This window comes from Eretmochelys imbricata, chromosome 23 (assembly GCF_965152235.1).
Source record: "Eretmochelys imbricata isolate rEreImb1 chromosome 23, rEreImb1.hap1, whole genome shotgun sequence".
Lineage (NCBI taxonomy): Eukaryota > Metazoa > Chordata > Testudines > Cheloniidae > Eretmochelys > Eretmochelys imbricata.
Window position 1 is genome coordinate 15,741,738 of NC_135594.1, and position 123,087 is coordinate 15,864,824.

At 59.1% G+C, this 123,087-nt stretch overlaps 5 protein-coding genes, 1 long non-coding RNA gene and 2 pseudogenes across 9 annotated transcripts; 6 read left to right on the top strand and 2 right to left on the bottom strand.

Moving 5' to 3' along the window:
• Positions 1 to 14,260: 14,260 nt before the first annotated feature.
• LOC144278736 (RNA-binding protein 3-like) lies at positions 14,261 to 20,688 on the top strand. 4 transcript variants are annotated; one of them, XR_013348627.1, is made up of 8 exons: positions 14,261 to 14,412; positions 15,739 to 15,854; positions 16,234 to 16,340; positions 16,435 to 16,540; positions 16,629 to 16,710; positions 17,227 to 17,294; positions 20,202 to 20,279; positions 20,507 to 20,688. XR_013348627.1 is itself a non-coding variant. In XM_077840064.1 (7 exons), the coding sequence occupies exons 2-6, from the start codon at positions 15,752 to 15,754 to the stop codon at positions 17,291 to 17,293; spliced, it is 462 nt and encodes a 153-aa protein (XP_077696190.1). In that variant the 5' UTR covers positions 14,261 to 14,412; positions 15,739 to 15,751; the 3' UTR covers position 17,294; positions 17,698 to 18,380. The 4 variants fall into 4 exon arrangements, 2 of the variants coding, with proteins under 2 accessions (XP_077696190.1, XP_077696188.1); XR_013348628.1 differs by having other exon boundaries at positions 17,230 to 17,294; XM_077840064.1 differs by lacking the exons at positions 20,202 to 20,279; positions 20,507 to 20,688 and adding an exon at positions 17,698 to 18,380 and having other exon boundaries at positions 17,230 to 17,294.
• Positions 20,689 to 24,118: 3,430 nt separating this feature from the next.
• LOC144278916 (RNA-binding protein 3-like) lies at positions 24,119 to 31,312 on the top strand. Its single transcript, XM_077840298.1, has 7 exons — positions 24,119 to 24,249; positions 26,204 to 26,318; positions 28,231 to 28,337; positions 29,322 to 29,412; positions 29,517 to 29,601; positions 30,096 to 30,160; positions 30,648 to 31,312. The coding sequence occupies exons 2-6, from the start codon at positions 26,216 to 26,218 to the stop codon at positions 30,157 to 30,159; spliced, it is 450 nt and encodes a 149-aa protein (XP_077696424.1). The 5' UTR covers positions 24,119 to 24,249; positions 26,204 to 26,215; the 3' UTR covers position 30,160; positions 30,648 to 31,312.
• A 2,098-nt stretch (positions 31,313 to 33,410) lies between these two features.
• On the top strand, positions 33,411 to 40,037 carry LOC144279197 (uncharacterized). Its single transcript, XR_013348657.1, has 2 exons — positions 33,411 to 38,575; positions 39,379 to 40,037. It is a non-coding gene; the product is annotated as an uncharacterized LOC144279197 (long non-coding RNA).
• Positions 40,038 to 41,601: 1,564 nt separating this feature from the next.
• On the top strand, positions 41,602 to 76,827 carry LOC144278920 (olfactory receptor 1E5-like). Its single transcript, XM_077840301.1, has 2 exons — positions 41,602 to 41,834; positions 75,865 to 76,827. Exon 2 carries the CDS (start codon positions 75,869 to 75,871, stop codon positions 76,814 to 76,816), a length of 948 nt encoding a protein of 315 aa, XP_077696427.1. The 5' UTR covers positions 41,602 to 41,834; positions 75,865 to 75,868; the 3' UTR covers positions 76,817 to 76,827.
• On the bottom strand, positions 55,968 to 57,610 carry LOC144278849 (olfactory receptor 1f45-like; annotated as a pseudogene).
• Positions 76,828 to 81,840: 5,013 nt separating the features above from the next.
• On the top strand, positions 81,841 to 82,755 carry LOC144278850 (olfactory receptor 1B1-like). The gene is given in 3 exon segments (XM_077840204.1): positions 81,841 to 82,287; positions 82,289 to 82,529; positions 82,532 to 82,755. Coding segments are annotated over 3 exon segments (912 nt in total).
• A 6,689-nt stretch (positions 82,756 to 89,444) lies between these two features.
• Positions 89,445 to 90,233, bottom strand: LOC144278852 (olfactory receptor 1G1-like; annotated as a pseudogene).
• A 4,311-nt stretch (positions 90,234 to 94,544) lies between these two features.
• ARAF (A-Raf proto-oncogene, serine/threonine kinase) lies at positions 94,545 to 119,272 on the top strand. Its single transcript, XM_077840206.1, is given in 18 exon segments — positions 94,545 to 94,587; positions 96,276 to 96,478; positions 97,803 to 97,906; positions 100,424 to 100,526; positions 106,464 to 106,511; positions 106,513 to 106,619; positions 107,552 to 107,639; positions 107,641 to 107,661; positions 108,343 to 108,447; positions 108,680 to 108,820; positions 109,495 to 109,697; positions 112,853 to 112,907; positions 112,910 to 113,031; positions 113,935 to 113,981; positions 114,261 to 114,380; positions 114,697 to 114,827; positions 118,147 to 118,281; positions 118,541 to 119,272. Coding segments are annotated over 17 exon segments (2,247 nt in total). The 5' UTR covers positions 94,545 to 94,587; positions 96,276 to 96,301; the 3' UTR covers positions 119,081 to 119,272.
• Positions 119,273 to 123,087: the final 3,815 nt, after the last annotated feature.

The window sequence follows — 123,087 nt, forward strand, 5'->3', positions numbered from 1 at the left end:
GGTCTAGACACAGGCAGGCAGGTAGCCTGAGCCTAGCCGCTCCTCCCCGCTGCCAGCCAGGTCATCTGCATTTTCACTGACCGTTTCCCTCTCCGCCAATTGGTTCCCTGGATTCAAATTCCAACCCTTGGCCGTTACAGGAGCAGGACCTGGATCCTGTCCAAAAGAGACACAGACACCCCACAACAGGGTCTCGCAGCTGGTGTCCTGGAGCACCCCAAAAACCAGCCAGCCCCACCCCTCCTGGGTCTGCACAGGGAACTGGGCCATAGGCAGGGCGAGGGGCTTCATCCCTGGGACCCTCATCCAGCTCACCCAGCCCCTCAGCCTCTGAGGCTGCACCACCCAGGGCCTGACAACAGTTCTCTCTGTCCCAGGATCTCGCCACCCCAGGAATGTCTCCCCATTGACCATCACCTTCCGCTCCCACTGGGGGTCCGAGGGGCCCGACCCCAGGAGACTCCACACAGACATATAGGTTGGGGTCAGGAGTGGGAGCCTGTCCTCATCCCCACCCATCTGGCTGAAAGAGTCTATGGCCTGGGGACCCAGCAAGGGAGCTAGACACTGGGGCTTTTCCGCAGGGTCCCCCTGGTTCAAATCGCCAGCCTGCTCAAAGGCAGTAGGGTGGCATCCACATCCCCACCCCCCCTTAATCAGGGGCAGCAATTTAGTCTCGAGGTTCCCTGCGGAACTGGCCCCCGGGGTCTATCCCCACTCACCCCGGGGAGGTCCCCTAGGCCTCTCCGCTCCCCCACCGCCAGTTCATGCTGCTTCTGCAGCTCTTTCTTGGGCTCTCGCTGTCTCTCACAGTCCTCTTGCTCTCTCAGACTCAGCTCCAATCCCGTCCGTCTCCGATCCCCCGATGGGGAACCCGATCGTGAAGACCCTCGTCTGGTCGGAGACAGGAGTCTTGGGGATGCCTGGCTACTACTCCGGCTGCTCCCAGATCCTGCTCTAGCCCCATTTGGGGTCAGGAATCTGTTCCTTAGAGCGGTCATCCTCCTCCAGCTGCACGATTAACTGTGCTTTGGTGAACTTTCCAATGCTCAACCCTCTCTTTCTGCACAGGGTTACAATGTCCTTCTTAAGGAGACGGTGACAGGCCGTCACTCCGCTCTTCCCAAGCTGTTGTGGACTCACAGGCCTGTGTGCTCTCAGCTCCCCACGGTTTCCAGGGAGAACCCCTCGTGTGCCAGCCCTTCTCGAGGTCACCACCTCTTTGCTAGGGTCGAGCCGCAGACTCCTCCGCCCCTGGGACCGCTCGCTGCAATCCCCAGGGGAACCCTGTTACTGCAAAAGTCCTTCTCCCTCCCCGGGCCAAGCCGCAGGCTCCTCCGCCCCTGAGACTGCTCACCGCAGTCCCCAGGGGGACCCCATTACTGCACAGTCCTTCTCGCTGGTCACACACTCCCAGGGGTTAACCGCCCCCCGAAACCGCTCCTCTCTGAGCCTTCAGCACGCCTGGTCCTCGTCAGTCCCCCTTCGTTTTACTGCTCCCCAGTCGCTTACTGCAGGAAGCGCCACCCACGGGGTGCAGTACATCCCACTGCTGACACCAGTTGTCACGGAGTCTCTGGGTGATGCTCTGGAACTGCTCCCCATGAAGCCAGGCAGGACTCTGGGGAAGTCTGCTCTCTGGGAGCAGCCTGTCTTCAGGACACACAGCTCACACAGCTTCCATCTTCCTGGGTCTGACCTCGGAGCATTCAGCATCCTCTGCCCCTCCGTACGCTTCCCACAGTGAGTCCGCCCAGGCGGGGTCCTGGGGAAGCCAGAGGGTCCTGCCCCCCGACTCCGCAGTCAGACGTGACTCTCAGCCAGCCAGTAAAACAGAGGTTTATTAGACGACAGGAACATGGTCTAACACAGAGCTTGTAGGTGCAGAGAACAGGTCCCCTCAGCCGGGTCCATTTTTGAGGGGCAGGGAGCCAGACAACCACGTCTGCACTTCACTCCACGTCCCAAGCCAGCCCCCAACTGACTCCCCCTCCAGCCCCCCCCTCCTCTGGGCTTTGTCCCTTTCCCGGGCCAGGAGGCCACCTGATTCCTTTGTTCTCCAACCCTTTAGCTCTCACCTTGTAGGGGGAAGGGCCAGGCCCATCAGTAGCCAGGAAACAGGGTGTCAGCCATTCTCTGTGTCCAGACCCCTGCACACACCTGCCCTCTAGGGCTCTGCAACGATCATACCCCCTTATCCCACCACCTAGATACTTAAGAACTGATTAGGGGAAACTGAGGCACCCCCACAATATTCAGAGGAAACATTAAGAACAGTCCCGCTTCATCACAGTGGGTGGGGGTAGGACGGATGGATGAGTGGACAGGGATGGATGGGGGATGGATAGGTGGGTGGGTGTTTGGGCAGGAATTGATGGGTGTGTCGGTGGTTGGAGGGGAGCTGGGTGAGATGGGTGGGCAGGGATGTTTGGGCGCATGGGTGGTTGGATGGGCTGATGGATGGGTTCTAGGGCTTGTTGGTTGTAGGATGGATGGTTGTAGGACGGGTGGGCAGGGATGGTTGTGTGGGAAGAGATGACAGGGTGGATGGATGGGAGAGGTAATGGGTGGACTGGTGTGGTTGGATGGGGGATGGTTGGGCAGAGGTTTTTGGGAGAATGGGGTGGTTGGATCGGGGGATGAGTGGGCGGACATGGATGGGTGGAGGGATGGGGGGCAGGGATGGATGGGTCCTTGGATGGGTTGGAAGGTATCATGGATCCACAGGCCCGTTGCTCTCGCCCGGCTCTGGAACAGATCCCCTTCAGTGTGGCAGCCCCTTAGGGGCACACTCACTCACTGGCGTGAGCCCCTCAGCTTCCCCGCCCCGTGGGACCAAACTTCGGAGCTGTCAGCACCCCCGCATCATGCCATAACCCCACCCCCCCCCCCGACCAGTCCAGCTGGATTGGACACCTGGGGAAGACTTGTACCCCCAAAGGGAGCAATGCACCCCCGACTTCCTGACGTGGGAGTGACTCTCAGCTAGTGTGGTAAAAGCAGGAGGGTTTATTAGATGTCTGGACACAGTGTAGAGAGTCAACGACCTATTCCACCAGCTAGTTAAATATGCACCACATAGGGGAAACCGAGACACATGCAGCATTCACACAAAACCTTAGGAAAAGTTTCCACTTTGTCACATCTCTCCACCCTTCGAGACCCAACTGAGTGGGGTCACTACAGCCCGTGACCTGGGGAAGCCCAGGGACCCCTCCCCGGGACAGAGCATCTGCTGTAATATTTGCACATCCATTCACGTGGCCCGCCTGCATCTCATAACCCTGGAGGATCAGACTCCGTCTCAGCAGCTCGGCATTAGCCCCTTTCATTTGGTGCAGCCGTGCCAGAAGAGAGCGGTCAGTCTACACGGTAACATGCCGCCCAGTTAGATACAGCTGCCGCCTTTTAAAAGTCCACCCCACGGCCAGGCATCCCCTCTCCCTGGGGGCCTAGCTCTGCTCCTGGGGCAGCAAGTTCTCGCCCACGTACACGACGGGGTCTCTCTCCCACTTAGCATCAGCACCTCGCCCAGCCCTGTGCCTCAAGCGTCGGTGAGCACCAGGAAGGGCTTGTACGCCCGAGCAAAGTCCTCCACCCTCCACAGTAATGAACTGATCCACCCGGCGCGGGAAGGTGGCAGGCGCCCCCTTGAGACAAAAGGTAGGACCAGGAATTCAAAGAGCCCCAAAGGGGGTGATGACGGCAGATTTCTGTCTGGCCTCTGGGTCTAAAGACACCAGCCTTTTGTGAGATCCATGGCACTGAGCTTCCGATAGTCCACACAGTGACCTGGCCCTCCTCCTTAGCTCTTCGCTTTCCTACAGAGGGGTCGACCGTGGTGGTTAGTTCTCGGTACCCAATGGCTGGGCAATTGTCTGGGCCCAGACAGGCGTCAGTCACACCAGGATCTCTGAGTCTTTGCGCAGAGCAAACAACCATTTCCCGCAGCCTCGTTAGCCCGGTGCCACGTAAGGGAAACCGAGGCATTCACAATATTCAAAATATTATGAAAAATTCCCACTTCATCACACGCCCTCCGCGCGTCCGTCCCCCCCCCCCCCACACACACACACACAGTGCAGGGCTTGTGTCCTCCAGCGGGGGGGGGGGGCAGGGACACACACAGAGAGTGCAGGGCTTGTCTCCTCCAGCAGGGACAGACACACACACACACACACACACAACCACATGCATTGTGTGTGTGTAACTGGGTGGGCAGCTTCCTGGATGCAGCATGGGGCATGAGGGGGTTGGAGCTGGGGTTTGGGGTTAACTCCACGTGTCCTGACATCAATTAACGGTGGGGGAAGGGGGTGCTGCCCCTCCCCCCATGCCAGACACTGGGAGCTCAGCCCCACCCCAGACAGCACTAAGGGGCTGGCAGCCCCCGACTCCCCAGGACCAGGCCAGTTTCCTCGAGTACGTCCACACCACAGCCAGGGCGCTGTAGCAGCGACGCTCCCCACCCCCTGGGGGGAAGGGCCCTCCCCAGGCGCAGCTCGGCCGCCTCTGCCAGAGGCCGTGGCTGGGTCGATGACCCTGTCCACCAACGACCTGCGTCTGCACCAGGCATGGAGCGACCCCGCCCTGGTGCCCAGGGGGGCGGGGGGCTGGGAGCCAGGACTCCTGGGTACTCGACATGCACCTCTCACTAACTATTAAACCCTGTAAGGCATTGACTCAAACCCAGCCAGGTGCACACGAGGCAAGAAATCCTCTGCCAGGCCACCCTCCCTTCGGGTGCCCAGCCAGCAGCCGCCGCTCTCCGGCCACCCAGCTCTGAAGGCAGCAGCCACTTCTCATGCCCTCCCAATGCCCGAATACAGTCCCCCCCACACCCCGGTTGGAGCGGGGGCACTAGAAGTCAGGTGGGATGTCACTTTTCCTCTTGGCCTTCTGAGCAGGGGAAATAAAAAAGCCACCAGAGGGGAGCAGAGGCCCATGGTAGCGGGAGCCCTAGAGAAGGGCTCGGAAGCTGGCCTCTCTCACCGACAGAAGTGGGTCCAATCACAGCTCTTACCTCCCCCGCCTTGTGTCTCTAGGATCCTGGGACTGACCCGGTTCCCACTACGCTGCATCCCTGACAACGTGAAGCAGGGTCTCTGCTGGAGCTGGGGGTGGAAACAGGAGTGGGTTAGCGGAAGACTGCGGGTCAGAGCGGGGCGGGGGGGCAGCCTAGGGTTGGGCTGGTGTCTTGTGTTTCCGGCTGTAAGCGTGTGAGCCCCGGGCCGGGAGCTGTAACAAACCTGGGGGGCTTGTAAAGGAAGTAAGAGAGAATCGTTAGACCATTGGAAATCAGGGAGCCAAAGAAAGACAGCCAAAGAGGAGACATGAGGTCTGTCTCCTCTAGGGGGCACCGGCCCTGATCGAGGCCCAGGATGGGGACTGGCTGGCTCAGCGGGTGGGGAATGGGGCCAGGGCCGGGGCCTGTCCCCTCTAGGGGGCACCAGCTCCCACCGGCCCCAGGGCGGGGACTGGCTGGTTCAGGGGGGCAGGGAATGGGGCTGGGGGGGTGCCAGTTCTGATCTCTGGCTCTTTAGCCCAAAAGTCCCGACATATTGAGTGTTTCAATCACCGTCTTTAAGTCCCTTGTGGGGAACAAACGTCAGCACCGCAGCAGGAGGTCGAACCCTGGCCCATGGCTGGAAGTTGAAGCCGGACAAATGCAGCCTGGGAATAAGGTGCAAGTTTTTGCCGTGAGTGCAATGAACCCTCGGGACCCTTCCCCAGGGGGGCAGTGGATTCTCCAGCCTGGAGGTTTTCATCAGGACGGTCAGTTTTGCTAAGAGTTCTGCCCTAGATCAAACAGGAATTCATTCGGGGCAGGTCTCTGGCCTATGTGATACAGGAGGTCAGACGAGAGGCTCACAATGGTACCGAGTGCAGTCTCTGACCCCCACTGGCTCAGCCGAATCCCTATTTCGGGAACCTCAGTCAAAAAAACACGGAGAGTCCTTCAGTTCCCGTCCCAGGTTTGTGGCTTTGCTGTGCTGTTCTTACCTTGCTGTCTCACCCCAGAGGTGGCTGCAGCTCAGCGCCAGGCAAGCCCATGTGTGGCCGTTCCCCACTTGCCCTGCCCCAGAGGTGGCTGCATCTCAGTAGCTGTACATCCAAAACTCAGCTCCTGTCCCAAAAGCAGAGACCTGGAGCTGATGGAGGAATCACTATTAGCTCTTGGCTCTGTAGGGAACACAAGAGTCAGTGCTTCAACCTCATTGCATTAACACACACACACAGAGCAGGGCCCAACCCCTTCAGCAGGGGCTGGCAGGGATACACACAAACACACACACACACGCAGAGCAGAGTCATCCCCTCCAACAGGGGGCGTCAGGGACACACAAACACAGCGGCCACCTGTGTTCTCTCCCCACCTCTGGGAGGGGAGTGGGTTCTAGTGGGTTAGAGCAGGGAGGGTTGGAGCCAAGACTCCTGGGTTCTCTCCCAGGCTCTGGGAGGGGAGTGGGGTCCAGTGGGTTAGAGCGGGGGGCTGGGAGCCAGGACTCCTGGGTTCCATGGCAGAGCTTGTTCCAGAGATAACAGGAAACCCGTTTGCCTGGCGGTTGCTCGATGCCTTACCATGCTGAGGGCAGCCGGAAAGGGGGCAGGCTGCTCAACCTCTAACCCGCCCATTACAGGCCAGCAGGGAAAAGCCATCAAAAAAAATCCAGCAGCTGTTCACAACCTGGGCCCCCTAGTGCCAGGCGCTGGCCAGGGCTGGGCTGGCAGGGGGCTGCGGGTTGGAAGTGAGGAGCACCGACAGGGCTATGGGGGAGCCCTGGGCTGGGCTGGCAGGGGGCTGCGGGTTGGGAGTGAGGAGCACCGGCAGGGCTATGGGGGAGCCCTGGGCTGGGCTGGCAGGGGGCTGCGCGTTGGGAGTGAGGGGCACCGGTAGGGCTGGGGGGGAGCCCTGGGCTGGGCTGGCAGGGGGCTGCGGGGCGGGAGTGAGGAGCACCAGCAGGGCTGAGAGTGAGTTCTGGGCTGGGCTGGCAGGGGGCTGCGCGTTGGGAGTGAGGGGCACCGGTAGGGCTGGGGGGGAGCCCTGGGCTGGGCTGGCAGGGGGCTGCGGGTTGGGAGTGAGGAGCACCAGCAGGGCTGAGAGTGAGTTCTGGGCTGGGCTGGCAGGGGGCTGCGGGTTGGGAGTGAGGAGCACCGGCAGGGCTATGGGGGAGCCCTGGGCTGGGCTGGCAGGGGGCTGCGGGTTGGGAGTGAGGAGCACCGGCAGGGCTATGGGGGAGCCCTGGGCTGGGCTGGCAGGGGGCTGCGCGTTGGGAGTGAGGGGCACCGGTAGGGCTGGGGGGGAGCCCTGGGCTGGGCTGGCAGGGGGCTGCGGGGCGGGAGTGAGGAGCACCAGCAGGGCTGAGAGTGAGTTCTGGGCTGGGCTGGCAGGGGGCTGCGGGTTGGGAGTGAGGAGCACCGGCAGGGCTATGGGGGAGCCCTGGGCTGGGCTGGCAGGGGGCTGCAGGTTGGGAGTGAGGAGCACCGGTAGGGCTGGGGGGGAGCCCTGGGCTGGGCTGGCAGGGGGCTGCGGGGCGGGAGTGAGGGGCACCGGCAGGGCTATGGGGGAGCCCTGGGCTCGGCTGGCAGGGGGCTGCGGGTTGGGAGTGAGGAGCACCGGTAGGGCTGGGGGGGAGCCCTGGGCTGGGCTGGCAGGGGGCTGGGGGGCGGGAGTGAGGGGGCACCGGCAGGGCTGGGGTGCGGGGCAGGGCTTGGGCAGAAGGGGGCTGGTTTTGTCTCCACGGCTGTTCCCAATCTCGGTGGATTTACACTCACAATGGGCAGCCCTGATTACTGGAACCTTATCCCAGGGGACGGGGGCGGGAGTTGCCACACACAGAGCCCCCCCCCCCTCCCCCGAGCCTCCCAAACTCCACGCCCCCACCATGGACCTCCCCACAATGACCCCCGATTGGGCCTCCCCAGCCCTCTCCCCCACTAACTGACCTCCCCCACAGTGCAGACTACTCCAACACACAGAGCAGGGCCCACCCCCTCCAGCAGGGGGCACACACACATACACTGCTAACTACCCCCCCCCCCCGACAGCTACCCCCTAGCTATCTAGGGGTTGCAGCACCTGGGGCCCTCTGGGGCCCACACTGATCCTGCCCTGACCCACCCCTGCCAGGACCTGCCTTGAGGGAGGATGGTCCCCACTGAGGGGGAACCGATTGGTCAATGCAGACACCCCGCAAGAGGGGAGGGGCGGACTCAGAGACGACTTAAAAGTTTGGGGTGGGGGCACATGGGGCACAGGGCGAGAAGGAGGGAGTGCAGGAAGGGTGCGGGGTTAGGTGACGGGTACCCCAAACTGTCAGCGCCAAGGCCGGTAAGTGGGGACCTCCAGCCTTCAGGGACGAGTCCCTTCTAGGGAGGGGGCAGAGAAAGGGGAGGAAAGGGGGGTCAGAGTTCAGGGAGAAAGATGGGGGAACTGCTCTACAGCCAGAGGGGCTGGGAGCCAGGACTCCTGGGTTCTCTCCCTGGCTCTGGGAGGGGAGTGGGGTCTAGTGGTGAGAGTGGGGGGAGGGGCTGGGAGCCAGGACTCCTGGGTTCTCTCCCCAGGGAGAGGAGGGGAATCTAGTGGTTAGAGCGGGGGAGCACGGCTGGGACTTCTGGGTCCTACCTTATCCCCCAACGCTGTTAGTCCGCTCTTGCTTCCGACACCGTCCTGTCCCCCAGTGCTGAGCCCGGCCACCCAGCACTGACCCCACATCCTCTGCAGCCATGGCAGGGCTGGCGGCTTGAACCGTGAGTGGGGTCCCAGGGAGGAGGCCTGTCACTACTCCTCCCCCTTGCAGAACCAGGGTGGGGGCTGGGAGCCAGGACCCTTGGGTTCTCTCCCTGGCTCGGGAGGGTGGGAGTGGGGTCTAGTGGTTACAGCAGGGAGGGAGGGCTAGGAGCTAGGACTCCTGGATTCTCTCCCTGGCTGGGGGAGGGGGAGGGGACTGGGGGGTCTAATGGTTATTACAATGGTGGGGCTGGAAGCCAGGTCCGTGGCCCCAGGTCATGTACACGTTAATGAGAAAGCTGCTTGGCACAGACGCTCTGGGGCTCAAATTCCTTCCCTGTCCCTGTCCCCCCCACCCGTCCCAGACTAATTAGCCTCCCGGGTGCATTGTGTCCCCCGGGGCGCTGCGTTCTCACGCTCTCAGGTTTGATAGGCCGGGTGGGGAGGGGTGATCAGATTCCCCCCACTTAATCCAGGGGATCACAGCCAGGAATTACATGTCCCCAGCGGGACTTGGGGGAGGACTCTCAGAGGCTGCCACTGACCTGCCGAGAAGGGACCTTGTTGGGGTGTGGAGACATTCCCCCAGAGCCTGCAACGCGCCCCCACAGTGGCGCAGACCTCCGTGCACTGAGCTGCAGGGGGAGCGCTCCCTGCGGTGGAGGTATTAGGGCTTTTACCCATGCTGGGCCACCAGGGGGCACAGCACACTGCCACGGGGGCACCGCACATTGCAGGAGAACGCGCTGACAGAGGTTAGAAATATCCCCCGGTTTAAATTATAGGGGGTGGGGGCAGGGAGTCCGGGGCTGGGCTAGCAGGGGCTGCGGGTCGGGAGTGAAGGGCACCAGCAGAGCTGGGGAGGGGGTCAGGGCTGGGCTGGCAGGGGACTGCGGGTCAGGAGTGAGGGGCACGGGCAGGGCTGTGGGGAGCCCAAGGCTAGGCTAGCAGGGGGCTGTGGGTCGGGAGTGAGGGGAACTGGCAGAGCTGGCAGGGCTGGGCTAGGAGGGGGCTGCTGGTCGGAAGTGAGGGGCACCAGCTGAGGTCCTGACAGCCCCCTTACCCCACACCGTCTCCCTCTCAGACATTATCAGCCCCCCCTTCAGGAAGGCCCCAGAGATGCCCGGCCTGGCGGGGGGACCCCCGGCTGCTCCCCCTTCCCTGCACTTCGCCACCCCCACACGCCGGCGCCATCGCACCAGCTTCACCCAGGAGCAGCTGGAGCAGCTGGAGGCCGCCTTCGTCAAGAACCATTATCCTGACATCTACGTCCGCGAGGAGCTGGCCCGGGCCACACGGCTCAATGAGGCCAGGATCCAGGTACCAGGTGGAGGGCTGCAGGGCGGGAGGCTGGGCAGGGGGGTGCACTCTCCTGGCAGTCAGTGCTAGGCACTGGAGGGCGTTCTGTGTGGCTGTTTCCCAGCCGCCCCGCCCCAGAGGTGGCTGCACTCTGTGCCGGGTGAGGCATCACTGAAGTCCCAGCCAAGGGCACTCCTGTGTGAGGGGCTCCGTGGGGTAACGCGGCTGGGTCTGGACGGTGTCTTTCTCTCTTTCCAGGTGTGGTTCCAGAACCGCCGGGCCAAGCAGCGGAAACAGGAACGGGCCCTGCTGAAGCCCAGCCCTCCGCGGGTCCTCTCGGTCGGGCCAGTACCCATTCCCCCACCCCGGCAGTACCAATACACCCCGACCCTGGCCCCCCACCACCACCTCCCTCGCTTCCCTGCCTCCTACCCCGCAGGGCTCCCGCCTCCCCCTGGCCAGTTCCCGTGCACCCACCCCCCGCCACCCCCCCGTGCCCCCGAGGACTGGTACAGCTCCCTGCGTGCTATGACCTCCCCCCCTGCCCCCCCGCCCTCCGTCATCTCCCTCAGCCTGGACCCAGCCACCCACTGGAACTGAGACCCATGGGGCGCTGGATGCAGCACGGAACAGACATAAAGGTGTTGAAAGGCCTCTGGCTCCATCTCCTTCATTCCAACACACAAGGATGGCTCTCCCAGCACTGAGATGCAGCCACCTCTGGGGCGGGGCAGCTGGGAAACAGCCGCACATAACACCACCTGGGGATGGTTCGCCTGATACTGAGATGCAGCCATTTCTAGAGCAGTGCAGCTGGGGAACAGCGGCACATACCACCGCATGGCGATGACTCACCCGGCGCTGAGCTGCGCCACCTCCCATTATTATTATTATTCAATCATTCAATATGGGCAAACAGGATGTTCCAACCTATAACATATTTTTTCCTCTGTGCTTTGAATGGGCTTATTTCCTAACGCAGAGAAAAATTACGAGTGAAATAGACTGGAAGGAAAAAATTAGATTGCAAAATATGAATGCACCTGGGGAGTTTTCGAGGAAAAGCTCCTCAGATGACCAAAAAGCCACAATTCCAGAAATCAAGAAAGTGGGTACATTTGGCTAAAAGCCCATGCTCTTTCAGTGGGGGAAATGAAGGTATCAGTTAGAAATTTACAAAGCTACATATAAAAAATGGGGAAAAATATGAGATAAACAGTAATCAATATAAATTAGAAGTGTAGAAAATTGATAAGGGAAACTAAAGGCAAGAGAGGAACATCCATAGCTGGCTAAGGACAATAAGGAGGGTTTTTTTTAAAGCATATCAGGAACAAAATACACTCTAGCATAGACAGAGATGGAAAAATTGCTAATGATGGTACAGAAAAGGCAGACATAGTCATTCAACATCTGTGTCCCATATTTGGTTAGAAGAAGGATGAGGTACGCATATCAAATGAGGGCGATGGAGCACTGTCCAGGACATTAGGCCTGGACCCCCAAAGGGACTTAGGCCTTGTGATGCTGCCCTTCTAGGTCCCTTGAAAAATCGCTGTGACCCACAGAGCCCAAGTTAGAGGCCTGGACTCTCTCTACAGCGAGCAGAAAGAGATGGGCGCCCCAGCACGTGACCCACAAAAATCCTGCCCCTCTTGTGTCTTGCATCACCTAAGTCCAGGCTCCAAGCAGGCACCTAGCTCTACCTAGCTGGGAATGTCTGCCCCCCACCATGTCACTCCCTTGGAGCAGCCTCCCCAAGGGGTCCTGCTTGTCCACAAGGGGAGGCCCTGGGACAACCCCACCTCTGAGGGTTGGCCCGCTTCCCACGGATGCTCAGTCTCCCACATGTCTTGAAATGCCTTTTCCGGCTTGCCCAGCTTGGCGGGCGCATCTCACCGCTCTCCGTTGTCCTGGGCAGCTCCCAACATGGCCGGCTCCTGGATCAGACAGGAGGTTTGTTACGGGAGGGTCTCTCAGGGCAGGTTGTTACAGGAGGGTCTCTCGGCTACATGGGGGGGGGTGTTATGGGAGGGTCTCTCAGGGTGGGTTGTTATGGGAGGGTCTCTCGGCTGCATGGGGGGGTGTTACGGGAGGGTCTCTCAGAGGGGGTTGTTACTCGGGGGGGTCTCTCGGCCACATGGGGGCGTGTTACGGGAGGGTCTCTCAGGGCGGGGTGTTATGGGAGGGTCTCTCGGCAGCATGGGGGGGTTGTTAGGGAAGGGTCTCTCAGGGCTGGTTTGTTTCGGGAGGGTCTCTCAGTGGCATGGAGGGGTGTTACGGGAGGGTCTCTCGGGGCTGGTTGTTATGGGAAGGTCTCTTAGGGCTGGTTGTTACTGGGGGGTCTCTCGGCCGCACAGGGGGGTGTTATGGGAGGGGTCTCTCAGGGCGGGGTGTTTCAGGAGGGTCTCTCGGCCACACGGGGGGGTGTTATGGGAGGGGTCTCTCAGGGCGGGGTGTTTCGGGAGGGTCTCTCAGGGCTGGTTGTTACTGGGAGGTCTCTCGGCCACACGGGGGGGTGTTATGGGAGGGGTCTCTCAGGGCGGGGTGTTTCGGGCGGGTCTCTCAGGGCTGGTTGTTACTGGGGGGTCTCTCGGCGGGGTTGTTAGGGGAGGGTCTCTCAGGGCGGGGTGTTTCGGGCGGGTCTCTCAGGGCTGGTTGTTACTGGGGGGTCTCTCGGCGGGGTTGTTAGGGGAGGGTCTCTCAGGGCGGGGTGTTTCGGGCGGGTCTCTCAGGGCTGGTTGTTACTGGGGGGTCTCTCAGCCACACGGGGGGGTTGTTAGGGGAGGGTCTCTCAGGGCGGGGTGTTTCGGGAGGGTCTCTCAGAGCTGGTTGTTACTGGGAGGTCTCTCGGCCACACAGGGGGGTGTTATGGGAGGGGTCTCTCAGGGCGGGGTGTTTCGGGAGGGTCTCTCAGGGCTGGTTGTTACTGGGGGGTCTCTCGGCCACACGGGGGGGTGTTATGGGAGGGTCGCTCAGCTGCATGGGGGGGTGTTATTGTAGGGTCTCTCAGGGCGGGGTGTTAGGGGATGGGTCTCTCAGGGCGGGGTGTTTTGGGAGGGTCTCTCAGGGCTGGTTGTTATTGGGAGGTCTCTCGGCCACACGGGGGGGTGTTATGGGATGGGTCTCTCAGGGCGGGGTGTTTCGGGAGGGTCTCTCAGGGCTGGTTGTTACTGGGGCGTCTCTCGGCCACACTGGGGGGTGTTATGGGAGGGTCTCTCGGCCGCATGGGGGGGGTGTTATTGTAGGGTCTCTCAGGGCGGGGTGTTAGGGGATGGGTCTCTCAGGGCGGGGTGTTTTGGGAGGGTCTCTCAGGGCTGGTTGTTATTGGGAGGTCTCTCGGCCACACGGGGGGGTTGTTAGGGGATGGGTCTCTCAGGGCAGGGTGTTTCAGGAGGGTCTCTCAGGGCTGGTTGTTATTGGGAGGTCTCTCGGCCACACGGGGGGGTGTTATGGGAGGGGTCTCTCAGGGCGGGGTGTTTCGGGAGGGTCTCTCAGGGCTGGTTGTTACTAGGGGGTCTCTCGGCCACACGGGGCGGTTGTTAGGGGAGGGTCTCTCAGGGCGGGGTGTTTCGGGAGGGTCTCTCAGGGCTGGTTGTTACTGGGGCGTCTCTCGGCCACACTGGGGGGTGTTATGGGAGGGTCTCTCGGCCGCATGGGGGGGTGTTATTGTAGGGTCTCTCAGGGCGGGGTGTTTCGGGAGGGTCTCGGGGGCTGTGCGGAACCAGGCCGCGGCCGGGCCAGGACGGTCTCAGCGCAGACCAGGCCGCGTTGTTATGGTAACCCTGGCGCGCGGGGAGGGTAGGACCCGGATGTTCACGGGGTCACGCGCAGGGCTGGGAGGAGCGAGTTCTTGCAAGGACCCGGATGTCGCCCGGCGGGGCGGGGCTCAGGGGGGTCTCCAGCAGGGGGCGGGCTCAGGTATCGAGGGCACCCGGATGTCCCCGCGAGGGTGGGGCTAGGCTATTTTAGGAGCTGGACGCGGCTGAGCAGGCAGGGCTCAGCGCGGGGTTACCGAGCAAGGGGCAGGGCTCAGGGATGGGAAGGACCCGGATGTGCGCCAGTGGCGGGGACAGAGCTGAGCCATGCGCAGGTCCCGGGTTTTCCCCTGAGCTCGGCTTGGCGGGAAGAGGTGGGGCGCGATGGCGGTTGGGCAGGACCCGGATGTAGGCCGCCGGCCAAGGTCCCGGATGGGCGCCGTTCGGCTGGCTCCTCCCTTCCTGCGCCCTTCCCTCGCGCGCGCGCTTCGGCGCCGGTCCAATGGAAGCGCCGGCTGCGCGTCACGTGGCCTGAGGCTGGTGGGCGGGGCCGCTATATAAGGCTCGGCCGGGCGACACCTCGGCCACCTTCTCAGCAGCTCCAGCCCGGGACAGGTCTGTTTGGTGAGTGGGGGCAGGCCGCGTGCCGCTCAGGGGGCCTTTCCCCGCTCGGCGCTGGAAATGACGGCGGCTTGTTGCCTGCCTGTCGGGGAGTTGTTGAGGTCGCAGTGGCGACCATAAAATGCGCATGCGGGGCTCGAGTAAAACGTTGGTGGCCTGGGGGCTCTCTTCGGTTTTTGTGGGGGGCGAAAGGCCTTAGTTGCGCGCATGCGCGGGGAAGTCTCAACCGGCCTGGGGGGTTCCATGGGGGGGGTGGGACACGGCGGGCGCGCATGCGCGGGGAGGCCCTTGCGTCGTCGTCTTCTCGGGGGCCGTTCCCGCGCCGGGGGTGGGGGGGCGGAGCGGAGGAGTTTCGGAGCGCTGGAGTGGTCGGCGCGCCGTCTGGCGCTGGCCTCGCGCTTGCGGCCACGTGACCGCCGCCGCCATCTCTTCTGCGCGGGGCACAAGATGGCGGCCCGTGGGGGGAGGGGCGCGTCTGCCTCCGTGGGGGAAGGGGAAGCTAGGGCCTTGTGGCCTGCATCGGGGTGTGGGCGAAGGGCACGTGCGGGGGATGTGGGCCCCCTGTGGGATGGGGGCGGAGTCCCGGAAGATACTCCGTTGGGTTGGGCGGGGGGGCTGTTTCATGGGGGGTGGGTCCCTGGGGTTACTTGGATGAGGGCTGGATCTGGAGGAGAGGGCCTGAGAACAACCCTTGTCGAGGATTGATCGCTTAAGTAGTGGGTCATCTGAGAAGCATACCCTGCCCGAAGCCTGGGGTGGGAGGCTGTGGGGTCACCCTGTGAGTATAGCTCTCGCTAGATTACCAGCTGTACTGTCGAGGTTGGCAGATCCATCCAGGAGCTGGTGGTTACATTCCCTCCACCAGAGAGCGAGAAGCAATGGGGAGCTTTAAGGGTGTGTTGTTGGGCTTTAACTGTTGGTGCTGTTCCCTGTAATGGTCCACTCAATCCTCGAATCCCTTCTTCCTGTAGGGTGGGAGCAGATAGTGATAGGGCTTTGAGGAACATGCTGAGGATTTCAGGATCCATAAGGCCCCCAGGGAGAAGGGACTCTTCCTAGAGCAATGGTGTTCAATTGCTCTCAAGGAGTTTTAGTTACTTCCTGCCCCTGGGAGGAAATGGCGGGGAAGGGGGGCGAAGAGAGCTCTAGGGCATCTCACCAAGGCAGGAAGGGCTGAGTCCGATACTGGAGAGAGTGCCTCCCTTGCTGTAGTGTCTACTTTTCTCCTCTCCCCCCTTCTATGTGGGGACTGTCCCCAGGCTGGGTAGGGAGAAGCCCTGGTGCAGCTGTCCTCTGTTCCGTCTAACCACCTTGCATCTCCTTCCCCAGACTCCTCCTCACCATGTCTTCTGAAGAAGGAAAACTCTTTGTTGGGGGTCTGAATTTTGAGACCGATGAACAAGGCCTGGAGCAGCATTTCGGCTCTTTTGGACCCATCTCTGAAGGTCAGGATCCGGTTATGCCTGTGCACCTGGTTCCTACAGCCGTGATGAGAATTGGTTTTGCTGCGGGGGGGTGTCATGTACCCAGGACCTCATTGCAGTGGGTGCTTAGGCCCCTGCTCCAAAAAAGCTGTTTTGTTCTAAGCCTTAATACCAGCTGCCTAGTTAAGAGTTGTACAGGTCTTGGTGTAAGAGGCCGTCTGGTGATACCACATGACAGGTTCAGATACAGCAGTGTGGTCAGGTGCTGGGGTATCTCGGTGACCAGCATGGTTACCTGACATCCTTACTAAGTAAGGATGATCTGTAGACCCAGGCCAATTCCAATTGCATAGGCTTAAATATTTTTTTGGTCCTCACCCTTTATTTCTTCTCCTTCCAGTGGTTGTAATTAAAGACAAAGACACGCAGAGGTCCAGAGGCTTTGGCTTCATCACCTTTGCCAACCCGGAACATGCGTCAGATGCCATGAGGGCTATGAATGGAGAGGTGAGTCTTTCCGCATTGGTGGGGGCTGGTGCCTAATCCGCTCCCCCTGTGCGCCTAGCTCCCCATTTCTTAAATGTGTCTTGTTCCTCTGCAGTCCGTGGATGGGCGTCAGATCAGAGTTGATCATGCTGGGAAATCTTCCCGTGGATCCAGAGGTGGCTCATTCGGAGGCAGAGGACGAGGCCGCGGCTACTCCAGAGGTGAGTCTAGCAGCCATGTTGATCTGAGCTGAAAGCCAGCTGGCCCTTGGAAGGAAGAGCACTCACATCTTTGTCCTTTGTGTTGCAGGAGGCGGAGACAGAAGCTATGGTGGTGGCCGCTATGACAACCGAAGTGGAGGCTATGGTGGGTCCCGGGACTACGGCGGCAGGTAACTCATGCAGAGAGGTGGCTGGTACCCTGCTGGTGACCAGTTGGAGAAGGGAGGACCCAGGCAGAGGCACCAGAATGATTAGAAACTCGCTTAGTAAGACTCCAGGAGCTCTGTGTAGCTTAACAGAGAATGTTAAGGGGTAACTTGATTGAAGTCTGTAAGTACCTACATAGGGACCAACACTTTGATATTAGGCGCGCTGTGCTCAATTGAAGAGGTCTAACATGATCCAAGCACTGGAAGTTGAAGCTAGACAAATCTTAGAAATAAGGCACATGGTTTGTAAGTGAGAGGGATGTTATCTACTGGGACTGAGTGAGGGCTGTGGGGCATTCTCCATCACTGCTACATTTGAACTCAAAATTGGCTTTTTTTTTTAAATAAAGTTAGGTTCCTGCTTAAACTAATCTTGGCTGGCCTGTTTTATTTGGGTCAGATTAGATCAGTGTTCCCATTGCCCTTAGAATCGAGGGTGTCTGGAGTCAGTGTAAAACAGTTGTGCTTTGCTTTCAGAAGTCAGGGAGGATATAACGACCGCTACTCCTCTGGAGGCTCTTACAGAGACAACTATGACAACTAAGGTAGGTGAAGCTCAGAGAATGAAATACAGCACTTCTCTTGCTTAGCAGGTATACTTAAAACCTTTGCAACGCACCATCTTGTGCTGAGCAGTGGCCATACTTGAGGCGTATTATCTGGGACGACTCTTTATCCGCCTTTAACAAGCCTGTCTGAGACTTACTGCCAGGCCTTGGTTCCGTGACCCTGGTCGATAGCTAACATTAAATGCATGTGGAGGCTTAGAATTCCATTTAATGCCAATGACCGCCATCGAGCGTCCAAGTGACTAGCTAACTGGGGGAGGGGGAGTCCTGGAGATTCCTAGCCTCGCTGAGCCCAAAAAAGTCTAAGAGTTGGTGAAATGCTACAAACATGTCCGTATGCTACAGTGCCTTTACGATTGTACCTACTTCTTGTCCTCAGCTCGCAACGAGTAAAAACCCTTCCTGACTCAAGATCGTCCTTCCAATGGCCGTATTTATAAAGAGTTTTGGAGCTTCGCTGAATCTTATTGTTTAGTTATCTACCTGTATCTTCCCTTTTGTAGTCTTGTCACACGCAGCCTGACAGCTTCTGCTACAAGATGGCCCATTGAGACTTTCCTCAAGAAAGCTCTGTTTATTTTTGAGTGTTTTTTAAAGCATTTTTGAAATCTGGTTTATTTTTCTCCTTTTTGATTTGTCAACAACCCAAGGTTTCTTTTAAATTGCCAAGACGGGGCCCTGAACTCACTTTAACACATTGTTCCCGCAAGCTGGATTTTCTAAGACAAGTGCAATGATACCTTGGAGTTCTGTTCCTTTAGTGTATAGCAAGGGAGGGGTGAAATGCGCGGCAGCCTTTGGTATATCTAAAGGGACACAAGTGACTCGTAAGTTCGATCATCAGATAAAAGGTATTTTCACTGTACAATGTAACAGCCCCCAGAACTAAGACTTGCAAAAACTTTCCATGAGAGGTTCTTGAAAATGTTTGTTTATATTGTCCTTTTTTTACTGGAAGAAATGCGCATAATTCCATTGGTATTGTATTTGAAGTGGTGAAGGAATTCCTGTATTCAGTTCTCTGGCTTTACGAAGCCTATTAAAAGACCGTTCTGAAACGAACTCTTTGCTCTCGACATTTTGACATTTCATTGCACTGCACAAGACAGACAGAGATGGGAGTGAGGTTAGGGTAGAGGAGACTTTCTGATCCCATGTACACTGACCTAAATGTCACTGTACGTGGAACCAGAAGGCAGCTTGGCCCTGATCTCCTGTCAGTGTAGCACAAACATTAAAGCCCGTTATCCCCTCTGTCTGCCTTGTTGAGCAGCTTAAAATACCGAAAGGGGTTTGCAGTCTAATTCTCCTTCTGAAGCTTTGCGGCCGCATCAAGGACAAATTCCCAACTAAACCGGCAAGCATTCTCCAATCTGGCTCCAAACTTAGCCTTAATACCAGCTCCGGTTTCCATGACTCCTTGGGTGCTCCCTGCAGCGTCTTGCAATCCAAACGTTGCGGTCTGTGCTGCCGCATGAGCCACAAAGCGAAAGTGCTTGAGCCTAAGCTGGAAGCGCTAGCAATTGGATTTGGTGGTCTAGGTGATTTTTAGGAAAGTCTGGTTTCCTTAGAAACCAAAACGATGCAGCTGGCTGTCCAGTGATGCCGGAGGATCTTGGATTGTCTAGGCTGCTCAGTTCCTAAACAGCACGAATCCCTAACTGAAGTTGCTTCAGCTTCAGCCGGCACATCACATCTTTCATTAGTGCCCTCCGTTCTTGGTGGTAGTGGCAAAAGAAGCTGGAAAAGAAACGGTAACTTAAACCACTGAATCTCCTGGAGCTGGCGCATATGCCGGGGGTGTGGATGCCCCTCGCTCTGTTGTTGTGACACTGGCTGGGAGGGTGTATTTGCTCGCCCTTCCCAGGGTGCAAGGGAAGCTAACCTGGAGTGCGTGGCCGAGATTAAATCCAGCAGCCTTGTCCATAGTTGATGATGAACCTGGGAGGTGTCTTCCCAGCCCACAGCAGCAGGATGGTGTGTCAAATCATCCTGTTAGCATGCTGCCTCCCTCCCCACCCCCCTTCGGGGGGTGTCTTGTCCCTCCGTTCTCCTTTTAACACTTCCATCTGTTGGCCGAGCAGTCAGAGGCGCTGCTCTTTGGACCTGGCAGCCCAGTTAGCTCAGAGCTAGGGTCAGAGACAGCCAGCTGGTGTCAGAGGGGTAGGTGGGCCTGTTGTAGCTAGCCTTGTCCTGATCTTACCCGCTGTGAGCATTCTCTGCTAGCGTATGGAAACCAGTGTCCTTCGAGACCCCGAAGTGTGTTGTGACTCTCCTTCAGTGCGATCCGTGTGAGACGAAAGCTGCTCTCTTGCCTAGTTCATTTGTGGATATAGTCCTGTAATTCGAGGTAACTCTTTTGCTCGTGTCCGCATCTTCTCTCCTCCACAGCTCGTTCCCTAGGGCTAACGCTGGTTTTGTTTTTTTTTGACTTGACTCTTTTTGGGGGCCTGTCTGAGCTGTGCCTAACCCCTACTGCTGTGGGAGTGGGGGGAGGCAGTCTGGACTGTACCGAACACCCAGCCTCCCCCTCGCAATCACTGCCGTTTGGTCCAAGATTTTAATCCATGCCTTGTGCAGCCCTTGGACTCGTCTGCTGGGAGGGGCTGTTCCCAGTGCAGCGGGCGGGTGGAGGGGACGCTGGTGCCTCTGGACCTGCCAGGTTAAATTGCTATGCGCTGGTGACAAATAGACACCTTTTGGGTAGGATTCTCAAAACGTGGGGATGGGGGGAGCCTCCATAGTGACTGACTTTCCAGGGCTGGCCAATGGGTGGCATTGGCCAGCCCTGGAGTAGCCTGCTCAGACCGCCGGGTTCAGTGAATGGCTTGTAATGTGCTGGGTGAGTTGAGACGGGCTAGTAACACTGCTTTGCTTTGGCAGGTGCAAGAGGACAGGGCACCAGCTGCACTACCCTGAAAGGAAGGGAATCGGAAATTCAAACAGACAGTTTGACCCCAGGTACGGATCCTGGCCACATCATGGCAAATGGCATAACTCTACCATGGCTACGAAGCAGGGATGGTCCCATATACCATTGGGCTGGGATGGGAGCGGATGGAGGAGGGCATCAAGTGACTAGCTGGAAGTGGGGTGGACAAAGTTAGCAGCTTAGCCCTGATCCTGGAAAGAAAATCACCTGCCTAGACCCTTCTGAAGCATAAACCTGTGTCCATCTCTCCTTCCAGGTGGTCGGCACACACAGGAGTTTGCCACAAAGGCACCCGCATGCCTGAGCTGGACGGTCCCAGTGGCTGCTGTGGGGAGAGTCAGGCCCTGCTGAGCCTGTTAGCCGGCAAGGGCACAAATGAGGAAATCCTTCATTGGCCAGAGTCCTTTTTAGTGTAACAATAAAGGCTGCTGGACCCATTGTCTGTGGTGAGCCTTCTTGGGGGCTGAGGAACATTGGAGGGGGGGACTTGCTTTGCTATCCCTGTGTTGGGGGGCCAGTCTGGTGCCAGCCCAGAAGAGGAGCTGATGCAGGGAGTTAGCTGTGTCAGATCACTCTTGTCCACACTGCTCAGTGGAGTAAGGCCTAGGGAGGGGGTGACGGCCGCAGCCTGAAAAGGGAAGGCAGCTGGCAGCCCAGGGCTGCATGTTCCTGCTTTTCTCTCAGTAGCTCCAAGCTGCTGGACAGTGTGGGCTGAGCAGATGCCCAGGAATGTACCTTATTTAGCCTGCTCGGAGCTTGGCAGCTTCCTTCCTCTTAAAGCAGCCGCTTTCCCCAGGGGAGGAAGCAGGCCCCTGTCAGAGGCGCAGAAACTAAGCTCCTCTAGGGGATGACAGCCAGTGCGGGCTTCCAACTTCTGGCTGGCCGGCCAGCCTCAGCTGGGCTCTCTCTCCAGAGCCAGCAGGCACCTGCTCTGCCTCTGCTCTCTTCTGGGCACAACACTGCTGGGCGTGGGAGGGGCTCCCATGACTGCTGCTTTGGTGACAAGGCTGGGGGAGCTGTGGCTGGAAGGGGGTGAGCAGCCCAAGGCCTGTGGGCACTGACAGGGACGTGCCTAACCACGTAGCTCTTACTGCCCAGGACTTGAGGGAGCAGTGTCTCTCCACTCCCTGCCCCAGTATCTGAGTTCCTGGGTGGCTGCTGGGGGTTTTCCCAGCCAGCCTGCCCTCAGCAGCAGCCTTTGGCTGAGATTTCCAGGCTGGAAGGCACCAGTGTCCTGCCCATCAAACAGTCTCTGGCTGCTCCTCCAGAGGCCCCATGTGTGTCAATGGGGTGGGTTTATTGTAGCCAGAAGGTGTGGGGCTGGCTGGGGGGAGGAGTTAGCTTCCTGGCAGGCTTCCTCTTAAGCCTACTTCCCCATTTGTGTGTTTTTGACATTGCACCAGTTGTTCGGAATAGCCTGGCGTGTGATGCTCTCCCCCACCATGGGGTGAGACCTGGCCCTAGCAAAGCAGCCTGCTGAGCTGCCCTCTACTCTACCAGCCCTCTGCTTCCAAACCCCCTCTACAGGGTGAGGGCTGAGGAGAGACCCTACAATAACACTGTGGCTGGCTCTCCTGTAATGCACTGCTGCATGTCGGAAGGCATGGGCCAAACTGGGCCTGGTTTGTAAATCAAGGGGCAGCTGGAGCCTGTAGGTGATGAGTGGGTGCTCCCTGGGAAGGGAGCAGGCCCAGCCATGCACTAGAGCAAAGGGACTGAGGGTCAGGCTTGGGGTCTTCCCTCCAACCCCTGTTGGGAAAAGCCCTTTCATCCCCCATGTCGCTGGGCCTGCACTGCTATCTGTGTGTGTGTGCACACGCCCCAGGGGCCCCATCTCCAGCTCTTGGCTTAGGGGCCCTGAGAGCAAGAGCTGTAGGCTACACCCTTCTTCCTCTCCCCCCCCCTCCATGATCATAAACCAAGCTAGCTTTGCCCCCAACTCATCAGCCTCTCCTCAGTCAGCATGGGGGCTGCCCCAAACCTCTTGGCATGGACAGGAGAGAGGCAGAGCCACCTTTGAGCTGGGTCTATCCTCGGGGCGGGCTGGCTGGCTTACTCGGGGTGGAGCTCGCACCAAGGAGAGCCCGGAGGCCGGGCTGCCAGCTGGGGGCCTGGCACAGCTCCCTAGGCTGGCTGCTACACCCTGGCTGTTAAACAGGCCCGTGAAGGAACCTGGTCAGTGAGGCAGTCCCCCAAGGGGTCACGCTCTGCCTGCTGGGCAGGCCATGTGCCCTCCACCCCTCTGAGATGGAGCCTCTCAGCTTCTCCCCCACCCTGGTGTGATCGGAGCCAGTCAGTGGGTAGAGGTGGTCCTGCTGCTGGGGTCCAGGAGGAGCAGGGCCATGTGCCAGCCTATCCAAATCCTGCTAGTGGTGTTAACAAGCCCCTTAAGCCAGCCCCCTAGGTGGGGATGTAACACCCCCGCTTGGCACCCGCCCTCCCCAGTGGCTCTTGCCTTTTGCCTACAGGACAAAGTCCAGAGGGAAGCTTAGGCAGGCCAGGCATCCTACCCAACTCTGAGCACAGTCCCAGTGCGGGGGCCTGAGACTGTTGGGGGGCTGGTTCTCACCCCTAATTTCCCCTCCCCTGCTCTCACTGCATAGAGTCTATACCCATGGGGGGGCTGGTTCACACACCCAGTTCTCAGGGCCTGAGGCCCATGGTTGCAGAGGGGGCTGCTTCTCACTCCCTAAACCCCACCACCCCAGACTCTCAGTGCCTATAGCCATGGGGGGGCTTGTTCACACATAGCTCTCAGGGTCTAGGGCCTATGGGTATGAGGGGGCTGGTTCTCCCCTCTGTGCCCCCCCCCCAGCTCTCAGAGCCTGGGGCCCACAGTTATGGGGGGTTGGATCTCACCCCCCTCTGCTCTCAGGGCCTGGGGCCCATGGTTATGGGGGGGATCAATCTCACGCCTAACCCTCCCCCAGCTCTCAGGGCCTGGGGCCCACGGTTATGGGGGGCTGGATTGCACCCCTACCCCCCCAGCTCTCAGGGCCTGGGGCCCACAGTTATGGGGAGGCTGGATTGCACCCCTAACTCCCCCCCAGCTCTCAGGGCCTGGGGCTCATGGTTATGGGGGCTGGGTCGCACCCCCCTCTGCCCTCAGGGCCTGGGGCCCATGGTTATGGGGGGGCTCAATCTCACCCCTAACCCCTCCCCCAGCTCTCAGGGCCTGGGGCCCATGGTTATGGGGGGCTGGATCGCACCCCTAACTCCCCCCCAGCTCTCAGGGCCTGGGGCCCATGGTTATGGGGGCTGGATGGCACCCCCCCAGCTCTCACCCCATCCCCCTCCCCCCCAGCTCTCAGGGCCTGGGGGCCATGCCATGGGCAGGGAGATTTGAAGTGGGCGTGGCTTTAGCCCCGCCCCCTCCACCCAGTCCGGAGTCCTGTCTTCGGTTCTGGCCCCGGCCTCGTTCACCGTCGACCAATCAGGATTCTAGATGGGGGAGGGGCGAGGCCTTGGTGCCGTCTGTCAATCTGTGCCAGCCAATGAGCGTTACTGTCACGTAAGGGGCGTGGTCTTAGCCTGTTCCCAGCGCTGGCCATCTCAGCCAATCAGCGCTCCCGGCAGTAAGGCGGCTTCTCCATAAGCCAGTCAGGGCTTCAGGCGGTGAGAGGTCGTGGCCCTGCCACTGTCTGTCTCTGTACCAGCCAATTAGGCAGTCAGGAGGCGTGGACTTATTGTTTCCCTGACTGTTTCCTACTCAGCCAATCAACGGTCCCTGCGTTGTGCGGGGGCGACCCGCTAGCCAATCAAGGCCCCACCCCGGGACGGGGCGTGGCCCCTGTTTCGCTGACCAATGGGCGGCGCGCTCATAGGACGTGACCGTTGAGGGGGGAGGGCGCTTCATCCCCCTCCGCTTCCGGCCGCCAATCAGCGCTCGGTGGCGGGAAGGGGTGTGGCCTGCGTAGCCTCGCTCTCATTCTCGCTTCTCCCGCGGACGTCGAGGCAGTAGCAGGTCCGCCGCGCTCCGCTCCGCTCCGACCCATCCCGGTGAGCGCCGCCGCCCGCCTGCTCGCGGGGCCGGGAGCGGGGAGAGGCCGGGGGGGGGGGGTGGCGTGGCGTGGCTGGGGAGAGGGGAGCGGGAACGGGGAGTCAAAATGGCGCCGCTCGCCGCCGCCTCGGCTGGACCTTGGTGGCGGCGGCGGCGGGGGGAGGGGAAGAAGCGCTGCGCAGCGCGCGCCGAGGTCGCGCCGCGCATGCGCGGTCCTGCGGGGCCCCCTCGCCTCGAGGCGCGATGGGTGGGCGGTGGAAGGCCTGCCGTCGCCGCGCATGCGCCTGGGTGGGCGCGCGCGCGCGGCCCTGAGGAAGCCTACGGTGGTCGCCACGTGCGGCGACCGGGCCCCACGTGCTCGCTGCCATCTTAATGGGACTCGGGGGGGGGGGGGGGGAAATCGCTCGCCCCCGCTAGGGATTGTGGGGCAACGCCGCCCCCCCTTCTCCATCATAACGGAGGGGGCGCCGCCCTCCCCCCCAGCCTGGAGGGAGCTTCCCCCCCCCCGCATTGCGGAGTCTTAATCCCTCAGGGAGGGGTCCTGGGGGCTACAGGTGACCCCCTCAGCATCGCTTCCAGCTCCCCCTTTGGGAGCCCTGGGGGCTGTTCCCCTGCTCCCCAAAATGCAGCTGGCTCGTGAGAGGCGGGTGTTGCGCGGCTGCCGCTGTCTGAGCTGAGGGTAATCTCCCATCTCGCTGCATCCGGCCCCCGCGGGAGGAGCAGCCAGCTGAACCCCTGAGCTTGGTAGAACTCCGTTGGTTTTGGCGGGTATCTGTGTGTCCTAAAGCGTTTGTTTTTTTCTTTCTTTCAAGCTTTCACAGTTGTGGGGCATTAGAGCTAACTTGTTTAAACCTTAATTGTCACCCCACATGCGCAAATATACAGCGGATGGTCTTTAAATCTAACTCCAGTCCTTCCTCAAGCAGCACCTATTTTGTCTGTAAATTTTTATTGGTAGTGGTATTTTTTCCACTGGTTTGTGTGTGTGGCTCTGTACAAATGTAGAACAAAAAGATAATCCTTGCCTCAAGGATCTCACCATCTAAGTATTAGAGGAGTGACAACAGATGGAGACAAGCAGATGGGGGAGTACAAGGAAACAATGAGGCAGTATTGATCGGCAGTGGTTTCAGCACACCAGCGGCCAGACTTTTGGGGGGTTGGGGGTCGGTTTTTTTTGTAGGTATCGTGGCAAAGGAGGGATTTGACAATAGATAATGGGGTAGCTCTGTAGATGTTTACAGGGAGGACTCCCAAGTGTGAGGGGAGGCATGAGAGACAGCATGACAGGGCTTTTTTGAAAATGTAACAGTGGGAGATGCAGGCTAGTGCCATGGGCCAAGCGGAAATGTGCGTCGATACCAAATGAGGGCGGATGGGCCATGAAAGGGCCTCAAAATGAACACAAGTTGCTCATGTATGATGCATAGAGAAGGGAGACGGTGGAATGGAACACAGGATAACTTGGTTTGTAGCAGCTCTGAAGTCTCATACACACAAAAAATATCCCCCTCGTCTCATTTATGATGTCACTTGCACTGAGTTTCTGGCTCTCTGAAGAGCTTGAATAGTGCCTGCCACTGGAGATGATATGCCAGGCAAACCAGGACCCCCAGTCTGATCCACCACTGGGTGTTCCGGCAGGGCAACTGGCCATGGTGGGACAACTGGTCTAATGTGGGGCAGCAAGGATGGGGTGTGGGAAGAGTACTTGCCTGGATGGGACAACTGGTGGGGGGTACCGGGCAGGAATACTGGGCTAAATATACCATTTTGTTGATCTGACACAGGCACCACATGTGCCGCCGGGGCTATTAAACTGCAATTTTTCTGCTAAGCCACGAGTTAATTTCAGAGCCTCTTTACTAAAGAACTGTTGCTGCAGCCCCAGGCCTTTCCCCGGCCACCTGCCAGGCCCTGTCCTGATTGACCACGTGTTTGCTTTGCCTGCAGGTGACTTCAGTCATGGCATCTGACGAAGGCAAGCTCTTCATTGGAGGGCTCAGCTTCGACACCAATGAGCAGAACCTGGAGCAGCTTTTCTCCCCGTATGGTGACATCGCAGAGGGTAAGTACCTGTCTGCCAGCCCCACCGCAGGAAACCTCCCTCCCCTCGCTAGGAGCCTGGTGACATCTATGACTTGGCCTTGCCACGGACATGGTAAACCATGCAGCCTGCTTGTTAGCATGGGAGCTGCTTTGGCATAAATGGAGGCAGGTGTGTGAGTGAAGTGCTGAGAGGAGAAGTTAGCATGGCTTAAATATTTCTGGGCTTCTGTTTTAACAATGGGGCCAGACAGGAAACTGGATCTCTTCATGGAAAGTGCCTTTTTCCTGCAGGGAAGGCATCAATAGTTTGGCTGAAAAGTATAGGAGGTTTTCAGGTTTGGGCCAAAAACAGGGCTTGCTTAGGCTCATTCAACCAGCCCTAGGTAACAAGAATAGAGACTTGTGGGAATCCGCTTTGCATCTTCCGACCATAACCTGGGCTCGGACCAGCCAGGTAATCCTGTGGCAGGCGAAGATTGTGTCTGAAAGTAGCTCAAGCGAGAGCAATTTAATTATTACAAAGACTACACTATGATTTAACCCCAGCTCACTTTCAAGCAGTAGCATCCCGGTGCTGGCAGTGTAGTGTTAGTCACGGTGGTCCCAGGATGGGAGAGAGACAAGGTGGCTGAGGTAATATCTTCTGTTGGGCACAGCTGTCCGGTGTCGCTGGAAAGCTTCTCTCTCTCTCTGCCAGATATTACTTCCCACCTACCTTGTCACTCTCATATCTTGGGACCAACCTGGTTACAGCTACACTGCAAACATTTTTAAGCTGTTAGTTACTATTGAGTCTAAGGGCCAACCAAGAACAAGTCCTCGCTGTGTCTGTCCAGCGCAGGAGAGCAGAAAGTCCTAGCCCAGAGGAGCAGGGTGGGAGAAAGGGTTGAACCTGCCAGGAGAGAGATCAATCAATGGGATGACAGCAAACAATATGATTTTTTTTTTTTTTGGAGGGTATCAGTGAAATGTAAATTAAAGGAAAGTGAAAGGGGACATTGAATTGAAGGGGCAGGGCAGAAGGGAATGAAGCAGGAGAGGAAGGGTTGGAGCAAACAGCAGAGAGCTCTTGCTCGTCTCTGTAGTCCATCCCCTGCCCACACAGGCTGCAGCGGGGGTTCTCCTGCACTGGTCTAAGTTTGGGACAATGCAGGGTGGGAGTGGTGGCCCCAGCTGGGTCCCATTTTACCCCCGTGCCCTCCAGCACTGTTCTTGCTTTGGCTGTTTCTGCCCTTGCTGGCTGGAGTCTGGTGTCTCCAGCATGTCGCACTGACTCGTAAAGCACTGTGCAGAGCAGGAGTCTCATCCCCCTCTTAAAGTGAGCGCGCACACCCACACACACCCTGGCAAGCGTAGAACCCAGGAGTCCTGGCTGCCAGTCACTGGACTCCTTCCCCAGGTTGTCTTCCTCTGCATCTTGGATCCCTGGCGCTACAAAATGAGTGAGATGGCTCCAGGATGCCCTTGCGGGTGGGTTTGACCAGACACTGTTAGGAGGATTATCTCACGGGGGGGTGTGAAAGTGCAGGCACCTCACTATGACCCTGGCCCCCATCTGTGTGCACAGAAACCAGTGGCTTATAAGGGCTCGGAATTAATTCAGACCAAGGCAGGGTGTGAATGTGAAACCCAGCCACTGTTCCTGACATTTCTGTGTGGATGGGCCCTAAAGCCCACCATTCCAATGGACGTGGCCAGGGGGTGCTGTCAGCATGGTCTCTAGGGCATGTCTTCGCTGCAGCTAGCCTGGGGGCAGCACCCATGCTGCAAAGCCGGGTCCTTATGTTGGGATCTCTGGCGGGGTGTCCTGTGGCGCCAAGCAAGGTGGTGCCTGGCTGGGTGAGGAGGCTCCATGGCCTGATGGGAGGTGGGCATGGAGTGTGTCCTGGGGCCCTCTGGGGGTACTGACGCTCTGTCCCTCGTTCTTCCAGTGGTGGTAGTGAAGGACCGGGACACCCAGAGATCCAGAGGCTTCGGCTTCATCACCTATCGCCGTCCAGAGGATGCCAAGGATGCCATGAGAGCTATGAATGGGGAGGTGAGTGGGAGCCAGTCCTTGGGGGAGATGATCGCACTTCCTGTCGTCCATTTCCCTCCACCCCCCGCCCCCAAATCAGTCATCGGTGCCAGAGCACCCCTGGTCTGCCATCTGTCGCTGTGGGACTGGGGGCTGCCTCTGCCCCGTCTCCCCAAAGCTAGCTGCTCTCGTACCAAACAAACTCCTGGCAGCCCTGTAAGTGGGGGATCCCATGGGCAGCAGCTCAAATGCAGTAAAGGGGGCTGGGAACTAGGCAAGCCGGCCACCCCTGTGTCTGGGTTAAAAGCTTTTCCAAGCCCACTCTGTGCCCCCCAGACACCCTCACTGGACCGTGGCTCTGGAGGTAGCCAGTCACGGACAGCAAAGCGGCTGGGGGTCAGTAGCCCACCAGGCAGCAGACATGGTTGCCTGCAGCTTAGAAGATCTAGGCTTATCTCCTGTATAGCCCCAGCCATTAAGTTGCTCCCAGCTGCCCGAGACTTTAGACCAAAGCACTTCAGCCTGTGGGAGGCAGAGAAACCAAGGTGCCACAAAGGGAAGGGATTTGGCAAGGTGAGATTCTCTGACTGTCCCAGCAGGTGACCTGTGCTGCAGAGGAAGGTGAAAACCCTCAGGGCCCCTGCTGGTCCACCCTAGGTGGGAAATTCCTTTCTGAGCATGACACGGCTGCCAAGCCCCTGAGAGGGGGATTGCCCCCTCAGAGTACCGGCCCCAGCTGTGATTGACCCCCTCATGCTTCAGAGAAAAGCAGGTGGTGGGCGGGCCACAACAAATCCATCTGGCCTGACTCAGCAGCCAGCCTGCTGCAGCCCTGAAGCGTGAGGACGTCTTAGAGTCATTGTCTCGACGCGTGGCCAAAAGGACATGCCTCGGGGGTTAGGCACTCATTGCCGTGGGCTCTCCCCCCCCGCCAGCACTGTCACAGCCCCCCTTCCCTGCCAGGTATACAAAGCTGCCTCTAACCACATCCTTTCCTCTTCCCAGTCTGTGGATGGGCGCCAGATCCGAGTTGACCAGGCTGGGAAATCATCCCGTGGCTCTTCAGGGGGCAGAGGCCGTGGTGGCTTCTCAAGAGGTGAGTGTTGTCGGGTCCCCCCCGTCCCCCCCGACCGTGCCTATCGGTACCAATGGCCAGGTGCAGCCAGTGCCAAATGCCCCCTCCTTCTTTCTCCGCTGCAGGAGGTGGGGACAGAGGCTATGGCGGCGGCCGTTATGACAGCCGAAGTGGAGGCTACGGCGGGTCCAGGGATTACTACGGCAGCAGGTGAGCGGGCATGGGGGGCTGCGGTGGGGAGGGGGTTGCTGTGATCGGTTTTTGATAGTAACTAGAGGGTGATCTGGGGTGGGGGGGTTTATTCCAGATGGTCTGTTTGTAACTAGTGACCAGCTGAGATTGGAGCCCTGTTTGCTCTTCTGCCATGTGGCGTGGGCTGTCCCGTGCCCTTCAGCCAGCTCGTGGTGTGGCATGTTGGGGAGAGAATCCAGCCGACTCCCTCCCCAGCTTCCTGTGGCCTTCGCAGGCCACCTCTGGCAGTGGGGCTGTGACCCTGGCACTGCCCACGTGTGTGAAATTGGCACAGAAGCAATGCTGGAACAGCAAGAGGCGGGCGGAGAACAGGTGTGACTCTACTGCCTGGCTTCCCGGAACCAGAAACCCAGCCCTCCATCATCTGATCTAACTAGATCCCTTGCAACCTCCCCACTGCAACTGAGATCCCCTGGCTGGGGTCCTGGTTTCACGTCTTGCTCTCCCCACAGGAATCAAGGAGGCTATGGGGACCGCTACTCTGGAGGCTCCTATAGAGACAGCTATGACAACTAGGGTAAGTCTGTACCGAAGGAACCGGCCTGGCTGGGCTGCCCAGTCTCTGTCCGTCCCGCCCGCCGTCTAGCCTAAATGCATGTGGAGACTCTAACCCACCAGGGACTTTTAATCCATCCAACTTCTCTCTTAAAGGGGTGCTGTTGGGCCGTCTTATAAAACCCCAGAGCTGCCTTTTAACGCGACTGGGGGAAAACACCCGCCAAACTGTAAGTTTGTAGGGGGATTTAACTCCCCGCCTTCACGTAGGACCTACTCCAAATCAGTGGGGACTACAGACAATGCCCAAATGAGGAAATAAGTGCCTTCTCTCGAGCGCCATTAGGTACCAGGGTCCTTTTAAGAACAGCAACCTCCTAGGTGTGCGCCTCTCCCCCGCCCCCCCCCTTCCTCCCCAAATGCCAGGGAAGGAGGCAGGGGTGCGAAATGCCACCGGCATATCTGTGTGCGGCAGTGCCTTTACCATTCTACCTGCTTCTTATCCTCAGCCCGGCAATGAACAACAGCCCTTCCCGAACTGAGATCGTCCTTCCAATGGCCGTATTTATAAAGATTTTTGGAGCTTCGCTGAATCTTACTGTTACATCCGCCTGTACTTTCCCTTTTGTAGCCTGGTCACATGCAGCCCTGAGAGGAGAGGCCCGTTCCAGGGGTCCCCCTCCCTTCCACCTCCCCGTCCCCTGCAAAGCAAAGATCAGGCTGGTTTCAGGAGTTAAGCATTTGGGGATCTGTTTATCTGTTCGTTTCCAATTCGGCTTTTTAATTGGCCAAAATGGGAGGTGGGGCCTGACCGACCTGTAGAGCGTGAGCTGTGGAGGGGTTTTCACTTTTTTTTTATAATACCTTTGTAGTTTTTGTAAACTTCCTTTAGCCTGTAGGAAGGGGAGAGGCAAATCTCTCAGGTAGAACAAAGGGAGACTCACGACTCGTATGCAAAAGGTATTTTTCCTGCGAGATGTAACCGAGCCCGAGCTTAGATTTGCAAAAGCTTTCCGCGAGAGGTTCTCGAAAATGTTTGTTTATATCGTCCCTTTTTTTTACTGGAAGAAGCGCTCATAATTCCATTGATACTGTGTTTTTTGAAGTGGCGAAGGAATTCCTGTATTCAGTTCTTCGGCTTTACGGAGCCTATTAAAGACAGTCCGAAACAAAACTCTGCTCTTGACGTTTTGCCTGTAGCGAAGACAGCCAAAGTCGGACGGGTGTGTGGATGTTAGAGAAGATGGGACGGAGTGGGTGGGACGACGGGAATTCAATCGCAGGATGACTGAGCTATTGAGGCGGCTGTGAAAAAGGCATCCATAAAAGCAGCCATCTAGCCCTGTGTCCTGTCTTAAGGGAACGTACAGATCAGGGCAATTATGGAGTAATTCACACCCATCTGCCTCCCCTGGCTTCTGGTAGTCAGAGGTTTAGAGTTGCCCCAAGCATGGGGTTGCGTCCCTGATGGTATGCCAGCCGGGCCTGGACTCGAGGAAGGGCTCTTCTCAGCCTTGTTGGGCAGGGCTGAATTTGACCTGTGTGTAGCTAGCTCTATCCTGGCATGGGTCACCTGCAGAAGTCTCTGCTAGTGTGTGAGACCCAGGCCAAGGCCAACCCACGTGGGATTTGAGAGAACTCCTGTTTCCACATTCCTTCTCCAGGGTGCATTCTATAGCTAACACAAGCTATGGCCCTTCTTTTGGGGGGCAGGTCTGACATTTCCCTAGGGGGCAGCCTGACCTCCAAGGCTCAATTCCAGATCCTTTAGCCATCCGTTTCAAAGCAGCTGTGCCAAAGTGGGTAAGGGAGGGCAGGGAAATACTAGGGTGTCAGGAGACCACCCAGAGCTGGTCTTGGGCCCCCTCAGCCTGCCAGTGCATTCTCTTTATAAGGCATGTCTGTCCGTCCACTCGGCAGCCACTTTGCACACTGACAATTTCCAAGGGTGGAAGAGAGGAGCACAGAGAGACAGGAGCTGGTAGCACAGGCCTGGGAACAGCCCTGAGAGAGCTTTTGGGCAGAGGGCTGGCTGAAAGAGGCTAGGAGCAAGGAACCTGTTCAGGGGCTCTGGAAATAGAAACGGGGTGGCCAACTAACTCCAGCACCAGTTTCTCCTGCAGAAGCCTGAGTTTGGCTAGCTGCTCGATAAAAAGGGATAATACGGGCGCATCAGAACAGCTGAGCTGCATCAGGCCAGTGGCCCATATAGCCCAGTGTCCTGTCCGCCAGCAGCTAGTGCCAGGTGCTTCAGAGGGAATGAGCAGAAGGGCAATTATCAAGTGATCCATCCCTTGCCTACAGCTTTTGGCACTTGGGAGGTTTAAGGACACTTGGAACATGGGATTGCCTCCCTAACAGTCTTGGTTAGTAGCCGCTGAAGTATCTATCCTCCAGGAGCTTTTTTCTTGAGCCCAGTTCTACTTCTGTTCTTCACGACATTCCCCAGTGAGGAGTTCCACACATGGGCTGCGTTGGGCGAAGATCCTCCCTTTTGTCTGTTTTGAACCTGCCTGTTCATTTCACGGGTGCCCCCTGGTTTGTGTGTCATGTGAAGGGTAAAGAACACTTAGTGTTTCTCTACCCACTATCTCCACCCCACGCATGGTTTTATAGACCTCGGTGGGCCATATCCCTTCTCCCCCCCCCCCTCCCGGAGTCGAACAGTCCTCGTCTCTTTAGTCTTTCCTCATACAGAAGCTGTTCCATGCCCCTGATTGTTTTGGTTGCCGGTGTCTGCACCTCTTCCAATTCTGATACAGCTTGGCTTTTCCTGGCTGGTTCTGCAGGTGGCAGAGGGCCCTTTGCCCTTGGGTGGGGTTTATTCCGCCTTGCGAGCCTGGCCGCATCCTACTGGGGAAAGGGCGGGGACCCGGTATGTCAGCATTGGTGTTACAGCTGTGGCCTGCATGGTGATGCTCATCCGGGGCTGGGCTAAAGGCAGTGGGCGTGGGATCTCGCGGTCAGTACAAACCCTTTCATCCCCTGCTGGGGTAGAAGGGAACAAGGCCAAAGCTAGGGATGGGGTCTGTGCTTGGCTGCCTTTAGGGGCCAGAACCATCCCAGCAGCCCCCTGGCTTCCAGCTGTTGAGTGATTGTCACTCTGTTCTACGGCTGGGTCTCCTGGGAGGTTGAGGCACCAGAGGGGAGTTGATTGGGGGGAAGCTCACATAGGGATGGATTAGCAGAAATGGGAGCTGATCTTGGGGATGGGGGAAAGTCAGAGCAGGATGGGGGCTGGGAGCCAGGACTCCTGGGTTATGGCTGTAGCTCTGGGAGGTGAGTGGGGTCTTGGGGGCAGATCCAAGACTCAGTTCTATCCCTGGTTTTGGGGAGTAGGGTCTAGTAGGGCGTCACCGTCTTATAGTAGCTGTCCAGGGCTGGGAGCCTCTCAGAGCATTAGAGGATCAAAGGCTGGCCTAATGCAGATCTCAACCCATCAATGGTTTCCCTTCCTGGGAAGGGTGTTTTTCACTGTCCCACCATTTGTGATGGGGCAGCGAGCTGCACACTTGAGGACACTAAGGGACTGGACGATGCAGAAGGGTACTTAGAAGGGCTGTGAGAACGGTGGCTATCATTTGTTTCAAGGATCTGTCTCTCCTGGGACAGTCTTGGTATCAGACAGGAGAAATTCACCTGGGTTCCTGTTATTGGGCACTGAAGTGGCTGAAGTCTTCAAGTCTCAATTTGCCAAACATTGAAGAGATCCTAGGACTGAAAGGGACCTCAAGAGGTCATCTAGTCCAGTCTCCTGCCCTCAGGGCAGGACTAAATATTATCTAGACCATGGGTGGGGAACCCGTGGGCTGCCTCCACTGTTGCTTAATTTCCTCTGGCCCTCGGCAAGTCTCTGTGATGCCCCCCACGGGGCTGGAGCCGCAAGTGCCAGCTCACCCCACCGCTGGTGGAAGCTCCAAGCTGGTCCTCTACCCACCACAGGGCTGGATCCCCAAGCGCCAGCTCGCCCTGCCACGGAGGGAAGCTCTGAGCCTCCCCAGTGGGTGAGTTGAACATTTTATATTTCTCTCAAGTAAAAAGTAATTTAGTTTTTCTGTGTGGCCTGCAATTGTTTTTGGTTTTTTCCCTGTGGGCCAATGGCCTGTGATAGAAAAAAGATTCCCTACACCTGATCTAGACAACCTTCTCTTGAGGTCAGTCACCCTTATAAATGGGGGGCTTGTTCCCAGCTCAAATGTGGCTGGATTTAACTTCAAGGGAGGTGGGTTTCCCTGCTAGGTTAAAGAGCTCTTTATTTGAAAAGCCTGGCATCTTGCAGGGCAGGGACGGGAAGATGTAGCATTAGATACCTTCCATCTCCGAGAAAAAACAGGGCACACCTCTAGGCTGTTAGGACCAGGGTTCAAAGCCCCCCTGCGCTCGACCTGCTGCAGTCAGACCCTGCAGGTAGGTGAGGGGTGCAATGTTTGAGAATCAGGTGGGATGGTGTCAGAATGCACTCTGCACTTCTGATTTGTTGCACCTCAACCTGAGGGTCAGGGTCTTCCCTCACCCCACCCCCGTTCATCAGCACCGCAGGGGTTAGCAGAGTGTTTTAAACACGGGTACTTTATATTGCTACCAGAAATACAGAAACTCTGCTCCATTGCAGTAATGCCTGGAAACTGGCCTGGTGCATAAACTCTAAATATTAGAGAAGAGGCCATTATGTCCAGCCCCTTTGCACTGAAGCAGGTCCAAGTAAACCTACTCAGGCTTTACAACAGACCCCAGTGTCCCCTAGGCTATCTTGCTACCTAGGCAAAGTTCCCTGTGGTAGATGGTCCCTTACACCCAAAATCACAATAGTGTGGTTACTCCAGTCCCAAAGAACTCCCCAGGTCACTTGCGCTTTAGATGTGACACCAAAGCCAACACTTGCAGCCAACCCTATCATTAACGGGAGATTTATTAAAGGAAAAGCTTAAACAAAGGTAAAGCAGCTGAGACACCCTTAGACTACCTCATTTGTGTGTATGTCTACACAGCAAAATTAAGCCAACTTAAATCTAAATCCACATCCAGCCTCCGCAGTGTCGGATGTGCATGTCTATTCGGTGGTGAGCATCCTTGCTAATGTTGATGCAGAGTGGTGCACCATGGGTAGCTTATCCCACAGTGCAACCAACTAGCTGCCTGGGTTTGGGGTAAGGCTTGCAACGGCAAGGGGGAATGGGAACGTGGCTTTGACCTCCCGTGATGCAGTTTCCTTCCTCCACTATGAACCCCAAACCACCCCATGTTTGTGTTTTCAAAAGCCTGGCTTAGCTGCGCATGGACCTTTCTCAGCTGTGCAGTCTTCTTGTGAAGGGAGACATGTTTCCGCAGGGGTGGGACAGGGAGCCAGATAGGCTGGCAGCGAATTTTCAGCAGCCCGATACCAGGGCAATAAGGCTCCAGGAGACTTTGAAAAAACCATGTGCGCTGCTTATCTGCATTCCAATGCCTTTCCTGCTGTTGCATCAGTCTCCCTGCATCTCCCTCCAATGCCCCCCACAATAGCGTGTTTCATTTTTGAAACCTTGACTGTTGTTGCACAAACCAAATCATAAAGAAAAGGCGTACTTGTGGCACCTTAGAGAGTAACCAATTTATCTGAGCATATTACAGCTCACTTCATCGGATGCAGCCGATGAAGGGAGCTGTAGCTCACGAAAGCTTACGCTCAAATAAATTGGTTAGTCTCTAAGGTGCCACAAGTCCTCCTTTTCTTTTTGCGAATACAGACGAACACGACTTACTCTGAAATCAAATCATGTAACCTTGGGTAAACAGTGATTAAAACTGAGAGGGGAGAAACCAAGCCAGCCAGTCTGGGATAGCGCATCGAAGGTCTTCAAAAACCTGCCTTTTGCTCGTTGCAGGAGGTGAGGTAAGGTGCTAAGTTTAGGGGAGGGAAATGGGGAACTGGGCCACGTTTGCAGGCCCTTGTGTAGAGGGCGTTTAGCCTCAAGCTGTTTTTCTTGAAGCTCAAGCAGATGCCTCAAGATGTCTGACTGGTCCTTCAGAAGGCGCAGCATCTCATGCTGCATGGCCCACCCCACTCCAGTATTAACTCTGCTGGCATCATTGTGGCTTGCAGCATGAGGACCAGGCCTGTACTCATGCTGCATGGCCGCCTCACGCTCCTGGGAGTGTTTCCACCTCCAGCATTTGAGACTGAGATCTTCCAGGCTCTGAGCTGAGGCCTGGTCCACCCTACAAAGTAGTTAGGAGTCCCTTCTGCTGACCTAAGTGGCCTATAAAAGTCTACTTCTGTTCTCTGCCTCCCCGAGAGGCATAGCAGTTGAAGATTTGACATCGTGTAACCGCTGCATTGTGCAATTTGAATGAATTGGCCTCCAGGTGTCCCATAGAGCTCTGCTGTCACGGCGCTGGAGATTACTTTCAACTTCACTGCGGGTCAGCCAGGTACACAGGAAACAAGCCGCGCCCCAGCCTTAAATCTGATCATGGAGACTCAAGGCCACAAACACTCCAGTATGGAGTAGACAGGGGGTGGCTCTTATTGTTGGGAGGAGTGGGGGGAAACGTCTGCAGGTAGAGTTCCAAGCCAGAACACTAACATCTATGCCAAAATTGCTACACAAGAGACACGCAGCACTGCTTCGGCAAGCGTACCAGGAGACAAGGGAGGCGAACAGTCGTCCTGGTTCCGCTCCCCAGACGTGCCGCTTTTATGAGCTGAAGATTTGTGGTGGCAACCCCACCCCTACCCCAAAAAGCTCCATGGATACCTCCCAGGAGGCCCTGTTGACCTCCAGCAACATGAAGGGGAGGAGAATGGGGGGCAGGCAAGCGGAGGTTCCATTCTCCCTTGGCAGGCAAGAACTGCTTTTAACCCAGGAGCCCATCACGGGGCCAGTTGGTGACCAATCAAACTGTAGGGGTTACATGCTGTTTAATCTGAACAAAAATGTGAAATGGGTATCAGTGGGCACTCCAGCTATGCAGCGGGTGCTTATGTGCACTGCAACAGCCTGGGAATAATCCTCTAGGAACCTTTCATGGAGGTACTTTACAATCCTTTGCAGGTTTCTGGGAAGGGCTGCCTTATTTTCTCCGCCACAGGATGGCACTTTCCCACCCCACTCCTGTATTAACTCTGCTGGCATCATTGTGGCTTGCAGCATAAGGACGAGGTCTGTACTCAAGATGCTTGCAGCATCCGTTTCCCTCAGGAGAGGGATATCGCATATGGTCACCTAGGGAAAATGGTGGAAGTTCTCAATGCTAGCCCTCAAACCACAAACAATTCAACTGATGAATTTTTTTGTTAAAAAAATTCAATGGTGATTAAAAAATATTAATCAGTTTTAATCATTGTTAAGCAATAGAATACCAACTGTAATTCATTAAATATTTTGGATGTTTTCCTATGTTTTCAAATATATTGTACTGTGTTGTAATTCAAATCAAAGTGTATTTTTATTGCCAATATTTGCACAGTAAAAATGATAATTTCAGTTCACCTCATACAAGTACTGTAGTGCAATCTGTCATCAAAGTGCAACTTGCAAATGTAGATGTTACATGGCTGCACTCAAAAACAAAACAATGTAAAACTTCAGAGCCTACAAGTCCACTCCATCCTACCTCTTGTTCAGCCAACCCCTAAGGCCTGGTTTACGCTATATTTTGCAGCATTAAATCGAATTAACCCTGCACCCGTCCATGCAACGAATCCATTTTTTGACATAAAGGGCTCTTAAAACAGATTTCTGTACCCCTCCCTGACGAGGGGATTAGTGCTGAAATCGACATCAGTTTCAAATTAGGGTTAGTGTGGATGCAATTCGAGGGTATTGGCCTCCGGGAGCTACCCCACAGTGCACCATTGTGGCCACTGTGGACAGCACTCTGAACTTGGATACACTAGCCAGGTAGACAGGAAAAGCCTGAGGAACTTTTGAATCTCATTTCCTGTTTGGCCAGGTGAGCTCATCAGCACAGGTAACCATGCAGTCCCAGAATCGAAGAAGAGCTCCAGCATGGACCTAACGGGAGGGACTGGATCTGATCGCTGTACGGGGAGACAAATTCATGCTGTCAGAACTACATTCCAAAAAACAAAATGCCAAAACATTTCAAAAAATCTCCAAGGCCATGGACAGAGACTACAACGGGAACGCAACACGGTGCCGCGTGAAACTTCTGCAGAAAACCAAAGAATCAAACGGACGCTCCGGGACAGAGCCCCAGACATGCCGCTTCTATGCTGAGCTGCATGCAATTCGGGGGGGGGGGGCACCACTACCCCACCCCTGTCCATGGCTCCGATGTTGGGGTACTCTCCGCCATGCCTGAGGATTTTGTGGATGGGGATGATGACGAGCTTGAGGAGAGTACAGCACAGTTCTCCCCGGCAGCCAGGATCTTTTTATCACCCTGACTGAAATACCCTCCCAACCCAACAAAGCTGGAGAAGAGACCTCTGGTGAGTGTAACTTTTTAAATGTAAGAAAAGGAGTACTTGTGGCACCTTAGAGACTAAGAAATTTGAGCATAAGCTTTTGTGAGCTACAGCTCACTTCATCGGATGCATTCAGCTCACGAAAGCTTATGCTCAAATAAATTTCTTAGTCTAAGGTGCCACAAGTACTCCTTTTCTTATCTGCGTTATCCTCAGGAGAGTGATATCGTTCATGGTAACCTGGTTGAAATACAGGAACTAAGGGGACATTCAGAGAAGGCCGTTCCTACTGGGCTGTTTGCCTGTGGCTGAAAAGAAATCCTCCCCCCAGTTAGCCATGCGGGGGGGGGGGGGAGGCGCTATTGGCACTGAGCTGTTTGCGTTTGGCTAGCAGGGATCTTCCCTGATACCAGCCACACGGTGGGGGGAGGGGTAAAGTGATCATCCCAGAAAATTGGATGGGGTGGGGCGGTTAGTTTGGTTTCTGCTGCTGCACATTAACACGAAAACCGCAGCACTAAATGGCCAACTCAACAGGCTTTGCTTGGTATGGGAAAGGAGGGTGCTGCTGTTATGAAGGTTGCAGAAGCCAAAAGACTATGGCTTACCATGGCTGCCTGCAAGCCGAATTCTGTTGCCCAGCCCTGCGTGTGTGATCTCTAACACCAAAGTTGCAGGCACTCACTATAAGATGCAAAATATGACCTTGTACCAAAATCACATGTGCTATGTAAAGTGAATAGTGTTGTTCACTGTCACTGTGAAAGAGTATAACCATTGTTCTGTAATATGTATCTTTAAATACTTCTCTCCTTTTTCCCCTCCAGCAGCTGCAAAATGTTTCAAGCCTCCCTCCTCTGTCCCGGAGGCTATCTCAGATAAGGCGGTGAAAGACGCACGCGCAATGAAGTGTTCTCTGAGCTCATGCAGTCGTCCGGCACTGACAGAGCTCAGCAGAATGTGTGGAGGGACACAGTAGCACAGTACAGCAAAGCGGCCAATGAACGTGAGGACAGGAGGGACGATCAAGATGAGAAGTGGCGACAGGAAGATTAGGAGGCAACGCTGGGGCTACTGCGGGATCAAACGGACATGCTGCGGCGTCTGGTGGAGGTTCAGGAATGGCAGCAGATCAGACTGCCGCTGAAGCCCGTTTAACCGCCTGCCCTCCTCACCCAGAAGCCGAAGAACACAGGGGGGCGAGGGGGAGGCTCCAGGCACCCAACCTGTCCACCCCAGTGGACAGCCCAAGCAACAGAAGGCTGTCATTCAACAAGTTCTGAAGTTTCAGAGTAACAGCCGTGTTAGTCTGTATTCGCAAAAAGAAAAGGAGTACTTGTGGCACCTTAGAGACTAACCAATTTATTTGAGCAAAAGCTTTCGTGAGCTACAGCCTTTTCCTTCCCTCTTCTCACACTCCACCCAGGCTACCTTGTGAGTTATCTCCCTATTTTTATCAAATAAAGAATGCATGGTTTTTAAACAATAGTGACTATTTTCTTTGCAAGCAAGTTGTGATTGAAGGGGGGAGGGCGGGTGGCTTACAGGGAATTAGGGGGGCAGGTTTACATCAAGGAGAAACAAACAAATGTTACACAGTACCCTGGACAGTCATGAAACTGGTTTTCAAAGCTTCTCTGATGTGTACCGCGCCCTCCTGTGCTCTAACCGCCCTGGTGTCTGGCTGTGTGTAACCAGCAGCCAGACAATTTGCCTCAACCTCCCACCCCGCCATAAACGTCTCCCCGTTACTCTCACAGAGATTGCTTGCTGTGTGCTCCACAGCAATAACAATGGGAATATTGGTTTCGCCGAGGTCTGAGCGAGTCAGTAAACTGCGCCAGCGACCCTGTAAACGTCCAAATGCATGCTCTACCACCATTCTGCACTTGCTCAGCCTATAGTTGAACAGCTTCTCACTACTGTCCAGGGTGCCTGTGTACGGCTTCATAATCCATGGCATTAAGGGGTAGGCTGGGTCCTCAAGGTTAACTATAGGCATTTCAACATCCCCAACAGTTATTTTCTGGTCTGGGAAGTAAATCCCTTCCTGTAGCCATTTAGCCTGAAGACACGAGTGTCATGAACTTTTCCTGGCCACCCCACATTGATGTTAGTGAAATGTCCCTTGTGTTCCACCAGGGCTTGCAGCACCATTGAAAAGTACCCCTTGCGGTTTAGGTACTTGCTGCCTTGGTGCAAGATAGGGATATGGGTTCCGTCTATCGCCCCACCAGTTAGGGAATCCCATTGCAGCAAAGCCATCTAGTGTGACTTGCACATTTCCCAGAGTCACTACCTTTGATAGCAGCAGCTCAATGATTGCGTTGGCTACTTGCATCACAGCAACCCCCAGTCGATTTGTGATTACCGACTGACTGGTAACTGTCTGGCATTGCCAGCTTCCACAGGGCTATTGCCACTCGCTTCTCAACTGTGAGGGCTGCTCTCATCTTGGTATTCTTGTGCTTCAGGGCAGGGGAAAGCAAGTCACAAAGTTCCATGAAAGTGCCCTTACGCATGCGAAAGTTTCAGAGCCACTGGGAATCATCACAAACCTGCAGCGCTATGCGGTCTGTGCTTGTGTCTTGGGCCCAGAATCGGCGTGCCATGCCATGAACCTGCCCGATTAGCACCATGATGTGCATGTTGTAAGGGCCCATACTTTGGGAGAAGTCCATGTCCTCATCACTCTCGTCACTGTGCTGCAGTCGCCTCGCCTGGTTTCGCCTTTGTTGCAGGTTATGGCTCTGCATATGCTGCTGGATAATGTTTATAGTGCTCATAATTGCCACGGTGATCTGAGCGGGCTCCATGTTCCCAGTGCTGCGGCGTCTGCACTGAAAAAAGGCATGAAACGATTGTCTGACGGCGACTGACAACATGGCTTACAGGGTTGGCTTACAGGGAATTAAAATCAACAAAGGGGGGGGCTTTGCGTCAAGGAGAAACAGAATGGCCCCAAGGATAGAACTCAAAACCCTGGGTTTAGCAGGCCGTTGATTTCACGGAGTGAGGGAGTGGGGAGAAAATGAATACAAAACAAATCTGGTCTAACTTCTTGTTTTGAAACTTAAAAGGGAAATGACCTGGTTGACGTCACTCCCATGTTTGCCCAGGCACCCCTGACCGACCTCACTGAGGTTGGCAAAAAGAGCACCCTGGAGTACGGCGACGACAGCTACCAGTCATACTGCACTGTCTGCTGCCACAAGGCAATGAGCTGCTGCTGTGTAGCAATGCAGTCCCGTGTCTGCCAGCGCCCAGGAGACGTACGGTGACGGTGAGCTGAGCGGCCTCCATGCTTGCCGTGGTATGGCATCTGCATGGGTAACCCGGGAAAAAAGGCGCGAAACGATTGTCTGCCGTTGCTTTCATGGAAGGAGGGAGGGAAGGGGCAATGTTTTTGCCCCATCAGGCATTGGGAGTTCTACCCAGAATTCCAATGGGCTCCGGAGACTGGGATAGCTACCCACAGTGCAACGCTCTGAAGTCGACCGTTGCCTCGGTACTGTGGACGCACTCCGACTTAATGCGTTTAGTGGGGACACACACATGGACTGTATAAAAACGCTTTCTAAAAAAAACCGGCTACTATAAATTCGACCTAATTTCGTAGTGTAGACAGGCACGGCCTCAGCGCTCAGCTGTCCCAGAGGCATTCATTACACCTTCGTGGTTCTCGCTAACCTGCCGTCACCTCGGAGGTTCACTGGAGCTTTCCACTATAAAGGCACGCAAAGCAGAAGGCAACCAACCTGTCAGTTCTGGTACAAGGTTTCTAGTGAAGAGTCACTCCCCTTTACACTCAAGTGCAAGCCAGAACATGAGACTCCCCAATTCCAGTGTTTGTTCAAGGCATCTCCACAGGTGGCATTGTGGAAAGCCAACCCCTCCACACACTTCCCTTAACACCGCAGTGGGCTTGATCCCTGCTATCCAAACCACACGCCAGTGGTTGTCGCCAATCCTATGATTAACTAGGGCTTTATTAACAAAGCAAAAGAAATGAGGTATTTACAAGGTTAAAGCAGGTGACAAGGACACACAAATCAGGTATGCTTCTATAAGCACTGTGGATCTTACAATTTCTTGTTGGGGGGGTTTGATTCCCTTCCCCCAGAGCTCAGAGTCCACCTGCATGTGTCCTCTACCCGGGTGGGGAGAGTGATCGACCAAGACTTTGTTCTTTGGTGCATCCCAATGGCCCCTTTTTTCTTTCCTGTGTGTCACCTCGTAACACGGAACAGGGTGGCAGGTTTTCCAAGTGAGATTTGCCACCGGCATTTCATAGAGCTAAACACCAAACCCGTTCTTCTCAATGTCATTATCTGGAGGATGTTCATAGATGGTGGGGACCCAAGCCGGTTTCCAGGTACCTATGTAACCTCTGAGGATAGAAGAAGAAAGGGGCTTAAATTGCAGCAAGTGGGCAGTTAGGTTGGACCTGTCAGGGATGGTCTACTTAGTCCTGCGGTGAGGGCAGGGGACTGGACTTGAGGTCCCTTCCAGTCCTATAATTCAGTGATTCTATGTCAGGGTCCATGGGCCTTGGTGTGTGGCTCACACTAACAGGGATCCCTTGGGAGACTTATCCAGAGCTGAACTCCCCTAATCTCTAACCTCCCATTGGCCTGGCTGCAGATCCAGGCCCTTGCTGCTCACCCAGCCTTCAGAGCAGCTGAGCCCTGGTTTTAGACACACACATCCTGCAGGTGGCATCCCCTCCAACAGTGGGCAGCAGGGACACCCCCCGCCCCCCCAAAAGCTGGGCTCATCCTGTCCAGCAGGGATACACACACACAGCAGAACTCATCCCCTCCAGCAGGGGGCAGTGGGGACAGATTGCAGAGCCTGCAACCTCCAGCAGAGGGCAGCAGGGACACCTGCACTGCGCGCGCCCACGCACAGAACTACTTCCCTCCAGCAGGGGGCAGCAGGGACACACTGAGCCAGCTCTTCTGGGGCAGGCTGCAGCAGAGGGTTGGATGGGAATAGGGGGCTGGGGTAGGAGGGGACAGGTTTCAAGTCCAGCCCGGCCGCTCTCCCCCTCATCCCTGCCCCTGCCCACATTCCCCCCCTGCTCGCAACAGATTCCCCCCCCCCAACCCGCGACATCGATGGCTAGCCCAGCCAGCCCCTACCCAAACAATGCAGCACTTTCCCAGCGGGGAGAGCAGGACAGTGCCAATGTTTGGGCCGGGACCAGCCAGGGAGGGTCTGGGCGCCCGGTCCCGGTCCCTGCAGAGAGTCCGTCCCGAACCTCACCCAAACGATAGAGCACTTTCCTAGAGAGCAGAGCAAAAAAAGTGCTATTGTCTGGGCCAGGGGCGGGCAGTCACCTCCTGCTCCTACCCCTGGGGGGCGCCCTCTTCAACCCCCACCCCATAGAGCAGCCCATCCTCGCAGCAAATCCTGGCTTGAGGGGGGTTGGGGGCACCCCGCACTCACCCCTGCTGCACAGCCTGGCCCCTGCCCCACACAAACAATATAGCACTTAGTTGAAGCTGAGGTCACAAAGAAGTGCCATTGTCTGTGTGGGGCATGGACGGCCACTGGGGTGGGGGTGTGGACGTGGGGTGTGGACGGCCCCTTGGGCACCCCCCCCCAAAACCCTACTATGCATACATCCCCAGACAAGCACAGAGCGCTGACATGGGCCAGCATTTCAAATCACTTCACACCAGCAGCCAGTAGTGTTCTCTTTTTTAACAGGGAAACTGAGGCACAGTGCAGGGGAAATGGCTTGTGCCAGGTAACCCAGCAGCTTGAGTGGAACCCAGGAGTTTGAGACTTAAGCCAGCTGTGCTGCACAAGCTGCACTGGGTTGTGTGTAGGTGTGTCCATAGTCACAAAGACACACAACTAGTGTGCAGTTCTCTAGTGACTAAAACACCATTTTTCCAGGCCAAGATAAAGCCAAAATGAGGCATGGTTTAGTTTATACTCTCAACAAGACAGATTGTTCATCTACACAGGGAGATGATCTGAATTAACATTGAAATGTCTTGGTTCGTCCGAATTAATCCTAATTGATTTAGCCACCCATGTGGTTGCTCCTTCAGAATGAAAGTGACCTCAGTCTGATTCAGCAGAGTTCACTTTGGCAGCAACTTCCTCTGAACCAAACGGAGCCCACTTCTAGTCCGAATTTGCTCCCCACAGCAAAGAATTCCAAAATGGAGAGGAATAGCATGGCAGGTAAATCTGAGGACGAGCATTTGGAGAACTTCAAATGGATGAAAGAGGACACACACACGTACCTGGAATCGGCATACAGGGTTATCATACATTTTAGATCACAGAATACATGTAGAATTGGATGCGTGTGTGTGTTTCATATTGTGGCTGCATATAATGCAAGCTTTATTACACACAATTTTCTATACACATTCTTTTACCTAATTAAACATGGATTCCATACATCCATTTTCCAATTATAATCCAATTTCTATTTAAATGGCGTTTCTTTCCATTTTATAATCCAATTTGGCACACGCTTTATTATAATCAAACTTGCATTCAGCATGCAGTTCCCGTCCATCCCCTTTTATAACCAAATTTGATTATACGGAGATACAATTTCTAGACTAGCATTCTCTGGGCATGCAAGTCTTATGCGATAATCAAATTTGAAGAACATTTGATGCCCACATTTGCACAACTTTCCTCTATAATAAAACTCCATTTAAATCTAGACATACAATTGCGATGCAATCAATTTGCTAATCAAAGCTGGACACACACACACAATTATTTCACAGTATCTATATAGTGTATGCATCATTCATACACACTACATGTTAAACACAGTCCCCGCACTCTAAATCAACTTTCTGAGTCATGATATGCACATTCTTATTTCTATGAGTGTAATGTGAAGTGATATCTATGGCAATCGATAAAAATTTTGCATGCCCAAAAATTTTATACACGATTGCATGTGTGCGTATAATTCATCTCTATTACACATAACACGTGTATATGCCCAATTCCTGTCTGTATGTCCTAGTTTATAATCAAATTTTACAAGTATACATATATTCATATACACCATATAAGTTACATTATGTGCATACATGCTGTGGATAGTATAAAGACATCCTATGTCAAACTACACACTACATAGACAAGTATATCTAAGCAAAATAAACGAAATCATATAACTAGATATAATTTGTATATATAAAACAGATTATTCTATACACACATATACACTGATGATAGACTACTTATAGACTATATATAAAAACTATACAAATTAAACGAGAAATGTATATAGAGTTGATCTGTATATAAAACAAATAGTAGATACACACACACTATATATAAAAAAAACAGGGTATAAGCCCAAACTAAAAATATAACTATACACACAAATTACTGTGTACACACTGCGATAAACACTATTTATACAGGGTTCAGAGTAGCAGCCGTGTTAGTCTGTATAGTCTGTATTCGCAAAAAGAACAGGAGGACTTGTGGCACCTTCCAGACTGACCAATTTATTTGAGCAGAAGCTTTGGGGGGGGGGGGGGGCATGTGTCGCTGTAGCTGTAAGGTATTGACCATCCTGATTTCAGAGGTGATTCTTTTTACTGTTTCTTGTTCCTTTTCAAGAACAGAATGTTGTTTTCATTGTTCTAAGATCCCAGGGTTTGGGTCTCTGGTCACCTATGCAAATTGGGGAGGATTTTTACCAAACCTTCCCCAGGAAGTGGGGTGCAAGGGTTGGGAGGATGGTGGGGGAGGAGAGGTTTCCAAACAACGCTTTCCCAATAAACACAGAGAAACGTTTGGTGGTGGCAGTGGAAGTCCAGGGGCAAAGGGTAAAATAGTTTGTACCTTGGGGAAGTTTTAACCTAAGCTGGTAGAAATAAGTTTCGGGGGGTTTCATGCAGGTCCCCACATCTGTACCCCAGAGTTCAGAGTGGGGAAGGAACCTTGACAGGCTCAGGAAAGCTTTTGCTCAAATAAATTGGTTCCTCTCTCAGGCGCCACAAGTCCCCCTGTTCTTTTTACTAGGTATATACAGGACCAGTATTCCTGTAGCATATAAACACAGGCCACATGTACACTAATTTTATATATGACAACCTGCACAAAGCTACAAGCCATTATATTCTATGCACCCCCACACCTGTGTACACATTATACACACACCCACCCCACTAACTATAGACCATGGATACACTATGCACACTCTGGCAGGTAGGGAGCCTGGGCATGTTACAATTCAAACGCGACCCCCGCAGAAGCCCAGGAACTCTCGGCGTGGGGGGGGAGGGGGGGGGAAATGGGCCCAGGGCTGAGGGGTGGGGCCGGGGCAGAGGGGATCTTGAGAGACAGGATCTAACCCTGGCAATCTGGAGCCAGGGAGACAAATCCCACATTCAGTGGGGCAGGGCCTACCCCCCCCCTTGCAGGGGTGGATGTGGGTCTGTCTGGGGGGATGTGGAACATGCAGCTGTTGGGACCAGTTGCTGGGGTGGCCCGAAGCCTCCTTAACACACGTGGCAAAGACACAACACGGCACCCGAGCCCCCCCCGCCCCCCCCCCCCCCCAAGTTTCTGTGGGTTAGAAAAGAAATTCGCTCCAAAGGATTCAAGTCGCCTTTGCGCACACACGCCCCCCCCCCCGCCCCCCAAGCGCGGTGGCTGTGGTGGCTTTGCATGGTGGGGGGGCGCTGCCCCCCCCACAATAAGGGGGGTCCCTGGGGAGCCCCCCTCCCCGGCTGCCCCGCTGGAGAAGCGGCCGGCCGGAACCTGCCAATACAATGAAGCACTTTCTCAAGGTTGGGGCACAAGACAGGGCCACCGTATTGGCGGCCTCCGGCCGGCGGGGTCACACTGGCCCCCCCAATGCAGAGGGCCCCTCCCCCCACCGAGCCCCACGCCGGTCCCTAGGGATCCCCAGCCCCACAGCTCACCGCCAGGCGCGGCTAAGCCGCCATCAGACCCGAATGACCCCAGCCCCCCTTGCCCCGAGACCGCTTTGACACCCCCGACCCCATTAGCCCCTCACCCAGCCCCGAGAGCTCACCCACCCAGCCCCACGGGATGTACGGCCCCACACATCACCCCCAGACGCTGCTAACTCCCATACACAGATCCTACTGCCCCCCCAGACTCCCACAAACCCAGCCCCACAGCTCACGTCCAAGCCCACACTGAGCCCCACCCCGAGCCCAGTCAACGCTCCATTCGGCCCCACACCACTCCCTAGGGAGCCCCAGCCCCACCCCAGGACCCATTAACCCCCCTCCACACACACACCCAGCCCCACCCCTCACCCCAGGACCCATTAACCCCCACACACACACACACCCAGCCCCACCCCTCACCCCAGGACCCATTAACCCCCCTCCACACACACGCACCCACCCCTCACCCCAGGACCCATTAACCCCCCTCCACACACACACACCCAGCCCCACCCCTCACCCCAGGACCCATTAACCCCCCTCCACACACACACACACCCAGCCCCACCCCTCACCCCAGGACCCATTAACCCCCCTCCACACACACGCACCCACCCCTCACCCCAGGACCCATTAACCCCCCTCCACACACACACACCCAGCCCCACCCCTCACCCCAGGACCCATTAACCCCCCTCCACACACACGCACCCACCCCTCACCCCAGGACCCATTAACCCCCCTCCACACATACACCCCCACCACTCACACCAGGACCCATTAACCCAGCCGCCAAACTGGCCTATAGGGAGCCCCAGCCCCACCCCTCACCCCAGGACCCATTAACCCCCCTCCACACACACCCCCAGCCCCACCCCTCACCCCAGGACCCATTAACCCCACACACACACACACCCAGCCCCACCCCAGGACCCATTAACCCCCCTCCACACACACACACACCCAGCCCCACAGGTCACTCCAAGACCCATTAACCCCTCCACCGCCCCAGCCCCACACTGGTCTTATAGGGATCCCCGGACCCACAGGTCACTCCCGGACCGCAATCCCACCCCCTCCCGGGACCCCACTAACCTCATCACCTAGCCCCCAACACCACCCCCTGAGACTTCCCAGCCCCCCAGCTCACCCCGTTCCATACACCCAGCCCCTCACCAGGGATTCTCAGCCCCGGGAGACCCCATTAACTCCCCCCCCCAGTTCCACAGCCCCCAGGAATATCCAGACCCAGTTCAGCCCCCAATACATACACCATATGGGTCTAAGGAGCCCCACAACTCACCTGAAGACCCCACTACCTCCCACACAGCTCAACCCCAAGGACCGACTAAACCCCCCAAACCCAGCCCCACATCTCAACCCCGAGACCCCACTAACCTCCCCCTAGCAACATCTGTAGTTAGAGGTCACCCCGACATCGTCACAGGTAACCCCACACTCCTAGGCACCCCCCATTCAACCCACTGGTCCTAGCGCAAAGCCCCCTCCCGACCACTCAAAGCCCCCCCATCTCCTATCGACCCGCTAGACCTCAACCCACCCCACACCCAGAAAGTTGAGTCTTCCTGGGACCCCCAACCCCAGCCCCTAGACCTCCCCCATCCTATAGGTCATTCCCCCTTCACTCCACTATTCTCCCCCCCCAACATACCTACCATCTGATGGGCCTGACCCCTCCTGAGATCTGTGGGTCCTGTCCTGCCCCCCAGCTACTCAGGACCTTATAAAGGTCGCACCCCGCGGGCTGGCCCCTCGTGCCATTGGCCCCCGGCCTCCCTCCACTCCCAGACTTTCCTCCAATCAAGTTCAAGGCCACCCCCCTCACCCCCCCAACTCTTGGAGAACAAAGACCCACCCAGCCCCTCCCTGGGTGATTCAGATCAGGAGTGGGTGAGGGGTGGGGGGCTGGATGGGCCATTGACCCCTCGTCAGCCAGAGACAATGGGCCTGGAGTGGCGGGGGGCTTTGCATATCACATGGCCGGGGGGGGGGTCCACGGGGGAGCAGGCTGCCTGAAGAGGCCTGAAGTCCTGAATGGGGGGGAGAGTTGGGGTGCCCAGATCAGAGCCATGTATCCCCCCCGCTCCCCAATTCCATCAGATCATGGGGCCCATCTACCCTGCTATCAGGCCTCTGGACAGTGGCTCCGCCTGGCTGCCACAGAAGGGAATGGGGGAGCCCGGCCCAGCCCAGCCCCCTCAAAGTTGGCTCAGACCCTGGCCTGTCAGGGCCAGCAGGAGCCTCTCCCTACATGGAAACAAGACGCTAGCACCCCATGGCTCCTACCCCTAGGGGTTGGGAGGGGTGAACCCTGGTGTCTTGGCCAAATCCTACCCCAAGTGAGTCCAGCTGCTCTGCCCCAGAGGTGGCTGCATCTCAAGCCATGCTCATGTGGCGATGTGTGTGGCTGTTCCCCACCTGCCCTGCCCCAGAGCTGGCTGCATCTCAGCACCGGGCAAGCCGTCCCCATGCGGCGTTATATGCGGCCTGCCCCACCCCAGAGCTGGCTGCATCTCAGCGCCGGGCGAGCTGTTCTGGTTCAGTGGGCACAAAATGCTTCGGGGCCCTTTCGCAGCATGGGGAAATCTTCAGGCCCAGCATGACACCCCCAGGGTCAAATGAACCTCCCCAAACTCCCTCCAGCTGGGCTGGCCCTGCTCAGAGAGGGGGTGTGTGCAGGCCCGGGGGCGGCTCTGGGGCTGGGCCCTGATGAGGGGCATCTCCCCCTTTTTGGACTGGGGGGCCAGGATGGGGGCTATTTGGATTTCCACTGAGCAGAGGAGTGGAGATATTTGCATTTCAACGACCACTTTTTGTCAGGGGTGGGGGGTCCGTGAACCCCAGAAGCTGCTCCAGGGAATCTCCCCAGCCTCTGGCAACAAACCCGCTTCTATGTCTGCTCCCCTCCCTCTCCCCGGGCAGGGGATCCCCCAGCTCACAGACCCCCCCAGCCCTTCTCCTGGGGAGGGGATCCCCCAGCTCACAGACCCCCCCAGCCCTTCTCCTGGGGAGGGAATTCCCCAGCTCACAGACCCCCCGGGCCCCAGCCCTTCTCCCAGGGAGAGGATCCCCCAGCTCACAGACCCCCCTAGCCCTTCTCCTGGGGAGGGGATCCCCCAGCTCACAGACACCCCCCCCAGCCCTTCTCCTGGGGAGGTGATCCCCCAGCTCAGACACCCCCCACCCTTCTCGTGGGGAGGGAATTCCCCAGCTCACAGACCCCCCCAGCCCTTCTCCTGGGGAGGGGATCCCCCAGCTCACAGACCCCCCGGGCCCCAGCCCTTCTCCCGGGGAGAGGATCCCCCAGCTCACAGACCCCCCGGGCCCCAGCCCTTCTCCCGGGGAGGGGATCCCCCCACATACTCAGGGATCAGCCCCATTAACCCAAGCAGAGCTACAGGGCACATTGATCTTAGTTGGGGATCTGGCCTTTCTCCCCCCCGCCCCCCCATTGACCCACCTACCCCACTGATTGACCCCTGGGGGTCCAGCCCAGACTCTCTAGGAGTCGTTCATTAAGTTGTTGACCAAGGTCTGGGCTGAATGTTCCCCCTGGAGAGGGTGAATCACCCGCCCCACCCTGATTCAATCAGCTGGGGCGGGGTGGAGGGGATGTCAGGGGATCCTCTTGGGGGGAAATCCTGCTAGTCCCAAGGGAAGGGCCAAGCTGCCTTCTCTGGCACGGCTGGGGAGCCAACAGGCCTCCCAAAGGGAGCTCCCCCAGAGAAATGAAACCAGGTCCAGCAAGGTGGGGGAAGATATATGAAGGCCATGTGGCCAGGGATTGAACCCAGGCGTCCTGGCTCCCAGGCCCCCCTGCTCTAACCCACCAGCCCCCACTCCCTCCTGGAGCTGGGGAGAGAACCCAGGAGTCCTAGCTCTCCCCCCACCCCCCCCCCGCAACCGCTTGCCGCCACTTCCCTCCCAAAGGAGAAGAGCCTTGGGCCGTCACCCCACCTCAGCTCCCAGAATCCCTGCAGGCCCTTTCTCTGCTGTGTCCCTCCCCCGATAGAGCCCCCCAAACTCAGCGCTGGGCACTGTGGGATAGCTACCAGAATGCACCTGGCTCACGCTAACCCCGGCTAAGGGCCAACAAATCCCCATCATACCCAGCTCCCTGCCTTGGCCCCAGTGCTGGGCTGGGGGGCTGACTGGAGGGGGGGGCAGATCCGGTGATGGGTGAGGTCAGATGGGCTGGGGTGCGGGGAGGCTCTGTGCTGGGGGGCAGACGGGCTGGGGTGGGGGCAGACAGTCTGTGACGGGGGGATCTCTGTGATGGGGCAGACAGGCTGTGATGGGGGATCTCTGTGATGGGGCAGACAGGCTATGATGGGGGATCTCTGTGATGGCAGAGGGGAGGGGGCAGACAGGCTGTGTTGGGGGGATCTCTGTGATGGGGGGCAGACAGTCTGTGATGGGGGATCTCTGTGATGGCGGTGGGCAGACAGGCTGAGTTTGGGGGGATCTCTGTGATGGCAGGGGGGAGGGGGCAGACAGGCTGTGATGGGGGATCTCTGTGATGGCGGGGGGCAGACAGGCTGTGTTGGGGGGATCTCTGTGATGGGGGGCAGACAGGCTGAATTTGGGGGGATCTCTGTGATGGCGGGGGGCACACAGTCTGTGATGGGGGATCTCTGTGATGGCGGCGGCAGACAGGCTGTGTTGGGGGGATCTCTGTGATGGCGGGGGGCACACAGTCTGTGATGGGGGATCTCTGTGATGGGGGCAGACAGGCTGTGTTGGGGGGATCTCTGTGATGGCGGGGGCAGACAGGCTGTGTTGGGGGGATCTATGTGATGGCGGGGGCAGACAGGCTGTGTTGGGGGGATCTCTGTGATGGGGGGCAGACAGGCTGTGTTGGGGGGATCTCTGTGATGGGGCAGACAGTCTGTGATGGAGGATCTCTGTGATGGGGGGCAGACAGGCTGAGTTTGGGGGGATCTCTGTGATGGCAGGGGGGAGGGGGCAGACAGGCTGTATTGGGGGGATCTCTGTGATGGGGGCAGACAGGCTGAGTTTGGGGGGATCTCTGTGATGGCGGGGGGCACACAGTCTGTGATGGGGGATCTCTGTGATGGCGGGGGGCAGACAGGCTGAGTTTGGGGGGATCTCTGTGATGGCGGGGGGCAGACAGGCTGTGATTGGGGGATCTCCGTGATGGGGCAGACAGTCTGTGACTGGGGGATCTCTGTGATGGGCAGGGGGGAGGGGGCAGACAGGCTGGGGTGTGGAGTGGCTCCAGCGAGGGGGTGGGGGGGCCGATCTCTATTGTTCTCCCTGGGCCTTTGTCTCTATTTGCCTTTCCCCCCCCCCCCCATCCCCCCAGCTCATTTGCAAACTAATCCAGCTCAGCCCTGGGCCCAGATTCCTGCATATCAGTGGGGCTCGAGGGGGGTGGGCAGGGCCCAGCAGGGAAGGGGAAATCTGCCCTAGAGAGAGTCTAAAAACAGCTAAAAGCCCAGTTTGTTGCGGGGGAGGGGGAGCTGGTAGCCTGGACCAGGATGTCTGGGTTCTCTCCCACACTTTGAGAGGGGAGTGGGGTCCAGTGGGTTGGAGCAGGGGGTGCTGGGAGCCCGGACTCCTGGGTTCTCTCCCTCGTTCTGGGAGGGGAGTCGGGTCCAGTGGGTTAGAGCTGGGGGTGCTGGGAGCCCGGACTCCAGGGTTCTCTCCCAAGCTGTGAGAGGGGGGTGGGGTCTGGTGGGTTAGAGCAGTTTACATTTGGGGGTGGCAGTTTCAGAGACTCCCTTGGGGTGAATATGGGGGGAGCTGGGTACAGGGGGTGGCTCTCCGTGGGGCAAAGATCTGGGGGTTCAGTCTGAGCACCAGGAAAAAAGAGGCCCCGGTTGGAGTTCAGGGTGAATGTGGAGATTGGAGTGGGTGACAATTTGGGGCCTTGAGTGTAAGTTTGGGGTGAAGGTGAAATGGGGGGGTTCTCAGAAACGGAGGTTAAATTAGGGCAGGGGGCTCAGTCTGAGTCTGGGGGCACAGGAGGGGACAAGTTTGGGGGGCTGGGACCTGAGTTTGGGAGTCTAGCATAGGGCTGGGAGCTGAGTTGGGGGGACAGGGGCTGAATTTGAGGGGGGCTGGGATGGAGGGATTTGGGGGGAAGGGACAAGATGAGTTTGGGGGGATGGGAGCTGATGGGATGGGGCTGAATTTGAGGGGGGCTAGGATGGGAGTTATTTTGGGGGGATGGGAGCTGAGTTTGGGGGGGTGGGAGTTGATGGGATGGGGCTGAATTTGAGGGTGACTGGGAAGGGGGTTATGTTGGGGGGACAGGACAGGAACTGAGTTGGGGGGACAGGGGATGAATTTGAAGGGGGCTGGGATGGGGGTTATTTTTGGGAGAATGGGGAATGAATTTGAGGGGGCTCAGATGGGGTTATGTTGGGGGGCAGGGCTTAAATTGATGGGTTATGTTGGGGCACAGAACAGGAGCTGAGTTGGACGGACAGGGGCTGAATTTGAGGGGGCTGGGATGGGGGGACGGGAGCTCAGTTGGGGGGAATGGGGAGGGAAGACACTTTGTTTGGGGGGACTGAGTTTCAGGGGGCGGCAGGGGCTGAGTGTGGGGAGAAGACGCAGGAAGGGGGATGGGATCTGAGTTTGGGGGCCCAGGGCTTTGCTTGGGGTGATTTCTGAGGGTCCAGGGCTGGGCGCAGGGGCAGGCAGGGCGGGGGTCAAGCCTGGGGGGTCCCGCCCTAGCTGACTCCGGCTCCTGCTGGCCCCCCGGCAGCTCTTTGCATGCCAATAGACGCCTGGAGCCAGGGGGCCCAGCCCTACACAATGGGCCATCTCCTGCCCTTTGATATGCGCAGCTTGGGGAGGGGGGACCCAGCCTCATGGCTGGGCGGGGTGGGGCTGTTAGACCTTTGGCCCAGAGATCTCGTCCTCTGTCCTCAGCCCCCACCCACCCCCTGACTGAGCCCCCAAACTTGCCCCCCCCCCGAACTCACAGACTGCCACATCTGATACAGGGAGCCAGGACTCTCCCCAGGCTCTGGGAGGGGAGTGGGGGCTAGTGGTTAGAGCAGGGGGGCTCGGAGCCAGGACTCCTGGGTTCTCTCCCCGGCTCTGGGAGGGGAGTGGGGTCTGGTGGGTTAGAGCTGGGGGGGCTGGGAGCCAGGACACCTGGATTCCGTCCCCCGCTCGGGGGGTGGGGGTTCTAGTGATAAGACTCGGGGACTGGGAGCCAGGATGCCTGGGTTCTGTCCTGGCTCTGGGAGGGGAACAGTGGTTAGAACAGGGGGAGCTGGGAGCCAGGACTCCTGGGTTCTCTCCCCAGCTTGGGGAGAGGCTGGAGAGAAGCGAGAGGCTTGTTCCGCTTCCCCCCAGGCCTTGGCCGGACGAGGTTTGATGCAAGCCTGAACCGCCCGGGCCGTGACTCAGGCTACAGACAGTGCCAAAGCCCTTGACGGCGCTTTCGTTACAAACCGATTTCAGTTCATCTGGAGTGACGCTCTTGTGTAGACACGGCCTTGTTCCTAGCCTGGCAGGTTAGAAAGGGCCGGGCGTGTGCCGGGAGCCAGCCAGTTCCCCACAACTAGAGAGAGCGGCGTGAGTCAGCCAGGCTCTGCCCTCCTGGGGTGCCTCAGAACTGGCCCCCCCAGAGGGGAAAGGCACCATGTCCTGTTCCCCAGCCCCCGAGCCAGCCAGTCACCCTAAACCCACCCCTACTGGTCCTCACACTCCTCCCAGAGCCGGGGAGAGAACCCAGGTGTCCTGGCTCCCAGCCCCCCTGCTCTCATCCACTAGCCCCCACTCCCCTCCCAGAGTTGGGGAGAGTCCTGGTTCCCTGTATCAGGTGTGGCAGTCTGTGAGTTTAGGGGGCAGGTTTGGGGGCTCAGTCAGGGGGTGGGTGGGGGCTGAGGACAGAGGACGAGATCTCTAACCCTGCTCTAACCACTAGACCCCGCTCCCCTTCCAGAGCTAGGGAGAGAACCCAGGCGTCCTGGCTCCCAGCCCTCTCTGCTCTAACCACTAGACCCTGCTCCCCTCCCACCGAATCATTTTCAGAGTCCCAGCTTCCCGGGAGAGAGTCCCCGTCGTCCCCCCCTCACCCCGCAGTGTTCTTATCAACCTTGTGAATGTTGCTTGGGAGCCGGTGGCGTGTCTTGGCAGACAAGCTCACTGGGGTGACGCTAGCAGTCCCAGCAAAGCTCTGGCTGCATAGACTAGCCCTGACTAGGGCCAGAATAAACTCTCAGCAAGGGCTGAGGAAAAGCAGAGTAACGGCTGAGTAAGGACAGAGCAAAGTCTGAGTAAGGGACAAGCAAAGTCGGATCAAGTCGAGTGAAGACCAGTGAAGCTCTGAGGAAGCACAGAGTAAACCTGGAGTGAATTCTCAGCAACCTCTGAGGAAGGATTGAGTCACGCCAGAGTAAATTGGGGAGGATGTAGCCCCACCTCAGTGGTCGTCGAAGGCCCCTGGACGTGTCAGAGCGTAACATCCGTGTACCCATCATATATATTCAATTGAACGTACTATGATCCAGCGGAGACCAGAGATTTCTGTCGGTAGGACGGCTCTTGTAATGACAACCGAGGGGGCGACCGAAGACTCGGTCCACGGACCGGAGATCAGTGGGCCTCCGAGAAACCAACCTGCGCGACCGTTTACGATCAGGAGTTTTGGCCAAGAGGCGGGAACGGCGCCGGCCCTGACCTCGGGAAGCGGCAAGAAAGAGGCAGAGAGATTTAATGTCGTGCCAAAGTTGAAAAGAAAAGGGATCGACACGCTCATGGCGAACCGCGACTCGGCAAGCTCCCGGAATTGAACTGGGGACGTGCCCTCTCAAGAGACCCGCCCTCTACCCACAGGGACTCACTCCCTCCAGAGACATGCCCCTTCACCCCACAGGGACATGGCTCCCCCCATTTACACCCCCTCAAGGGACACAGGCTTCATCCCCCCAGGGACACGCCCCCTCATTCCCCAAAGGGACACGCCCACTCAAGGACCACGCCCCTACCCTCAAAGGGACACACCCACTGAAGGGACACACCCCTCAACCCCAAAGGGACATGCCCCCTTATTCCCCAAAAGGACACACCCCCACATCACCTCACAGGCCATGTCCCTTTATCCCCCCACATGCATCACCCCCCAAAAGGACATGCCCCTCAGCCCCACAGAGACCCACCTCCTCCCCTAGCCCAGCCCTAGCCCTCCCCCATTGCCCTTTGGCCTTACCTCTCCTGACCCCCTGCCCCAGCCCCACCACGCCCCCCTTAGCCTGTCTAGGCCCTGCCGCAGGGCGGCCTTTATGTCCTGGTTGCGCAGACAGTAGATGAAGGGGTTGAGCGTGGGGGTGACCACGGTGTACGTGACCGAGGCCAGCTTGTCCCCGTCCCCAGAGTAGCTGGAGAGGGGTGGGAAGTAGACGCCGATGGCGGTGCCATAGAAGAGCCCCACCACAGCCAGGTGGGCACCGCAGGCCTTGCCGCGCCTCCCGGGCACCCGCAGCACGGCCCGGAGGATGCGGGCGTAGGAGAGGACGATGAGGAGGAAGGGCCTGATGAGGAGGACGCCCCCGCTCCAAGAAGCGGAGTGGCTCGTTGAGCTGCTTCTGGGAGCAGGCCAAGGCCACCGAGGGCTGGAAGTCGCAGAGGAAATGCGGGCGGAGAGCCGGGGCATCAGCAGGGAGTGGAGATGGGCCGGCAGCCAGGCAGTGCCCACCAGCGCCCGGCGCCGCAGAGGGCTCAGGAGGACGGCGTAGCGCAAGGGCCGGCAGAGGGCCAGGGAGCGGTCCCAGGCCATGACTGCCAGCAGGAAGTTCTCGGGGGTGGCAAAGGCCACGAAGAGGCACATCTGCACCAAGCACCCGGTGTACAGGATGCCCTGGGGCCGGGCGCGCAGGTTGGCCAGCAGCTTGGGCATGGTGGTGGAGGTGAAGCAGACGTCCACCAGCGAGAAGTGGCTGAGGAAGAAATACATGGGGGAGCCGTGCCGGCGGGGGTCGGAGCGGGTCAGCAGCAGGATCTGTAGGTTGACCAGCAGGTTGAGGAGGTACATGCAGAGGAAGAGGGAGAAGAGCAGGTGCTCCTGGCCGGGGCGACTGGAAAGCCCCAGCAGGAGGAAGTCAGGGTGGACACTGCCGTTGCTGCTGTCCATGGGCCTGATCAGGGAAAGAAATGGGGATACGGCTGAGAGTGTGGGTGATGGATGAAAGGAGATCCATCCATTTGTCTAGCCAGCCGCCCATCTGTTCATCCATCCATCCACTAATCTACACACAAATCCCTCCATCCCTCCATCCATCTGTCCACGAATCACCCCATCCATCCTTCCAACCCCCCCCCACACCCCCATCCATCCATCCACTCTTCACCCTACCCATCCATCCATCCATCTGTTCACCCATCCACTCTTCACTCTAGCCATCCATCCACGCATCCATCCACCCATCCATCCATCCATCTATTCACTAATCACCTCATCGATTCATCCATCCATGGATCACCCTGTCCGTCCATCAATCTATCTATTCACCCATCTACTGTTCACACTACCAATCTGTCTGTCCATCTATTCACCCATCCACTCTTCACACTACCCATCCATCCACTAATCATCCCATCCAGGCATCCATTAAATGTAGACATTTGATTTGATTTGACAACATTTGTAGACATTTGATTTGACCTCTTGATTTGGCCCTGGTGCGACCGCTGCTGCGGATCCTGCATCCGGTTCTGATGCCCACAGTTCAGGAAGGATCTTAGAAAATTGGAGAGGGCTCAGAGAAGAGTCACAACAACAGTGAAGTGATCAGTAAACCTGCCTTCAAGTGAGAAAGGCCAGCAGTTCGGTCTATTTAGTGCAGCAAAGAAGGTGAAGGGGTGACTTGATCCCCGGCTAGAAGTACCAACGTGTGGGAGGAAATATTTACTAATGGGCCCCCATCAGTCCAGCAGAGGAATGTGGATCCCCGTCCTATGGCTGGAGGTGGAAGCTGGACAAACTGAGTCTGGAAATAAATCATGAATTTTGAACAGTGAGGAACAATTTCCCAAGGGTCGCGGTTGCTTCGCCATCATTGGCCATTTGGAAATCAAGGTGGGATTTTTTTCTGAAAGCTCTGCCCTGGGAATTACGGTGGGGATGGGCTCTGGCCTGGGCTATACGGGGGGCAGACTAGGTGACCACAACAGTCCCTTCTGGCCATGGAATCTAGGAATTTAGGAATCCATCCCCTCCATCCATCCGCTAATCTACAAACAAACCATCCATCCCTCCATCCATCTAAATACTCCATCCCTCCATCCACCCAGCTATCTAGCCATCTAAATACTACATCCATCCCTCCATTCATCCATCTAAATACTCCATCCATCCACACACCCATCCATCCCTCCATCCATCTAGCCATCTAAATACTCCATCCACCCCTTCAGTGAGTGATAGCAACTGAGATCAGGGCCCCGTCGCGCCAGACACTGCCCAGACCCCAACCGAGATCTGGGCCCCATCGCACCGGGCACTGCCCAGACCCACAGGAGAAGACAGTCCCTCCTTCAAAGCACAGGCAATCCCATTCGATACTGGGTGGGAGAGGGGCAAACGAGGCACAAAGAGCAGAAGTGGGTTCACTTAGGTCATGCAGCAGGTCAGTGACAGACCTGGGGAGAAAACCCAGGAGTCCTGGCTCCCAGCCCTCCCCCCACTAGATCCCACTCTCCATGATGAGTGGAAGTCCCTGAACCTTTTTGCTTTGCCCCATTGAGTATTTCTGCCCCCTCCATCCCATCCCCCCACTACTGGATTCCCGTCCCCACCCCCGCCCCTGGGGCTGCACTTAGGGGGGACGGCCACTGGGTGGCAGCACTAGCCTAACAATGTGACCAAGCCAGGTGTGTGTGTGGTGGGGGCATATCGCTGAAGACCCAGTGTCCAGGGCTGGGGGCTGGGTCCAGGCTCCCCAAGCCTGTGGGGGGGCTGGCGTGGGGTTGGCTCAGCCGGTTGGAGCCGTGGGGAACTGACGGTTGGCCCCAGGCTGGGTTTACGGAGGAGAGACCCTGTCGCACTAACTTGGAATCGTCTGGAGATGAGATTCCAAGTCCAGTTACTCAAGGGGACGGCTCTGATGATGTCCGAGACTTAGACGTCTGTGAGGATATTGACTTGGTCCCGCGATTAAAAAAACCTGGAAGGATATGAAATAAACACACACCCTGCCCCGCCCCATTCAATGGGTTTAAAAACTGGCTAACTGATAGATCTCAAAATGTGACTGTCAACAGGAATCGTCGTCGTGTGGGCGTGTTTCCAGCCCTGGGTCTCAGCCCAGGGATGCTGGAAAACATTTGAGGGTCATGGGGGGGACAATCAGCCGAATGGGAGATCACAGTGCAACGCTGGGACCAGATGAGCTAATGCCATCCTGGGATGTATAACCAGGGGAATTGCGAGTCGGAGCAGAGCGGGGATTTGACCTCTGGATTTGGCCCTGGTGCGGCTGCTGCTGGGATCCTGCCTCCGTTTCCGGTGGCCACCTTTCAAGAAGGACGTTGATCAGCCGGGGAGCGGTCAGAGAAGAGCCCCGAGAATGATTTAAAGGGCTGGAAACGCTGCCTGAGAGCGAGAGACACCAGGAGCTCCCACTATTGAGCTGAACAAAGAGAAGGTGAAGAGGTGACTGGATCCCGTCTGTACGTACTGACGTGGGGAACAACGATTTAATAGTGGTGGCTGAGCCTGATCCAAAGGGCTGGAAGTTGAATCTGGACAAGTTCAGACGGGAAGTAAGGCATCCGTTGTTAGTGGCGAGCGGCATGAGCCCTGGGGATAATGTCCCCCGGGGCGCGGTGGGTTCTCCATCACTGGCCGTTTTTCTCGGGGTGACTGTGGGGGACACTCTCTGGCCTGTGTGAATCCTGAAATCTGCTAAAGGGGCCTCTCTCTCTCTCTCTCTCTTTCTCTCCCAGGGGTCTGTACTGGGACGAGCACCGTTCAACGTACTCATCAATGATCTGGAAAAAGGGGTGAACAGCGAGGTGGCAACATTTGCAAATGATACAAAACTACTCAGGATAGTTAAGTCCCAGGCAGACGGCGAAGAGCTACAAAGGGATCCCTCAACACTGGGTGACGGGGCAACAACATGGCAGATGAAATTCAACGTTGATGAATGCCAAGTGATGCCCATCGGAAAACAGAATCCCGACCACACGTACACAATGATGGGGTCTGAATTAGCTGTTCCCACTCAAAGATCTTGGGGTCGTCGTGGAGAGCTCTCTGCAAACATCCACTCAGTGTGCCGCGGCATCAAAAAAGCGACCAGAGCGGTGGGAACCATCAAGAAAGGGAGAGAGAATAAGACAGAAAATATCCTATTGCCTCTATGTAAATCAGGGGGAGGGATAGCTCAGTGGTTTGAGCCTTGGCCTGCTAAACCCCTTGAGGGGGCCATTTAGGGATCTGGGGCAAAAATTGGGGATCGGCCCTGCGGAGGGTTGGACTAGATACCTCCTTAGGTCCCTTCCAACCCTGATATTCTATGATTCTATGTAAATCCCGTCCGCCCCCAGCTTGAACAAGATATATATGAGTTGGGAAAGGTTCAGAAAAGGGCGATAAAAATGATGAGGGGTATGGAACAGCTTCTGTATGAGGAGAGATTAATAAGAGTGGGGCTTTTCAGTGGGGTCTCTGCTCAGGCCGCGGGAGGGGTTCGAACCACCTCCCGGGGCGGTGCCCTCCACCCACAGGCTGTCTACAGAGTTGTGACACGGTGGGACCAGTCTGTAATAGCGTTGGGATGCCGCCTCAGTTTCCCTCTGGGTGTTGTGTTGCTGGCCAGCGGGCAAAGGGGGGGAAGGGTTAAGTCTGCCCCTGGGTTGGTGCGGGAGCCAGGAGCGGGGGCTGCCGTCTGGCTGTCTGGGGCCCAACCAGCGGGTTGTTGAGGAAGTCCGGGGAAGGGACAGGGATGAAGGGCTGGGCTGGACGACAAGGATCAAGAGACACGGGGCCACCAGCGTGCGGCTGGGAGATGCTCTGACATGGCTGGCCGAGGCTTTAACCTTCTTGCCTCTCTTTGAGCCACACTACCCCCGAGGCTGCATGCCAGGGGCCAGCAAACCAGGCTCTGGTTGGAAAAGGCGGGGCGGGGGGTTGCAGCAAATCCTGGGGTGCCTGTGGTCCTGAAGGGGGGTAACCAGCTCTACCAGGGGTCTGTCTCAGCTGGACACACCGGGCAGAGCTGCCGGGGTGGAGCAGGAGGCCCGGAGCTCGGGGGCTCAGTCTCAGAGGCGGGGAGGCCGTGGGGCCGACCCTGAAGGAGGAGTGGGCCCCATTTTGGGGGGCTGGCACATTGCTGGGGTTCTGCCAAGAGCTGTGGAGTCAGAGCATCCGGCCTGGGGACAAGGGGCTTGGGCTGGCCAGGGTGTGGGGCTGCCAATGGGAGTCAGGTTAGCAGCGGAGCCGAGGTTTGGAAAATGCCAGGAGCAACTCGGTGTTGGACTCTGGCAACCTGTCCCGGGCTCTTGGGGTGGTGGGGAGCAGTGGGGTCTTGTGGTCAGAGCAGGGGGGGGCCAGGAGCCAGGACGCCTGGGTTCTCTGCCCAGCTCTGGGAGGGGAGTGGGGTCTGGTGGTTAGAGCAGCGGGGAAGGCCGGGTGGGAGTCAATGTCATAGAATCATAGAATCATAGAATATCAGGGTTGGAAGGGACCCCAGAAGGTCATCTAGTCCAACCCCCTGCTCAAAGCAGGACCAATTCCCAGTTAAATCATCCCAGCCAGGGCTTTGTCAAGCCTGACCTTAAAAACCTCCAAGGAAGGAGATTCTACCACCTCTCTAGGTAACGCATTCCAGTGTTTCACCACCCTCCTAGTGAAAAAGTTTTTCCTAATATCCAATCTAAACCTCCCCCACTGCAACTTGAGACCATTACTCCTCGTTCTGTCATCTGCTACCACTGAGAACAGTCTAGAGCCATCCTCTTTGGAACCCCCTTTCAGGTAGTTGAAAGCAGCTATCAAATCCCCCCTCATTCTTCTCTTCTGCAGGCTAAACAATCCCAGCTCCCTCAGCCTCTCCTCATAAGTCATGTGTTCTAGACCCCTAATCATATTTGTTGCCCTTCGCTGGACTCTCTCCAATTTATCCACATCCTTCTTGTAGTGTGGGGCCCAAAACTGGACACAGTACTCCAGATGAGGCCTCACCAATGTCGAACAGAGGGGGACGATCACATCCCTCGATCTGCTCGCTATGCCCCTACTTATACATCCCAAAATGCCATTGGCCTTCTTGGCAACAAGGGCACACTGCTGACTCATATCCAGCTTCTCGTCCACTGTCACCCCTAGGTCCTTTTCCACAGAACTGCTGCCGAGCCATTCGGCCCCTAGTCTGTAGCTGTGCATTGGGTTCTTCCGTCCTAAGTGCAGGACCCTGCACTTATCCTTATTGAACCTCATCAGATTTCTTTTGGCCCAATCCTCCAATTTGTCTAGGTCCCTCTGTATCCTATCCCTGCCCTCCAGCGTATCTACCACTCCTCCCAGTTTAGTATCATCCGCAAATTTGCTGAGAGTGCAATCCACACCATCCTCCAGATCATGTCATAGTGGAGTGACCCACAACTGATGCCAGGAGATAGACCCTCCATGCTGATCCGAAGCCCCCTGCCCCCGACCCTCTGCTTACCTGATTTCAGATTCTCCGCTGCGTGGCGGGGCTTGGCCAGCATTCTCGGGGCAGGGGGAGTGGCGGTGGGGGGGAATCACTGGGGCCCGGATCTCTCACCCTGCAGAGGAGCAAAGAGCCAGGCTGGGTGGCCAGTGGGGGTATTTCACTCCTTTCCAGCCCCTCCCAAAACCAGGCAGACAAGTCCTGATTGGTGCCTTGGGAGCTCCTTGTTCCCCCGAGCTGGGGAGGCCTTAATGAGGTCTCAGGAGGGGCTGGAGTCCTCTCCCGCCCACTTCCCAGCAGCCCTGGACCCCGGCACTGCCAGCCCGCCCGCCTCTGCCCCAGGATGTTCCCCCAGTGGGCTCCCACCGTCAACTCAGAAGCCCCCAAACCTCTGAGGTTGGCAGAAGATGCCAGGAGCTTTAGCTTCTGAATCCTCATTCATGTCAGGGTCCATTCTGGGCTTTAGGCTCCAAGCCTTGGAGGGCAGCCCCATGTACAGGTCCCAGTGCTCCTTCCTCCTCCAGGTAAGTCTACATTTCGAGCTGGAGAGACACACCCACTCCAGCCCTCCTCGAACTGGCACTCACAGCGCCAGCTCCAAGTGTGGTTCCCCTCCTCAGTCATCGTGCATTTCCTGACCGGTCCTCAGCTCCAGAGCTCATGGTTCTAGGTCCCTCAAGCCCCATGTTCTAGATCCCCAATGTTGGATTACTTTCCATTGAATAAACGGGCCCAGAGATGTGACCCTGTTAAAATTCCTTTTAAACTTTTATGGAAAATACAGGTTCTAGGTCCCTGACAAGGTTCTAGGTCCCTCAAGCCCCAAGTTCTAGATCCCCAATGCTGGAGTAATTTCCATGGAATAAACGGGCCCAGAGATGTGACCCTGTCACCGTCCCACATTAAACGGTGTTAAACACAGTTTGGGGTTCGGTATCAGAGCCATCAGCCTGCCTAACCCCCCTGGCAAACACCCCATTAAAAATCCTGTTCACCTTTTATGGAGAGAAGGCAAAGCAGTTAAGCACTGGAAATGTAAGACAAATGCACATGAAACGTGGAAGGAAACCAGCAACGAAAGACAACTCCACTTCTGTCTCTGCTGCTGATTATTTATTTGCAACCTCACCGCTCGAGAACCGCGGGCCTGACACGTGTTTTCAGGCATCGTGGCCAGTTCTCTGAAAACATCCGCTCGATGCAGTGAGATTAAACAGAGGAGGACTGTTCTGCTTGGAAAAAAGATGATTAAGAGGGGGATATGATAGAGGTCTAGAAAATCATGAATGGGGAGGAGAAAGTCAATCAGGAAATGTTATTTACCCCTTCTCTTTACACAAAAACTGGGGTCACCCAATGAAATTAACAGGCAGCAGGTTTTAAACAAACAGAAGGAAGTATTTCTTCACACAACGCACTGTCAACCTGTGGAACTCCTTGTCAGTGGATGTTGTGAAGGCCAAAAGTAGAACTGGGTTCCAAAAAGAATGAGATATGTTCCTGGAGGGTAGGTCTATCAGTGGCGATTAGCCAAGATGGTCAGGGATGTAACCTCATGCTCTGGGTGTCCCTAAACATCCAATGGCCAGAAGCTGGGAGTGGACAACAGGGGATGGATCTCGCAACAATTACCCTGGTCTGTTCATTCCCCTGAAGCATCTGCCCTGGCCACTGTTGGAAGTCAGGACAGTGGGCTGGATGGACCATTGATGTGACCCAGTTTGGCCGTTCTTATACGGCTACTCTGAGACCTGGCCAACTTGTACCAGCATCGGGCTGTTTCAGGCATCGCTTGTCTCTCTGGTTACGGGCTCATGGCCATGTTACAAAATATATGTCTTGTCTGGCTAAGTGTGACTCTTCGGTTATGTCTACTCCAGAGCTGGGTCTCCCAGACCAGCAAGAGGTGGAACCACCCCCCCACCCCTCAATATAAGCAGTTAAACCAATGGATTGAATCCAATGTGATTATACTGTCAAAATATACCAAGCGAGGTCTTTTATGAAAGTTTACAAAGTTCAGACCTCAGCAGTGGAACAGGGCTGTGTCCAGTTCTGGGCGTCACGCTATCAGGAAGACGTGGACAAATTGGAGAGAGCAGCAAAATGATCCAAGGTTGAGCAAACGTGGCCAAGGCAGAAAGGCTTAAAAACACGGAACATCTTTAATCTGGAGAAAAGACAGAGGGGGGACCTGATAACAGTCTGCAAATCTGTTGAGGACTGTTCTAAAGAAGCCAGGGATCAAGTGTTCTCCGTGTCTGCTGAATTTTGGACAAGAAGCAATGGGCTTTATCTGCAGCAAGGGAAATAGAGGTTAGATCTTAGGTCTGGTCTACACTACGGAGATAGGTCAACGCAAGGCAGCTCACGTTGACCTAACCATGGACGTGTCTACACTTCAATTTTGCTCCTGCCGACGTAAACCGCTCCACCACGCTGACTTAACAACTCCTCCCCCGCGAGCAGCGTAGAGTCACAGACGGGGACGTTAGGTCAGCGTAGGGTTGGTGGCGATGCTGCGTCCAGGAGCGGTCCCACAACACACTGCACTGACAATGCAATCGATGTAAGCGCTCTGGCTGACACCAGAAACCCCGTGTGGACTCGTACGAGCAATGGAGTTATTGTGGCAGCTGGATGCCACCATGAGTTAGGGCGAATTAATTTGGTAGTGTAGATAAGGCCTTAGGAAAAACTTTCTAACTCTAGATCTAGGTCAGCTCCGGAACCAGCTCCCAAGGGGGGCTGTGGGATCGCTGTCATTGGAGGTTTTCAAGAGCAGGTTGGCTGCATTAGCAGGAGCGTTGCCAGCAGATCGAGGGACGTGATCGTTCCCCTCTAGTCGGCACTGGTGAGGCCTCATCTGGAGTACTGTGTCCAGTTTTGGATCCCCCACTACAAGAAGGATGTGGACAAATTAGAAAGAGTCCAGTGGAGGGCAACAAAAATGATTACGGGGCTGGGGCACATGACTTACAAGGAGAGGCTGAGGGAACTGGGATTGTTTAGTCTGCGGAAGAGAAGAATGAGGGGGGATTTGATAGCTGCTTTCAACTACCTGGAGGGGGGTTCCAAAGAGGACGGAGCTCGGCTGTTCTCAGTGGTGGCAGATGACAGAACAAGGAGCCATGGTCTCAAGTTGCAGTGGGGGAAGTCTAGGTTGGATATTAGGAAACACTATTTCTCTAGGAGGGTGGTGAAGCCCTCCAATGGGTTCCCTAGGGAGGTGGGGGAATCTCCTTCCTTAGAGGTTTTTAAGGCCCGGCTTGACAAAGCCCTGGCTGGGAGGATTTAGTTGGGGCTGGTCCTGCTTTGAGCAGGGGGTTGGACTAGATACCTCCTGAGGTCCCTTCCAACTCTAATCTTCTATGAGTCTATGACCCTCCGTTCAGAAGACAAGCACAGCAGTGTCTTCTGAACTGGGTGTCTCTCTGCGTTCTCCTGATGTACCAGACTAATTCGTTCACCTGAGCCATAACAGCACACAGCTCTCCGTCCGACCAACTTGGGGATCGCTTGTCGGCATTGCAATCTCGGGTCGCTGCTGGCAGCGCTGGATGCAGATAGACTCACGTTTTAGGACACACACAATACACCATTCCAGTCAAGATAGTGGATTGAAAGTGGATTAGATAAGCCGCATTATATCCCCTCTGTGGACCCTCCCATACAGAATGAAAGTGGCCTTAATTTAGTTGAGAAGAGGCATTTTAATTCAGATTTAATGTGGTTTAGTTTAATTCCATTAATTAACTGAATTACATTAAACAGAATTAAGGCCACTTTAGTTCTAAACCAGGGGCTCTCTATAGAGGAGATTAATCTGGTTTAAATAATTCAATTACAAGGATTTTGTTTACTATTTCCTGAGTGTACCCATGTAGACAAACACTAAGACGACTACCCAGGGGTGTAGCAGGGTACCTAGATCCATGGCCTCCCGGGTGATATGGGGCGGAGGTATCTCGATCCACAGCCCCCTGCATGATATGGGGCGGGGGTATCTGGATCCACGGGCCCCCTGGGTGATATGGGGTGGGGGTATCTGGATCCATGGCCCATTGGGTGATATGGGGTGGGGGTATCTGGATTCCTGGCCCCCCACATGACATGGGGCAGGGGTGTCGGGAGCTGTATGTCTGTCAAACTCTTTCCACTCACAGCAACTTCTGGACTTTTTCACTCCTCCCCTGAGTCCCAAATTTTCTCATTTGCTCCTTGGTTGTGGCTCTAGCTAATTAATCATGGGAGGGTCGGGGTGAGGCTCGGGCACCAAGGGGACCTAGCACTAATTGGGTTCGTTAGCGCGGGCCCCGTGGGGTTCGTTAGCGCTATTCACCCCCGGGATGAGCATCTGCAGTCTCGGTGCAGCCAATTCTGCTTTTAGTTAGGGGGCGAGTTTTGAGGGGCAGCAGGAGCTGGGGGCTCTCTGAAGAGCTGTGAATAGGAGTTGGGGTGCTTACCCCCAGCCTCTCCCTTTGTCCCCTGCACACTGAATTGGCCAGGTCAGAGCCAGTGCCCCCTAGAGGGGAAAGACCCCATATCCTACTCCCTGTCCCCCCTGAGCCAGCCAGTCCAACCCATCCTGGGGCCAGATCAGCGCCCCCAAGAGGGGAAAGAACCCACATCCTGTTCCCTGCCCCCAGCTGTGCCAACAATCAGGGCTGAGTTCAACAACCATGTGGACAAGGGGGATCCAGTGGATATGGTGTCCTTGGACTTTCAGGAAGCCTTTGACAAGGTCCCTCACCAAAGGCTCTTAAGCAAGGTAAGCTGTTAGGGGATAAGAGGAAAGGTCCCCTCATGGATCAGTAACTGGTTAAAAAATAGGAAACAAAGGTTAGGAATCAACAGTCAGTTTTCAGACTGGAGAGCGGTAAATAGTGGTGACCCCCAGGGGTCTGTACTGGGCCCAGGCCTATTCACCATATTCATCAATGATCTGGAAAAAGGGGTGAACAGCAAGGTGGCAAAGTTGGCAGATGATACAAAACTACTCAGGATAGTTAAGTCCCAGGCAGACGGCGAAGAGCTACAAAGGGATCCCTCAACACTGGATGACGGGGCAACAACATGGCAGATGAAATTCAGTGTTGATAAATGCCAAGTGATGCCCATCAGAAAACAGAATCCCGACCATGCGTACACAATGATGGGGTCTGAATTAGCTGTTACCACTCGAGAAAGATCTTGGAGCCCTTGTGGAGAGTCCTCTGAAAACATCCACTCAGTGTGCCGTGGCGTCAAAAAAGTGACCAGAGTGGTGGGAACCATTAGAAAAGGGACAGATAATGAGACAGAAAATATCACATTGCCTCAATATAAATCCATGGGATGCCCCCACCTTGAACACTGTGTGCAGATGTGGTCGCCCCCATCTCAAAAAAGATAGATTGGAATTGGAAAAGGTTCAGAAAAGGGCAACAAAAATGATGAGGGGTCTGGAACGGCTGCTGTATGAGAAGAGATTAATGAGACTGGGACTTTTCAGCTTGGAAAAGAGACGACTAAGGGGGAGATGATCGAGGTCTATAAAATCATGACTGGGGTGGGGAAGGTAAATAAGGAAGTGTTATTTACTCCTGCCCATAACACAAAAACTGGGGTGACCTGATGGAATTAATAGACAGCAGGTTTAAAACGGACAGAAGGAAGGATTTCTTCACCCAGCACCCAGTCAACCTGTGGAAATCCTTGCCCGGGGATGTTGGGAAGGCCAAAAGTAGAATGGGGTTCATAAAAAAAATGAGAGAAGTTCCTGAAGGGTAGGTCCATCGATGGCGATTAGCCAAGATGGGCAGGGACGCAACCCCATGCTCTGTGTGTCCCTAAATATCCAATGGCCAGGAGCTGGGACTGGCCGACACAGGGGATGGGTCACTCAATATTTGCCCCATTCTGTTCATTCCCTCTGAATCACCTGGCACCGGCCACTGCCTGAGACAGGCTCCTGAGCTGGACGGACCACTGGGCTGACCCCATACGGCTGGTCTTATGTTCTGATTATTTTCCGAGCATGACGTTCTGCCCCTCACGCAGCCGGCGAATGCCGGGGGCGCCCTGTTGCTTATACACCTTCCAATGGGCGCCCCACCCTCAGAAACCCCCAAGCCTGGGTGCTGCTGTATTGTGTGGGGTTTCCCTTCCTCCTCCATTGGGATCCCGAGTCCCCGATTCAAGGGGGAACAGAGAGCACAACTGGGGCCGGGGAGGTCTGTAGGAGACTCACCCTTTTCCCTAATCTCTCATCTCAACCTCCCATGCGGAGCGTTCAGCCCGTCCCGGCTTCTCCTGCCTTTGGCGGGCACGGAGAACGAGTGATCTCCGGCCTATTCGGAGCAGCCTGGGACAGATTTCTCTGATCCCCCGTCAGGCTTTTTCCCAGGCCAAGCAGGCCAGTTTCTGAACCTTTCCCCACCAGCCAGGTGAACGAGCCTCCTTTGATCCCCCCCCAGGAAGAGATTTGCTTGTTCCACACTTCACCCCACTGCTGGCTCGGATTCAATTTGTCCCCCGCAGGAACCTCCCACCCCCCGTCGGCGATGCGGCCAGCAGCTGTGCGTTTGATTTTTCCTTTCTCGGAAGCGTACGTTGGGCTTGGTCCTTGTCCCATGTGCCCTGCTCAATTTCAGAGCCATTCTCCGATTTGTCCAAGTCGTTTTCAACCCTAACCCCGGCCACAAAAGTGCCGGCCACCCCACCCCGCGGAGAGTCACCTGCAGGGATTAGGAGCCGGCTCTCCGCTCCGTTAGCCAAGTCATTCATGAAAATACCGGAGTGCACCGGACCCAGGACGGACACCACTAGATTCGCCCTCCCAGTTTGACAGCAAACCGTTGACAACGACTCATAGAATCACAGAATCAGGACTGGAAGGGACCTCAAGAGATCGTCTAGTCAGTCCCCTGCTCTCATGGCAGGACTAAGTATTATCTAGACCATCCCTGACAGGGGTTTGTCCAACCCGCTCTTAAAACTCCCCAATGACGGAGATTCCACCACCGCCCTGGGCAATTTATTCCGGTGCTACACCAGCCTGACAGGACGTTTTTCCTTATGTCCAACCTAAACCGCCCTGGCTGCAATTTAAGCCAATGGCTTCTTGTCCTGTCCTCGGACGTTAAAGAGAACAATTTTTCTCCTTCTCCTTGTAAACACGTTTTACGTACTTGCAAACTGTTCTCACGTGCCCCCCTCAGTCTTCTCTTCTCCAGACTAAACAAACCCCGTTTTTCCAATCTTCCCCCAGAGCTCATGGTTTCTAGACCTTTCATCGGTTTTGTTGCTCTTCTCTGGACTTTCTCCAATTTGTCCACATCCTTCCTGAAATGTGGCCCCCAGAACTGGACCCGATACTCCAGCTGAGACCAGATCAGCACGGAGCAGAGCAGACGAATCGCTCCTCGTCTCTGGCTTGCCACTCCTGCTGCTGCAGCCCAGAAGGAGGTTCGCTTTTTTTGCAGCTGTGTCATACTGTTCTCTCATATTTTAGCTTCTGATCCGCTCTGACCCCCAGATCCCTTTCGCAGTGCTCCTTCCTAGGCAGTCCTTGCCCGTTGGTCCTTCCTAAGTGGAGAACTTTGCATTGGTCCTGATTGAATTTCATCCGATTTACTTCAGACCATTTCTCCAGTTTGTCCGGATCGTTTTGAATTTTAATCCTGTCCTCCAAAGCACTTGCAACCCCTCATAAGAACATAAGAGCGGCCAGACTGGGTCAGAGCAAAGGTCCATCTAGCCCAGGGTCCTGTCTGCCAACAGTGGCCAGTGCCAGGTGCCCCAGAGGAAAAGACCAGAGCAGGGAATCATCAAGCGATCAACTCATGTTGAGTTGTTTGCTCTAGCTCCTTCCCAGAGCCCTGCTTTCCGGGACCCAGCCCCCACTGTGTAGGTCTGGCTTGGCCTCCTAGTTCCTAGATGGCAAACCTTGCATTCAGATGGATTAAAATGCACCTAGCTCTGGGGAGTGTCCCATTAGAAGCTCGAGAGCCCTGCTGGGACGCTCACCATGATCTGGGTCAGCAGCCCTGTTGTATCTGCGGCTGGCATTGTGCCTGGGGGCTGATTAGGAAAGATCTTTGCACCATGGGGTGGGCTAGGAGTTTGGCAGGACAGCAGCCGGGGGAAAACAAGCCCGTTTTGAGAGTGGGGTAAGCACTGGGGAGGAAATTTTAACCAACGTTAACCCACAAATTGTTTTGGTTCATCAATGTTCACAGGGAAAACAAATGTTTTTCCTGTGGAAGACAATGCAAAATCAAGCTGCTTGGCCAGATGAAGGACAGCCGCAAGTAACGCCACTCAGGGTTGGCTGGCCCGGTGCTGAGTTGCAGCCACCTCTAGGGTGCAGTAGCTGGGGAACAGCTGCACGTAACACCACACAGAGATGGCTCACCCAGCAGTGAGATGCAGCCACCTCTAGAACGAGGCAGCTGGGGAACAGCTGCACGTAACACCGCACTGAGGCGGCTCACCCAGCAGTGAGATGCAGCCACCTCTGGGGCAGGGCAGCTGGTGAATAGCTACATAGAACGCTGCATGGGGACGGCTCGCCCGGCGGTGAGATGCAGCCACCTCTGGTGTGGGGCAGCTGCGAACAGCCGCACATAACTCCCTACTCCCTGCTGCACAGCATCTCCCACCGCCTGGCCCTGACTGCCAGCAGAGAGCACCCTCTGCTGGACACTCCACTCAGCCACTGACCCCCACACTGTTGACATGGGGCAGGAGAAATAAAGATGCGTTTTCCACCCTGCCTAGGACGGGGGAGGTGGCCACCCGGGCTCCTCTGCTCCCCTAATTACCGCCATGCGTTAATTGCTTCTCCTGTGCATCATTAACCTCCCGGCAGCCTGAGAAGGGGTGGGCCACGCCCCCACAATGCCAGGGGGCCCAGCTGTCCACACCCCTTCACCTGCCTCCCCCATCTATATCCCTCTGCGAGGTGCCAGAACGGGACCTGCCTCCCTTCACCTCGGCTGCTGGAGCCGCCCCACCGGAGCCAGCCGGGGAGGCGTTCAAATCCCCATGTCCGGCCTCGCCTCCGGCTGTCCTTTCTGAGGCCTTGCAAGCGGAGGGAGGAATTTCTCCATGAAGGGATCTGGTGTGAACCAGGCAGGTCAGTGGTACCACCTTGCCAGTCAGAGACAGGGCGGGTAACTCAGTGCGTGCCGGGGGTCCTAATCTGGGGTGGGAGTCTGGCCCCGAGGTTCCTTAAGAGCTGAGCCGGGGGGAGAACTGATTTCCCGCCCCTTTGGCCAAACCCAAGGGAGCCGCGCGGTTTCCTTCGGGTGGAACGAAGCGTTTTGCGGCCCCCCTGAACCAGAACATTTCCTTTCCAAGGTCCCTTTTCTTCCCAAAGCCCATCAGCCGTACCAAACCATCGGACCGTTTTAATCGCTTGGAAATTTGGGGCCGGGGAGCTGAACTAATTCGGCAACCAGGACGCGAATCCACATCATGGGTGGACTGTCTCGGTCCGGAATCACACGTCTCCTTTTCCCGGCTGAGTTCAACACCGGTCCAAAGCGGGTTGAGATCATACGGAGAAAGGCTGCTTGGTGCGACAGGACCTATCGGCCACACAGCCACGCTGGTGGGCGCTAATTATACCCCCCCACCCCATTCGTTATTGACCGTTACCTGGATCGGCCACTCCGGGCATCCCGAAACTGCAGTGAAAAATATCACTCTTGGAGAGACACCGGTGAGCGCCGGCTGAGAAAACCTGGGCTCAAGCCCCCATGTCTGCCCGTTAGCCTTGGGCAAGATGCTGCACTGCTCCCTGCCTCAGTTTCCCCATTTGCCCACCCTTGAAAGGAGCCTAGCGCGGCAATGAAATATTTAATATTACTCTTAGGGGCAGGCAGGGCTACGGGAAGAGCCTCTCTCCACAAATGTAGCCTGAACACTGTTAGAAAAGGAGGATTTGTGGCACCTTAGAGACTAACCAATTTATTTGAGCAGAAGCTTTCGTGAGCTACAGCTCACTTCATCGGATGCATTCAGTGGAAAATACAGTGGGGAGATTTATATACACACAGAACATGAAACAATGGGTGTTACCGTACACACTGTAAGGAAAGTGATCACTTATTGCATCTGATGAAGTGAGCTGTAGCCCACGAAAGCTTCTGCTCAAATAAATTGGTTAGTCTCTAAGGTGCCACAAGTCCTCCTGTTCTTTCTGCGAATACAGACTAACACGGCTGCTACTCTGAAACCTGTCACTTAAGGTGAGCTATTACCAGCAGGAGAGCGGGTCTCTATTCAAGCCTAAGTTAATTGTATCCAGTTTGCAAATGAATTCCAATTCAGCAGTCTCTTGGTGGAGTCTGTTTTTGAAGTTTTTGTTGAAGACTTGCCACTTTTAGGTCTGTTATTGAGTGACCAAAGAGACTGAAGTGTTCTCCAAGTGATTTTTGAATGTTATAATTCTTGATGTCTGATTTGTGTCCATTTATTCTTTTCCGTAGAGACTGTCCAGTTTGGCCAATGTACATGGCAGAGGGGCATTGTTGGCACATGATGGCATAGATCACATTGGTGGATGTGCAGGTGAACGAGCCTCTGATAGTGTGGCTGATGTTATTAGGCCCTGTGATGGTGTCCCCTGAATAGATAGGTGGACACGGTAGGCAACGGGCTTTGTTGCAAGGGTAGGTTCCTGGGTTAGTGGTTCTGTTGTGTGGTGTGTGGTTGCTGGTGAGTATTCGCGTCAGGTTGGGGGGCTGTCTGTAGGCAAGAACTGGCCTGTCTCCCCAGATCTGTGAGAGTGATGGGTCGTCCTTCAGGGTAGGTTGTAGATCCTTGATGATGCGTTGGAGGGGTTTTAGTTGGGGGCTGAAGGTGACGGCTAGTGGCGTTCTGTTATTTTCTTTGTTAGGCCTGTCCCATAGTAGGTGACTTCTGGGAACTCTTCTGGCTCTGTCCATCTGTTTCTTCACTTCCGCAGGTGGGTATTGTAGTTGTAAGAACACTTGATAGAGATCTTGTAGGCGTTTGTCTCTGTCTGAGGGGTTGGAGCAAATGCGGTTGTATCGTAGAGCTTGGCTGTAGACGATGGATCGTGTGGTCCCCCCCGCCCCCCCACTCTCCTGCTGGTAATAGCTCACCTTAGCTGATCACTCTCCTTACAGTGGGTACGGTAACACCCATTCTTTCATGTTCTCTGTGCACATAAATCTCCCCACTGTATTTTCCACCGAATGCATCCGATGCAGTGAGCTGTAGCTCACGAAAGCTGATGCTCAAATAAATTGGTTAGTCTCCAAGGTGCCACAAGTCCCCCTGTTCTTTTTGTGAATACAGACTAACACGGCTGCTGCTCTGAAACCTGAACACTGCTGACACCTATTTATTGGGGTCACAGATCCCCGGTTCTTTTCCGTGGTGGCTCAGTGGCATTAATTGAGAGGGTGGAATTGGGGGGAAGCACACCCAGAAACACACCCAGACGAGGGGAACAGAAATCAGGAAAATCAGTAAACATCACAACTGGAATAAGAGAAGGCCAGTAAAGTGATTCCTGTCTCGCTTCGGGCATGTTTAAAATGCTACGGAGCCCTCTGGAGGCCAAGAGAGGGGAGTGGAGCCAAGCCAATTCTGTTCACACGGTCTCAGGCACCCGAGGAAGCCAAGGAAATGGGAGCCGGGGGTGGGAAGTTAAGGAAGGGTGTGAATAGAAAGCAGGTTGGCTACCCCTGATGCCTCCATGTGTGGACTCTCTTATTCTGGAATAACACGTCCCCTTTTTCTGGATTAGTTTAATCCAGTTCCAAAGTGGGTTACGCTCATACGGAGAAAGGCCGATTAGTTTGACGGGAGCTGAACTGCACAAAGCCGCCCCCAGCTCTCAGTCAGGGATAATAATTCTTCCCGGGTGTTGGGTAGATAAAATCCAAATGACTGTGAGGGACTTGACACTGCAGCACCCAAGTACCTTGTGAAATGGAATAGCTTGCAGTGGGGAGTTCCACGGGCCGAGCCATACTGCTCCCATGCCCCACAGTTTGAGGGATGCTGCTCTTCTTGGCCCCCTTTGCCCCACCCTTTTACCGTTCAAAACAACTGACCCCACCGCACAAACGCAGAGCCCTTGAATCCAGTTTATAAATAGACACAGTGTATGCGGGGAGGGGGACAGAGGATAGATAGATAGATAGATAGATAGATAGATAGGGGGGGTGTGGGGATGGATGGTCAGACAGAGGGGGTGGGTGGGGATGGATGGACAGACAGTTGGGGTGGGTGGGGAGGGGTGGATAGGTAGATGGTGTGGATGGTGATGGATGGATGGATGGACAGAGAGGTGGATGGGGAGGGATGGACAGACGGGGGGGTGAGGGGGATGGATGGACAATGGGGGTGGATGGGTAGACAGAGGGGGTGTGGGGGGATGGATGGACAGATAGAGGGGGTGGATGTGGGTGGATGGATGGACGGATGGATGGATGGATGGACAGACAGAGGGGGTGGATGAGGATGGATGGACAGACAGAGGGGGGTGTGGGGATAGATAGATGGGGGGAATGAGGATGGATAGATGGGGGGATAGACAGATAGCTGGAAGGGGATTGATGGATGGGGGAGGATCTGTAGCCAGAAGGGGTGCATGGGGTCCGGCAGGTAGCCCTAGGCTGGAGAGCTCCATGGGCAGGGCATTAGGGGCCAGCTGCGGGGCAGTGGACCCAGACACATAACTCTGTCCCCCGCTCTTCCCCCTCAGGGCCATGGGACCGAGGAACGGGACCAGCGTCTCCGAGTTCGTCCTGCTGGGCCTCGCCTCCTGCCCGGCCACGCGCCGTCTGCTCTTCCCCCTCTTCCTGGGCACCTACCTGGCCACCCTCCTGGGCAACCTGCTGGTGGCCCTGCTGATCCGCCGGGACCCCCGCCTGCACCGGGCCCCCATGTACTTCTTCCTGGCCCACCTCTCACTGGCCGACATGGGCTTCACCTCGGCCGCAGCCCCCACGGCACTGGGGACCCTGGCATCCGGGAGCCGGGCAGTGCCTTACGCCGCCTGCCTGGCCCAGAACTACATCTTCATCGCCTTCGGGGTGCTGGAGAACTTCCTACTGGCCGTCATGGCCTACGACCGCTACCTGGCCGTCTGCCGCCCGCTGCGTTACACCGCCGTGATGAGCCCCGGGCGCCGCTGGGGGCTGGTGGGCGCCTCCTGGGGGCTGGCCCAGCTCCACGCCCTGCTCCACACCCTGCTCCTCGCCCGCCTGCCCTTCGCCGCCCGCCCCCGCCTTCGCCACTTCTTCTGCGACCTGCGCCAGCTCCTGGCCCTGGCCGGTGGAGACACCCGGCCCAACCATGCCGCCATCCTGGCCGAGGGCAGCCTGGCCGTGCTGGGGCCGCTGCTCCTGGTGGCCGGCTCCTACGGGCGCGTCGTGGCCACCCTGGCCCGGCTGCCTGCCGCCCGGGGCTGGCGCCGGGCCCTCTCCACCTGCGGGGCCCACCTGGCCACGGTGGCCCTGTTCTACGGCACCGTCATCGGGCTTTTCCTCCGGCCGGCCGGCAGCTACGCCCCCTGGCGGGACATGGTGGCCACCCTGCTCTACTCCACCGTCACGCCCCTCCTCAACCCCTTCATCTACAGCCTCCGCAACCAGGAGATGAGGGGGGCTCTCTGGCGGGCGCTGGGGAGGGAGCCGGCACCCCTGGGAGCCTAGCCCGGGAGGGAGGAGAGCTGGTGGCCCAGGACAGGGGGACAGCGAGGGCCTGGGGCTAAGGTGGCTGGCAGGGATGCGGGAGGATTACTCTAGTCCCTTCTGCCTGGGAGGGGAGTGGGGTCTAGGGGTTAGAGTGGGGGGGGGGGGCTGGGAGTCAGGACTCCTGGGTTCTCTCCCTGGCTCTGGAGCACGGTCTTAGTGAGTCAGAGCGGCGGGGCTGGGAGTCACAACTCCTGGCCCCGAAAATGGAAGCAGCCGAATTGCTGGTGTCAATGGGAACCAGCGGCCCATCCAACCGTATTATCTCCCACACTCCCTGCTGCCGTGGACCAGAGCAACGAGCCCATCTAACCCGGTATCCCGTCTTCACGGGGCTGCTGGCAGAGGAATGCGCCAAGCGCCCCCTGGTGGGGATTATGAGTTTCCCTGGCCCACTGGGGTAGCTTTGCCCCAAAGTCAGCAGGCTGATTTCCCTTTCAGGGGGCAGGGCTCAACCTGGTCTCATCTGACTCTGCCTGTCCTGGGCACCTGCTCCTGTTTTCGGTCTTGCGGCAGAGAGTTCCACAGGTGGCCAGTGACAATAAACTGAATTTCTTTTGTTTCTCCTTCAAATCTGTGGCTTTTCCTTGTCCAGATGGGGTGGATAAAACCAGACATCCTGGTCTGTGGGAAACTCTGACTTTCTGAAACTCGATTTTGTATTTCGAAAAGACAGAGTTGCCCTTGAGACGAAAATCCTGAATAATGTTGACGGGCGACCCATGGAAATCTTCCATTTCTGCAGCCATCCGGAAGGTAAATAGGTGTGGTTTCAATAAAGTCCATTCGTTTTCCGTTGTGTGGACTTGATTAAAATATTTTTATTAATGGTACAGCCAGGCTAGAAAGGATTCGCTTTTTTAATTGCTAAATGTCGTTAACTAATTATTGTCTGACCCCTCCCGCATCGTTTCCCACCCCCAGTAAATTTTCCAATGGTGGAAATTTACATCAATAAAAACTGGGGGTGGGTGGGGGGGATTAAGTCGTGGGTCATGATCCGCTGACCGTGAGCTCCCAGCACGACACTGAGATGAATCACAGGTGCCGACTCTGTGTGTGCTCTGGGGCTGGAGCACCTACGGAAAGCAAATAGTGCTCAGCACCCACCAGCCCCAGCTGTTCGGCAGCTGGGGGAGGGGACTGGGGGAGGGCGGAGAGGAGCTAGCTGTGGGCAGGCGGAGGACTTGGGGATGTACAAATAAGGGAATCGTGAGCAGGAGCAAAGAGGTGATTTAACCTCTGGATTCAGCTGGGATCCTAGAAGTCCCTGGGTCACATGCCCTGGGGGAAAATGAATCCTTCCTGACCGCTGCACTGCCCTGAAGCATGAGAGTGGATCCCGGTCATGGGCTCACTGCCAAGCTGCCAGGGTCATGCGTATGCCAAGGGCTGGTCTCCCATGGCCCACGAAGGGAGGAGACAGCCCGAGGGAGGGAAGAGCTAAATGGAAATTGAAGGGAAGGGATGTGGAAGGGCAGAGCGGAGGCGTCACCTCAGTCCTGTTTTCCCTGAAGAGGGGAGGGGATCTCCCCTGTGCAGATCTGGGTCCAGAGGAGCACTGGATGATGGGGGGGGCATTTTATCTCCCTCCCTTCCGCACGTGCTGGCTGGTGTCTCAGACAGCCCTGGATCTTTCCAGTCTCCCCCATGCTCCTTCCCTGCCCCCGAAATCCCATCTGAGCCTCTCTCATCAGGGAGCTCGAGCAAAACTGTGTGAAGACCCCCGCACTCCTGGTCTCACATTTGAACTGTTGAGCCGTGGTGGGAAAACCCAGCCAAAGGACCCCGAGCCATTCCTAGCCATGATGCACAACCCGCTGGCCAGCCCTGGCCAAGTCCTTGCCCCATCCCTTGCCTCAGTTTCCCCTCCCACCTAGCTCCTCTTCGCTGCCTCTCACTACGTGTCCATGCAGTGACACTTCACCCTCAGATGTCCTTGTACACTGGCCTGTCTGTCTATCTACCAGATCCCCATTGAGATCAGGGCCCCGTCATGCCAGGTGCTGCCCAGACCCCGACCGAGATCAGGGTCCCGTCGCGCTGGGCGCTGCCCAGACCCCAACACCCTCATGGAGGCGACTTCCCTTGGTTTTCGGAATTGCAGAGACCCATCCTGGAATCCTGTGCCCAGTTCTGGGAAGACCCGGTTTTAAAAGGAGGTTGAAAATCAGAGCAGCGGCAAAAGAAAGAAGTAAACATGATTCAAGCCAGGTAGGGCCCAACCCAACGGGACCCAGCTACAAGGGGCAGGTCCAGATGGGACCAGCTGGGCAAACAACTGGACCAACTCAGATCACCTCAGCTCCCCTGTTCCTGTCCATGACGGCGGCTGCCCCCGTGCTAAATTCTGTGTGGTGCGGAGCAGCCGCAGGGGGGTATATTTGTAACGGTGAGAGCAACTGGCCATCGGCATCACCTCCCAAGGGCCGTGTCATAAATATAAAGGGAAGGGTAAACCCCTTTGAAATCCCTCCTGGCCAGGGGAAAGCTCCTCTCACCTGTAAAGGGTTAAGAAGCTAAAGGTAACCTCGCTGGCACCTGACCAAAATAACCAATGAGGAGACAAGATACTTTCAAAAGCTGGGAGGAGGGAGAGAAACAAAGGGTCTGTGTCTGTCTGTATGCTGGTTTCTGCAGGGGATAGACCAGGAATGGAGTCTTAGAACTTTTAGTAAGTAATCTAGCTAGGTATGCGTTAGATTATGATTTCTTTAAATGGCTGAGAAAAGAATTGTGCTGAATAGAATAACTATTTCTGTCTGTGTATCTTTTTTGTAACTTAAGGTTTTGCCTAGAGGGGTTCTCTATGTTTTTGAATCTAATTACCCTGTAAGATATCTACCATCCTGATTTTACAGGGGGGATTTCTTTATTTCTATTTACTTCTATTTTTTATTAAAAGTCTTCTTGTAAAAAAAACTGAATGCTTTTTCATTGTTCTCAGATCCAAGGGTTTGGGTCTGTGGTCACCTATGCAAATTGGTGAGGCTTTTTATCCAACATTTCCCAGAAAAGGGGGGGTGCAAGTGTTGGGAGGATTATTCATTGTTCTTAAGATCCAAGGGTCTGGGTCTGTAGTCACCTAGGCAAATTGGTGAGGCTTTTTACCAAACCTTGTCCAGGAAGTGGGGTGCAAGGTTTTGGGAAGTATTTTGCGGGGAAGGACGCGTCCAAACAGCTCTTCCCCAGTAACCAGTATTAGTTTGGTGGTGGTAGCGGCCAGTCCAAGGACAACGGGGGGAATATTTTGTACTTTGGGGAAGTTTTGACCTAAGCTGGTAAAGATAAGCTTAGGAGGTTTTTCATGCAGGTCCACACATCTGTACCCTAGAGTTCAGAGTGGGGGAGGAACCTTGACAGGCCGCAATGGGGCTTCCATCAAAGGGAATTTTCCAAAGCAGCGGGAGGGTTTTTCTAAACAATCTGCCCTAGGAACAGTTTTGGGGACTTCCTCCAAGCTGTGTAATTTACACAGGAGGTCAGGAAATCTAGAAGAAGGTGCAGTGGACGGGGCTGGGTCAGGAAATAATTTGACCCTTTGGAGCTACGGCCCATTGACCCCACCTGGGATCTGCCCCCTTGACCCCAATGGAGCTACGGCCCATTGACCCCACCTGGGATCTGACATTTTCTTTGTTCTCCTGCTGCTCTCTGCTCAGGGTCCCTTGGGGTTCCCTGCACGTGAATAAATCTCGTTGTGGGATCCCGGTTTTGCTGATCCTGTTCCGGAATCACTCCTGAGCCGTCCTGTTCCTCGGCGCCTGACTCTCCACCCCTCTCCTGCCCCCTCGGGGAGGGATGTCGCTGCGGCTGCTGGTAGTGGGGGGTGCAGGCTGGGACGCGGTGACAGGGGTTGCAGGGAGCTGGGAGACACCGGGTTTGTGAGAAGATGGATTCGGATCCTCTGTTCTGTGGGCTCATCTACCCCGCACCTGACGTGCGAGGGGCTGGGAGCAGAGCCTGGAGCAGTGGGGTTGTGTGTAGTTGTGTGTTTTGTGTTGTGCTATGAATGGGCCAGTGGTAGGTGAGTGTTTGAGTGAGGAGGGCATTTGTGGGCCTGGCGCAGGTGGCTGACAACTTTCCGGTGGGGTCATTTTTCTGCCAGAAATCAGACTTTCCTCCACGTTCTGTAATGACAGGACCCTTCATTCCGAGAAGGTTAAAAAAGCCTCCTTTCCAGCCCCGCATGGCTTTCATATTGCCATAAAACGGTTCTGGTCACGTTATCCTAGCCCCATAGCTCTTTTACGCTCTATATGATATCCGACAGCCCGTCTTTCCTGTCGGCTGGGAACGATTCAAGTTGGCTCCGTCCCCCCCGATTTCACAGCACACCTGCCGAACGAAGCTTTCCGGCGGTAATCCTGGAAATGCACAGAGCGGCCAAGTGAGAAAACCGCGGCTGGCGAACTCAGATTCGATCGAAAGGTACTTTCTTTGCATCTTTCAACAGGGGAGGTGAACTGTGTGGGCTTTCCGGGCTCCTAAGCCAGTCGTCAGCATCGCTTGTCGTGAAATAGTTCTGTTTCTGACCCCCCTGCTGAGGTCTAGCTGCCTCTGATTTCCTGCATTTAAATGGATCGAATTGGAAAGAAAATCCGTAAAACCACGGCTCGATGTTAGCCGTCACAATTGTAGAGAAATAATGGAATTGCGCCTGGCCATTCGGTTGTGCTTTAAGGTCAGCAAAACAAAATCTTTAAGGTCACGGTGAAAAGACACCACAATCACCCAGCACACACACTCCCCTGACACAGCTCCAAACACCTTTTCCAGAACTGGAACCAGAATCCTAGGGTATAACTGTGTGTGAGGGCTGGGAGCCAGGACTCCTGGGTTCTCTCCCCGGCTCTGGGAGGAGAGTGGGGACTGGTGGGTTAGAGCAGGGTGGGCTGGGAGCCAGGACTCCTGGGTTCTCTCCCTGGCTCTAGGAGGGGAGTGGGGGCTGGTGAGTTAGAGCTGGGGGGGTGCTGGGAGCCAGGATGCCTGGGTTCTACTGCCTGGTCTTTGACCCTGGCTCCCTGCCTTCTCCCCACAGCCACATGGGTTGTGAGAACGGCAGCGAAATCTCCGAGTTCATCCTGCTGGGCCTGTCGTCCCGCCCGGGGCCTCAGCCCTTCCTCGCCCTCCTCTTCCTCCTGCTCTACGTGGCCGGCGTTCTGGGCAACTCCCTGATGGTGGCTCTCACCACGGTGGACCCCCGGTTCCACAGCCCCATGTACTCCCTCCTCCGTAGCCTGTCGCTGGTAGATGTGGGCCTGCTCTCGGTCACCGTGCCCCAGGCGCTGGCCCACGCCCTCTCCGGCCGCCGGGCCAGGCCCTTCCGCGCCTGCCTGGCCCAGTTCTTCTTCTTCTACCTCTTCGGCGTCTCCAACACATTGCTCTTGGTGGCCGCGGCCCTGGACCACTACGTGGCTATCGGCGACCCGCCTGTGCTACCCAGCCGTGATGAGCCCCCCGGTCTGCCGGCGCCTGGTGGCCTCCTGCCTCGGCCTGGCCGCCCTCCACGCCGGGCTGCTGCTGAGACTCAGCCACCGCGGCGGGAACCGGCTGCCCCACGTCTTCTGCGACCACCAGCCCCTGCTGCGCCTCTCCTGCTCCCCGACACGGGTCAACGAGGCGGCCATCTTCTTCGACTGCGGCCTGGTCATCCTGGGACCCTTCCTCTTCATCACGGCTCCCACCTCACCACGGTGGCTTTGTTCTACGGGGCGATCGTCGGGGTCTACTTCCAGCCCAGGGCCAGCTACTCGGCCCCCCGGGGGGCCATCTTCTCCGTCACGTACACCGTCGTCACCCCGGCCGCCAAGCTCTTCGTCTACAGCCTGCACAACAAGGACGTCCAGGGGGCTCTGAGGAGACTGATGGGGAGGGGGGGTTTCTCCCAGATGCCATGAGACTTGGGGTCCCGGGGCAGGGAACGGGCCGGCTCAGGGGGGCAGGGAATGGGGCACGGGGCCTTTCCCCTCTAGGGGGCACCAGCTCCCATCTGCCCAAGGGCGGGGACAGGCTGGCTCAGAGGGGCGGGGAATGGGACATGGGCTTCAGGGGCCGCCAGCTCCCATCCGGCCCCAGGGCAGGACACTGGCTGGCTCAGTGGGGCAGGGAATGGGGCACAGGGCCTTTCCCCTCTAGGGGGCGCTGGCTCCCATCCGTCCCCAGGGCGGGGCTCTGGCTGGCTCAGGGGGGCAGGGAACGGGGCACAGGGCCTTTCCTGTCTGTCCACGGTGAAAATACAGACCTTTAAATCCTTTGGCCTGATCCAGAATACTTCGTCCCTGTGACGCTGGCAGGCCAGGTGTGTTTGGCGTTGGGACTTTATGGCACGGCCGCACCTCGTGTGTTCGGCCACCTGATGCTACCGGTGCCCTGCGGCGCCATGATGCAGTGCTTGATCTGTGACTTGCTAAGACTAGGAACCCCCGGTCGGGGGAGACACCTCACCCAGGGTGAATCACTCGCTCCCCGCAGGCAGGGTCCTCCCCTGCCCAGCAAACATCGGGCGCCAGATATCAGTGGACGTGAGCTCCCCTCATAGGCCTGGGGTCCCCAGCCGGTTAGCCCTGCAGAATGCAAATGTGTTATAGCATCTCTGGACTGTCTCCCGTCGGTGCGTCTGTGACGCTGCATGGAATAGGGGTGACCGTTTGTAATATTGTTGAGACCAATATTACAAAATTTCAATGAATCTCACCAGATACGCCATGTAAAGTATCAGCGGGAAAGATAGGATTGGTTAATTATGATAATTACAGCTGTATGTATGTATCATTATTGTATTATGAGTTATAAATACGTGGGGTATATTTGCATTTCCAACTTGTGCTGTGTTTCTGGAGATTGGCACCGGCATGAGCCAGCCTGCTTGATGGCCCATCAAAGACCATCAGCTGTACGGTGATCCCATTGAGAGAAGCCCGGGTTTAGGCCTTTGAGTCAGCAAGACATGTAGGGCCAGGTCGGTGGACAGAGACCTCTAAGGCTTTTCCACGCCCTGTGCTGGGTAGCTTGTATTTGGGACACGGGGTGTAGACGCCATGTGGCAAAGGATATGAAAAGGCAGTTGTGTCTTCTCCATTTTGTGTTCAGTCCTGCTTCTTACCCAGGGAGTAACTTCTCTACACACTGAAGCTCTGAACAAAGGACTGACAGACCCATCCACATGGAGGATCTGTTCCAGAAGGACTTTACAAGCCAGCAAACTCACCAGATCTATGGACTTTGAAGACTTTGTACGTATGTGAGTGTTTTACCATTTAACCGCTCTCTTCTCGCTCTTTCTTTCTTTTATAATAAACCTTTAGTTTTAGACGCTAAAGGATTGGCCGGCAGCGTGGTATTTTGGGTCAGATCCAACCTAATATTGATCTGGTAACGAAGCTGACCCTTTGGGGTCAGAAAAGTTTCATTTAGTGAGCAGAGTTTTTAAATAACTTCTCACTGTTCTGGCCCCAGGTGCTGATTGGGAGCCAGAGAACTGGAAGGCAACAAAGGAGGCTGTGTGATTTCTTTTTTCAGCTTTTTGATAAACCAGCGTAGGGGAGCAGGAGCACAGTTTGTGACTGGTTGGGGAGTCTGACTTCAGTATTACCTACCACTCTGGGGAATGTCTGCTCTCCTTGGCATTTTCAGGGAGGGCTACCCTAGGCACCAACAGCTCATGGCGTGTCTTTCACAGTGTAGATAACGGCCTCGTTTCTTTCTCTGGGTGAATAAATATTTAGTTCATTACAGGATTGGCGGCAAGTGCCATCTTTGCCATCCACCCCCTCTATCCATGCATTCCCATGCCCTATCTATCTATCTATCCCCACACACCCATCTATCTCTCTGTTTACCCATCCCCATATCCCTATCTATGCAATCGAATCTATCTAACTATCCCCATCCACACACCCCTCTCTCTATCTATCTATTCCCATACATCCATCTATCTATCTATCTATCCATCCCCATACACCCTGTGACATAACCCCAGGGTACAACCTAGCCTGCGGGACTGCTGAGTCCTCTTAAACTCTCCAGCCTGGCCTGTCTCTCCTTACACCATGCCACTGACCAGCTGCAAGCCGCTCCAGGTGCTGTGATCACTCAGGCATCAATACACAGGGACACACCCAGCTGAGTTGTATAAATGTTCTATCAGCCACTCATGAATTATACACAGGGAGACCCCAGCCAATTTCCCCAGACCCCAGCCTTGCACCCCAGAGATGTCCCCTCTTACAATGCTCAAGACCTTCTCTTGAACAGTGCAAGCTCATTAATTAGTTTGCCCCCTCGTCAAAGGGAAGTGGACGTGCACCCGCCTTTGTAGTCTGACCAGACTCCCCAGCCGCTTGCAAGAAACTCACGGGCCAGGACAAACCATTACAATGAGTTTATTAACTGCAGACAGATCAATGGTCAGTGATTATAAGTGGTGGGCACAGAGGTACAAGTTGGTTACCTAGGAAATAAAAATGGACTCACAGGCTAAATGCGAAACTTTATCAGACGAAGCAAGATTGGAATCAGATGGCTTTTCTCCCCCCAGCCCCCCTGGCCAGACGTTCCAGGCAGCTCCCGGTTCTCAATACACAGGCTAGATTCCCTTCCAGCCTGGGACCAATCTCCCCAGTTCAAAGTCTTTGTCCTCCAGGCGATCACCGTTTATACTTTCTCTCCAGGTGCTGGAAAGCTCCTGGCCATGACGTGGGGGGTCAGGCCGCCCCCATGGTGTACGTGCCCCCTCTAAGGAGTCTCCAGGAGAGTGGATTCTTCTTGATGGGCCCTCAGCGCCTGTCTGGCCAATCGAGAGGTCAATCCGCCTTGCCCATGTGCTGCTCCTTTCTTGCCACTGAAAGGCCAGCTGTGGGCATTCCCACTTGCCACATATTTCAGTGACAAACATGCAGCAAGACTTCCTAGCTCCCCATCCAACGAGACCCACGCACCAGCCAACAGGGTAGCAACGTTTAGCCAATTGTGACGTCTCAACTGAGACCTTGCAAGGCACACGTTGTACCAAACCCAGCACAACCACATCACCAGGGTGAATACGGGGCTCCAGGGTGGTATTTTGAGGTACAGAGTGTCACATGCCCCCCTCCGCAATTTTTCCCCATCCTCTTTTAAAAGATGCACCCCAAAACTGGGTTCCAGCCACAGTCGCACCAGGGTCAACCACAGAGGGAAGAAAATCACCTCTCCGCTCCAACTCAAAGATTCCCCTGGCAGAGGTGCCCGGTTGGCCACTGTGCAGATGACAACTGGTGGTTCTGCCCTATCTCCAGATCTCTGGGGGGTTGCGCAGCTCCCCTACCCCTTTCTGCCCTGGGAACAGCACTCAGCTCCCAGAGCCCCCCGCCTCCAGCTCAGCGCAGCAGGGCCCGGAGACCCCCAGTGGCCCTAAGCACCTGAACCAGCCTGGGTCCCACCAAGGGAGTCGCACCCACCGCTGATGAGGGCAAAGTGCTGCGATCTCCCCCAAGGGCCTTTTGCTAACGAGCCCAGCTGGGAGACCGCTTCATTGGAACTCTGCGGACTGAAAGGCGAACTAACAGGGCCTCCAGAGAGCCCTAAGCCGTCAGCCCGGCACTGGAAAAACAGAGCTAACGAGAGGAAGTTATCGCTGAGCGTCTGAGTGGGACAGAGATGATGACTTAAGAAAACAACTCACTCAATTAGACGTCAACTCGAACAGAAGACTCTAGAAAAAGATGACTTGGGAAGAAGATAACTCCAAAAGAGGACATCAGAAGAAGGTCACTAAAGAAGACAATGACATAAGAAGATGCAGGAAGACAATGGCTGTAACAAAGTGGGAATTTTTTGTAATATTTTCATGAAGCCTTATGTGCACCTCAGTTTCCCCTATATGCTGCACTGTTACCCAGTGAGTGAAAAGGGATGGCTTGCTCTTGGGGCAGGCAAAGACACAAGTGTGGATGGTGCCTCGCTGCCTGGGGCCTTGGGTCCCAAATCAATGGAGCTCTTGAGAAGACAATGGCAAATCCAATCACCAGGACATGAACACCTACCAACCAACAACCCAGAGCGATATGGACAGCCCTGCCTCTCCGCAGGGGGGCTGAGCCACATCTCCCCAGCTCAGGAACAAAGGACAAGAGCAGGGGGTGAGGTGGAAGTCAGTTGAGGCACACCTTGGAGTCTGGTGAAGGAGATGAGATGGAGGGACAGATGGAGCTTGACCAATGAGTTTCACTAAAGCCAAGCTGAGCTTCCATTTCTTTGTGCTAACCAAAGACTTCCTATGTTGGGTTCCAGTTGACTAATAACCCCGACTGTTGGACAGCGCTGGCCAAGCGTCCCTGAAGATGCTGGCGGAGGAGGTGCATTGCTCCCTAAGAAAGGACAAGTCCCCCTCGGGGATCTGTCTCAGTGGGACTCGCTGAACGGAGCTCACGGTGTGAAGCAGAGGTGCTGTAGAATGGAACCCCTAAGGGGTCGGGCACATTGAATGGGGTTCCTCCCAGAGACTACCCAAGCTGGGGCCATAGCACCAATCCCGTGGATCCGTGACAATGACTCAAGAAGAAGATGACACAAGAAGAATCAAGACAATTCAGGAAGACAATTCAGCATGGATTCAGGAAGACAATTCAGTATGGATTCACGAAGGGAAGGTCATGCCTGACTAATCTAATCGCCTTCTATGATGAGATTACTGGTTCTGTGGATGAAGGGAAAGCAGTGGATGTATTGTTTCTTGACTTTAGCAAAGCTTTTGACACGGTCTCCCACAGTATTCTTGTCAGCAAGTTAAAGAAGTATGGGCTGGATGAATGCACTACAAGGTGGGTAGAAAGTTGGCTAGATTGTCGGGCTCAACAGGTAGTGATCAATGGCTCCATGTCTAGTTGGCAGCCGGTGTCAAGTGGAGTGCCCCAGGGGTCAGTCCTGGGGCCAGTTTTGTTCAATATCTTCATAAATGATCTGGAGGATGGTGTGGATTGCACTCTCCGCAAATTTGCGGATGATACTAAACTGGGAGGAGAGGTAGATACGCTGGAGGGCAGGGATAGGATACAGAAGGACCTAGACAAATTGGAGGATTGGGCCAAAAGAAATCTGATGAGGTTCAATAAGGATAAGTGCAGGGTCCTGCACTTAGGACGGAAGAACCCAATGCACAGCTACAGACTAGGGACCGAATGGCTAGGCAGCAGTTCTGCGGAAAAGGACCTAGAGGTGACAGTGGACGAGAAGCTGGATATGAGTCAGCAGTGTGCCCTTGTTGCCAAGAAGGCCAATGGCATTTTGGGACGTATAAGTAGGGGCATAGCGAGCAGATCGAGGGACGTGATCGTCCCCCTCTATTTGACATTGGTGAGGCCTCATCTGGAGTACTGTGTCCAGTTTTGGGCCCCACACTACAAGAAGGATGTGGATAAATTTGGAGAGAGTCCAGCGAAGGGCAACAAAAATGGTTAGGGGTCTGGAACACATGACTTATGAGGAGAGGCTGAGGGAACTGGGATTGCTTAGTCTGCAGAAGAGAAGAATGAGGGGGGATTTGATAGCTGCTTTCAACTACCTGAGAGGTGGTTCCAGAGAGGATGGTTCTAGACTATTCTCAGTGGTAGAAGAGGACAGGACAAGGAGTAATGGTCTCAAGTTGCAGCGGGGGAGATTTAGGTTGGATATTAGGAAAAACTTTTTCACTAGGAGGGTGGTGAAACACTGGAATGCGTTACCTAGGGAGGTGGTAGAATCTCCTTCCTTAGAAGTTTTTAAGGTCAGGCTTGACAAAGCCCTGGCTGGGATGATTTAATTGGGGATTGGTCCTGGTTTGAGCAGGGGGTTGGATTAGATGACCTCCTGAGGTCCCTTCCAACCCTGATATTCTATGATTCTAAGACAACTCAAGAGGATGACTCAGGGAAATGGCTAAAAAGGAAGAAAACGCAAATGGAAGACAACTGGAGAAGACTCAAAACGGAGATTACTCAAGATGCAGATTACTCAAAAAGGAGATTATTCAAGAAGACAACAATTGAAGAAGACTCCAAAAGATGACAACTCAAAAAGAAAACAACTCAATAAGATTCAAAATGTTGATGACTCAGTAAGATGATTTCAGATGATGACTCGTCAACTTGAAAAAGATGACTCAAGTAGAGGACAACTGAGAAAGACAACTCAAGAAGAAGATGACTCAAAAATATCAAGAAGACTCCAAAAGATAAGGACTCAATAAGAGAGTCAAGGTGGGTGAGATAATATCTTTAATTGGCCAAAGATATTACTCCACCCACCTTGGTTCTCTAATATCCTGGGACTGACCCAGCTACAGCTACACTGCATATAACAATGTGTCAATAAAACAGCTTAAGAAGATGACTCAAGAAGACAAATCAAGAACAGTATGGCTCAGAAAGACAACTCAAGAAGAGGATCCATCAAGGTGACTCAGAAAGAGGTTGACTCAAGAACACGACTCAAGATTCAGAAATAGCTCATCAGCCTCTGGCCCCCACAGCTCACTTTAGAGCCAACCTCTAGACTGTACAGTGGAGTTCCTGCACTGCATCTCCGAGGCATTGGGGAGATCCAAGTCCCCCGTCCCCCACCCCAGCAGCACCTACGTCCCTGGAGAGGCCACCATCCGGCTGATGGCTTTTCTCAGAGCCCGCTTTGTCTCGTCATTCCTCAGGGTGTAGATGAAGGGGCTGAGCATGGGGGTGACCACAGTGTACATGACAGCTGCCAGAGCATCCTTTTCGGCAGAGAAGCTGGACGAGGGCTGGAAGTAGACCCAGATGACGGTGCCCTAGAAGACCGCTATGACAGCCAGGTGGGAGCCACCGGTCAAGAAGGCCTTGCGCTGGCCGGCAGCCGAAGGGACCTTGAGGACGGCGGACACAATGGCGTCGTAGGAGAGGAGGATGAAAACCAGCACCATGTTGACCGCCAGGGCCCCCTTGGTGTGCAACAGCAGGGCATTGAGCCAGGTGTTGGAGCAAGAGAGGTTCAGCAGGGGGAAGATGTCGCAGAAGAAGTGGGGGACCCTGTTGGAGGCGCAGAAGGGGAGGCAGGAGGCCAGCAGGATGTGCCCCAGGGAGTGGAGGGGGGAGCTCAGCCAGGAGGTGCCCACCACCAGGAGGCAGCGCCTGAGGCTCATCACGGCGGGGTAGCACAGCGGGCAGCAGACGGCCACGTAGCGGTCCAGCAGCATGGCGGCCAACAGGAAGCTGTCGGCGATGAAGAAATACATCTGGGTCAGGCAGCCGACGTAGGAGATGCCCCGCTCCCCTGTCAACGTGCCAGCCAGCAGCTTGGGCACCATGGCCGAGGTGAAGCCCAGGTCCGCCAGGGAGAGATGGCTAAGGAAGATGTCCACAGGGGCCAGGCCTTCTCTCTGTCCCTCCATCAACACCCTTCCACCCACCCCGTCCATCCATCCCTCCCCACTATCCATCCTTCCACCCACCCCGTCCATCCATCCCTCCCCACTATCCATCCTTCCACCCATCCCTCCCCACTATCCATCCTTCCACCCATGCCTCCTCTATACCCATCCACCCACCCCATCCATCCATCCCCACTATCCATTCACCTATTCTTCCCCACTATCCATCCATCCACCCACCCCATCCCATCCATCCCTCCCCACTATCCATCCATCCACCCATCTCTCCTCTCTATTTGTCCATCCATCCATCCCCATTATCCTTCCACCCATCCCTCCTCTCTACCCATCCGTCCATCCATCCATCCATCCCCATTATCCTTCCACCCATCCCTCCTCTCTACCCATCCGTCCATCCACCCCATCCCATCCATCCCTCCCCACTATCCATTCACCTATCCTTCCCCACTATCCATCCATCCATCCCCAGTATCCATTCACCTATCCCTCCCCACTATCCATCCTTCCACCCATCCCTCCTCTCTATCTATCCATCCATCCATCCATCCACCCATCCCCTCTATCCAACAGTGGGTGTTGTTGCGAACTCAGGGTGTTGTTGCAGGGGGTGTTGTGACAGTGGGTGTTGCTGCAAGTGGTGTCTGTGTTGTTGCAGTGAGTGCTATTGCAGTGTGGGTGGATGTTGTTGCAGTGTGTGTTGTGTGTGTTGTTACAGTGGATGTTGTTGCAGGCTGTGTATGTTGTTGTGCGGGGAGTTGTGGCATGGTTGTTAGTGTGGGGTGTGGTTGCACTGCTGGGTGGTTGTTGCAGTGGGGTGTGGTTGTGGCGTGTGGTGTTGTGTGGGTGTGTTGTTGCAGTGGATGTTGTTGCGCAGGGAGTTGTTGCAGCGTGGGTGTTAGTGTGGGGTGTGGTTGCACTGCTGGGTGTGTTGTTGCAGAGGGGTGTGGTTGTGGCGTGGGGTGTTGTGATGTGGGTGTGTTGTTGCAGAGGGGTGTGGTTGTGGCGTGGGGTGTTGTGATGTGGGTATGTTGTTGCAGAGGGGTGTGGTTGTGGTGTTGTGATGTCGGTGTGTTGTTGCAGAGGGGTGTGGTTGTGGTGTGGGGTGTTGTTGCAGAGGGGTGTGGTTGTGGTGTTGTGATGTGGGTGTGTTGCAGAGGGGTGTGGTTGTGGTGTGGGGTGTTGTGATGTGGGTGTGTTGTTGCAGAGGGGTGTGGTTGTGGCGTGGGGTGTTGTGATGTGGGTGTGTTGTTGCAGAGGGGTGTGGTTGTGGTGTTGTGATGTGGGTGTGTTGTTGCAGAGGGGTGTGGTTGTGGCGTGGGGTGTTGTGATGTCGGTGTGTTGTTGCAGAGGGGTGTGGTTGTGGTGTTGTGATGTGGGTGTGTTGCAGAGGGGTGTGGTTGTGGTGTGGGGTGTTGTGATGTGGGTGTGTTGTTGCAGAGGGGTGTGGTTGTGGCGTGGGGTGTTGTGTGGGTGTGTTGTTGCAGTGGGGTGTGGTTGTGGCGTGGGGTGTTGTGTGGGTGTGTTGTTGCAGTGGATGTTCTTGCACGGGGAGTTGTTGCAGCGTGGGTGTTAGTGTGGGGTGTGGTTGCACTGCGGGGGTGGGTGTTGTGTTGTGTTGTTGCAGTGGGGTGTGGTTGTGGCGTGTGGTGTTGCGGGGTGTTACTGCAGGGTGTCCCTTCAGCCCCCAGCCCTTCCCTGCCCTCCCGCTGCCCATGGGCCCATCACCCCCTGACCCCTCTCTGCAACAGTCGGGTCCCTCCCTCTCCCTGATTGGCTCCTCGTGACCTGTGACCCCCCCCCGAGGAAGCCACATGCTATGACTTGTGCCCTCTGATTGGACGAGTGGGACACCATGGGCGGGACCTGCAGTGGAATGCTGGGAATTCTGCTGAGCCCTGCCCAGCACAGGGGGTAACAACCTACTACTGCAAGGGACCACAGCCTTACAGTGACTGCTGGCCTGAACCCCCCAAAGCCGCACTAGGGGGCACCGTGCTGCTGGGAGGGGGTGCTTGGCAGGGGCACTCTCCCCTGGCAGTCAGGGCTGGGCACTAGGGGGCGCCGTGCTGTGGGAAACAGGACAAGTAGCTCGCTCCACCCCAGAGGCAGCTGCCTTTCAGCGATTGCCCCGTGGGCTTTCAGCCTTCTCGGCCTCTACAGCCCTGGGAAGTGTCACGTACCAGCCAACCCAGCGGGTCTGAAACAACAACCAGGGAGAGCAGACTCCTGGCTGCGCTAGCCAACCAGCTTGTGGGTAGTAGCTGGACTCAACAAGGATAACAACCTACTACCCTCCCCACTCCCTACTCTTCCCAGCCAACTCTTGCACCCCAGCTTACTTCAACAAGGGCTTTCCAGTTGGTTCTCACACCCATTGTGATGCTAGGGAGAGAACCCAGGAGTCCTACCCCCCCCCCCAACCCACTAGACCCCACTCCTCTCCCAGAGCAAGGGAGAAAACCCAGGAGTCCTGGCTCCTATATCCTCCCCCACCCCCCGCTCTGTCGCACTCAGACACTCTCTGGTCCCAGTTCAGTGATAACTTTCTCTCATTAGCTGTTTCCCCAGTGCCGGGCTGGCGGCTTTGGGCTCCCTGGGGACCCCATTAATTCACCCTTCGGTCCCCGGAGCCATCTCCCAGTCAGGCTCATTAGCGAAGGTCTCTGGGGGGGGGATTGCGGCTCTTTGCCCCCACCAGCAGCGGGTGCGACTCCCCTGGTGGGATCCAGGCTGGCTCAGGCGCTCAGGGGCACTGAGCTGGGGGGACCCCCAGGAGCTGAGTGCTATTCCCGGGGCACTCGGACATGGGGCTCAACCAGGTGCAGGGGCGGAGAGGGGGCTGAATTGGAGACAACTTGGCCCAGTGGGTAGAGCCCATCACTGGGTCTTAGGACGCCTGGGTTCTTTTTCCCTCCCCCCACACTGATACCCTGCAAGATCTTAGGGGAGTCCCTCTCACCAAGCTGTGAATCAGTTTCCCCCTCCTTTGTCCGCCAAGATCTCTGCCTCAGTTTCCCCACCCTCTGTGTCTTTAGACTCTGAGCTGTTCAGGGCAGGAAAGGTCTCTCACTGTGTTTGGGGGGAGGGCTCCCCCGCCACGCTGGCTGCTGTGCAGACCCCTCCCTGACCAAGATTGGGGCCCCTCCCCCATCATGCCAGGAGCTGCACAGTCTTGGTCGGTCAGGGGTCTGTACAGCGCCCATGCGATGGTGGCCCCTCAATTTCTGCCATCCCATCACACCCCCTCTCTCCCGCCCCCCATCCCCGGACAGAGCCGACAGAGCGCTGGACTCCACAGACCCCGGGTCTCAGCCTCGCTGTGCCAGCGACCCGTGCCTCAGTTTCCCCTGCATACAATGGCACTAACCCTGAGCTCTCCCGTGGAACGTGCTTTGAGATCGACGGGGTCTACCTTAGCGCTCTGGTCCCGGAGCCCCCAACCTCAAGCCGAGCCGGCCAGAGACCTTTCAAGACAGGATCGTCCAGAGGGGGCAACAACCCCCCCGCCCTAAAATTTTTTTTTAGATTTGCTGGGGGGGGGCGGGGAAGGAATAAAAACGGGGGTTTGGGGTTTTTTTAAATTAGGTTCGTGGCCCAGACGCTGTAAAACGTCCCCACATTGATGTCAGGTCGGGTGTGTTCTCCAGATGACACCGCAGGGCCCGACCTGGGACCCCACAACGTACCTGGGACCCCACACGTCCGTTCCCATCCTCTTTCCAACCCCCCACCCCCCTCCAGCTTTGGGGGGAACCCAGAGGAAGCCGGGGGACGGGGCAAGCGAGAGCCTGGACCCTTTCGATTGCACTTGGTGGCAGGAGGGAAAAAACTGAACATCGGAGAAAAGTTTCTTGCAAGGCTAGTTTGGGGGGAAACGGGGGGCAAAGGACCCAGGAGTTCATCCAAACCACAGCGTCCTCCTGCATCAGCCCTGCCTGCCAGGGGAGAGCGCCCCCCGCCCCACGGTGCCCCCCGCCCAGCCCCCCAGAGCTCCCTGCCCGGCGCCCCCCAGCGCCCGGCCCTAGATGGGAAGCTCAGACCCGCCCCTTCCAGGCCCAGGGAACCCAGGCGTCCGGGCCCCGGTCTCTGCCGGCCCCGCGCGGAGGGTCACAGCTCGGGGAGGGACGCAGGGCCAGCGGGGAGAACCCAGGCGTCCGGGCTCCCAGACCGCCCCCCGCCCTGCTCTAACCACTGGACCCCAGGCCCCTCCCGGAGCCGGGGAGAGAACCCAGGCGTCCTGCAGCAGGGGAAGGGTTAAACCCGTCCCACACAGGCCACGCCCATCTGACGTCAGTCCCCCGGCCACGCCCATTTGGTACTTTCATTCAAGATGGTGGCTGGTTCCTTGTGACAGGTAGGAACTTCCTACTCCACCCACCCCCCCCGCCGGGTTCAATGGGATCTCCCTCCCCCCATAGCAGGGGGGCAGTCGGGGCTGCAGCGCCCCCCCAGTGCAATGGGATCTCCCTCCCCCCATAGCAGGGGGGCAGTGGGGGCTGCAGCGCCCCCCCCAGTGCAATGGGATCTCCCTCCCCCCATAGCAGGGGGGCAGTGGGGGCTGCAGCGCCCCCCCAGTGCAATGGGATCTCCCTCCCCCCATAGCAGGGGGGCAGTGGGGGCTGCAGCGCCCCCCCCAGTGCAATGGAATCTCCCTCCCCCCATAGCAAGGGGACAGTGGGGGCTGCAGCGCCCCCCCAGTGCAATGGGATCTCCCTCCCCCCATAGCAGGGGGGCAGTGGGGGCTGCAGCGCCCCCCCAGTGCAATGGGATCTCCCTCCCCCCATAGCAGGGGGGCAGTGGGGGCTGCAGCGCCCCCCCCAGTGCAATGGAATCTCCCTCCCCCCATAGCAAGGGGACAGTGGGGGCTGCAGCGCCCCCCCAGTGCAATGGGATCTCCCTCCCCCCATAGCAGGGGGGCAGTGGGGGCTGCAGCGCCCCCCCCAGTGCAATGGGATCTCCCTCCCCCCGTAGCAGGGGGGCAGTGGGGGCTGCAGCGGCCCCCCCCAGTGCAATGGAATCTCCCTCCCCCCGTAGCAGGGGGGCAGTGGGGGCTGCAGCGCCCCCCCCCCAGGGCAATGGAATCTCCCTCCTGCCATAGCAGGGGGCAGTCGGGGCTGCAGCGCCCCCCCAGTGCAATGGGATCTCCCTCCCCCCATAGCAGGGGGGCAGTGGGGGCTGCAGCACCCCCCCCAGTGCAATGGGATCTCGCTCCCCCCGTAGCAGGGGGGCAGTGGGGGCTGCAGCGCCCCCCCCAGTGCAATGGAATCTTCCTCCCCCATAGCAGGGGAGCAGTGGGGGCTGCAGCGCCCCCCCCAGTGCAATGGAATCTGCCTCCCCCCATAGCAGGGGGGCAGTGGGGGCTGCAGCACCCCCCCCAGTGCAATGGAATCTCCCCCCATAGCAGGGGAGCAGTGGGTGCTGCAGTGACCCCCCCAGTGCAATGGAATCTCCCACCCCCTGCCCCCATGTTATATGCGGCTGTTTCTCCAGGTACCCTGCCCCAGAGCTGGCTGCACCCCAGCGCCAGGCTGTTGCTCTCTGCCCAGCAGCTCCCAGGCGCTGTGGGCTGTTCCCAGCCGTGGGGTGACACTTTCACACTGTTCCGCGCAGGGGGTCTGGTTTTCACCCCACGGCTTCGCCGGCCCCAAAGACACGGCCCCTTTCGGCCAAGCCCCCTCCCCCCCACCTGACAGCCCACTGGGTGGGGTGCTGTCAGCTGGAGCCACTGCTGTTCCCTCACTCCCCTCCCGGGGCTGGGGAGAACCCAGGAGTCCTGGCTCCCAGCCCCCCTGCTCTAATCCCAGACCGCAGCCCTGTCCCAAAGCCAGGGAGACAACCCAGGGAGGATTGAGGGGGGCTGGCAGAGCAGGGGGTGAGGGGAGCCTAGGGCTGGGATAGCAAGCAGCTACGGGCGCTGGGCGGGGTGGGGGGTGGCATGGGGGTGGGGTGGGGGGCGCCGTGCTGTGGGGTGGGGGGGGCTGCCGTGCTGAGGGGCAAGGGCGGGGGGGCGCCATGTGTCTTACTCTCCCCCCTTCTCCCCAGGCCCTGCCCCCCCCGTGGCTTCCCCCATGCGGCGCTGCTCGGACTCCGCCTGCCCCGTCTCCAATGGCCTGCACATGGGGGGCCCGGTGCCCGTGGAGCGCCCCCGGGGCCCGGCCCCGGACGAGAGCCCCGCAGCCGAGCCGGGCCCGGCCGCGGGCAGCGGCACCGTCAAGGTCTATCTGCCCAACCAGCAGCGCACTGTGGTGAGGGGCCCATTCGCCGGGAGTGTGAGCACTGTCCATGCAACTGCACACGCGCGTGGCTCAGTGCACGGCTGCCGGAGCACACCTGTGGTGTGCCGGGGAGCGTGAGCACGGTCCGTGCAATTGCATAGGCACGTGGCTTCTTGCACGGCTCCCTGAGCGTGCAGGGAGTGTGAGCACTGTCCATGCAACTGCACACGTGCGTGGCTCAGTGCACGGCTGCCGGAGCACACCTGTGGTGTGCCGGGGAGCGTGAGCACGGTCCGTGCAATTGCATAGGCACGTGGCTTCTTGCACGGCTCCTTGAGCGTGCAGGGAGTGTGAGCACTGTCCATGCAACTGCACACGTGCGTGGCTCAGTGCACGGCTGCCGGAGCACACCTGTGGTGTGCTGGGGAGCGTGAGCACGGTCTGTTCAATTGCATAGGCACGTGGCTTCTTGCACGGCTCCCTGAGCGTGCAGGGAGTGTGAGCACTGTCCATGCAACTGCACACGCGCGTGGCTCAGTGCACGGCTGCCGGAGCACACCTGTGGTGTGCCGGGGAGCGTGAGCACGGTCCGTGCAATTGCATAGGCACATGGCTTCTTGCACGGCTCCCTGAGCGTGCAGGGAGTGTGAGCACTGTCCATGCAACTGCACACGCGCGTGGCTCAGTGCACGGCTGCCGGAGCACACCTGTGGTGTGCCGGGGAGCGTGAGCCATTGCATAGGCACGTGGCTTCTTGCACGGCTCCCTAGGTATGTATTGGGTGTGCAGGGGATATGAGCACACTCAGTGTCATTGCACATGCATGTGGCTCGTTGCACGGCTCCCTGGGCGTGCAAGGGATTTTGAGCACAATCCATGCATTTGCATGTTCATGCTTCCCGTTGCACGGCTGACTGAGCGTGCATGAGACAGGCAGGGGACTGGGGGCCGTTCTGTGCAATTGCACACCTGCGTGGCTCATTGCCTGGCTGCCTGTGCTTGCAAAGGGGAGTGTGAGCACGGCGTGTGCAACTGCACACACATGTCTTGTTACATGCACCTGGGCATGCACAAGGCGTGTGCAATTGCACACGCACGTGTCTTGGTTCACGGCTCCCTGGGCATGCAAGGGAGCGTGAGCACAGTCCATGCAATTGCACACACGTGTGTCTTGTTGCACGGCTCCCCAGGGGTGAGAGGCAATCCCCGCTCCAGCCGTGCCCTTGCACAAGTGCAGAGGTCTGCCTGGCTACCTGGGGGGGTCCGTTGCCGTCTGGGCAGGGGGAGGGGGGTGAGCTCACCAGTGCCCCAGTGAGGGGGCAGGAGCCATGTGTAACCTCTCCCCCCCCGTCAGGTCAACGTGCGGCCAGGAGCCACCGTCTACGACGCCCTAGACAAAGCGCTGAAGGTGCGAGGGCTGAACCAGGACTGCTGCGCGGTGTATCGGTGCCCAGGCGGGTGAGCGGGGCTGCGGGGCGGGAGTGAGGGGACCGGCAGGGCTGGGGCGGGGGCTGCGGGGCGGCAGTGAGGGGACCGGCAGGGCTGGGGCGGGGGCTGCGGGGCGGGAGTGAGGGGCACCGGCAGGGCTGGGGTGGGGGCTGCGGGGCGGGAGTGAGGGGCACCGGCAGGGCTGGGGCGGGGGCTGCGGGGCGGGAGTGAGGGGCACCGGCAGGGCTGGGGGCTGCGGGGCGGGAGTGAGGGGCACCGGCAGGGCTGGGGCGGGGGCTGCGGGGCGGGAGTGAGGGGACCGGCAGGGCTGGGGGCTGCGGGGCGGCAGTGAGGGGACCGGCAGGGCTGGGGGCTGCGGGGCGGGAGTGAGGGGCACCGGCAGGGCTGGGGCGGGGGCTGCGGGGCGGCAGTGAGGGGACCGGCAGGGCTGGGGACTGCGGGGCGGCAGTGAGGGGACCGGCAGGGCTGGGGGCTGCGGGGCGGCAGTGAGGGGACCGGCAGGGCTGGGGGCTGCGGGGCGGCAGTGAGGGGACCGGCAGGGCTGGCAGGGGGCTGCGGGGCGGGAGTGAGGGGACCGGCAGGGCTGGGGACTGCGGGGCGGCAGTGAGGGGACCGGCAGGGCTGGGGGCTGCGGGGCGGGAGTGAGGGGACCGGCAGGGCTGGCAGGGGGCTGCGGGGCGGGAGTGAGGGGACCGGCAGGGCTGGGGACTGCGGGGCGGCAGTGAGGGGACCGGCAGGGCTGGGGGCTGCGGGGCGGGAGTGAGGGGACCGGCAGGGCTGGGGGCTGCGGGGCGGGAGTGAGGGGACCGGCAGGGCTGGCAGGGGGCTGCGGGGCGGGAGTGAGGGGACCGGCAGGGCTGGGGCGGGGGCTGCGGGGCGGCAGTGAGGGGACCGGCAGGGCTGGGGGCTGCGGGGCGAGAGTGAGGGGACCGGCAGGGCTGGGGTGGGGACTGCGGGGCGGCAGTGAGGGGACCGGCAGGGCTGGGGGCTGCGGGGCGGCAGTGAGGGGCACCGGCAGGGCTGGCAGGGGGCTGCGGGGCGGGAGTGAGGGGACCGGCAGGGCTGGGGCGGGGGCTGCGGGGCGGCAGTGAGGGGACCGGCAGGGCTGGGGGCTGCGGGGCGGGAGTGAGGGGACCGGCAGGGCTGGGGGCTGCGGGGCGGGAGTGAGGGGACCGGCAGGGCTGGCAGGGGGCTGCGGGGCGGCAGTGAGGGGACCGGCAGGGCTGGGGGCTGCGGGGCGGGAGTGAGGGGCACCGGCAGGGCTGGGGGCTGCGGGGCGGGAGTGAGGGGACCGGCAGGGCTGGGGGCTGCGGGGCGGGAGTGAGGGGACCGGCAGGGCTGGCAGGGGGCTGCGGGGCGGCAGTGAGGGGACCGGCAGGGCTGGGGGCTGCGGGGCGGGAGTGAGGGGACCGGCAGGGCTGGGGCGGGGGCTGCGGGGCGGGAGTGAGGGGACCGGCAGGGCTGGCAGGGGGCTGCGGGGCGGCAGTGAGGGGACCGGCAGGGCTGGGGCGGGGGCTGCGGGGCGGGAGTGAGGGGACCGGCAGGGCTGGGGGCTGCGGGGCGGGAGTGAGGGGCACCGGCAGGGCTGGGGCGGGGGCTGCGGGGCGGGAGTGAGGGGACCAGCAGGGCTGGGGGCTGCGGGGCGGGAGTGAGGGGACCGGCAGGGCTGGGGGCTGCGGGGCGGGAGTGAGGGGACCGGCAGGGCTGGGGCGGGGGCTGCGGAGCGGGAGTGAGGGGACCGGCAGGGCTGGCAGGGGGCTGCGGGGCGGGAGTGAGGGGACCGGCAGGGCTGGGGCGGGGGCTGCGGGGCGGGAGTGAGGGGACCGGCAGGGCTGGGGGCTGCGGGGCGGGAGTGAGGGGACCGGCAGGGCTGGGGCGGGGGCTGCGGGGCGGGAGTGAGGGGACCGGCAGGGCTGGCAGGGGGCTGCGGGGCGGGAGTGAGGGGACCGGCAGGGCTGGGGCGGGGGCTGCGGGGCGGGAGTGAGGGGCCTGGCAGGGCTGGCAGGGGGCTGCGGGGCGGGAGTGAGGGGACCGGCAGGGCTGGGGGCTGCGGGGCGGGAGTGAGGGGACCGGCAGGGCTGGGGGCTGCGGGGCGGGAGTGAGGGGACCGGCAGGGCTGGGGCGGGGGCTGCGGGGCGGCAGTGAGGGGACCGGCAGGGCTGGGGCGGGGGCTGCGGGGCGGGAGTGAGGGGACCGGCAGGGCTGGGGGCTGCGGGGCGGGAGTGAGGGGACCGGCAGGGCTGGGGCGGGGGCTGCGGGGCGGGAGTGAGGGGACCGGCAGGGCTGGGGGCTGCGGGGCGGGAGTGAGGGGACCGGCAGGGCTGGGGGCTGCGGGGCGGGAGTGAGGGGACCGGCAGGGCTGGCAGGGGGCTGCGGGGCGGGAGTGAGGGGACCGGCAGGGCTGGGGGCTGCGGGGCGGGAGTGAGGGGACCGGCAGGGCTGGGGGCTGCGGGGCGGGAGTGAGGGGACCGGCAGGGCTGGGGGGAGCCCGGGGCTGGTTCCGGTTCTGACCTGTCTCTCTGTCAGGACGAAGCTGCTGACCGAGTGGGACACGGACATCACCCCGCTGGAGGGGCAGGTTCTCTACGTGGAGGTGTTGGATGAAGTGCCCCTCACCATGCACCACTTTGTGAGTCCCAGGAGACCCTACAATAACACACCGGCCCCGAGAGACCCAACAATAACACACCGGCCCCGAGAGACCCAACAATAACACACCGGCCCCCGAGAGACCCTACAATAACACACCGGCCCCCGAGAGACCCAACAATAACACACCGGCCCCTGAGAGACCCAACAATAACACACCGGCCCCCGAGAGACCCAACAATAACACACCGGCCCCGAGAGACCCTACAATAACACACCGGCCCCCAGAGACCCAACAATAACACACCGGCCCCGAGAGACCCAAGAATAACACACCGGCCCCTGAGAGACCCAACAATAACACACCGACCCCCGAGAGACCCAACAATAACACACCGACCCCCGAGAGACCCTACAATAACACACCGGCCCCCGAGAGACCCTACAATAACACACCGGCCCCCGAGAGACCCAACAATAACACACCGGCCCCGAGAGACCCTACAATAACACACCGGCCCCCGAGAGACCCAACAATAACACACCGGCCCCGAGAGACCCTACAATAACACACCGGCCCCGAGAGACCCTACAATAACACACCGGCCCCCGAGAGACCCAACAATAACACACCGACCCCCGAGAGACCCAACAATAACACACCGACCCCCGAGAGACCCTACAATAACACACCAGCCCCGAGAGACCCAAGAATAACACACCGGCCCCTGAGAGACCCAACAATAACACACCGGCCCCGAGAGACCCTACAATAACACACCGGCCCCCCGAGAGACCCAACAATAACACACCGGCCCCTGAGAGACCCTACAATAACACACCGGCCCCCCGAGAGACCCAACAATAACACACCGGCCCCCCGAGAGACCCAACAATAACACACCGGCCCCTGAGAGACCCTACAATAACACACCGGCCCCTGAGAGACCCTACAATAAAACACCGGCCCCGAGAGACCCAACAATAACACACCGGCCCCTGAGAGACCCAACAATAACACACCGGCCCCGAGAGACCCTACAATAACACACCGGCCCCTGAGAGACCCTACAATAACAAACCGGCCCCGAGAGACCCAACAATAACACACCGCCCCCTGAGAGACCCAACAATAACACACCGGCCCCTGAGAGACCCAACAATAACACACCGGCCCCCTGAGAGACCCAACAATAACACACCGGCCCCCCGAGAGACCCAACAATAACACACCGGCCCCGAGAGACCCAACAATAAGACACCGGCCCCTGAGAGACCCTACAATAACACACCGGCCCCTGAGAGACCCTACAATAACACACCGGCCCCAAGAGACCCAACAATAACACACCGGCCCCTGAGAGACCCTACAATAACACACCGGCCCCGAGAGACCCTACAATAACACACCGGCCCCTGAGAGACCCTACAATAACACACCGGCCCCGAGAGACCCAACAATAATACACCGGCCCCTGAGAGACCCAACAATAACACACCGGCCCCGAGAGACCCTACAATAACACACCGGCCCCGAGAGACCCAACAATAACACACCGGCCCCCTGAGAGACCCAACAATAACACACCGGCCCTGAGAGACCCAACAATAACACACCGGCCCCTGAGAGACCCTACAATAACACACCAGCCCCTGAGAGACCCAACAATAACACACCGGCCCCGAGAGACCCAACAATAACACACCGGCCCCGAGAGACCCTACAATAACACACCGGCCCCTGAGAGACCCAACAATAACACACCGGCCCCCGAGAGACCCTACAATAACACACCGGCCCCCTGAGAGACCCAACAATAACACACCGGCCCCTGAGAGACCCAACAATAACACACCGGCCCCCCGAGAGACCCAACAATAACACACCGGCCCCGAGAGACCCAACAATAAGACACCGGCCCCTGAGAGACCCTACAATAACACACCGGCCCCTGAGAGACCCTACAATAACACACCGGCCCCGAGAGACCCAACAATAACACACCGGCCCCTGAGAGACCCTACAATAACACACCGGCCCCGAGAGACCCTACAATAACACACCGGCCCCTGAGAGACCCTACAATAACACACCGGCCCCGAGAGACCCAACAATAACACACCGGCCCCCCGAGAGACCCAACAATAACACACCGGCCCCGAGAGACCCAACAATAAGACACCGGCCCCTGAGAGACCCTACAATAACACACCGGCCCCTGAGAGACCCTACAATAACACACCGGCCCCAAGAGACCCAACAATAACACACCGGCCCCTGAGAGACCCTACAATAACACACCGGCCCCGAGAGACCCTACAATAACACACCGGCCCCTGAGAGACCCTACAATAACACACCGCCCCGAGAGACCCAACAATAATACACCGGCCCCTGAGAGACCCAACAATAACACACCGGCCCCGAGAGACCCTACAATAACACACCGGCCCCGAGAGACCCAACAATAACACACCGGCCCCCTGAGAGACCCAACAATAACACACCGGCCCTGAGAGACCCAACAATAACACACCGGCCCCTGAGAGACCCTACAATAACACACCAGCCCCTGAGAGACCCAACAATAACACACCGGCCCCGAGAGACCCAACAATAACACACCGGCCCCGAGAGACCCTACAATAACACACCGGCCCCCTGAGAGACCCTACAATAACACACCGGCCCCTGAGAGACCCAACAATAACACACCGGCCCCCGAGAGACCCTACAATAACACACCGGCCCCCTGAGAGACCCAACAATAACACACCGGCCCCTGAGAGACCCAACAATAACACACCGGCCCCCCGAGAGACCCAACAATAACACACCGGCCCCGAGAGACCCAACAATAAGACACCGGCCCCTGAGAGACCCTACAATAACACACCGGCCCCTGAGAGACCCTACAATAACACACCGGCCCCGAGAGACCCAACAATAACACACCGGCCCCTGAGAGACCCTACAATAACACACCGGCCCCGAGAGACCCTACAATAACACACCGGCCCCTGAGAGACCCTACAATAACACACCGGCCCCGAGAGACCCAACAATAATACACCGGCCCCTGAGAGACCCAACAATAACACACCGGCCCCGAGAGACCCTACAATAACACACCGGCCCCGAGAGACCCAACAATAACACACCGGCCCCCTGAGAGACCCAACAATAACACACCGGCCCTGAGAGACCCAACAATAACACACCGGCCCCTGAGAGACCCTACAATAACACACCGGCCCCTGAGAGACCCAACAATAACACACCGGCCCCGAGAGATCCAACAATAACACACCGGCCCCCGAGAGACCCAACAATAACACACCGGCCCCTGAGAGACCCTACAATAACACACCAGCCCCTGAGAGACCCAACAATAACACACCGGCCCCGAGAGACCCAACAATAACACACCGGCCCCGAGAGACCCTACAATAACACACCGGCCCCCTGAGAGACCCTACAATAACACACCGGCCCCGAGAGACCCAACAATAACACACCGGCCCCGAGAGACCCAACAATAACACACCGGCCCCCTGAGAGACCCAACAATAACACACCGGCCCCGAGAGACCCAACAATAACACACCGGCCCCTGAGAGACCCAACAATAACACACCGGCCCCCGAGAGACCCAACAATAACACACCGGCCCCGAGAGACCCAACAATAACACACCGGCCCCTGAGAGACCCTACTATAACACACCGGCCCCTGAGAGACCCTACAATAACACACCGGCCCCGAGAGACCCAACAATAACACACCGGCCCCGAGAGACCCTACAATAACACACCGGCCCCGAGAGACCCTACAATAACACACCGGCCCCTGAGAGACCCTACAATAACACACCCGGCCCTGAGAGACCCTACAGTAACACACCGGCCCCGAGAGACCCAACAATAACACACCGGCCCCTGAGAGACCCAACAATAACACACCGGCCCCTGAGAGACCCTACAATAACACACTGGCCCCGAGAGACCCAACAATAACACACCGGCCCCGAGAGACCCAACAATAACACACCGGCCCCTGAGAGACCCTACAACAACACACTGACCCCCCAGGAGACCCAACAATAATACACCGGCCCCTGAAAGACCCTACAACAACACACCAGCCCCCTGAGAGACCCTACAGTAACACACCAGCCCCTGAGAGACCCAACAATAACACACCGGCCCCGAGAGACCCAACCATAACACACCGGCCCCTGAGAGACCCTACAACAACACACCAGCCCCCTGAGAGACACTACAATAACACACCGGCCCCTAAGAGACCCTGCAACAGCACACTGACCCCCTGAGAGACCCAACAATAATACACCGGCCCCTGAGAGACCCTACAACAGCACACTGACCCCCTGAGAGACCCAACAATAACACACTGGCCCCTGAGAGACCCTACAACAACACACCAGCCCCCTGAGAGACCCTACAATAACACACCGGCCCCTGAGAGACCCTACAACAACACACTGACCCCCCGAGAGACCCAACAATAATACACCGGCCCCCCGAGAGACCCAACAATAGCACACCGGCCCCTGAGAGACCCTACAACAACACACCAGCCCCCCTGAGAGACCCTACAATAACACACCGGCCCCTGAGAGACCCTACAACAACACACCAGCCCCCTGAGAGACCCTACAATAACACACTGGCCCCGAGAGACCCAACGATAATACTCCGGCCCCTGAGAGACCCTACAACAACACACCAGCCCCTGAGAGACCCAACAATAATACACCGGCCCCTGAGAGACCCTACAACAACACACCAGCCCCCTGAGAGACCCTACAATAACACACTGGCCCTGAGAGACCCAACGATAATACTCCGGCCCCTGAGAGACCCTACAACAACACACCAGCCCCCTGAGAGACCCAACAATAACACACCGGCCCCGAGAGACCCAACAATAACACACCGGCCCCTGAGAGACCCAACAATAACACACCGGCCCCTGAGAGACCCTACAATAACACACCGGCCCCGAGAGACCCAACAATAACACACCGGCCCCGAGAGACCCAACAATAACACACCGGCCCCTGAGAGACCCTACAATAACACACCGGCCCCGAGAGACCCTACAACAACACACCAGCCCCCTGAGAGACTCTACAATATAACACGCTGGCCCCGAGAGATCCAACGATAATACTCCGGCCCCTGAGAGACCCTACAACAACACACCAGCCCCCTGAGAGACCCAACAATAACACACCGGCCCCGAGAGACCCAACAATAATACACCGGCCCCTGAGAGACCCTACAATAACACACCGGCCCCGAGAGACCCAACAATAACACACCGGCCCCTGAGAGACCCTATAATAACACACCGGCCCCGAGAGACCCAACAATAACACACCGGCCCCGAGAGACCCTACAAACAACACACCAGCCCCCTGAGAGACTCTACAATAACACACTGGCCCCCGAGAGACCCAACGATAATACTCCGGCCCCTGAGAGACCCTACAACAACACACCAGCCCCCTGAGAGACCCAACAATAACACACCGGCCCCTGAGAGACCCTACAACAACACACCAGCCCCCTGAGAGACCCAACAATAACACACCGGCCCCTGAGAGACCCTACAACAACACAGCGGCCCCTGAGAGACCCAACAATAACACACCGCCCCCTGAGAGACCCTACAACAACACACCAGCCCCCTGAGAGACCCAACAATAACACACCGGCCCCTGAGAGACCCTACAACAACACACCAGCCCCCTGAGAGACCCAACAATAACACACCGGCCCACCGAGAGACCCTACAATAACAAACCGCACTCTCAGAAAGCCTACAACAGACTCGCCCCTGCCCAGGCCTGGCGCCCTGAGAGACCCAACAACACCACCCCAGGGTGGCTGTTCCCTGGGCGGTGTTTGTCTGTCCCCCGCCTCACCCCCACCCCGTCTGTCCCCCCAGGTCCGTAAGACGTTTTTCAGCCTGGCCTTCTGCGACTTCTGCCTTAAGTTTCCTGTTCCACGGCTTCCGCTGCCAGACGTGCGGCTACAAATTCCATCAGCAGTGCAGCAGCCGCGTGCCCACCATCTGCGTGGACCTGGGCGTGGCCCACTGCCCGTGAGTGTCCCCCGCAGCCCCCCCAGCCCAAAGGACTGGGGGACCCTCCCTGGCCTGCCATGGGTCGCGGGTACGCAGGCATCTGGGGTGCCAGTGGGAAGGGGGATGGTGGGAGACATCAGCACAGCTGGGTGTGAGATGAGGGTGGCCAGGGTCGGGAGTGAGGGGCACCGGCAGGGCTGGGGGGGAGCCCAGGGCTGGGTGAACAGGGGGCTGCAGGTTGGGAGTGAGGGGCATCCGCACCCCACATGCTCTCTCTCTCTCCCCCCACCGCAGGATTTACAGTCATGGCCCGTACCCCGACGTGCCGGGGCAGGATTCCCCCTCGGCCCGGCCCGGCCTGGCCCCCCCTAACGCCGCAAACCCACCAGGTACGGGAGCCCCCCAGTCCCACCCCACAGGGGGCATGGGAGGAAATCACCCCCAGCAAGTTTCTGGAGGGGACAAAGATTGTGGGGGGAACAAAGACAGAGGCCGGGTCACTGATCCAGAGCGGCCGGGGGCTGGGCTGTGTAAATGGCACCAGGAAGCAATCTGGTGTGATACGGTTCTGTGGAAACCTGGATGCCCGGGAGAGAAGGGGGGGGGACATCCTGACGGGCTGGGGGCAGCGACTCTCAAAGAGCTTTGGGGGGGCCGCTGCAAAGAGGTAACAGGATCCCAGGGTGTGTAAACAGGGGAATCTGGAGTCGGAGCTCTGGGTTTGACCCCAGAGCGACCGCGGCCGGGGACCCTGCGGCCCCCCAGGTTCAGGGGAGGAGGGAGATCGGTTGGGGAGGGGTCAGAGAAACACCCCCACCCCCTGAGGAGGAGGAAGGGGCTAGGAACCCCGTCCTGGAGCAAGGGACTCCAGGAGGTCGGTCCCCGTTGGCGCCAAGAAGAAGGGAGGTGCTGACCCGGCTCTCATCCGCCTTTGCCCCCCCCATGCCCAGCTCCCACCAGCAGTGTCTTGGCCCCGACGCCTTCAGCTTCCCGGACCCCCCCGGCGGGGGGCAGCCCCTCCAGCGCCACCGCTCCACCCTCCACCCCCAATGTGCACATGGTGAGCACGGCCGACCCCGGGGGACGCTGCTGCCCAGCAGGTGAGAGCCCAGCAGGGCGGGGAACGGGGCAGGGGCCTGGCCCCTCTAGGGGCTCCGGCTCCCCTCTGGTCCCACGGCAGGGACTGCCTGGCTCCGGGGGGGCAGGGAACGGGCCAGGGGCCTGGCCCCTCCAGGGGGCAACCAGTTCCCCTCTGGCCCCACGGCAGGGGACTGGCTGGCTCCGGGGGACAGGGAACGGGACAGGGGCCTGACCCCTCCAGGGGGCACCAGTTCCCCTCTGGCCCCACGGCAGGGACTGCCTGGCTCCAGGGGGCAGGGAACGGGGCAGGGGCCTGGCCCCTCCAGGGCGCTCCGGCTCCCATCTGACCCCAGGGCAGGGAGTGGCTGGCTCAGGGGGGCAGGAAATGGGGCCTGGGACCTGTCCCCTCTAGGTGTCATGTTAATTGCTGTTAACGAGCAGGGATTCCCTAGGACCAGCGGGGGGAGCCTGTCAACCCACGTCCAGCCTGGGGGGCCCGGACGAGGGGGGCCAGCGAGTGTGGGCAGCGGGGGGGACAGGGGAAGGGGCCAGGAATCGTGGGTCGCGTGCAAGCTCGGCCCCACCAGCAGGGGGCGCGGAGACGGGGGCCCCGCGGGTTCGTTTCCTCTCGGGGTCTCTGAGCTCTTCCCCCCTTTTTCAGATCGCAGCCATGAGCTTCATCACAGACGGTGAGAAGCCCAGACGTTTGGGGTCGCCGGGCTGTGGGAGGCTCGGGGGGGGCTCAGCAGGGGAAGCCGGGCTGTGGGTCGGGGGTTCTGGAGGGCACCAGGCAGTGGGGGTGTTCAATGGGGGGCAATTGTGCTGCGGGGGGTGGGCAGGGGATTCGGGGGAGGGGCCATGCTGCGGGGGGCAGGCGGGAGGGTTGGTGTGGGGGGGCGTAGTGCTGCACGGGGCAGGCGGGGGGCTCAGTGGAGGCCGTGGGTCAGGGGGCTGCTCTGGGGTCCCCGGCTCACTCCACTCTCTCTGCCCACCTCCAGATGGGGGGGAAGTGTCTCCCCCAGGGTCCCAGCCCCGCCCAGGACCCCCCCGGGCGCCGCGGGGCCCCTTCCAAATCTCCCCCGCAGCCCCCCAAGGAGCGGAAGGGGTCGGCATCGTCGGCCGAGGACAAGAAGAAGGTGGTGAGTTGAGGGGGGTGGCTGGGGGGATGTCTGCCCCCCCCACAGTGTGTCTGCCCCCCCACAGTGCCCTGCACCCCCTCCTCCTCATGCCCTGCCCACCAACCCCCCAATCCTGTCCTACTTGCCCAACCTTGTACACCTCCCATGCCCTCTCCTACATCGGGCCCTCGGCTCCTGCCCCCACCCAATCCCGGCCTGCTACCTCTGACCCCCATCCTCAGGGCTCCTGACCCGGACTCCCCCCAACTCCATCCCCCCATCCCCTGCCCCCTGACTCCTCCACATCGCCGATGGGGGGGGGCCGGTGAGAAAGGCCAACCGTGCTGGGGGGAGGGGCGGAGCACGCGGCCGCAAGCCACGGACAGTACCCGGGGCACCCCGCGGACGGGGCCGCAGCAGGGGGTGCGCGATTTAGGAAACCGCCCCACTGGGGAGGGGGTGAGACCGCGGGGCCGGTGGGAGAAGTGACAGCTGAGCGGGGGGGGGCACCCCGGGGCCTTCCCGTGAAGGGGGGCTCCGAAGAAAGCCGGGGATCGGTCCATTCTCCCGGGATCTGCACCTGGGGAAAGTGAAGCCGGGTCCGAGGCTGGTGGCGGCATTCGGCTGGGGCAGGTTGGGGGAGGGAACAAGATGAGCCCCCCACTGCCCTCTTCCCCCCCCCCCGCCCATTGCAGAAGGCCCTGGGCTACCGGGACTCGGGCTACCAGTGGGAGGTGCCCCCGCACGAGGTGATCCTACTGCGCCGGGTGGGAGCCGGGTCCTTCGGCACCGTCTACCAGGGCCGATGGCACGGCCATGTCGCCGTCAAAATCCTCAAGGTGACGCAGCCCACGGCCCAGCAGGTGCAGGCCTTCAAGAACGAGATGCAGGTACTCAGGTAGGAACCCCGGCGTCCGGGAGGGACGTTGGCCTCTCGGGGGAGCAGGAGGGACCCCAGTATCCAGGGGAACCTGGTGTCCAGGTGGGGCTGGAAGGAACCTGGCATCCGGGATGGGCAGGAGGGGCCCCCAGTGTGCAAAGGCACAGTGTTGGGGGAGGGACCCAGGCATCCAGGAGTGGCGGGAGGGAACCAGGCGTCTGGGGGGTACCAGTCTGGGGGGGAACCAGACTGGGGAGGTGGCCCCTGTGTCAGGGTTGGCAGGCCAGAAGGAGGGACCCAGGCATCCAGGGGTTTCATGGAGCAAGAGGAGGGACCCCAGCTTCCAGTGATTTAGCAGTTTGCGGGGGACCCAGGCATCCGGGGGTGGCAGTTGGGGGGGCACCCAGGTGTCCGGCCCTTGGCGGTTTGCAGCGGGAGGGACCCAGGCATCCAGAGGTGGTGGTCAGGGGGAATCCAGGCATCTGAGGGTGGCGGTTTGGGGTGGGAGAGACTCAGGCGTCCAGGATACCAGTCTGGGGGAAACCAGGCGTCCAGGGATGGTGTCAGGGAGGGACCGAGGCGTCTGGGGAGTGGCAGGAGGGACCCTGGCGTCCAGGGATACCAGTCTGCGGGGAAGCAGGCATCCGGGGACGGTGTTGGGGGAGGAACCCAGGCGTCCGGGGGTGGCGGGAGGGACCCTGCCGTCCAGGGATACCAGTCCTGCGGGGAAGCGGGAGTCCGGGGATGGTGGCGGGGGAGGGTACCAGGCGTCCGGGGTACCAGTCTGCTGGGAAGCAGGCGTCCAGGGGTGGCGGGAGGGGACCCAGGCGTCCGGGGTACCAGTCTGCGGGGAAGCAGGCGTCCAGGGGATGGCGGGAGGGACCCAGGCGTCCAGGGGTACCAGTCTGCGGGGAAGCAGGCATTCGGGGACGGTGTTGGGGAGGAAACCCAGGCATCCGGGGGTGGCGGGAGGGACCCTGCCGTCCGGGGATACCAGTCTGCGGGGAAGCGGGAGTCCGGGGATGGTGGCGGGGGAGGGTACCAGGCGTCCAGGGGATGGCGGGAGGGACCCAGGCTTCCAGGGATACCAGTCTGCGGGGAAGCAGGCATCCGGGGACGGTGTTGGGGGAGGAAACCCAGTTGTCCGGGGGTGGCGGGAGGGACCCTGCCGTCCAGGGTACCAGTCTGCGGGAAGCAGGCGTCCAGGGGATGGCGGGAGGGACCCAGGCGTCCAGGGGTACCAGTCTGCGGGGAAGCAGACATCCGGGGACGGTGTTGGGGGAGGAACCCAGGAGTCCAGGGGTGGCGGGAGGGACCCTGCCGCCCGGGGATACCAGTCTGCGGGGAAGCGGGAGTCCGGGGATGGTGGCGGGGGGAGGGTACCAGGCGTCCAGGGGTGGCGGGAGGGACCCAGGCGTCCGGGGTACCAGTCTGCGGGGAAGCAGGAGTCCAGGGGATGGCGGGAGGGACCCAGGCGTCCAGGGGTACCAGTCTGCGGGGAAGCAGGCGTCCAGGGGTGGCGGGAGGGACCCTGCCGTCCAGGGTACCAGTCTGCGGGGAAGCAGGCGTCCAGGGGATGGGCGGGAGGGACCCAGGCGTCCAGGGGTACCAGTCTGCGGGGAAGCAGACATCCGGGGACGGTGTTGGGGGAGGAACCCAGGAGTCCAGGGGTGGCGGGAGGGACCCTGCCGCCCGGGGATACCAGTCTGCGGGGAAGCGGGAGTCCGGGGATGGTGGCGGGGGAGGGTACCAGGCGTCCAGGGGTGGCGGGAGGGACCCAGGCGTCCGGGGTACCAGTCTGCGGGGAAGCAGGAGTCCAGGGGATGGCGGGAGGGACCCAGGCGTCCAGGGGTACCAGTCTGCGGGGAAGCAGGCGTCCAGGGGTGGCGGGAGGGACCCAGGCGTCCGGGATACCAGTCTGCGGGGAAGCAGGCGTCCAGGGGATGGCGGGAGGGACCCAGGCGTCCAGGGGTACCAGTCTGCGGGGAAGCAGACATCCGGGGACGGTGTTGGGGGAGGAACCCAGGCGTCCAGGGGTGGCAGGAGGGACCCTGCCGCCCGGGGATACCAGTCCTGCGGGGAAGCGGGAGTCCGGGGATGGTGGCGGGGGAGGGTACCAGGCATCCAGGGGTGGCGGGAGGGACCCAGGCGTCCGGGGTACCAGTCTGCGGGGAAGCAGGCGTCCAGGGGATGGCGGGAGGGACCCAGGCGTCCCAGGGGTACCAGTCTGCGGGGAAGCAGACATCCGGGGGACGGTGTTGGGGGAGGAACCCAGGCATCCGGGGGGTGGCGGGAGGGACCCTGCCATCCGGGGATACCAGTCTGCGGGGAAGCGGGAGTCCGGGGATGGTGGCGGGGGAGGGTACCAGGCGTCCAGGGGATGGCGGGAGGGACCCAGGCGTCCGGGGTACCAGTCTGCGGGGAAGCAGGAGTCCAGGGGATGGCGGGAGGGACCCAGGCGTCCAGGGGTACCAGTCTGCGGGGAAGCAGGCGTCCAGGGGATGGCGGGGAGGGACCCAGGCGTCCGGGGGTACCAGTCTGCGGGGAAGCAGGCATCCGGGGACGGTGTTGGGGGAGGAACCCAGGCATCCGGGGGTGGCGGGAGGGACCCTGCCGTCCGGGGATACCAGTCTGCGGGGAAGCGGGAGTCCGGGGATGGTGGCGGGGGAGGGTACCAGGCGTCCAGGGGATGGCGGGAGGGACCCAGGCGTCCGGGGTACCAGTCTGCGGGGAAGCAGGAGTCCAGGGGATGGCGGGAGGGACCCAGGCGTCCAGGGGTACCAGTCTGTGGGGAAGCAGGCGTCCAGGGGATGGCGGGAGGGACCCAGGCGTCCGGGGGTACCAGTCTGCGGGGAAGCAGGCATCCGGGGGACGGTGTTGGGGGAGGAACCCAGGCATCCGGGGGTGGCGGGAGGGGACCCTGCCGTCCGGGGATACCAGTCTGCGGGGAAGCGGGAGTCCGGGGATGGTGGCGGGGGGAGGGTACCAGGCGTCCAGGGGATGGCGGGAGGGACCCAGGCGTCCGGGGTACCAGTCTGCGGGGAAGCAGGCGTCCAGGGGATGGCGGGAGGGGACCCAGGCGTCCGGGGGTACCAGTCTGCGGGGAAGCAGGCGGCCGGGGAGGACGGGCCCCGGCGCCTGCCCCCCCAGTGACCCCCCCCCCGGCCCCGCAGGCGGACGCGTCACGTCAACGTGCTCCTGTTCATGGGGTTCATGACACGGCCCGAGTTTTCGCCATCATCACCCAGTGGTGCGAGGGCAGCAGCCTCTACCGGCACCTGCATGTGTGCGAGACCCGGCTCGACGCCCCCGCCCGCACCGAGGTGGCGCGCCAGACGGCCCAGGGCATGGAGTGAGTCCGGGGGGCAGGGCTGACCGGGGGGGCGCTGTGCAGGAGTGGGGGGGGGGACTGGTGTTTATGGGAATATGGGGGGCTGGCGCGTGGGGGGGTTGCCCATGGGGGGCTGGCGTGTGGGGGGTTACCAATGGGGGGGGGCTGGCGTTATGGGAATATGGGGGGCTGGCACGGTGGGGGGTTGCCAATGGGAGAGGGGTGGGGGGGCTGGCGTTATGGAATATGGGGGGGCTGGCGTGGTGGGGGGGTTGCCCATGGGGGACTGGCACGGTGGGGGGTTGCCAATGGGAGAGGGGTGGGGGCTGGCGTTATGGGAATATGGGGGGCTGGCACGGTGGGGGGTTGCCAATGGGAGAGGGGTGGGGGGCTGGCGTTATGGGAATATGGGGGAGCTGGCGTGGTGGGGGGGTTGCCCATGGGGGGCTGGCACGTTGGGGGGTTGCCAATGGGAGAGGGGTGGGGGGGGCTGGCGTTATGGGAATATGGGGGGGCTGGCACGGTGGGGGGTTGCCAATGGCACGGTGGGGGTTGCCAATGGGAGAGGGGTGGGGGGCTGGCGTTATGGGAATATGGGGGGGCTGGTGTGGTGGGGGGGTTGCCCATGGGGGGCTGGCACGGTGGGGGGTTGCCAGTGGGAGAGGGGTGGGGGGCTGGCGTTATGGGAATATGGGGGGGGCTGGCACGGTGGGGGGTTGCCAATGGGAGAGGGGTGGGGGGGCTGGCGTTATGGGAATATGGGGGGGCTGGCGTGGTGGGGGGTTGCCCATGGGGGGCTGGCACGGTGGGGGGTTGCCAATGGGGGAGGGGTGGGGGGCAGACATTATGGGAATATGGGGGGGCTGGCACAGTGGGGGGTGCTGCTCATGGGGGGCTCCCCCCGGTTTCTCTCCCCACCTCCAGTTATCTTCATGCCAAGAACATCATCCACCGGGACCTGAAATCCAACAGTATCCTACCGGCCCCCCCATGCCGGGCTCCAATGGCGGCAGGGCCAGGGGAATGGGGGGGCGGGGGGGCGTATCCAAGATGGCAGCAGGGCCGGGATAATGGGGGGCCGTATCCAAGATGGTGGCAGGAACAGGGGGACGTACCCAAGATGGTGGCGGCGGGGGGGGGTTCTGTGCTGTGGGGCGCGGTGCGGGAGGGGACTTGCGGGGTTGTCCCTGAGGTGGGGGTGTCGTGGGGGGGCTCGTCGGTGCCGATTGCCCCCTAACCCCCCACCCCAGACATCTTTCTGCACGAGGGGCTGACGGTGAAAATCGGCGACTTCGGCCTGGCCACGGTGAAGACGCACTGGAGTGGGGCCCGCCGGGTCGAGCAGCCCCGGGGCTCCGTGCTCTGGATGGTGAGACCCCCACACTGCCCCATAGCGCCCTGCTGACCCCCACGGCGCCCTGCTGAGCCCCACGGCACCCCATAGCGCCCTGCTGACCCCCCCACAGCGCCCTGCTGAGCCCCACAGCGCTCCATAGTGCCCTGCTGACCCCCACAGCGCCCTGTTGACCCCCACGGCACCCTGCTGAGCCCCATGGTGCCCCACGGTGCCCTGCTGACCCCCATAGAGTCCCGCTGTCATCCCACCCCTCCCTGCCCAGTCCCCCCCCACCTCACCCCCTGCAGGCCCCCCACCCCACAGCCCCCTAACGGTGTCTCCCCGCAGGCCCCCCGAGGTGATCCGCATGCAGGACAGCCGCCCCTACAGCTTCCAGTCCGACGTCTACGCCTACGGGGTGGTTCTGTACGAGCTGAGCACGGGGAGCCTCCCCTACGGGCACGTCCGCAGCCGCGACCAGGTACTGCCCCGGCCCCCCCACAGCCCCCCGGGCCCCCCCCAGTACCACCACCCACAGCCCCCCCGGGCCCCCCCCAGTACCCACCCGGCCCCCCTGCAGCCCCCCAGCCCCTCCCTGCACCCGCAGCCTCCCATATGGGCACGTCCGCAGCAGCGACCAGGTACCGCCCGGGCTCCCCCACAGCCCCCCGGGCCCCCCCAGTACCACCCGGCCCCCCCTGCAGCCCCCCAGCCCCTCCCTGCACCCGCAGCCTCCCATATGGGCACGTCCGCAGCAGCGACCAGGTACCGCCCGGGCTCCCCCACAGCCCCCCGGGCCCCCCCCAGTACCACCCGGCCCCCCTGCAGCCCCCCAGCCCCTCCCTGCACCCGCAGCCTCCCATATGGGCACGTCCGCAGCAGCGACCAGGTACCGCCCGGGCTCCCCCACAGCCCCCTGGGCCCCCCCCAGTACCACCCGGCCCCCCTGCAGCCCCCCAGCCCCTCCCTGCACCCGCAGCCTCCCATATGGGCATGTCCGCAGTCGCGACCAGGTACTGCCTGGGCCCCCCCACAGCCCCCCAGCCCCTCCCTGCACCCGCAGCCTCCCCTACGGGCATGTCCGCAGCCGCGACCAGGTACTGCCCCGGCCCCCCCCACAGCCCCCCGGGACCCCCAGTACCACCCGGCCCCCCTGCAGCCCCCCAGCCCCTCCCTGCACCCGCAGCCTCCCATATGGGCACGTCCGCAGCAGCGACCAGGTACCGCCCGGGCTCCCCCACAGCCCCCCGGGCCCCCCCCAGTACCACCCGGCCCCCCTGCAGCCCCCCAGCCCCTCCCTGCACCCGCAGCCTCCCATATGGGCACGTCCGCAGCCGCGACCAGGTACCGCCCCCGGGCTCCCCCACAGCCCCCCGGGCCCCCCCAGTACCACCCGGCCCCCCCTGCAGCCCCCCAGCCCCTCCCTGCACCCGCAGCCTCCCCTACGGGCACGTCCGCAGCCGCGACCAGGTACTGCCCCGGCCCCCCCCCACAGCCCCCCGGGCCCCCCCAGTACCACCCGGCCCCCCCTGCAGCCCCCCAGCCCCTCCCTGCACCCGCAGCCTCCCATATGGGCACGTCCGCAGCAGCGACCAGGTACCGCCCGGGCTCCCCCACAGCCCCCCGGGGCCCCCCCAGTACCACCCGGCCCCCCTGCAGCCCCCCAGCCCCTCCCTGCACCCGCAGCCTCCCCTACGGGCACGTCCGCAGCCGCGACCAGGTACCCCCCCGGGCCCCCCCAGTACCACCCCGGCCCCCCTGCAGCCCCCCAGCCCCTCCCTGCACCCGCAGCCTCCCATATGGGCACGTCCGCAGCCGCGACCAGGTACTGCCTGGGCCCCCCCACAGCCCCCCAGCCCCTCCCTGCACCCGCAGCCTCCCCTACGGGCATGTCCGCAGCAACGACCAGGTACCGCCCGGGCTCCCCCACAGCCCCCCGGGCCCCCCCCAGTACCACCCCGGCCCCCCTGCAGCCCCCCAGCCCCTCCCTGCACCTGCAGCCTCCCCTACGGGCATCTCCGCAGCCGCGACCAGGTACTGCCTGGGCCCCCCCACAGCCCCCCGGGCCCCCCAGTACCACCCCGGCCCACCTGCAGCCCCCCAGCCCCTCCCTGCACCCGCAGCCTCCCGTATGGGCACGTCCGCAGCCGCGACCAGGTACCGCCCGGGCTCCCCCACAGCCCCCCCGGGCCCCCCCCAGTACCACCCGGCCCCCCCTGCAGCCCCCCAGCCCCTCCCTGCACCTGCAGCCTCCCCTACGGGCATCTCCGCAGCTGCGACCAGGTACTGCCTGGGCCCCCCCACAGCCCCCCGGGCCCCCCCCAGTACCACCCGGCCCCCCTGCAGCCCCCCAGCCCCTCCCTGCACCTGCAGCCTCCCCTACGGGCATCTCCGCAGCCAGCGACCAGGTACTGCCTGGGCCCCCCCCACAGCCCCCCCGGGCCCCCCCAGTACCACCCGGCCCCCCCTGCAGCCCCCCCAGCCCCTCCCTGCACCTGCAGCCTCCCCCTACGGGCACATCCGCAGCCGCGACCAGGTACTGCCCGGGCCCCCCCACAGCCCCCCCGGGCCCCCCAGTACCACCCGGCCCCCCTGCAGCCCCCCAGCCCCTCCCTGCACCCGCAGCCTCCCATATGGGCATGTCCGCAGTCGCGACCAGGTACTGCCTGGGCCCCCCCCACAGCCCCCCAGCCCCTCCCTGCACCCGCAGCCTCCCCTACGGGCATGTCCGCAGCAACGACCAGGTACCGGCCCGGGCTCCCCCACAGCCCCCCGGGCCCCCCCAGTACCACCCGGCCCCCCTGCAGCCCCCCAGCCCCTCCCTGCACCCGCAGCCCTCCCATATGGGCATGTCCGCAGTCGCGACCAGGTACTGCCTGGGCCCCCCCACAGCCCCCCGGGCCCCCCAGTACCACCCGGCCCCCCCTGCAGCCCCCCAGCCCCTCCCTGCACCCGCAGCCTCCCCTACGGGCATGTCCGCAGCAACGACCAGGTACCGCCCGGGCTCCCCCACAGCCCCCCGGGCCCCCCCAGTACCACCCGGCCCCCCTGCAGCCCCCCCAGCCCCTCCCTGCACCCGCAGCCTCCCATATGGGCATGTCCGCAGTCGCGACCAGGTACTGCCCGGGCTCCCCCACAGCCCCCCTTGGCCCCCGCCAGTACCACTCGGCCCCCCCCCCGCAGCTCCCCGGCCCCTCCCTGCACCCGCAGCCTCCCCAACGGGCACGTCCGCCAGCCGCGACCAGGTACCGCCTGTGCCCCCCACGGGTCCTTCCACAGCTCCCCCGGCCCCCCAGTACCGCCCGGCCCCCCCCCACAGCTCCCTGTGCCCCCCCGCAGCCCCCCCGGCCCCTCCCTGCACCCGCAGCCTCCCCTACAGGCACATCCATAGCCACAACCAGGTACCACCCAGCGCCCCCTCCATGCTCCCCCGGCACCGCTCACTCCTGACCTGCAGCCCCCTGGCACCCCTCACTGCTGACCCGCACCTCCCAGTGCCCCCCCACTGCTGACTGCAGCCCCCTGGCGCCCGTCACTACTGACCCCCACCTCCCGGCGCTCCTTGCTGCCACCTGCACCCCCCGGCACTCCTCGCGTCCGACCCGCAGCCCCCCGTACCCCTCATTGACAACCCCGCAGCCCCCCCGGCACTCCTCGCTGCCAAACCGCAGCCCCTGCCAGCCCAGTCCTGGGCTCTCCGCAGCTCTGCTGGTGCCCCTCACTCCCCGACTCGCAGCTCCTCGGGTTCTAAATGGGGGTTTCGGGGTGTCCTGTCTCTGACCCAATCCCTCGCCCGCCAGATCCTGTTCATGGTGGGCCGGGGGTACCTGTCCCCTGACATGAGCCGGGTGCCGAGCACCTGCCCCAAGGCCCTGAAGAGACTCATGACGAACTGCCTGAAATTCAACCGAGAGGAGAGACCTCTCTTCCCCCAGGTGAGGGGGGGCGTGGCCCGGGACGCCTGGGTTCTCTCTCTGGCCCTGGCAGAGGAGTGGGGGCTAGTGGTCAGAGTGGAGAAGGGGGCAGGGAGCCGGGACTCCTGGGTTCTCTCTCCAGTCCTGGGAGGGGAGTGGGGGCAAGTGGTCAGAGAGGGGAACAGGAAGCCAGGACTCTTGGGTTCTCCCCCCAGCTCCGGGGGTGGTCCCTGGGGGCGGGGCTTGGAGGGACCCATCTCACCCCCTTTTTCCCCCGCAGATCCTGGCCACGGTGGAGCAGCTGCAACGGCTCCTCCCCAAGCTGGAGCGAAGCATGTCCGAACCCTCCCTGCACCGCACCTCCCACCCCGACCCCGGCGGCTCCTCCCCCCCGTCGCCCCTGCCCCCCCCTCGCCTAGCCCGGACAGACGGACTGCCCCGTGCCAGGGTGGGCGGACGACCCCCCACCCCCCGGTGCCAGGAGCTGCCCGCTGCTCTGAGCCTCCCCCCAGCCTGGAGGGGGGCTACGGGACCCAGGCATCTGGGAGCAACTATGGGAGAGGGGGGCAAACACACTAAGGGGCTGGGGAGCTTGTATGGAGATCAATGTGTGAACCCCCACCCTGTCATCCACCCGGGCAGTTCGCTCTTCCCTGCTGCCCCGCCCCAGAGGTGGCTGCATCCCCGGCATCCCCGGCCGGCGTTCTATGGGGCCGTTCCCCGGCTGCCCCGCCCCAGAGGTGGGTGCATTAACGGCAACCCCAGCCGGCGTTCTGTGGGGCCGTTCCTGGCTGCCCCGCCCCAGAGGTGGCTGCATTAGCGGCAACCCTAGCCGGTGTTCTGTGGGGCCGATCCCTGCTGCCCCACCCCAGAGGTGGCTGCATTAATGGCAACCCTGGCCGGCGTTCTATGGGGCCGTTCCCGGCTGCCCCGCCCCAGAGGTGGCTGCATTAACGGCGACCCGCGGGCTGTTAAATCTCGATTTTAATATATCGGTCTCTGGTTTCCCGGCCTCGCGCCGCGTTTCTTTGACATCACAGACGATGGGGACCCACGACAGTGTCACAAGTATCACTAACGGGGGGGGAGGGGAGCAATTAGTGCTCGACTGCCCTGCCCCCACCCCATCCCCTTCACAGTGGGAACTGTGGCGGGGGGGCAGCGGCTGGGCCGGCGGGGGGGAGGGGCCCGATCCTGGGCTCCCTCCTGCACGCCCTCCCCCCAGGGCCCCGATTTGGGGTAGGGGGTCGAAGCGTCATGGCACGACACGGAAACGACACGCAAACATCACGTGCTGGGGGGGCATCACGACACTGCTCTGGGGGGAGCGCTCAAAAATATAGAGGGGGCAAGACTCTGAGATATGTACAGGGGGGAGCTGATGGGGGGGCAGGAGGGCATTGTGGGGGCCACTGGGGAAAGGGAGATGGGCTGGTGGGGTAGTACATGGGGGGTATCAGAGGAGGGGGATGGGGTGTTGCTTGGGGGGGCAGGGATGTGGGGGGGTAGAACGGGGGGCTAGGGTGGATTTGGGGGTGGGGGCTTGTGGGAGGCAGCCTGGGGGGGTGTTGCTGGGGGGCAGGAATGTGGGGGTAGAACGGGGGGCTAGGGTGGATTTGGGGGGTGGGGGGCTTGTGGGAGGCAGCCTGGGGGGGTGTTGCTGGGGGGCAGGGATGTGAGGGTATGGGGGGGCTAGGGTGGATTTGGGGGTAGGGGCCTCGCAGGAGGCAGCCTGGGGGTGTTGCTGGAGGCAGGGATGTGTGGGTATTGTGGGGTGGGGGGGTCTTGGGAGGCAGCCTGGGGGGTGTTTCTGGGGGACAGGGATGTGGGGGGAGCTAGGGTGCATTTGCGGGGGTTGTGGGCTCCCATGAGTCAGCATGGGGGGGGCAGGGATGTGGGGGAATTAGGGGTGGATTCCGGGGTGGGAGGCTTGTGGGAGGCACCATGGGGGTGTTGCTGGGGGCAGGGATGTGGGGGTGTTATGGGGCGGCTAGGGTGCATTTGGGGGTGGGGGCTGTTAATTTCACACACAGCCACACCAACCCCTCGGTAGCACAAACACAAACGTCCATGTCCTGTCCCCCGTCCCCCCCTACCAGCACAGGGCGCATTGTGGGGACCCCGGTGTCCGGGGGGGCTGAATGCAGCAGTTCCGGCTCCAGGCAGCGGCAGGTGCTGGGTCTTCGGCTCCTCGGGGTCCCCGTCGCGGGGATGGATGTTGCAGTGAGGGGGAGTCATTGGGGTCCCCAGGAGGATCAATGGGGCCATTGGGGGTGTCAGGGAGGGGCCGTGGCATCACTTGGTTGGCTGTGGCGGGATTTCGGGGGGCTCCCCAGGGGCAGGAGAGCAGAAGCAGTGGGAGAGACCCAGAGGCAGCAGAGGGGTCTCTGGGGGGGCCAGGGGAAGTGTGGGGAACCGGGGTTGGAGGAGGGTTCTGGGGGGGCTGGGACAACAGGGGGGGTCTCTGGCAGAAGAAGGGAGGTCTCTGAAAAGCAGCAGGGGGGGACCGGGGTCAGTGGGGGAGTCTCTAGAGGCTGGGGCAGCAGGGGAGGGTCTCTGGGGGCGCCGGGGGAAGTAGGGGGAGAACCAGGGGCAGCGGGGGGGGTCACTCAGAGAAGAGGCTGGTGAAGCTCTGGGGGGTGTCCGGGAGGGTCTCTGGGGGGGGTCACTCGGAGAAGAGGCTGGCAAACCTCGGGGGGGTCACTCAGAGAAGGGGCTGGCAAAGCTCTGGGGGGTCTCTGAGGAGGTCTTGGGGGGGCCGGGGGGTCACTCAGAGAAGAGGCTGGCGAAGCTCTGGGGGGGTCTCTGAGGAGGTCTCGGGGGGGGCCGGGGAGAGTCTTGGGGGGGCCGGGGGGGATCTCGGGGGTCACTCGGAGAAGAGGCTGGCGAAGCTCTGGGGGGGGTCTCTGAGGAGGTCTCCGGGGAGGTCTCGGGGGGTCACTCGGAGAAGAGGCTGGCGAAGCTCTGGGGGGGTCTCTGAGGAGGTCTCGGGGGGTCACTCGGAGAAGAGGCTGGCGAAGCTCTGGGGGGGTCTCTGAGGAGGTCTCGGGGGGGGGCCGGGGGGTCTCGGGGGGGCCGGGGGTCACTTGGAGAAGAGGCTGGCGAAGCTCTGGGGGGGGCTCTCTGAGGAGGTCTCGGGGGGGCCGGGGGTCACTCGGAGAAGAGGCTGGCGATGCTCTGGGGGGGTCTCTGAGGAGGTCTCGGGGGGGCCGGGGGTCACTCAGAGAAGAGGCTGGCAAAGCTCTGGGGGGGTCTCTGAGGAGGTCTCAGGGGGGGGCCGGGGGTCACTCGGAGAAGAGGCTGGCGAAGCTCTGGGGGGGGTCTCTGAGGAGGTCTCGGGGGGGGCCGGGGGGTCACTCGGAGAAGAGGCTGGCGAAGCTTTGGGGGGGTCTCTGAGGAGGTCTTGGCGGGGGGCCGGGGGGGGTTCTCGGGGGTCACTCGGAGAAGAGGCTGGCGAAGCTCTGGGGGGGTCTCTGAGGAGGTCTCGGGGGGGGGGTCTCGGGGGGGCCGGGGGTCACTCGGAGAAGAGGCTGGCGAAGCTCTGGGGGGTCTCTGAGGAGGTCTCGGGGGGGGCCGGGGTTCACTCGGAGAAGAGGCTGGCGAAGCTCTGGGGGGGTCTCTGAGGAGGTCTTGGCGGGGGGCCGGGGGGGGGTCTCGGGGGTCACTCGGAGAAGAAGCTGGCGAAGCTCTGGGGGGGTCTCTGAGGAGGTCTCAGGGGGGGCCGGGGGTCACTCGGAGAAGAGGCTGGCGAAGCTCTGGGGGGGGTCTCTGAGGAGGTCTCGGGGGGGGCCGGGGGGGGTCTCGGGGGGGTCACTCGGAGAAGAGGCTGGCGAAGCTCTGGGGGGGTCTCTGAGGAGGTCTCAGGGGGGGCCGGGGGTCACTCGGAGAAGAGGCTGGCGAAGCTCGGGGGGGGTCTCTGAGGAGGTCTCGGGGGGGGGCCGGGGGGGGGTCTCGGGGGGTCACTCGGAGAAGAGGCTGGCGAAGCTCTGGGGGGGGGCCAGGGGGGTCTCGGGGGGGCCGGGGGTCACTCGGAGAAGAGGCTGGCGAAGCTCTGGGGGGGGTCTCTGAGGAGGTCTTGGGGGGGGCCGGGAGGGGGTCTCAGGGGTCACTCGGAGAAGAGGCTGGCGAAGCTCTGGGGGGGTCTCTGAGGAGGTCTCGGGGGGGGGCCGGGGGGGTCTCGGGGGGGTCACTCGGAGAAGAGGCTGGCGAAGCTCTGGGGGGGTCTCTGAGGAGGTCTCGGGGGGGGGCCGGGGGTCACTCGGAGAAGAGGCTGGCGAAGCTCTGGGGGGGGGGTCTATGAGGAGGTCTCGGGGGGGGGCCGGGGGGGGCCGGGGGTCACTCGGAGAACAGGCTGGCGAAGCTCGGGGGGCGTCTCTGAGGAGGTCTCGGGGGGGCCGGGGGGGCCGGGGGTCACTCGGAGAAGAGGCTGGCGAAGCTCTGGGGGGGTCTCTGAGGAGGTCTCGGGGGGGGCCGTGGGGGTCTCGGGGGGTCACTCGGAGAAGAGGCTGGCGAAGCTCTGGGGGGGTCTCTGAGGAGGTCTCGGGGGGGGCCGGGGGGCCGAGGGTCACTCGGAGAACATGCTGGCGAAGCTCGGGGGGGCGTCTCTGAGGAGGTCTTGGGGGGGTCTCGGGGGGTCACTCAGAGAAGAGGCTGGCGAAGCTCTGGGGGGGTCTCTGAGGAGGTCTCGGGGGGGGGCCGGGGGGGGCCGGGGGTCACTCGGAGAACAGGCTGGCGAAGCTCGGGGGGCGTCTCTGAGGGGGTCTCGGGGGGTCACTCGGAGAAGAGGCTGGGGAAGCTCTGGGGGGGTCTCTGAGGAGCTCTCGGGGA

Coding starts and splice junctions, on each gene's coding strand:
- LOC144278736 (XM_077840062.1), top strand. CDS start 15,752: ATGTCTTCTGAAGAAGGAAAACTCTTTGTTGGGGGTCTGAATTTTGAG. Junction 15,855..16,233: donor TTTTGGACCCATCTCTGAAG/GTCAGGATCCGG, acceptor TTCTCCTTCCAG/TGGTTGTAATTAAAGACAAA. Junction 16,541..16,628: donor AGGCCGCGGCTACTCCAGAG/GTGAGTCTAGCA, acceptor TTTGTGTTGCAG/GAGGCGGAGACAGAAGCTAT.
- LOC144278916 (XM_077840298.1), top strand. CDS start 26,216: ATGGCATCTGACGAAGGCAAGCTCTTCATTGGAGGGCTCAGCTTCGAC. Junction 26,319..28,230: donor GTATGGTGACATCGCAGAGG/GTAAGTACCTGT, acceptor TCGTTCTTCCAG/TGGTGGTAGTGAAGGACCGG. Junction 28,338..29,321: donor TGAGAGCTATGAATGGGGAG/GTGAGTGGGAGC, acceptor TCCTCTTCCCAG/TCTGTGGATGGGCGCCAGAT.
- LOC144278920 (XM_077840301.1), top strand. CDS start 75,869: ATGGGACCGAGGAACGGGACCAGCGTCTCCGAGTTCGTCCTGCTGGGC.